Genomic DNA, 144,179 nt, shown 5'->3' with positions numbered 1-144,179 from the left:
CTTCTCGAATGACACCCAGCCACCACCTCCTCCCACTATTTCTCCACACTACTTTCACCCTCTACCTGAACACGAGTCTGCCCGAAGACTCGAATTTGTAAATAACTCTTTCATTCAGCTTCTACACCAACACCAGTCCATAATGAACACATCAAACTGTTGGATATGCGGACTCATGCCACACACAACCGATAAGGGAATCCCATACTTCATTTTGCCATTCAGTTACTATGGTTCTCTGTGGGCTTTCCAGACCATGTTCCTATTCGCCCTAGAGCCATACCCGACCCGCTCCACTGAGAGCGATTCCAGTAACAAGGCACTAATTGCAGGGATAAGAAATATGAGTAGGGATATCGACACATACCTGACAATACCCAAAGATGAACTCAGTCCTTACACCCGTTGGAACGTGACTAAACATGGGGTTTACCTGGTCAAGAGCCAGGCAGCAAAGAAATCCTGCCCAGTTTGGATAGTGCCCCACCGAGGTCACTTATGTTTACAGGGTATTGGTAGGGACCCCACAGCACAGTTAGGAAAGAGCATTCGCACAGAAACATATGTATTCGCTTCCCGAACTTCCCCTATACTCTTAGCAGCCAAAGGCACGTATTTCGTCTGCCACGACCAAGCCTACACCTGGTTGCCCCCTGACTTCGCAGGTACATGTTTCATCTCATTTCTGTTAACTCCCACCTACACGGCCAGAGCAGATTACCATCGGACAAGGACAGCTGGAGGTGTCGTGAGTAAAGACGACACCGCGGGTCAGGAATTCGCTGACTTCGCAAAGGGTTTTCTGCCGTTTTGGGGACCTATGGTGAACAGCAGGAATATTCGTCAGTTAGCAAGGATAGTTGAATCCGCCGTGATTACAACGGCCGGAGCCCTTGGCAATTTGACAACCGAGCTTCAGTCGGATCGACTCATGACCCTTCAGAACCGAATTGCCCTAGATATCATACTCGCCGATCGTGGTGGTGTGTGCAGAGTCATCCAATCTAGTTGTTGCATTTTCATCCCTGATAATGCGCCGACGGTATACCAGGCCATCTCTAAGCTACATGAAATATCTGGTTCCCTTCACGTAGAGAAAGGGGATTGGTCTTTGCTGGGGTGGGTCTGGGAGCTGATCACCGCCTGGGGATGGAAAACGTTGATCTTCATTGGGATGGTCTTAGCACTCCTGTTCATGTTTTGCCTGTGTATACAGTGCGCTCCTGCACTATGTGGCCTCTGTGCTACTTCGTGTGTACGGAAGCCTGTGTCAAAGGACGAACTGAGTAACGGAATGATGCTACAGCAACATCTCCGCGAATTTCTCCATACCGATTTGGACTCAGATTAACATGAGTTATTGCCTTACATAAGGGCAAAAGGAGGGTCTGTGGTTCTGAAAATCTGGACCCTGTTGTTATCCCGATATCGAGGTCCTTTTCCATGTCACAAAACATCCACATACCATGACGAATTTGGTATCGACGAACCGATAATGACTAGGACATCATTACTGTGCATTTGCATCATAATCGAAGTTTGCCAACACCCCTAAAATCGTAGTTTCCGTTCCGACCCCTTAGACTCCATTTTGTAAACGTCATCCATCTTACGTCTTGCCCTCATGATAAGTCAATCAAAGGTCGAGCTTGATCCAAAAGGACACGTCCACCTTCCCCGACTTCCCCCTGACCTGTCCCAATTGACTCCACCAGACCTGTTTGGGCGGCTCCTCGCCCAGTGGCCGAATACGATAACATCAGTGCATAACATTCCACAAACCATTCACTACATACAGACCATGCTTTCTGCAAACACACACCTGTCCACTTTCCTTGTTTATGGCCAGTTTTATGACTACGAGGTGCCCTTCTTTATTGAGGTTTCATCGATATCTGATGGGAGTTCCAGGCCTAACTGGGTAATCTATCAACGAACTGGACATCTAAAATGTGGGCTTGCTTACATGACTTCGCTCTTTGTATTATTGTAGAAATATGTGTACAGCCATATCATAAACTCAAGAATTCTTGCTTGGAGCTATATACTGTGTATATAAGGAGAAGGCTGGCTCTGTAAAAACGAACAGTCTCCCGAGAATATACTCCCCGTGTGGTGTACTTCTGGGACACGTGTTACTTGGTAGCTGCCAATAAAACTTGATCTCTGACTGTGACTAGAAGACTCCGTGTTTCTGTGGTCCGGAACAAGGGAGAACTCAGAGGTCTTCGGGTGTTATCCCCTGGCACCACCGGGTTCCTAAAAACCCGGCACCTCATTATGAGCCTCTGTACAGAGTACTATAGGTACCCAGGGCATAGGTGCATCCAAGGCCTACCAGGGGCTGCAGCATATCTTTTGCCACCCCTGGCGGGCCATCCAAACTGACACAACAGGCTGATCACTCAGCTGGGGCAAGGTCGTGTAATCACCCCTTGCTTAGATAGAGTATAACTATGTTTAAACCTATATCTGGACACATATGCACCTATAAGTCACTCCTATGGCAGGCCTTAACAATCCTGGAGGCAGAGTGCTTGGTTTTATGTGAGATGGTGCTCTAGCATGAGCTGAGCCTGTCTGCAGCTTACGGAACCATGTCCTTATAGCTGTTCTAGGATACTGCCATACCATATACTCTTAAGTGCATTATAATCCTCGTGGTTAGATGCTATCTTTGGTTTGGCTTTATCACAACATGTCGTGTAAGGTGTCATACGCTTTGGAATACTACCTCCTCGCCAGTTCTGGTGACGGGAGTAGCATTCCACCCTTCTAGAGGGAGAAGACATGTTACTAACCTTAATCCCGGTTAAAGTTAACCAGAGGCTCAGCATCACAAAATGCATGCTGTTGCCACAGACACAAGTCTGGCCTCCTGCTGCTTACCGAAACTCCGGCAGGGGAGGCCTGGACAAAAGGTTTCCTGTCACAGGGAGGTGCTAGCACCACCCCAGACAGGAGATAGTGGATTGGGGCAGGGATGGCTGAATGAAACTAGACACTGCCTGGGGCACACAAGGTGTCCCATGCATAGCCCAACTGGGGCACTCCAGGCCCAGCTCTGGCGCGAAACTGGACAAAGGGAAAGGGGTGTAACCACCCCCTTCCTGGGTCCCACCGATAGGAGGGACCTAGCAGGTAATCCAGCCCCTTGATTTGGAATAAAGGTAGGAGCTGTGTCCATAGACTTTAGATAATCCTGACTGAAACTTTGAAACAGAACTCTGAACCCTTAGACATCCTACTCGACGTAGAAGACTGAAGAATCTCCCTTGTGGTCAAGGAGTGACCACCCTGTGCAAGCAGGCACCATCAAGCGCTCAAAGGTTTGCTTTGTTGTTGCTCCTGCCGAAGCTCGAACAATAGAGACCAACAAGAACCAGATTTCCAGACATCCAACAGCCCGATCCACTGCCACAGCAAAGCTGAGACCCGTGGAGGCGACTTGAGACGTGGGACCGGCCATCTTGTAAAGCCAGCGAAGTGCTTCCTGTGCAGGTTCCGAGGCATGCTCAAAGTTGTGCTTTGGGAATTGCGAAGCCCCATCCCCAAGCAGCTTTTGCACCAAAGATCACCTCTCCACACTCACCGAGTGCTGCGTGGGGCCCTTTTGCATTTTCCTGCTTGACGCATCTGTCTGGTCACTTGCCCGTTGGCTAGTGGCCTCTGCGACAATGAACCTTTGAATTTTCAATGCTGGTGTGGTTGCTCCAGACTGGCCCTTGCTCCCCTGAAAAGGAGCAGCCCATCAGACCTTACTGGTCTGATCCAGAAGCCATCTTTGATTCCTGCATGGGTTGCATTTGCCATGGCCTGTTGACTCCGAATCGAGAACCAATAGCGCCGACAGCGAGAGCCTTTGTGGGACAGCCTGAGTCCACCTCCTGGTTGTCGCGAACACCTCCTGGTCCATGTGGCAGCGGAGACAAGCTTCACAACATCACCTTATCGCAACCCAACATTGCCTGGTTCCTTCCTGGTTCCTTCCTGGTCACTGGCTAGTGACCCAGACTCTGTCCCCTCTGCTTTCAGGTACTCTACATCTTCGATCCACCTTTGGATCCAGCCAGACTCTTTTCTCCTGGTCGCCTGCAGCATCTTCTCTCCAAGGCTCCATAGAACTCCACGACGAAACCCGACACACTTTGACACCTATGCACCCGTTTCCTGTGGGTGAGGTAACGCGAGTACTGCGGTGCTCCTGTAGAGATTTACATCCCTATTGTCCTAGTTTTAAGTGGTTAAGTTCTAGTTCAGTCGGAAGACTTCCAAATCTGCAACTTTCTAACTTTACGCACCCATTGACTTCTATTGGTGCACGCGTGTGCATTTAGACACTGCACCCGCATCCTGTAGGCCTCCTACGTCCTAACTGCTGTTAGTCCAGTGTAGCCCCAGCGATTCCCAAGGCCCTAGGCCAGACCATTGTTCGTGACGTGGTTCTTATACCACTATTTTAGTATATGGTTTTAAGGGCCACCAGGGCCTATCCATATTTGTGCAACTTTTGTATGCTATATTAAGTTTCTTGTTATACGCTTGTGCTCCTGTGCTCATAAAGAGTTAAGGGGATTTATTGCGTAATAAATACATATATATTTTGAATATATAACCTGTGTGGTGTCCTTTCATTTGGTATTAAAAGGTTTGCATATGGTAAAACAGCTGGCTTCACATGCCCTCTTGAGTTTAGCCTAAGACTGCTTTTGTCCATGCTACCCCTAGGATAGCTGGTCTATAAGGTTGACTTTACAACCATCACCATAACGGTTGTTTGGACTGGTGCAAGGTGCTCACTAGGATAGTGAACATCATATACCAGGCCAACTTCTCACAATGTCATCTTTACTTGAAAGCATCTACAAATGGAGGTGAGACATCTCCACCTGGCTTGGCCCTAACCCACTAAAAATGAACAGTGATACAACTGACATATTGTGCTGCTCAACAGGCAAACTTTCATATGCATTTCCGTCAAACTGCTGGCCTGTAGAGAATAACGCTGCTTCCTCCACAACAAACTAGCTTTGTAAACTCAGCGCCCCAGGGGCATTTTATGTATTAGGGTGCACTTTCCCTTTTTGCACCTGGCACACCTTAAAACAGGTACACCGGTTGCACACAGAGAAATTGCGCCCTATAACATAGAATGTGATGCCCCCAGGGCAGCGCAAACTTGTGCTGCTCTGGGTGGCAGAGCGTTTAAGTGAAATACTGGGTGGCTTTGAAACATCCACTTTATATTTCACTGTGCGGGCGGCAACCCACCTGCACTTATAAGGGGGACTAGAGATCCTCTTGCAGGCAGGTGCAGTCACTGACTCCACCTGCCTGCAAGGGGATGTCTGGGAGGTCCTTAGGGCAATCGTCTAGTAGACATAAGAACGCAATTTGCCTGGAAAATGTACTATTTAAATTCCAGAGCGACACCCCTTCTTAATTGATAGTTAGGTGTGTGTACTCTAATGCCTCACTGTCCACAACAAAACACTGTTTGTAACTGCAAGCAGGATTTTCGGGGCAGAGTTCAACTCGACATATCCAGTGATGTCTGCCCTACTGAGACAGTCCATCCACCTACACTTGAACGATAAATAATACAAATTGTGTGGTCGAAAGGAAGGCACCTCATGGGCGAACAACCCTCGGGGAACTTGGCAGATGTTACCAATTCTATGCCCCTTTCTCATCATCGGTTGCCATTCCTTTTCCGAAAAGAAATGTGTCCAAAACAAATTGTGCAAACAGATAGGTGCTGAACAAGAAGCTAAATGGATAGCTCCCTGCTGTGACAAACACAGAGAAGTGAGAGTAAAATCAACAGACACACCAATTGTACAACTTTATTACTAACTCTAGTGTGTGCTGGTGAATTAAAAAGGATGGTAGCTTACTGTCGCATACCACTACCTGTAACCGACATGTTTCACTGCACAATAGATTTTATGGCAGATTCATCAGGGTTCACCACTCGGTCACCGCACCAGTGTTGGACATCTTTATATAGGGAACCTCAACCAGCCATGTCCACTCGTACCAGCTGATCAGGAAAATATCACCCCACTGTAGATTGTAGTATCAACCATACAGCTATGGAACCAGGACCTTAAATCATCCCAGGAATGATGATGGAATGATTTAAGGTCCATAATATTTTGACGCCCTCTTTCATATGCAACCCCCTTTTTCAGAAAAAAATATTGGGGTACCATTTTTTCTAGCGAGCAGCACCAGTGATGCATTTTCCCCAAAGGTGTTTTTTCCCCTGGGCGCCCTCCCCCAAACCAAAACACATTGACCTGAAGCCTGCGTGTATTCTGAGTCAAAAATAACTTTATTTGGTGAAAAAATATTGTACGGTCACTTTTTTACACTAAAATGCAGTTTTTTAAAACTTTTTTCAGATTTGTTTTTAAATCGCCCGATTTTCAAAAAAATGCTCTTGTTGGAAGCCTTTGGACATAAGGCCACATAAACAAAAGGAATTTTTCAAATATCTGTTTCTCTTAATTTTTTATTGCTGTTTGAATATTCGGACTTGACTTTTTGCATCATTGGTGATGCAAGGTTCTATCATTGAGCTTGGGAAAAATGGAAAAAATAGACTTTGGGAATTGTTTACTTGGGCAAGTGATACATCAAATTAAGACTCATATTAAAATGAACCTCAAGATGAAAAAAAAACAAAATAGCATTTACACTCACTATTTTATAAGCGACTTTCGCAATTGTTTTGTTAGCTATTTTAAAAAAACAAGGTAAAGCCATACATTTTAGGAAAGAGAATTTTTCAAAGTAAAACATAGGTGTGACTTGCCTTCACATTAGGCTTCATAAACAAAAGAAAAAACATCTCTATGTGTTATTTTCACTGCAGCATTGGTGATGCATGTGTATTTCAATGGGGATTTTTAAAGTCTACCAAAATACGCTTTACCAATACATTTTCATTATTTTCTATTTACTATCTCATTATGCACATGTTAAGAAACTGTTTCATCCATTATTAGATAAATAGCATAAAAACACACTAAATTATTAACAATAATCTTTGGGAATTGGGTGACCAGATGGCCGGAAATCGAAAATCGCCTCGTATGGATTCAACTTCCATTTCATGTAATTTCTATGTGGGCCACATGCATGAGTATTGGTACAATACTGCGTACATATCTTAGCTACAATCTGCAATTGGAATTAAGTCTTTAACTTATATGCTTCAAGAATTGTAGGGCACATTCTGCTATGTATTATATCCTATCTATTGTAATTGGGCGACCAGATGGCCGGAAATTGAAAATCGCCTCATATGGATTCAACTTCCATTTTGTGTGCCTTCTGTGTAGACCACATGCCTTTAAATTATCATATTGTAGTAGGCTATGCTATAGAATGTGTTGCAGATGCAAATTAAGCTCTATCTAGTGTGGATCATGAATTATGACACAATATATGTGACACATTTTCCCAAAACTAGAGGCAGCATTCTAAAAATATGAATGGAATCAGGGAATGATTACTACTACTTCTAAACATGCCACATGCATGAGAGAGAAGTGACACAGCACAGTGGCATGATGGTAGCTTTATGCTGCACTTGGAATTATGGATACAGATTGTATGGTTTTAGAATTATGGGACAAAATGTAAGGCATACTTTTTCGAACATGTGACACAATTGAAAATCATCGTACATTCAACTTCACATTTTGACACATTTCCAATATGCCACATACATGATAATTCAAATGGGTAAGTAGCACAAGACGAGGAACACAGTGTTTTTTAAATTATGTTTCTATCATTTATAGATTGTGAATTATAGCCAAAAGCATAAAGTGTTTTTCAACATACATGAAAGTGAAAAAGAAAAACCTACCTGAAGCTTACACCTGATTTGTACCTTGTCCCTATAAGCCACAAACATCAGAGTTGGCACTATAAAGTGTACATGTCTTAGCTACATACTGCAATTTAAATTAAGTCAGTACCTCATATGCTTCAAGAATTATAGTGCACCATATACCCTGTAGTATATCCTATCCATTTCAATGGGGCAACCAGATGGCCGCAAATTGAAAATCGCCTCATATGGATTCAAATTGCATTTTATGTACCTTGTGTGTGAGCCACATGCATTTAAAATGGCACACTGTAGTAGACTGTGCTATAGAATGTGTTTCAGTTGGAAATCAAGCTCTATCTAGTATGGATCATGACCGATGACACAATATACGTGACACATTTTGCAAAAACTGGAGGGAAATTTTTAAAAACATGCATTTAATCACTGAATGATTCCCACCACTTCTAAGCATGGCACAGTCATGAAAATGAACACAGGACAGTGGCATGATGGTAGCTTTATGCTGCACTTTGAATTAATTACGGATCCAGATTGTATGGTTTTAGAATTATGGGACAAAATGTAAGGCATACTTTTTCGAACATGTGACACAATTGAAAAACATCATACATTCTACTTCACATTTTGACTAGTTTCCAATATGCCACATACATGATACTTCACATGGGTAAGTAGAACACGACTAGGAACAATGTGCTGTTTCAATTATGTCTCTATCATAGATAGATTTAAGCATGGGCGGATCTAGCGGATCTCGCGTACGCGAACTTGCGGATTTACGGATTCGCAATCCGCGAAGATCCGCGAACTCTAGCGGATTTGCGGATTTTCCCGTTTTTTGTGTTGGCGCGCGTTCGCGCCGATTTTGGGACAAGTTCGCAATTGCGAACTTACTTTTCGGCTCGCAACGGCCGCGACTATGTTGTTTCAACGTCTGGTTTATCATCACAGGTTCACAGCACCCTCTGTTTCACCACTGCCACCCTCTGGGACACCCATGCCACCCTCTGGTACATCCTCACTGCCACCCATTAGGTTTATTTATCACTGTAGATTATGGTGGTTGAAAAAAGCAAGCACACCTGCCCTTCTTCAACTGCCATCAATTAATTTGTGTTTCATTAATGTGTCAGTAATTTTGAAAGTTCCAGTCTGGCTGGCACCTGCTTCCTTCCTTATCTGTAATTTGCTTTTTGTTGCAGTGAATTTTTTTTTTCACAGGACCTTTATGGTCTACTTGTAGCTATTCTATGAGCCTGCTGTTTGGGTCATAGCAGGGTCATAGAATAGTTGCAAACTTTGGAGGGGCCCATCAGGAAGCACTACCTTGAATGTTACTAATGTTAAGTTTGAACTTTTGCACCTGCTCATTGCTTTCAGTTTAGCTAAAATCGTTTTTTTCTGCAATTTCGCGCGTTTTTTGGGGCGCGAATCCGTGCGAGATCGATTTCGGAAGCCGCGAATACGTGCGAATACAAAATTGTTTTTTTTGCGACGTGTATGTTCGCGTGATCTTGCGCGTGTTCGCGAGGCGCTTCTAGCTATACGTTTGCCAAGTTACCCTATCGGTCGTACACGGGCGCGGCCATCTTGTTGGCGTGACGTAATTCCGTTTCCGCCCGCTATGTGTAATCTCGCAAAGTGTGCTGCTCGCTAGTACAATTTCGCGCGTACTCGCAAGGAAAATCTCGCGCGAACTTACCCACGCGGTCGTGAACGGGCGCGGCCATCTTGTTTCTCATTCATTGCTATGGTTCTGGGCATGCTTTCTCTATCCTCTCTCAATCTCTGCCATCCTTTGCTTGTTTGAAGTTTTTTTGATCTAATTTTACTTATTATCTATCCCTCTATTTTTCTAGCTCTATATTTTTGTGTTTTCTGCAGCTTTTAGTTACTTTTAAACTACTTTTTTAAACTCTTTTCTTTTCTTCTTCACTATTCTATTTCTTGTTTATCATTTAACTCTATTTCTGCCCAGACCATGGTAAAGGGAGCCGGGAAGCACCCTGAGAAGGGGAAGGGTCCCGCACCCCGTGCCCGGCTCCCGTGCGGGCGTTTAAGGGGGGAGCAAGTGGTCCCGAGGGAGATCTTCAGCGCGGAGGAAGTGGCGGCACTGATCTTCCATGTCCAGCGCCGCCTCCCCAAGACGATCCTGGGAGGCGGCAAGATCGCGACCGGCTATGGCATCCGGGAGCGTCGCAAGCGGTGGGAGAAGGTGTGCCGGGCCATGTACAAGATCTCTGGGGTCCAGCGCACATATAACCAGGCCACCCACCGCTGGACCGATGTCATGGACCGGGAGCGGGACTTGCTGGACGCGCTCGGCGTAGAGGTCCCCGGGCTTGGTGAGTAGTAGTAGTAGTACATTTACTACTCTGTTTTATCCTGCTCTGTTATTTGCAAATCTTTGTTCTTTACCAAGAGCAATAATGCTGCCGATTACATTGAGGTAAATTATATTTCAAAATCTTCTATGCATTTCAGGTGCACTGCTCTCCTTCTCAGTAGCCTTGCTTGCTACTATGCTTCTTTGTTTTGTATGTTGTGTTCAGAAGCATTTCATTGGCCTGAGAAATTATGTATGAGTGTAGTGTAAAGAAAAGAACTGCGTAATGCTAGACAGTAAGGGTCATATTTTCAATTACCGGCGCATCCCTGCAAAGTAGCAGGGATGCGGCAGTAATTGTGTGCCATGCCACCACCACCCATTGGCCCAAAACGTCACAGAAGCCTTACGCATCTGTGCCGTAAAGGCAGCGCATTGCTGGAGTTGCGTGCCAACGATGGCGCAGCTCCAGCAATGCTCTGGGGTACCCTATCTCCCCAATGCTGCATCAAGCCGTACGTCGGCTTCAAGCGCGCAGGGTTTGAGTCATGCATCATTGTCCTAAAAGTGACTGATTGACATCTTGTAGATTTCCCTCAGCCACTTTTAGGATTCGTTCCTGCGCAGGTACGCCCTCCCTTGCGCCGGAACGCCCCCTGATGGCGCAGGGCTTTACAACGTGATGCATCGCCCATATGCCCATATGTGTTTTTTTTTAATATATACGCCGCACCAACACCATGGCGAGTCTTTTGTTCTGCCGCTGCGTCAGAAAAGGCACGCAACAATGGAGGAAAATGAGCCGCAACTTCCGCAAGGGACTTCTATCAGCCCCAACAGACTGAAGTCCAGTCCTTCCTTTAGACACATGGCTATAAGAAGAAATAGTGGCGGTGGTGGCGGGTGGATTGATAGTTTGAGTATTCACTGATCTGCAAGCAGGATGGACTTTGTCTGTCACGTGTTGCGCACTGCTGCCTGCAGTGCCAGGCCTAGGCAAACCTCTTTAGTAGTCTGTTTATTGAGTTACATAGGAACTTTCTAAGTCAACGTTCCGCAAATCAGGCAATACGAATAACGTAGTATACCACATGAGATAGATCCCGTGGAATAGTTGTCTATCTATTTCCTATTTTTCCAAAATATGTTGTTATTGTTCTTTTGAAATGTTTGATTTGGTTGAAAAATCTCATCCATGTTTTCTGGTTTTTCTTTCTTTCATGTTGTACATCAGCTCCCCCCAAGGGCAAGAGGACACAGGAGGAGGGTGCTGAGGATGCAGGCCAGGATCGGGCAGGCGAGGGCTCCTTTGCTGGCCCCAGTAAGTTTACATTTTAATAAACAGTACCTATTTTTTCCTAGCGTTCCTCATTCGATTTTTTCTAAATCGTCTTTGATCTTCTTGTAGACTGGATATAAATTCTTATCCTGCCTCGAATATGACTCCCTGTGGTATTACTAGACTATTCTTATTAGTCTGTCTGTGTAGCTAACTAAGATTGGACATTTGGCAATTCCATTGGACTCCCATTATATTCAGCAATACCTCTATGCACTGTCTCCTTACTGACTAGATAGTGTGGCAGAGTCATTCAGCTCCCGAAGTCACCGATTATAGATCCCCAATGATCTCTAGATTATCGTACGCAGGACAAGAGAGTAGTACGGAGTCACAGCACAGTCAAGAAGTGTCAGAGGCACTCATGCTTGCAAAAATTCCAAAACCTTTAGCTCATCCACTCTAGTCTAGAGGAACAAAAACCACAGAGTCTATTTAAGTTTAAAAGCTTTATTAAAAGTAAACACATTTATTAAAATCTACTTTGTCATAAAACTATTTAACTGAAAACGGAAAAGTGGTTAGTGCTGACGATGAATTGGACACATTTCTTGTGGTCGAGCCGAGCTCTCACCTGGTTGGAACTTGATCCTGGTCGTGTTCTTAGGACTCAGGAGTCAAGCTTCTGTCTGTTAGGAGAAAAAGTGGTGCGTGTTAAAAATCAAAAGCAAGCATTCATCAGTTGTGCATAAAAGTGCAGCAAGACAACAGCCTTCCCTGGAAAATGGGACATTTTTACTATGGAGTAGACAGTCACAAATTATTACATTGTATTCTGTTTTTTTAACATTTCTCCTAGACCAAATATTATATAGTAGTGAGTGGTGTATTCTAACATTCTTAAATGTACTTTGTAGGTGTAACATCTGGTGACGGGGCCAGCGCGGAGGTGGCTGTGTTGGACCAGGACTCGGAGGCCTCTGGGGAGGAGGCGGTACAAGAGCCGGCGGACGTTCCTGTGGGGGATCAAACGGTGGTGGCGGAAACAGGTAAGCTATATATTCCTTACTTATTGAGATTGAAGACTGCATAGTGTGCTTTCTGCACGGGTGTATTACAATTACAAATCAACCAGGTAGTAGCCTCCTCGAAATGTACTTCGACTTAGCTGTGAAGTTTTTGGTGAGAAGAATCCCAATAAGTTCTTAGACGAACGTGATGGATGGGATGAACGAAAAGCGAAAGAAGGGTGTAAGTAAGTGGGACGCGAACTTGTATGATGGCTGGCAAAGAAGAACGATATGTGTTTGCTTGGCCCCCGAGGTGGCTGGGAAGGAAAGAATATGGTATGGTGCATGGCTGGGTCAATGATGAAGCAAGGATGGGTGGAAGGACAGCAGCCTGGGTGGGTGAAACAGAAACTGTATGTGTGCGTATACTTTGACTGAATGGATGCCTGGAGCATGGTATTCTCTGACTCTTAGATAGCACATGTGTATCTAGAGAGAGTAGATGGTCGCCAGGTGAAGTAAGTGTTACCTTGAAGAGCATGTACCACCGCACCCGCACGTCCGTTCCAGTGCAGGGAAGGCAAGGAAAAGAAATTGTAAATGTGTCCAATACTACCATGAATAGTAGCAGTACTTTGTATTGCGTTTGCATTCACAGCATATATCTGGTTATTACGGTGGACACTCCGTACCTCTCTTAATAACTTTAGTTTACTTGTAGTACGTCATTCATGTGTGGTTGTATCACTGTTCACTCAATATTAAGCAAAGCACCTAAAGTCATCTCATCTGTCATTAAATACGTCCCATGTGAAGTGATAGATAATCAAATTAGTTAGCTTCTTCATTTTCCTTTTCTAGTACTCATTTGCACTGTAGGGTGAAAGGTAAATTAATTAAGCAGTAGCCCTTGTAACAGAGTATTCTCAGTGCCACCCGTAATAGAAAAGTAATAGCTTCACCACCTGCATGTACTGGACCGGTACAGTAACGCAAGTCTGTCTCACTCATCATGGTGTGCAACTTTTTTTCTCGGGTGCAAGTTCACTGTGCTGTCCATGTCATTCTGCCGGCTTGCATAAGATAACGTACCCATTTCCCTAAACAAGAGAGTAGAAGAAGAATAAGACTGGTGTACTGTCATAGTCGACTGTAATGGAAGTCCATAGTGGTCGTAGAATTAGTTCATTAAACTACCACTACTGTTAGAGCAAGGATGCAGAAGTGGGAGGTTACATAGATACTGTCCTCAATAGTTATGTACTGTGCTTTCAATTTGCTACTTGTACTCTGTGACCCAACTTTCGGCTCAATCACTTTGTGTTATTAATAAGGAGCATTGGTTACAGACTATGTCTTTCTTTCTTCATATAGTTGCTCCTTCCAAATCAACAACAAGGAGGGAGCAGGCTAGATTGGCCCGGCAACGGAGGCTGGAGGCCACAGTCGCCGAATATCGGCGGCTGGTGGCCCTGGAGGAGGAGGAGGAAACGCAGTCGAGCGGGGCAACAACGACATCCTCGACTGTGACCACTGCATCCTCCTCCGTGACTAAGCCAGCGGGACCGAGCCGGGCTAAGAAAGACGACCGCCACCGCCAAGCAACCGAAATACCAGCTGCCCCCCACAGGAGCTGCAAGGACCGCCAACGCCGCCTACGAGTCCGCATGTCCAACCTGGAGCAGGAGGTCCTGAGGTATAAGAACTTGGTTAAGGGCCTCCGCTCCGAGCTTGCCACCCTCCGCAAGGAGTATGATGCCCATGCCGCAGTATGCACCAGCACCAGCACCCTCCAGTAGTGGAGTGTCCCTTGCCCTTTTTTTATAGACTTTTGGGGGGTGGGATTTGGGAGTTGGGATCGTTTTGGGACGTTTCAGAGACAATCGTTGGGGTTAGGGTGGGTGAGGGAGATGATTTTGTTAGGGCTAAATAAATATATTTTTCAACTTTATCTGACCATACCTGTTTTTTACTGCTTTTCAGTCTGGTGGGTGGGGGGCGGGGGTGTAACAGTAACTTTGTTTTCCTGAACAGTCGTAGGACTTTAGTAGTACAACCGTCAATCTCTTGTCTACTCCGAAATAATACTCCATTATACTACCTCCCACCAAACGCTTATCTTACCTGTAATTTGTGTTAGAAATTAGGGCTAGGCCCAGGGCTGGCTCCAGGTGAAATGGGGATTAACGTTGTCAATCCTGGGCGGGTGACATTTCCTCCTTGCGGTGGTACTAGTGGTGTGACACAGTGGCAGTTGCATGCCTATGGAAAAAAAGAAAACGAAACCTTGTTTGTCCTCCTTACTGTAGCATTACAACGGTTACGGTACGATCGAGAAAATAGCAGGTGACAGTACACTAGAACAGTGCCATAATGTAGCCTAACAAATGGTAAAGTATTTGCTTGCAAGTATAACTAGTACTTGCGTTGAATTTATTTGACATTGGCTACTACTACTAGAAGATATAGTACTGAAGCTGAGTAAGTCTAGAAGATATCCTCGTATTCCTTCACCAGCCTGTTGCTGCTATGACCTTATCCTCCCCAGCAAGTGTGTGGAATTATTGATGTCATTTTAGTCAGACATCAAGCAAAACAACACAGCCCGGGGGAAGAGGGTTAGGGTTTGTAAAATGGATGGGAATGGGGGTTTCTTTTTGGGTAGGTTTTGTTGAGAGAAGAAAAAAAAAGCAGAGCATGGACAAACAATAATTGAAGATACAGACAATCTTTGGTTACAAACTAAAGGTAAGCACATGCAGTCACACTCATAGAATAAAAGACAACAATGGATACTGTATCTGTATTGCGTATGTTGTTGGAGTTGTCCTGTTGAATTTGGTAAGTAATAAGCATGCAGCAAACAATTCCTCTTATTGGCGGCACTCCTCCATTCCAGCTGACGCTTCGTCCATCAATGTGGTGACCACTGACAGAAGACACCCTGTCCACTGCCTGCCTGGCGGATGTTGACTGAAACCCGGCCTGTAATTATTGAACGGAAAACAGGAAGTGCTATTACAATACCACTGATAAATAAATAAAAGGTATGTACGCTGTGTGGTGCAAAAAGTCACACTTTGATTTCCCTAATAGACAGTTCAATATTTTTGAAATTGCGTGCTCTGTCTGAGTCACCTTTTTAAGGATCAATAAGTATGGCCAAAATATTATAGCGGATCTTTCCCCTCAAGGTAGGTGTACTACTGTGTTTTAGAACAAAATTTGACCTTGAAAAAAAGGCTGTTCCTTATGGATTTTGTCCAAAACACTTCTATCCGGTATTAGACCTTCCCAGGAATGCCCCAGGCAAGACCCGCCAACCCACCCGCAAAAAACCACCCGACAACACCCCCAAACAGCGAAAAAGCTAAATCTCATACTTACAATATCTCTCGGCCTTCTGTCCAAATGCGGCGCTGTTCAGCTAGGTCATCATCATCAATCATCATAACTCCTGTTTTCCACCACGGATTTCCTGAAAAGCAAATGCAATCAAGATTAGACTGTCGCAGCAGTGCTTCGACAGAGACCCCGGCCGCAACCCACCCACGAACAGCAGGAAGCCCCCCAAAACGCTACATTGAGCAAGATGTCAGAAGAAATAGCAAAAAAAAGGCTGTTCCTTATGGATTTTGTCCAAAACACTTCTATCCGGTATTAGACCTTCCCAGGAATGCCCCAGGCAAGACCCGCCGGCGCCAACCCACCCGCAAAAAAACACCCGACAACACCCCCAAACAGCGAAAAAGCTAAATCTCATACTTACAATATCTCTCGGCCTTCGGTCCAAATGCGGCGCTGTTCAGCTAGGTCATCATCATCAATCATCATAACTCCTGTTTTCCACCACGGATTTCCTGAAAAGCAAATGCAATCAAGATTAGACTGTCGCAGCAGTGCTTCGACAGAGACCCCGGCCGCAACCCACCCACGAACAGCAGGAAGCCCCCCAAAACGCTACATTGAGCAAGATGTCAGAAGAAATAGCAAAAAAAAGGCTGTTCCTTATGGATTTTGTCCAAAACACTTCTATCCGGTATTAGACCTTCCCAGGAATGCCCCAGGCAAGACCCGCCGGCGCCAACCCACCCGCAAAAAACCACCCGACAACACCCCCAAACAGCGAAAAAGCTAAATCTCATACTTACAATATCTCTCGGCCTTCGGTCCAAATGCGGCGCTGTTCAGCTAGGTCATCATCATCAATCATCATAACTCCTATTTTCCACCACGGATTTCCTGAAAAGCAAATGCAATCAAGATTAGACTGTCGCAGCAGTGCTTCGACAGACACCAAAAATTACCCACAAACCCCCGGAACCCCGCCAAAGAGCACCTCAAAGGCAAGCAAGTCAGCAAAAACGGCAAGAAATTTCCACCTCATATTTGGTCCAAAACACTTTTGTCCATTATTAGAGCTTCACAGCAATGGGCCCAAATCCGTCAACTCACCCGCAAAGAAGTACAACACCCCCACAAGTGCTGAGTCTTTCTTCATTGGGCGTAATCCAGCACTCTGCTTGGAGGGAAATCGCAGTCTGGAGGAGGAGGATAGAGGAGCATGTTCTTCGGAACTTGTGAACCTGAGGAATGTAGACTGCGGCACCTTCAAAGCAATAAGCAAACAAGTGAAGACAGTTCTGATGATGGTCTTCTTTTTGGGATTAGGTGATTAAAGTTTGAATTTAATTAACTGTGCAAAACAAAGAAAGAGAGACACAAAGCACACAGGAATAAAAGTGAATAAGGACGAAAAAGAAAGTTCTTGATTGATTGTCTCATTTTCAGGGCTCGGTGTCAGGGAATAAGAACAAGATTTCGTCATCATACTCTGCGAATTCAGGCTGGATGAGGTCAGTGCCACCGAACAGAGAAAAAATCCCCTCATCTACGTTGCCGTCCTCCTCGTCTTCATGCGGCGTGCTTTCTCGTACTTTGTAATCTGGTGGTATGAGGTGCTGATTCATCTTGATCATTGTCAGCCGCTCCACATTTTTGGGCGAGAGGCGGCTCCGTTTGGGAGTTACAATGCCACCAGCAGCACTGAAAACACGTTCAGAAGACACACTTGCGAGTGGGCAAGACAAATAGTTTATAGCCAGGTTGTAGAGCTGTGGCCACAATTGTTTTTTGCCATGCCAATACTGCAATGGCTCCTCATTAAGAAAGACCACTGTTGAGTCATTCATATAGTCCTGCACCATCGACTCAAGGTCATCAACGGTTCCTCCACTTTGCTTACTTTTTGCTGTGGCTGTGACATTTTTTCGAGAACCATACCCAAGCAAACTTAGCCAATCCTCTACAACAGCCACTGTTTTTGTTGTGTGTGGTGCAGATGATCCAGTTGCCGGTGTCTTTAACGGCTGAGAGGTCACTTGTGCCCCAGCCACAGGTGCAGAAGTGGATTCTTGTGACTGGGGATGGCCTGCTGATGCTGATGTACTGGCTTCTCCTTCAATAACCTGCCGTTCTTTTTCAAACCTCTTGGCTGACAAGGCTAACCAATGTTTGTACTTTTGAACATCTGCATCATCAAAAGGAAAGAATGCTTCGCCTGCCAGCGCCTTTTTGTAGCGTGGATCCAGAATAGTAGCACAAATGTAATGCTGATCTGACTTGATCTTTTGAAGACGTTCATCACCACGTAGGCGCTCTAATAATTTCTCTGACAAAATGAAATGGTTTTTTTTTTCTTCATCTTCTTTTTCAAACTCAGAAGACACCGCCATCAGTTGGTGCTCCAGCATGCACAACAATGGGATAGCTTTTCCCAAATTACAGTCCTCCTGGCTGACTGCACGCGTGAAGAACTCAAAAGGACGAAGCATGTCTGTCAGGCTTTTAACTATGTCCCATTGCGCCGCACTCATCCGCAGGTCCTCCTTCTGAGATGTACCCTCTGTGAAGAAATAGTGATCGAGTACCGTATACTGCTCATACAGACGCTCAAGCATGTAGAAGGTTGAGTTCCAACGTGTTGCCACCTCCTGGATGAGTGCTTTCACTGGCATTCTACGTTGAAGTAGCAGTCTCCGCAGATGCTTCCGGGCCTTAAAAGAATGGCTGAAATGGTTGCACATTTTGCGGCAGGTGGCCATTACCGCGAACGCTGCACTGTCTCTATCACTCAAGAATTTTTGAACTACCAGGTTGATACAGTGCGCCAAACATGGCACTCTGAAATAGCCACCCTCCGACATGGCCTTAACTACATTGGAGCCATTATCCGTGGAAACATAACCAATCTTGCGTTTTAGGGGGGATAGCATTGTTAAGACCTTTTTGTTAAACTCTTGCAAAAGGTTTTCTGCTGTGTGACTTTTCTCCAAGCCAAACATGGCTAGTGTTGCATGTTTCCGAGCAGCTTTGAAAACTTTGTCCGGGTCAACACCTGCGTTTAGCTTTGCTTTAACACCTGAAAAAGAGACCCAGTGTGCAGTGATGCACATGTAATCATGGCCTGGGCCACTGGTCCACATGTCTGTTGTCAGATGTATTGTGTGAACAGCACTCTTCTGCAAAGCTGCCCCAATCGCCTGCAGCACATCTTCATGTAGTGCTGGAACCGCAACTCTGGCAAAATAGAACCGGCTCGGAACTTTCCATTTAGGGCAGAGCGTTGCCACTAATTCAAGAAAACCTACCGCTTCTACAAAAGAAAAAGGTAGAAGGTCCACAGCTAGCATTTTAGCCAGCTTAGTGTTATACAGACGCGTCAGTGGGTGGTTGCGTTCATATGGCACGTCTGAAGTAAGCATTGTTCTAATGTTGGCCTGGACCAAGCATTTACGGGCTGATAATGACTTCGTTGACCCAATTTTGCTCGCTGGTGAACTTTTGTGCGTTGGTGTCTCACTCGCTCCAACACTCTTAGTGTGCCTCACATTGGGTGTGCTGCTGACAGGGGTACTGGGTGTAAGGGACGTGTTTGACACGTCTTCTTCCTGCTCGTCATCATCAGATGAAACATCAACGTTTCCTTGATTTTGGCCTTTCTTGATCGCATCTAGGTGCGCAAACCATTTGACAGCGTGCTTTCTCTCAAGATGACCACTCTGGCCGCCGGTACCATAGTTGGTACCTGACTTACCACGACTAACTGCAAGCTTACAAAGGGTACAAATGGCAAACTTTGGATTTTTGGGACAAACAGTAAAGAAGTCCCAAACTGGGGACTTGAAGTGTCTGTGGGACCTGGAGGAGGCGGCGATACTGGTGGTGGTGGTCATGAAGCTAATGCCAGATGAAGTGGAGGATCTGGATTGCCCAACATTTGTACGTTTTGCACTTTCACCGCCACTAATTAAGGTCGAGGTTGACGGAGGTCTCTTCTTGCCAGAAAGAAATATGGAAGCGGGACGAGTTGGTATACTACTTAACTCCAATGATTGTGGTGTTTCCACTGCCTCCTCATCGACAACATCATCATCATCATCATCACGCACAGCAGCTCTTCGGGCTAGGGTCAAAATGTCTGTTTGCTGCATGCCCGCTGGGGCTGCAGTGACCTTTATGATGACTGGGTCGTCGTTGGCAGAGTCTTCATCAGCAGCAGTATCCGCCACTTCTTGTTGAGCCTCATCACACTCCATAACTCTGAGACTTTGGACGAGCTTCCTTTTACGCTTAACTACCTTTGTTGGATCATGGTGTGCCTCACTCTCAGACGGCTGTGGTGCTGGTTCCCAAGTTTGATCCGTATCATCAGAAGGAGGTGTGCTTGAAGAGGATGTAGACACCACCCTTGATCTCTTCCTTGCTAGGGGTGTGGAAGACAATGAAGGATCATCAGGAGGAGTGGCTTCCTCAAATGATACCTCGCCTTGATTGTCGATTTCCTGATGTGCCCCTACTTCGGGAGGAACAACTATTGTGGGCACTTGTGACCCTCCATGCACCTCTGCTTGCGCATCTCCTTGCGCTGCCTCTCCTTCCACATGTACTTGGGCTTGTACTTGCACATGTGATTGTTGTTGCGGCTGTGGTTGTTCAACACTCGTCGGATGAGCTACAACAACCTGTGTTGATTGAGGGACATTGCTGCTGCTTTCTTGCGATGAGCCAACATCACTGGTCGATGGTGATTGAAGAACTATACTGGCTGCCTCTGCAGCACTCAAGGGCTTGGACTTAAGTTGGCGTGGTGGTGGTGGTGGCACTGAGCCCAATGGAGCGGGGGTGCTGCTGCCAGCTTGGTCCCCAGCAGATCCCGCTGCTGCTGCTGCAGGCATACTTTTTTTTTTACTCCCAAAAAAGGGGCGGGCGGCACACCAGTCTCCTTGGTAACTTGCTTCTTCTGCTCCTTACTGGCACCTTTCTTGCTAGAGGAGCTACGGGTTACTTTTTTTGGGGCCATCCTCTTCAGAGCAGGTCAGCAGGCAGCAGTTGCACGAGTTGCAGAGGGTTCTGTGTCCAGACGTGACGTCGCGTGACGTTATGCTGCACACACCGCTGCAGGACTTCTTCCTGGCACTGGTGGTTCTCTTGAGTCTTCTTGTGCACCTAAAAGCAATGGAAGACAGAGGAACATCAGTTCAGTTATACACCCCAAAAAATCGACAAAACACAGAAAAATGAGCACAATCCCATGCCATCCTTGATGTTTACATTGAAGACACCCCACAGAAAGACTACGGACATGCAAGTATGCAACACTCACTACCCCTGGGCATAATGGATGAAAAGTAGGCAAAATAAGTGCAGGCCTCAGACACTGCCTCTCCTCAAAATGGCCCCCTTACACCCCAAGCACATGTTGCCTGTACCAGCCAGCACTCAAGATGGCCACCACCACCACCCACATGGCCAGTCCACATCAACAGTACACCCCCAAAAAACAGAAAAACAGCCAGAAATCACCACAATCCAATGCCATCCATGATGTTTACATCAAAGAGAGTGAGACCACACCACAGGCACACTCAGTCCATGCACCACCACCACCCCTGGGCAAGCAAAAGGCCACACCAGCAGCCCCCCAAAACGACAAAAAACAATAAAATAAGCACAATCCCAGCCCATCCATGGCCTCAATTATGTTTAAATTCAAGAAGACACCACACAGAAAGACTAGGCCCATGCAACACTCACCACCACCCCTGGGCAAAGGGCCACACCAGCAGGCCCAAAAAAACGACAAAAAACAATAAAATCTGCACAATCCCAGCCCATCCATGGCCTCAATAGAGTTTAAATTCAAGAAGACACCCCTCAGAAACACTAGGCCCATGCAACACTCACTACCCCTGGGCATAAGGGATGAAAAATAGGCAAAATAAGTGCAGGCCTCAGACACTGCCTCTCCTCAAAATGGCCCCCTTACACCCCAAGCACATGTTGCCTGTACCAGCCAGCACTCAAGATGGCCACCACCACCACCCACATGGCCAGTCCACATCAACAGTACACCCCCAAAAAACAGAAAAACAGCCAGAAATCACCACAATCCAATGCCATCCATGATGTTTACATCAAAGAGAGTGAGACCACACCACAGGCACACTCAGTCCATGCACCACCACCACCCCTGGGCAAGCAAAAGGCCACACCAGCAGCCCCCCAAAAACGACAAAAAACAATAAAATAAGCACAATCCCAGCCCATCCATGGCCTCAATTATGTTTAAATTCAAGAAGACACCCCACAGAAAGACTAGGCCCATGCAACACTCACCACCCCTGGACAAAGGGCCACACCAGCAGGCCCAAAAAAACGACAAAAAACAATAAAATCTGCACAATCCCAGCCCATCCATGGCCTCAATAGAGTTTAAATTCAAGAAGACACCCCTCAGAAACACTAGGCCCATGCAACACTCACTACCCCTGGGCATAAGGGATGAAAAGTAGGCAAAATAAGTGCAGGCCTCAGACACTGCCTCTCCTCAAAATGGCCCCCTTACACCCCAAGCACATGTTGCCTGTACCAGCCAGCACTCAAGATGGCCACCACCACCACCCACATGGCCAGTCCACATCAACAGTACACCCCCAAAAAACAGAAAAACAGCCAGAAATCACCACAATCCAATGCCATCCATGATGTTTACATCAAAGAGAGTGAGACCACACCACAGGCACACTCAGTCCATGCACCACCACCACCCCTGGGCAAGCAAAAGGCCACACCAGCAGCCCCCCAAAAACGACAAAAAACAATAAAATAAGCACAATCCCAGCCCATCCATGGCCTCAATTATGTTTAAATTCAAGAAGACACCCCACAGAAAGACTAGGCCCATGCAACACTCACCACCCCTGGGCAAAGGGCCACACCAGCAGGCCCAAAAAAACGACAAAAAACAATAAAATCTGCACAATCCCAGCCCATCCATGGCCTCAATGGTGTTTAAATTCAAGAAGACACCCCTCAGAAACACTAGGCCCATGCAACACTCACTACCCCTGGGCATAAGGGATGAAAAGTAGGCAAAATAAGTGCAGGCCTCAGACACTGCCTCTCCTCAAAATGGCCCCCTTACACCCCAAGCACATGTTGCCTGTACCAGCCAGCACTCAAGATGGCCACCACCACCACCCACATGGCCAGTCCACATCAACAGTACACCCCCAAAAAACAGAAAAACAGCCAGAAATCACCACAATCCAATGCCATCCATGATGTTTACATCAAAGAGAGTGAGACCACACCACAGGCACACTCAGTCCATGCACCACCACCACCCCTCGGCAAGCAAAAGGCCACACCAGCAGCCCCCCAAAAACGACAAAAAACAATAAAATAAGCACAATCCCAGCCCATCCATGGCCTCAATTATGTTTAAATTCAAGAAGACACCCCACAGAAAGACTAGGCCCATGCAACACTCACCACCCCTGGGCAAAGGGCCACACCAGCAGGCCCAAAAAAACGTCAAAAAACAATAAAATCTGCACAATCCCAGCCCATCCATGGCCTCAATGGTGTTTAAATTCAAGAAGACACCCCTCAGAAACACTAGGCCCATGCAACACTCACTACCCCTGGGCATAAGGGATGAAAAGTAGGCAAAATAAGTGCAGGCCTCAGACACTGCCTCTCCTCAAAATGGCCCCCTTACACCCCAAGCACATGTTGCCTGTACCAGCCAGCACTCAAGATGGCCACCACCACCACCCACATGGCCAGTCCACATCAACAGTACACCCCCAAAAAACAGAAAAACAGCCAGAAATCACCACAATCCAATGCCATCCATGATGTTTACATCAAAGAGAGTGAGACCACACCACAGGCACACTCAGTCCATGCACCACCACCACCCCTGGGCAAGCAAAAGGCCACACCAGCAGCCCCCCAAAAACGACAAAAAACAATAAAATAAGCACAATCCCAGCCCATCCATGGCCTCAATTATGTTTAAATTCAAGAAGACACCCCACAGAAAGACTAGGCCCATGCAACACTCACCACCCCTGGGCAAAGGGCCACACCAGCAGGCCCAAAAAAACGACAAAAAACAATAAAATCTGCACAATCCCAGCCCATCCATGGCCTCAATGGTGTTTAAATTCAACAAAACAGTTGTATCATGCACCCATAACCAACCCTGGTCCTACTGGATACTGTGGCTACCCACAATATAATTTATTTAATTTTCTGAAAAAGTTCAACAATTGTACTTGCAGCAACTGTAATGCCCCAAACAAACTTACTTGTGAAAGTTGATTTCTAATCCAAAAGTGATCCAAAGACAGTCAAAAAGGCCTCAAATCCAAATATCCAGCAGCACCCACAAAAAGTAATCCTTCCAGCTCCAGATCCAAATGAAAGTGACCAGGAGATGGACAAAGCACTGGGAGGAGCCTGCTGGACAGGAACAGGAAGTTGGAGACTGTGGGGCACTTCCTTACTCCCCCCCCCCAAAATGGACTCCTTGCAAAAAAAAAGGCCATGCAAATGTCAACCTGAGGAGTGATTCTGATAAAAATCATAATTTTCTGAAGGTTTATCCTGTTTGCTGGTGATTTTCTTGTGCGAAATTGCAAAATCTCTATTTCGCAAGTGCGAGATTGTTCCTTTCCGCCGCAACTACGTGTTCGCAATTGCGAACTCTCGCGAGGTGTGCTGTGCAAGGTGGCAAGCCGCGAGTACGTATTCGCGGGCGACAAACTCCCGCGGGAACACGCAGCAAGATCTAAAATGGCGCGTCACTCGCAAAGAAAAACAACTCGGCAAACGCTAAAATGACGGAAAGTGAACGCCGTGCACCACGCCGCGCGCCGCAACCAAGCAAAAAATCCGCCGCGAGCGGATTCACGGATTTTCGACAAATTCGCGAGCGTTCGCGGATTGCGAATTTGCCGAAAATCCGAAAAATCCGCGAGCGGAGCGGATTTTACGCCCATGCTTAGATAGATTGTGAATTATAGCAGAAAGCATAAAGTGTTCTTCAACATACATGAAAGTGAAAACGAAAAACCTACCTGAAGGTTACACTTGATTTGTACCTTGTCCCTATAAGCCACAAACATCAGAGTTTCCACTATATAGTGTAAACGTCCTAGCTACATACTGCAATTTAAATTAAGTCAGTACCTCATACGCTTCAAGAATTATAGTGCACATCATACTCTGTAGTATATCCTATCCGTTTCAATGGGGCGACCAGATGGCCGCAAATTGAAAATCGTCTCGTTTGGATTCAAGTTGCATTGTATGTACCTTGTGTGTGAGTCACATGCATTTAAAATGGCACACTATAGCAGGCTATGCTATAGAATGTGTTGCAGTTGGAAATCAAGCTCTATCTAGTATGGATCATGACTGATGACATAATATACCCTATACATTTTGCAAAAACTGGAGACAATTTTGTTTAAAACATGCATTTAATCACTGAAAGATTCTCACCTCTTGTAAGCATGGCACAGGCATGCAAATGGACACGGGACAGTGGCATGATGTTAGATTTATGCTGCACTCCGAATTATGGATCCATATTGTATGGTTGTAGAATTATGGGACAAACTATACAGGCATACTTTTTCAAACATGTGATGTAATTGAAAAACATCATACATTCAACTTCACATTTTGACCACTTTCCAATATTCCACATACATGATAATTCACATGGGTAAGTAGCACAAGACTAGGAACACAGTGTTGTTTACATTATGTCTCTATCATTTATATATTGTGAATTATAGCCAAAAGCATAAAGTGTTCTTCAACATACATGAAAGTGAAAAAGAAAAACCTACCTGAAGCTTACACTTGATTTGTACCTTGTCCTTATAAGCTACAAACATCAGAGTTGCCACTATAAAGTGTACATGTCTTAGCTACATACTGCAATTTAAATTAAGTCAGTACCTCATACGCTTCAAGAATTATAGTGCACCACATACTCTGTAGTTTATCCTATCCATTTCAATGGGGCGACCAGATGACCGCAAATTGAAAATCACCTCGTATGGATTCAAATTGCATTGTATGTACCTTGTGTGTGAGTCACATGCATTTAAAATGGCACACTGTAGTAGGCCATGCTATAGAATGTGTTACAGTTGGAAATCATGCTCTATCTAGTATGGATCTTGACTGATGACACAATAAACGTGACACATTTTGCAAAAACTGGAGGCCAATTTTTAAAAACATGTATTTAATCACTGAAAGATTCTCACCACTTCTAAGCATGGCACAGGCATGAAAATGAAAACATGACTGTCGCATGATGTTAGCATTATGCTGCACTTTGAGTTATGGATCCAGATTGTATGGTTTAAGAATTATGGAACAAAATGTAAGGCATTTTTTTTCGAACATGTGACGTAATTTAAAAACATCATACATTCAACTTCACATTTTGACTACTTTCCAATATGACACATACATGATATTTCACATGGGTAAGTTGCACAAGACTAGGAACAATGTGCTGTTTAAATTATGTCTCTATCTGAAATTGCTTGCATTGATCACTTGGTAAATCTCACCAAGTATGATTTGTTCAGGGGCCACAAAATCTTTTGTCACCATTTTGACACTTGCACCTGTGTCTCTCAAAGCCATGGCTCATCGTTAAAGGATTTAAAGTGTACTCATTCCAATTACAGGGCCTCGAAAGAGTCCTGTAGTGTTATTTTTCGTCACTACCTCCCCGAGTCAGGAGTGGGTAATTTGCGCGCCTGCTGCCTTCCTTGAAAGTGGAAGCCGTTTCTCAGGCTCCCTCTCCGGAATCGAACCCTGATTCCCCGTTACCCGTGGTCACCATGGTAGGCACAGCAAGTACCATCGAAAGTTGATAGGGCAGACATCCGAATGTATCGTCGCCGTCACGGGGACGTGTGATTGGCCCAAGGTTATCTAGAGTCACCAAAGCGGCCGGGTGAGCCCGGATTGGTCTTGGTCTGATCAACAGTCATGACTGTTTGCGGGTTCCAGTGGACTCCAGGACCTGATAGTATATCTCAGGTGACATAACAATGGCTAGGGTCCATTACTAGCCCCTAGGCACATCTTTGACTCATATTTGTAACATTTCGAGGTGTTTGGGGTCAAACTTATTTTTCCATTCTAAGTCCTCAGAGTCAGGTCATATTTCTAGGTATTGACCCCAGGCCCCCCTAGTATACCTCAGATTTCATGGCAGGAGTGTCTATGGGCCATTTCTGGCCTCCAGGGGTGACTTTTTGAAGTTTCTGGGTCTAAGGGGGAAAAAGTCACTTCTTCCACCCAGCCCAAGGTGCTCAAAATCGGGTACAATATCATGTCTTTCTCTTGGCTGGAAGCTGAAAAAAAAACTTCAGATAATATCAAAGGTATATAGATCACATGAAAGCATCAGATCTGACCTTCACATAAAGTATATTTATGTCTTGTACACTCAAACAGTGTCTCTGATATCCAGCCTGAGCTATTTGAAAAATTAGCAAAACTCGCTAGAAGTGCTCACTATTAGCGAGTTTTGCTAATTTTCAGTATCAACCCTCATGACTGTTTTCAGGTCCCTGTAGCCACAAGGACCCCATTATATATCTCAGGTAATATAGCAAGAGTGGCTATCCAGCCTCCAGGCACATGTCGGAATCCTATTTGTGACATTTCGAGGTGTTTGGTGTCAAACTAATTTTTTCCCATTATAAGCCATACAGCACAGAGTCACATCACATTTCTAGTTCTGGACCCAAGGACCCCATAGTATACCTCAGATGACAAACCAAGAGTGTCTAAGACCCTTTTCTGGCCTCCAGGGGTGACTTTTTGAAGTTTTTGTGTTTAAGGGGGCAAAGTCACTTCTTCCACACAGCCCAAGGTGCTCAAAATCGGGTACGAACAGAGGTTTTTCCCTTCGCTGGAAGCTGGAAAAAAAACTTCAGATAATATCAAAGATAGACAGATCAAATGAAAGCATCAGATCTGACCTTTCTAACAAGTGTATTTATGTCTTGAACACTCAAACGGTGTCTCTGATATCCAGTCTGAGCTATTTGACAAATTAGCAAATCTTGTCAAAAAAACATTTTTTGACAATTTTTGCTAATTTTCAGTATCAACCCTCATGACTGTTTTCAGGTCCCTGTAGCCATCAGGACCCCATTATATATCTGAGGTGATATAACACGAGTGGCTAGGGCTCATCTGGCCTCCAGGGGTGACTTTTTGAAGTTTTTGTGTTTAAGGGGGCAAAGTCACTTCTTCCACCCAGCCCAAGGTGCTCAAAATCGGGTACGAACAGAGGTTTTTCCCTTCGCTGGAAGCTGGAAAAAAAACTTCAGATAATATCAAAGATAGACAGATCAAATGAAAGCATCAGATCTGACCTTTCTAACAAGTGTATTTATGTCTTGAACACTCAAACGGTGTCTCTGATATCCAGTCTGAGCTATTTGACAAATTAGCAAATCTTGTCAAAAAAACATTTTTTGACAATTTTTGCTAATTTTCAGTATCAACCCTCATGACTGTTTTCAGGTCCCTGTAGCCATCAGGACCCCATTATATATCTGAGTTGATATAACACGAGTGGCTAGGGCTCATTTCTGGCCTCCAGGGGTGACTTTTTGAAGTTTTTGTGTTTAAGGGGGCAAAGTCACTTCTTCCATCCATTCCAAGGTGCTCAATATCGGGTACAATATCAGGTTATCCCCTTGGCTGGAAGCTGAAAAAAAAGTACAGATAATAGCAAAGGTAGATAGATCAAATGAAAGCATCAGAACTGACCTTTCTAACAAGTGTTTTTATATCCTGTGCACTCAAATGGTGTCTGTGATATCCAGCCTGAGCTATTTGACAAATTAGCAAAACTCGCTAAAAGTGCTCACTATTAGCGAGTTTTGCAAATTTTCAGTATCAACCCTCATGACTGTTTTCAGGTCCCTGTATCCACCAGGACCCCATTATATATCTCAGGTGATGTAACAAGAGTGGCTAGGGCTCATTTCCAGCCTCCAGGCATATGTCGGACTCCTATTTGTGACATTTCGAGGTGTTTGGTGTCAAACTCATTTTTCCCATAATAAGCCATAGAGCTCAGAGTCACATCACATTTCTAGTTCTGGACCCAAGGACCCCATAGTATTTTTTTTTTTTTGTATGTTCTTATATAGCGCTCGAATCACCCGGAGGCATCTCGGCGCTTGCCTTGGGAACCCGTCCTGGCTTTTCCCTGTGAGATAGCCCCTACAGGGCATCCCCAAGGTGAAAGCCAGGCATCCCGCCACGGGGGGGCCGTTGTGGAGATTAAGCAAGCTTAATGCCCAGAGTTGCAGAGTGAGAACCCATGATTAGGGCAGGCACCGAAGCGAGAATTATCGAGTCCGTGGACATTTGAGCTCAAGACCCTGCCGCGTCGGGAATTGAACCCTGGTCCCGGGTCTGACCTCTGCTCCAGGGTCTGCCTGCTCTAACCAGTGAGCCACACTTCTCCACGATACCTCAGATGACATACCAAGAGTGTCTAAGACCCTTTTCTGGCCTCCAGGGGTGACTTTTTGAAGTTTTTGTGTTTAAGGGGGCAAAGTTAGTTCTTCCACCCAGCCAAGGTGCTCAAAATCAGGTACGATCTCAGGTTTTTCCCTTGGCTGACAGCTAGGAAAAAAAAACTTCAGATAATACCAAAGGTAGACAGATCAAATGAAAGCATCAGATCTGACCTTTCTAACAAGGGAAAGGGAAAGGGAAAGGGAAGCCACCTGGACCCTCCGGACCCCGTCCCGGGCACCGTCCCGGGCACCCTGCCACACAGCTGGACCCAGGACGGAGCCCCGGGTGGGGAGGCCACCCTCCCCGGGGCCCTCAGGGTCCCCGGATGGGGCTCCTGAAGATAGCCGAGCAAGGAGAGGCTCCCCGGGCACCACGGAAATCCCGTCCCGGGCCTTTGGCAGTGCGGCAGGCTGGGGGGACAGGGCCCTGACCCCGAAAACCCGACCAGGGCCCGGCGTGGCCCCTGGATCCAGCCGGGGCTCCCAGGCCTGGATGCGCAGGGGAAGCCTACCCCGGGCCCTCCAGACCCCGTCCCAGGCACCCTGCCACGCGGCAGGACCCAGGACGGAGCCCTGGGTGGGGAGGCCGCCCTCCCCGGGGCCTCTCAGGGGCCCTGGACGGAGCTTCTGAACCCAGCCGAGCAAGTGGAGGCTCCCCGGGCACCACGGAAACCCGTCCCGGGCCTTTGGCAGTGCGACAGGCCGGGGGACGGGGCCCAGAGCTGGGGCACCCGACCCAGGGCCCGGCAGGGCCCCTGGCCCCAGCCGGGAGCCCGGAGGCACAGGGGACGCCTCCCCGGGCCCTCCGGACCCCATCCAGGGCTTCCAGCCACGAGGCAGGCCCAGGGACGGACCCGGGGCTGGGGCGGCATCCTGGCCCAGCCAGCTGCCGGCTGAGGACTGCTAGGCCGTGAGGGGTCCCAGAGTACCTTGTCCCTAGTAATCCGGAGGAAGGCAACCCCTCTTTCTGGGAACAAGTGCGCACCGCGAGGCTCAAGGGACCCAAGGTGCGAAAGTACCTGACCTCCTGGAGCCCTCGCTGGGATCCGGGAGGCGAATGGCACCTCATCTGGACTTCCAGGGAAGTCCGGCCATCTGGTCGCCCCATAGGAAAGCATTGCGGGCGACCAGATGGCCGATGGGATCCGGGCAACCAGATGGCCGAGGCGATCTGGGCGACCAGATGGCCGGGCACGAAAGGGAAGCTGCCTGGACCCTCCGGACCCCGTCCCGGGCACCGTCCCGGGCACGCTGCCACACAGCTGGACCCAGGACGGAGCCCCGGGTGGGGAGGCCACCCTCCCCGGGGCCCTCAGGGGCCCTGGACGGAGCTTCTGAACCCAGCCGAGCAAGGGGAGGCTCCCCGGGCACCACGGAAACCCGTCCCGGGCCTTTGGCAGTGCGACAGGCCGTGGGACGGGGCCCAGAGCTGGGGCACCCGACCCAGGGCCTGGTAGGGCCCCTGGCCCCAGCAGGGAGCCCGGAGGCACAGGGGACGCCTTCCCGGGCCCTCCGGACCCCATCCAGGGCTTCCAGCCACGAGGCAGGCCCAGGGACGGACCCGGGGCTGGGGCGGCATCCTGGCACAGTCAGCTGCCGGCTGATGACTTCTAGGCCGTGAGGGGTCCCAGAGTACCTTGTCCCTAGTAATCCAGAGGAAGGCAACCCCTCTTTCTGGGAACAAGTGCGCACCGTGAGGCTCATGGGACCCAAGGCACAAAAGTACCTGACCTCCTGGAGCCCTCGCTGGGATCCGGGAGGCGAATGGCACCTCATCTGGACTTCCAGGGAAGTCCGGCCATCTGTTCGCCCCATAGGAAAGCATTGCGGGCGACCAGATGGCCGATGGGATCCGAGCAACCAGATGGCCGAGGGGATCTGGGCGACCAGATGGCCGGGCACAAAAGGGAAGCCACCTGGACCCTCCAGACCCCGTCCCGGGCACCCTGCCGTGTGGCAGGACCCAGGACGGAGCACCGGGTGGGGAGGCCACCCTCCCCGGGGCCCTCAGGGGTTCCGGATGGGGCTCCTTAAGCCAGCCAAGCAATTGGAGGCTCCCCGGGCAGCACGGAACCCCCTTCCCGGGCCTTTGGCAGCACGGCAGGCCGGGGGGACAGGGCCCTGGGACCGAGCATGCAAACCGGGGCCCGGCAGGGCCCCTGGACCCAGCCGGGGATCCCAGGCCCGGAGGCGCAGGGGAAGCCTACCCCAGGCCCTCCGGACCCCGTCCCAGGCACCCTGCCACGTGGCAGGACCTAGGACGGACCCCCAGCTGGGGAGGCCACCCTCCCAGGGGCCCTCAGGGGCCCCGGACGGAGCTCCTGAACCCAGCCAAGCGCGGGGAGGCTCCCCGAGCACCACGGAACCCCGTCCCGGGCCTTTGGCAGTGCGGCAGGCCGGGGGACAGGGCCCTAGGCCGGGGGACAGGGCCCTGGGCCGTAACACCCAACCCGGGGCCCAGCAGGGCCCCTGGACCCCACCAGGGTTCCCAGGCACCGAGGCGCAGGAGAAGCCTCCCCGGGCCCTCCGGACCCCGTCACGGCACCCTGCCATGCAGCAGGACCCAGGACGGAGCCCCAGACGGAACTCCTGAACCCAGCCAGGCTCCCCGGGCACAACGGAACCTCCGCCGTCCCGGGCAGTGCAGCAGGCCGGGGCGGACGGGGACCCCAGGCCAGGGCCCTCCCAGACCCTATCCAGGGCATCCTGCCACGCGGCAGACCCAGGGACGGACCCGGGGTTGGGGCGGCATCCTGGCCCGTCCAGCTGCCGGCTGAGGACCGCTAGGCCGAGAGGGTTCCCAGAGTACCTTGTCCGTAGTAATCCGGAGGAAGGTTACCCCTCTTTATCGGAACAAGTACGCACTGCGAGGCTCAGGGGACCCTAGGCACGAATGTGCCCGACCTCCTGGAGCCCTGGCTGGGATCCCGGAGGCAAATGGCACCTCATCGGGACTTCCAGGGAAGTCCGGCAATCTGGTCGCCCCATAGGAAAGCATTGTGGAGGAGTGGTGTGGCTCACTGGTTAGAGGCGGCAGACCCGGGAGCGGAGGACGGCCCAGGACCAGGGTTCAATTCCCGACGCGGCAGGGTCTTGGACCAGGGTCAACGGACTAAATAATTCTCGCCTCGGTGCCTACTCTAACTAGGGATCACACTTGGCAACTCTGGGCATTAGCTTGCCTCATCTCCACAACGGCCCCCTACATACGCCGGGGATGCCTGATTTCACTTTGGAGATACCCAGTAGGGACCATCTCACAGGGAAAGCCAGGACGGGTTCCCCAGCGGTCTACAGCCCAGAAATACTCCTTCGGAAGTCGATATAAACACTTTAGAAACCCACAATCAATCAATCAATTGCGGGCGACCAGATGGCCGAGGCGATCTGGGTGACCAGATGGCCGGGCATGAAAGGGAAGCTGCCTGGACCCTCCGGACCCGGTCCCGGGCACCCTGCCACACGGCTGGACCCAGGACGGAGACCCGGTTGGGGAGGCCAGCCTCCCCGGGGCCCTCAGGGGACCTGGACGGGGCTCCTGAAGCCAGCCGAGCAAGGAGAGGCTCCCCGGGCACCACGGAACCCCCGTCCCGGGCCTTTGGCAGTGCGGCAGGCCGGGGGGACAGGGCCCTGACCCAGAGCACCCGACCCGGTGCCCGGCAGGGCCCCTGGATCCAGCCGGGGCTCCCAGGCCTGGAGGCGCAGGGGAAGCCTACCCCGGGCCCTCCAGACCCTGTCCCAGGCACCCTGCCACGCAGCAGGACCCAGGACGGAGCCCCGGGTGGGGAGGCCGCCCTCCCCGGGGCCCCTCAGGGGCCCAGAACGGAGCTTCTGAACCCAGCTGATCAAGGGGAGGCTCCCCGGGCACCACGTAACCCCGTCCTGGGCCTTTGGCAGTGCGGCAGGCGGGGGGACGGGAACCCCAGGCCAGGGCCCTCCCGGACCCTATCCAGGGCATCCTACCACGCGGCATATCCAGGGACGGACCCGGGGCTGGGGCGGCATCCTGGCCCATCCAGCTGCCGGCTGAGGACCGCTAGGCCGAGAGGGGTCCCAGAGTACCTTGTCTGTAGTATTCCGGAGGAAGGCTTCCCCTCGTTATGGGATCAAGTGCGCACCGCGAGGCTCAGGGGACCCTAGGCGCGAATGTGCCTGACCTCCTGGAGCCCTGGCTGGGATCCCGGAGGCGAATGGCACCTCATCGGGACTTCCAGGGAAGTCCGGCCATCTGGTCACCCCATAGGAAAGCATTGCGGGCGACCAGATGGCCGAGGCGATCTGGGCGACCAGATGGCCGGGCACGAAAGGGAAGCCACCTGGACCCTCCGGACCCGGTCCCGGGCACCGTCCCGGGCACCCTGCCACACGGCTGGACCCAGGACGGAGCCCCGGGTGGTGAGGCCACCCTCCCCGGGGCCCTCAGGGGACCTGGACGGGGCTCCTGAAGCCATCCGAGCAAGGAGAGGCTCCCTGGGCACCACGGAACCCCCGTCCCGGGCCTTTGGCAGTGCAGCAGGCCGGGGGGACAGGGCCCTGACCCCGATCACCCGACCCGATGCCCGGCAGGGCCCCTGGATCCAGCCGGGGCTCCCAGGCCTGGAGGCGCAGGGGAAGCCTACCCCGGGCCCTCCAGACCCCGTCCCAGGCACTCTGCCACGCGACAGGACCCAGGACGGAGCCCTGGGTGGGGAGGCTGCCCACCCCGGGGCCCCTCAGGGGCCCTGAACGGAGCTTCTGAACCCAGCTGAGCAAGGGGAGGCTCCCCGGGCACCACGTAACCTCGTCCTGGGCCTTTGGCAGTGCGGCAGGCTGGGGGACGGGGCCCAGAGCCCAGAGCTGGAGCACCTGACCCGGGCCCCAGCCGGGAGCGCGGAGGCGCAGGTGTCGCCTCTCCGGGCCCTCCCGGACCCCATCCAGGGCTTCCTGCCACGCGGCAGGCCCAGGGACGGACCCGGGGCTGGGGCGGCATCCTGGCCCAGCCTGCTGCCGGCTGAGGACTGCTAGGCCGTGAGGGGTCCCAGAGTACCTTGTCCCTAGTAATCCGGAGGAAGGCTACCCCTCTTTCTGGGAACAAGTGCTCACCGCGAGGCTCAGGGGACCGAAGGCGCGAAAGTACCCGACCTCCTGGAGCCCTCGCTGGGATTCGGGAGGCGAATGGCACCTCATCGGGACTTCCAGGGAAGTGCGGCCATCTTGTCGCCCCATAGGAAAGCATTGCGGACGACCAGATGGCCGATGGGTTCCGGGCAACCAGATGGCCGAGGGGATCTGGGCGACCAGATGGCCGGGCACGAAAGGGAAGCAGCCTTGACCCTCCTGACCCTGTCCCGGGTACACTTCCGCGCGGCAGGACCCAGGACGGAGACCCGGGTGGGGAGGCCACCCTCCCCGGGGCCCTCAGGGTTCCCGGACGGGGCTCCTGAAGCCAGCCGAGCAAGGTGAGGCTCCCCGGGCACCACGGAACCCCCGTCCCGGGCCTTTGGCAGTGCGGCAGGCCGGGGGGACAGGGCCCTGGGCGCGAGCATGCAACCTGGGGCCCGGCAGGGCCCCTGGACACAGCCAGGGCTCCCAGGCCTGGAGGCGCAGGGGAAGCCTACCCCGGGCCCTCCGGACCCTGTCCCAGGCACCCTTCCACGCGGCAGGACCCAGGACGGACCATGGCTGGGGAGGCCACCCTTCCAGGGGCCCTCAGGGGCCCTGGACGGAGCTCCTGAAGGCAGCCAAGCACGGGGAGGCTCCCCGGGCACCACAAAACCCCGCCCCGGGCCTATGGCAGTGCGGCAGGCTGGGGGACAGGGCCCTAGGCCGGAGGACAGGGCCCTGGGCCGGAGCACCCCACCTGGGGCCCAGCGGGGCCCCTGGACCCCGCCGGGGTTCCCGGGCCCCGAGGTGCAGGAGAAGCCTTCCCGGGCCCTCCGGACCCCGTCACGGGCACCCTGCCACGCGGCAGGACCCAAGACAGTGCCCCATCCGGAGCTCCTGAACCCAGCCAGGCTGTAAACCCTTCTACGGACCAACTCCTTCGGACACTGTTGCTGATCCTGAGACCAGAGACACTGAAAAATCAGACTTTAAAGACACTAAAATGACAGACTTTGTTTTACCCCTTCCAGAACTTTTACCCCAAGAAGAGTACAAATCGCTGCTGCGATCCTATCCCAAACAGACTTGAGTCCGGTCACTGGTGCATATTTTCTTTCTCAAAGACTAAGCAGCCGAAATCATGAAGATAAAGACTCATTGTGCGAACTTGTTTAAGAACAAGATCTCTATTCTCCTTACTATCCTGATTCTCATTTTCTGCATCATGTCTTGTCTAGGTTGGTTCCTTCATCTAGCTTTCCCACCATCTTCCCCCACGCCTTTGAACAACACTGCGATGCACTCATACATAGATCTTCCTCCACACCTCAAGAGCAGACAAAGTGAATTCTTCAATAACACGTTCATCTCCACACTCCATCAACATCAACTGGTAATTAACAAGACCAATTGTTGGGTCTGCGGCCTAATGCCACACTCCGTACATGGAGGAATGCCTTTTATTCCTCTCCCTTTCGGCTATGCTGGTTCTACCTATGCATGCTCTATGATATTCTCCGCTTCTGTTAGAAACATTCCCGAGACCCAGATCAAGAACACTAGTACCTGGAATGAGATAAAGACAAAGACAGCACTAGCCGTAGAAAGAATGATAACGCTTACCACTACATGGGGCCGAGCAGACAATAGTTTAAACACCAGTAATTCCCTCTTTAATGACACTACCTCCTTTAGGGAAACATTCTCAGTCCAGAAGAGACAGGCAGACCAGGGAGGATGGGCTGTGTCCCATAAGGGCCTATTCTGCGTATGAGGAAAGGGCAAGGGTCAGAAAATGGGAGATAGTGAATGTAACAAGAAGTACACCCTACTTGATCCAAATTTCCCAACAATGACCACTGCCCCCAACACATACTTTATCTGTGGACCTCACGCACGCACTTGGCTACCTCAAGGCTGGTCCGGAAAATGCTACATTGCATTTCTCCTTCCCCATATCTACACCGCTCCAGCAGATTATCATCTCAGTGACCCTCCGACCGTGATTAATAGATGGCGAAGGGGGGCCATAGATGCTGAAGATACAGCAGACCAAGAGGCCGGCGACTTCTTTAAAGGAGTCATCCCATTCTGGGGGCCTATGATCAATAGCCGCCACATAAGACAACTGACTCGTGTAGTCCAGGGAGCCATAAACGTAACAGCTGGTGCATTAAGTAACATCACCGCTGAGATGGCTGCCGACAGACTCATGACGTTACAGAACCGTATGGTCTTAGATATCATACTGGCTAACCGTGGTGGTGTTTGTGAACTGATCTGGTCCAGCTGCTGTGTATTTATCCCAGACAATGCACCCTCAGTGTATTCTGCTATTTCCCACCTTCATATACTCTCCAGAAAACTAGATGCAGACACTGGTGCCTGGTCCCTGACAGGTTGGCTCTGGGGCCTCCTGTCCTCATGGGAATGGAAGGCGCTTACAGTCATAGGTCTCGCTCTAGCCATTCTCTTAACCTGCTGCCTCTGTATTCAGTGCGGCCCAGCACTCTGTAGTTCCTGTGCCACTATCTGTATTCCAAAAACCCAGTCCAGAAAGAAAGAGAAGGAAAGAATTATGTTACAGGAACAAGTAAACGGCCTAATGAGTATAGAGGTGGATTAGAAAAGGCAAAGAATTTTAGAAGGGTATATTATAGGACAAGGGGGGAATGTGAAAAATGATTATTTATCGTAAAGTTATGTCCCGCTGATCATGCACCTCACGAAGTTGCACACGCCCTCTCCTTCCCCAAAAAGGTCAACATTACATCCTCATGCTCAGGGCGATTCCGAGAACCAGTTTCCTCACTTAAACCGTACATTTCTGTGGTCAAGCCGATGCCGAGAACAAGACCTCCCCCATCTGTAACCATTTCCCTATAATCAGACCAATTCCGAGAAATAGCCCCCGTTCTGTTAAACCACGACAACCAATTCCGAGAAGAAGAGCCCCCGAATGCTGAAACATGACAAACAGACATCCTGTCACGACTCTCTATCTCTTATCTAAGGAACCAGCCTAGCGTTATTTCTTCACACCTTTGCCTCTATTGTGCTTCCTCATTCTAAATCATGACTCAGCCTTATTTTATCTACCATGTGCCCCCTTTTCATGACGTTGCCTCCTTTTATGGTCATGACTTCTGTTCTATTGCAACATATGATCCGGGCCTACATGACTTCTGTTTATTTCAACATATGATCCGGGCATGCATTGAAGGGAAGCTTTCCTCTTTTTTTCTTTAAATTTCCATGTGTTCTGAGAATAAAGTTAGAGATGCTTCCGATCCTCCTCAGGTGACGGAGCTCTCCCTTAACTCGAGTTACTGAATAAAGACCCTGAATTCGAACCACCACGGACTCTGCTCTTCAAACTTGAATTTATTATTTATGTCTAGAAATTATGATCAAGGTAAATTACTAAAATATTTACCACAGGATAAAGATGGGGATGACATCCACAAGTGGATAACTGCTTTGGAGAGGGCCTGCATGGTACAGCAGGTTCCTCAGGGTCAGTGGGCAGCAATCTTGTGGCTTTCCTTTTCAGAAAAAGGAAGGGACAAGCTCCTCACTGTTAGTCATGAGGATGCTAAAAACTGCACTGTCCTGAAGAGTGCTCTAATTGATGGGTTTGGCTTAACCACTGAACCGTACAGGTAATGTTCAGTGACAACCAGAAGACACAGACTCAGGACTGGACTGACTTTGTTGATTGTGCCACTAATGCTCTGGAAGGTTGGTTACTGGGAAGTAAAGTTACAGATTATACAGGATTGTACAATCTAATAATGAGAGAACAGATCCTTAATAATTGCCAGAACCAGTTGTTGCACCAACACCTGATTGACTCAGATCTGACCTCTCCACACGAATTGGGGAAGAAGGCAGACCAATTGGTCAGAACCAGGGTTAAGCAGAGACCCCAGAACCAAGGTGGTGACCAGAAAAAGGCAGACCAAAAGGGTGGAGATCAAAAACAAAAAGACCAGAAGTCTTCTTCAGCCCCCCAAAATACTTTTAAGGAGGGGGGGGGGTCCCAAAACTCTAAAAAGAAGAAAGAAGGTCCAAAGAAACCTTGGTGTAATTATTATAAATCTGCCTCTCACTGGTTTAGTGAGTGCACCAAGAAAGGTACAGCCCCTACCACTGCAGCCCCTAAGGTACCTGCATCCCCTAGTACAGTCAGCAGTGGTAGTACACAACCCAAGGCTATAGTGGGGTTAACCCTGGGTACTGAGGTAGATTCTGGCCTAGTCAGGATCCCCACTCAGGCTGTTCTGATCTGAGATGTGGACATGGCTATGTCCACTACCGTGAGTCCCAATAACTTGGGCAAGTACAGACAGACACCTTTAATAAATGTCAAAGTGGCTCGAGCTTACAGGGACACATGTGCCAGTGTCACCATGGTGACACCTAACTTTGTGGACCCTGGACAGATTGTGCTGGGTGATAATTACCTAGTGATCAATGCTAGCAATGTCACTACTACACATAGTGTGGCAGTCGTTAATTTATCCTGGGGAGGGGTAACTGGCCTCAAAAGAGTTGTGGTAAGTGCAGACCTCCCAGTTGAATGTCTTTTGGGCAATGGTCTTGAGAACTCAGTATGGTCAGAAGAGGAGTATAGGACTCATGAGGAGATGCTAGGTATTTCGGCACATGTCCTTGCTGTAACCAGGTCCCAGGCCAAGAAGTGCTTACCTGAACCTGTGCTGGATCTTGAAACTATAGACCAGACACAACCCAAGAGAAAGAGCAAGAGGGTTAAGGCAGTGCCTTCTCCCTTGCCCCAGGTTGAGGATCAGCCCTCTAAGGAGGATGATTCTGTGATCTAAGAGGAGACTGTCTTGGAAGCGCTTGAACCTGATCAGGTTGAGTTTCTGGGGACAGGGGGACCCTAAAGGGCAGATCTGGGGCAGGTCTCAGTTAACATGTCCTTTTCTTAAACCCCTCAGACAGCAAGCTGCTGCTGAGGCTGCTGGGAATGCTCAAGGTACCCATAAAGTGTATTGGGGTGATGGGCTCCTTTATTCAGAGGCTAGAGACCCCAATCCTGGTGCTTCCAGGAGGTTGGTTATACCTCTGAAATTTAGGGGCTTCCTTCTAACCTTGGCCCATGATATTCCTTTAGCAGGACATCTAGGCCAGAACAAGACTTGGGACAGGCTTATCCCTCACTTTCACTGGACCCACATGTCAGAAGATGCCAAGGAGTTTTGTCGCTCCTGTGTGACCTGCCAAGCCAGTGCCAAATCAGGTGGCACAACAAAGGCCCCCCTCATACCACTACCTGTGGTGGGGGTACCCTTTGAAAGAGTGGGGATAGACATTGTTGGCCCAATGGACCCCCAAACAGCATCTGGGCACAGATTTATACTGGTGGTAGTGGATCATGCCACCAGGTATCTAGAAGCTATTCCACTGAGGACCACAACAGCTCCTGTTGTGGCATGGGCCCTACTTGGAGTTTTCTCCAGAGTGGGCTTTCCAAAGAAGGTTGTCTCTGACAGAGGTGCAAACTACATGTCAGGATATTTGACTGCTTTGTGGAAGGAGTGTGGTGTTAATTATAAATTCACTACACCCTACCATCCACCGTGCAATGGGCTTGTTGAAAGGTTCAACAAGACCCTAAAAGGGATGATAAAAGGGGTACCTGAAAAGCTTAGGCGAAGATGGGACATCCTTTTACCCTGCCTTCTGTTTGCTTACAGAGAGGTCCCACAAAAGGGGGTTGGCTACAGCCCTTTTGAGCTTTTGGTTGGGCACCCTGTAAGGGGACCCCTATGTCTTGTGAGGGAGGATGGGAGTTACCTCTCAAAAAGGCCGAATTTTCGTGTTGACCGCAGCAGCAGGAGCAGAAGGACACGCCAGACGCCGTGGCTGAGCAGACGCCGAAAAATTTTGCTTGCTCCCTTGGACCCGGCACCCGGCCCTGGATTCGGCTCCCCACGGACCTCCCCCCCTGCTGTGGGTGGCAAAAGGTGAGAGGTTGGGAGGCAGGCAGGCCAGGGAGATGGGCAGCTGGTAAGTCAGGAAGCAAGGCAGCGGGGCGAGGCTGCGGGGTGCGGACTGCAGTCCTGAGAAGGCACCTTAGCATCTCAGCAGCCCAGCAGCGGATTGCTCAGCGGTGGACAGCTGTGGGCTACAGTGGACTCTTGATCATTCGTGGCGAGTGGGTGCTGGTACTGGTTGCCGCTTAGTAGCCCTGCACCCTCAGTATTTGTAACTCCGCTGGAACTGTGAGAGCCGCATCGCACCCTGTGGGCAATGTCCAGACTGTCATGACCTGACTGACAACTGACAGTGGGCGGGTGCAAGCAAGCTGAGTAGAACGGTGGGTGTAAGCAGCGCAGTGCCCTGGCCTCCCCCACCTGATCATCTTGCACTCCATGCCCCAACCTTGATTTTGAGCGCTGAAGTTTGAGCGCTAAAGCCAAAGCCAAGCCAAAGCCAAGCTAAGACTGCCAGAGACCGACTGCCAAACACTTTACCAGCGAATCCAGGCCAGGTTTTGCGGATTGCTCAGAACACAGAGCACAGCCGAGCACGGTACTGCCGCCGCCGCCATCGCTCCCGCTCCTGTTTCACAACTGCTATCGCTATCGCTGAAACGAGCCTCGCTTGCCCAGCCTGCCCTGCCTGGTGCATCCCGCACGGCTTCGGAGTGGGCGGCTGTGCACTCTGTACAGCTTCAGAGCTTCAGAGAAGGCGGCCGGATAGAGGGCGGCACAGCTTCTGTGGCACGGGAAAAAAACTAATTCGGCTTGGTCCTGTTTAGTCCTGCAGGCAGAGTAGAGGAGCACAGGGGGACAGCGGAGCGAGGCGACGCGGAGGTGGAAGCGAAAGGAAAGACAACGAGGAAAACAACAGCAGCACTCACCGTGAGTCTTTTTGCCAGTCCTAATACCCTTCAGCTGATCTGCCCTTCTGTTCCACTGTTCTGCTGTTCCAACAGTACAGAAGAGGAACATAAGAGGAAGAGGCCAGAGGACAGATGGGGTGAGACTGTTAGACTGCGAAGTTGTTCCTCGAGATCCTGACCCGGTGGGGGGGGTGCATTTTACTGTGAGCACCAAGGCCAGCTAGCTAGCTTAGACTAGGAAAACTCAGCTGGCCCCCATCGAGGTCCTAATACAGTCCCAATACAGCCCCACATTTCGCCCAGAACTGTCTGACGGCTGGACCATCACCAGATCAGATTCCTGAGCTGCTGAGTTGTTGAGCCTGGTCGGGTGCCGAGAATACGGATTAAAGATAACCGACCATAACTTTTAGAGCACAGATCCAGGCAGCTTCATTGCTCCCAGGCCTTCAAGCCCTTATGTCACATGATCCAAGGAGGAGGATAAGCCCAAGCACAAGCTACTAACCGGCAACCTGCTGTGAAGTTGGTCGGCTGGTTGTCTCTCTCTTTCCTGGATCACTGATCTTTCTGACTCCTATTACAATCCGACCATCAGTTAGCCATTAACCATCGTTTAACGTTTAACTGTGCCACAATAGCTCGGACTTCCCAAGACTTCCCAAGTCTCCAAGGCCCCAAAGTCTCCGAGGCTCCAAGGCTTTACTCCTCAAGTCGTGTACATTAATAAGGTTCGTAGTCCCCAAACCCTACGGGGGTCTACGATATCGGGTACTGCAAAGGGCCGTTGGTGAAGCCCTACTGATCCACCATCCCTATAACATCTCCTTAGCTTCTAAAGCCACCTCTAAGCATGGGGTCAGGCATGAAAAGGGCCCAGCCCGAGACTAAGTCTAAATCCAAGTCGAAGTCCACGACAACGGCCAAACAAAAGGAGAACAAAAAACAAGTCAGTGGGACCGCGGACTCATCTCTAGACGTAGTCGGGGCATGCAGCGACCAAGCCCTCCAGGCCGTGACTCGTCACCCAAACCTTCACCAACCAAAAATCACATCAAAATTACAATTTTTAAAGGACCCACTTTCCACCATCTTTTCGTCCAGTGGAAAAATTCTGGGCCTGCAGGACTCCTTACTCCCACTATCCCCTCTGGAATCGCAAAAAGATCAACCCTTGGGCCACGCCCCAGAAATCATTAACACTCCTTTCATAACAGACGGCTCATCTGCACAGGGGCCACCTGCTCATGATAAAATAGTGCCAGTGGGAGAAGGGGAGTTCATGAACAGGGCTATTAGCGGCCCACTCACTCCGCACTCAGGCAATAGGGGGGCTGGGCCGGCCCTATGCTAACCCCCCTCTCCCAAGCATACTAACTCCTCACCTACTCCAACTACTTCGCCTTCAACTAGTCAGAGGGCAAGGCATTCCTGGCGCAACCTCACGACCTGCAGTGGTAATGACTCTAACCAATGGCAAGAAGACCTCAGCAGGTTTAATCCAAATAACCCGCCAAAGATTGCCAATATCCTTTCGCACCACCCGGACGGCTCAAAAATCTGCCAACTGCCCATCGAAGTAATTGTAGAAGAACAGAGTTCTGAAGAATTCCGGAAGGAGGCCGTGGAAAACACACAAAACACCGGGTGTGACGGACCTGTCAATCTAACTTATTAGGGATCACAGGAGTGGGCCGATCTGATTGCTTCCTACATTCCAGCTATCCCGGTTAAATTACCTCTGTCCACAGATGAAACAACTAACAAAAACCAGTCGACTAATTAGGCTTACGATCAGGAGGATATACTCTCAAATTCAATATTTTCACAAAATCTCTCTCTTTCCTCAACACCGAACAAATCCTCAAATCAAAAGAGGCCCAAAATTAGGACTCAAGCATCAACTGTGTCAAACACCTGGGACATTCTCTTAAACACCATGCAACGAACCGTAAACACTATCCACTTTCAATCTGTCAAAATGGGCTTACAGTTGACTCTACTTGATACCTTGGCGGTCTATGTGGGGCGAATTGACGAGAAACTCGGCCAATTAAACTCTTTAATCGGCAGAGCCCAGCAGGAAGCTAAGTTGTCGTGCAGCTGCGGTCCGATCATCGACAAACTAGCAGCACTTCCAGAAATAGTATCTACTTTGATAGAAGGCCTGCCAAAAGGGCCTTATGCAACGGACCAGTACATCAATCCCCGCGAAACAGCCAATCTCGAACCCTTAAAAGGAAAGGTCATCGCAGTTAACAACACAGACAAAACAGTACTGGCACCTCCAGCAGGTCATTTGTCAATACGCTCCCCTTCACTCCCCAAGGACAATGTACCAACCCAGAACGCCAAGGGTCGCCGCCAGCAAAGAAGGAAAGGTCGTAACAAACGAAAAATTTCAAGTACGCCAGAAGTCTACCCACTCTTTAGGTCTGGCATCAGACAGGAGCCGCAAGATCTGGGCCCTCACAGCAAATAACCAAGCATAGAACAAACTTCCACTGCGCACACAGGGGGCCGGTAGGGCCCTGCCCAGCTGCGAGACCGTTAATTCAAACATCAAAGTAAATCGTGGTCCCGGAAAAGGGAAGCACGCTAGCCCCCCATACTACTATTGACATCCGCATCAAGCGGTGCCCCTCCAAAGCACCGCCCTGATTCGGCACGAGAAGCTACTACCTTCGCTCGGTGTGAAAGACCTCCGGCTCAAGAACCAAAGAATGCAGGTCCCCATGTACCCAAATCCATCTATACTCCTCTATAGTGGGTGACCGCACAGCTCCCTCTGATTCTGAATCCTGTAAACTCTCCTCTGGTGATACCATCACAGAAACTTTACCACAGTTCAACAATAACAACAGAGGAATCCAAGTGCGTGTCAACCCCCCAACAGCCCAGTCGGATGATCAAAATAGGAATTGTACTATTATCCTCTTTACCCCAGAATAATAATCAAAGGGTCCATTCGATATTCTGAACAGAGGTAATCTACTCCGTCTCCTTAGCACTATACCATCTTTAAATGGCTGATGCTCAGCTGACCTTTTATCAGTAGAATTCATAAAAACTGACAGAACACAGGATAAGGAAGCTGCAAAGGCGACCTGGACTTCGTCCGAAATTGTAAATAAGATCCTAGATGAGCAAAATATTTTCAAAACCTGGAGGATTAAATCTGCCCTACATCATAACATAGGATATCCGCTCCCCATGCTCGAGAGACCTCAGTACAGTCCATCTACAAAATCTCTAAGACTACGTCAGTGCTTAGGTGCGCACTGGGTCGATCACCCACAAGAACACAGGGAACATTCACCCAAAAGAGCTCGATGGTTTTTAATTCGGACAATCTAGATGATCTCCGGCTATTTAGAATAAGGAACACTCCAAGTCACCCACAATGACAGGGGAACTCAAGAGAGGTGGGCTTGCATTTGGCCACACCCCTTCTGAAATGATGCTCGTGGAACCTAAATGGGCTTAACAACAAGGGAGCAGATACCGAATTCTTACAATATCTGAAATCATTTGATATAATCCTCCTTCAGGAAACATGGCTGGAGGATCCTGCACACATAGAAGGCTACACCTGTTACCACTCCCCAGCCAAAAGAAAAAGTAAATTCGGTTGGCTGGCGGGTGGCTTAGCAACCTACATCAAAATCTCATACGTCGGCAGTGCGCAGGAATTTACCACCAACTCTCCTGCCATAAACACAGTTCAGATTAAATTGAATCTTAGGGGGGAAAAAGAAGAGGTGCTACTGATCAACACTTACATCAATCCAAAAAAGAAGAAACAAGAGTCGAAACTTCTAATGGACCACTTACACCACGTTGTAGTGTAGCTCCTATTTTCCCAATAGGCTCTGCGCATTGGAATAGTACCTACAGCAGTAAAGGCCTAGGCCAGACGTTAACTAGGTCTACTACTGTCGATACTAGACTTAATTTTTGGGTTTGCCAGCTAAGCTCAGAGTTCGCTAGAAACTTTCTCGAATGTTCAAGGAAGGATTAACTCCCCTGATTAGACAAGAAGGGATTTAGTTTCTGACAACCATAGAACATGACAACTTTGCTCTCCCCTAATCAAGAGTCAATCTCAAGAGTCGTGTGAGCACAAGGCAATTATTTTACTCAGTCAGTACGTGCATTCTTAGTCTCATCAGAATGTAGAGAAAAGGAAGAGACGGGCGTGTTCAATAAAAGATGTTATTTATTGATCAGTCTCTTTTCTCGTACAAGAGAAATGGATCGATATTATTGCAATACTTATTGTTAAGTAAAGTGCATACATTAAAAGCAATAGTATAAAATAGTATAAAATAATAATGTCTGCATTGACATTCTGATTTGCATTGCTGACAGAAGGTCGTACCTGTTCGATGCTGCTTTCATCTCGTACTTCACTACTCTTCAATCGCAGTGGTGAAGATTCCAGGAATGCCGTCATCAGAATTGGCAGCCTTTGAGGGCAGCACAGTGCGTGAACCTTGGTAGGAACCAACAGTGTATCTGCATCCACCGGCGCATCCGATTGTAGCGTCAGACAGGTGTCTAACACGCATTCTTCTCCGCATAGCAGACACCTTAGTACAGGTAAAACACACCTTTGCCACATTGGTCGAAATGATAGAAACCAAGTCATGTTCAGGTCTCTAAGCCGGGAGAGTCCCAGGATTTTTGATATCCGGTCCCGGTATCCAATGGCTAGGATCGTATCTTCCATTGTCGCGAGAGTTTGATCTGTGACATGGGTTGCCATATCGAAAAATAAGGACTAGGAATAGGATTCCTGCAATTAGTCCTAGGATTAGGGGAAGTCCGCCAAAAATCGAATGGACGAAATCTGGAAAAATACCCAGTATGGCTTTGAATGGTGTTAATGCCATCGAAAATACTGTCTTAAATACCTTTGAGACTCCTGTGGTATCAGAAATATTTAAGATTTCGCTCAGGATTTCCGCGAAATGTACGGGGGAATTGGTTGATAATAATGTATGTATCTCTGCAGTCGTCCTTGCGACTTGTAGATCATACGTTTCTTTTGATGACGTGAGCTTTGTAGGCGTCTGAAGAAGCACTGTTTTCATTCTGCTTAAAGTGTCTATTCGAATAGAAGTAATTTTCAAACTGGGCCATGCCCTCGCCTCCCTGTCTGGAAAGGAGCTGGGGAACAAAGAACGTCCACAGCACTTGACCTTCGCCGTCGTAGTGACGAGATAAGGAGTCCCGGGCATAAGACTACAGCATCTGCGGTCTACAATAAGAATGTAACTCCCATTATAGAGTCTTTGAAAGAATGGTTCTATTTCAGTTGCAGGTGCGCCTTGCTGGTGACATGAAAGGTTGTATGAATTCCCTTCACAGGCTCCGTGCAAACTAATACCGTTACACAGAAGCGTGCCGCTTAGTGACATAGCACAATTGTTGCCACTAAGAAACACTTTCTGTCCTTTGTTACTGACACATGCATGTGAATAGGGCAGGTTCCAAGTTGTTTTAAGGTACCCCTTTCCCAATTTCTCGTACATGCCAGCCTGTATATATTTTTGGCAGTATTGAAACCTGAAGGTTGAGATTGGAATATTTATGATTCCGTGGATTATCCATTCACTGACAGGTCGTTCTGACATTGTCAACGGTAATCTTTCTAGTTTTTCAATGCTCAAGATTGTATAATCAGCACCCTTCTGCGCCATACCGATTTGTCTATCAGTAAGGTTAAAGATTTGGAATAGTGACGTAGTGTTGATTAAACGCCAAGGCACATAGCCTGAACGCAGATTTTGTAACGTCCAGCCAAGCTGTACGATAGAACGTAATTGTGACTGACCATGTTGTAATAACAGTAAGTCTTGCGATAATATATCGATTGCTGAAGACACAATGCTGTCCAATGAAAAAATTCTGGAGGACAGAGTCATTAACCCATTGTCCACTACAGAAAGTGATTTTTCCAAATTAATACGGTCAATTTCCCGTATTCTTTCTGCTGTCTCAATTTGAGTAACCTTCCAGGCCTCATTGTATGCTGCATATACAGAGGCTGCTATGAAACGCTTTTGACGCTGTTTGCGTGGTCCCATTATGAAATCACGCAAGTCAGCACCATCAGTAAGTAAAGTTAGGTGTTGCTTAATTTCAGGCAGTGTGGAAGTTTGTAGCCATTGAAGGCATAATTTGCCCACACTGTAGGTTGTTATTATCCCTGGGTGATGTCTTTGGGGATATCTAGGGTCTGGCCTGGTCATTTTGAAACCCTGTGTTTTATTCAGGAATCTATCTTGACAGTTATTTGTATCTGTGGGCCAGATCAACCATTGTTTCCAATCAGGATGTGTTCTGTTTTGGTTAAGTATATGGTTTATGTCTATTTCTTCATCTGTATCAGAGTTATTGCTAAACATTGTTGGCTTTGGAATAGACGGGTTATTTAAATCTTTGATTTTGGCTAAGCCAAGACAGGTGGTTTGTTGAACAGTGTCATTTAAAAATATCATTTGTTCTGGGATCATGCAGGCTCTAAACAAAGCTTCTAAACCCTGTACTTGCCATTCTTTTGTGCCCCAAACACTTTTCAAATCAACATTTTTGTCCCAATAATCGAATCCAAAAGTATTCATTTTTTCAAAGAATGAATCAGAATAAATCAATTTTGTGTTGGTTATCATGGTTTTGGTCCCTGTCTTGTTTGACAATTTATAATAAAATGTTTCAGCATTACTAGTGTTAAAACCTTGAAAGTATGAATATTTGTCATAAACGGTTCTAGAGCTCCCTTTTGGAGGTGTAGCACAATGTTCCCATTGATTAAAATTTCAAACATTTCTAGGTTGTGCAGATTTATGCAAGAAATGGTTACCATAGTGGTTATAGCAATACATACTATCATAATTTGTAGAACCTTGCAAATAATCATGTTTTGTAAATTTAGCAGACATTACTAAGTCAGACATCATATTGTTTATACTTTCAAAGTCCCAATCATCAGCAAATGAGTTTGGTTTTGCAAAGTCACTCAAAGAGATCTTAATTTGGTGTGGATATTTCAGGATCTCGACCGGACCATAAATTTCATAGTCAGTGTTGTCCCAGGCTACCCCACCAGGTATTGGAATTGCTGTGAAGTTGGCTGAAGAAAGTTCTGAAGAAAGTTCTCGTTTCTCGACGTGTGAAGATGTGTGTGGTTTGAGGACCAAGTTGATGTTCTGACTTGCTGTGTCCATTTTAGCATATTTTCCCTCAATGAAGCGTCCCAAAGTAAATACCATGATGAGCCAAAGTATGAGGATAAATGCACCAAAACCCACCCAAAATTCAATCCATGGAGAAATCAGATATGTTTCTTTTAGTTGTTTCAAAAGTTCCTTCGCTTTGTCTTTAAAGGATTTTGATGATGGCTGTGTCTTTTGTTCGCTGAAGCCTTCAGAGGAATCATCGAAGTTGATGAAGTAACCGGATGCAGTTCTGTCAATTGTTCCAATTGGTTCAGGATTTTTATTTTTTGCATTTTCACTTGGTACTTCAGTATAGATTGGTGTGTCTCTGCTAAATGTCTTTATTTGGGTTTTCAGAGGTCTAAGTTCTATTGCATTGTTGCATAGTCCTTGTTGTTCTTCTGTAGGCGTTTCGAATGTGATGAGCCTCTTTGTTAGGACCTCTGTACTGGTAGCAAACCTTGGTGTTCTGCTACTTATTGGGAGTCCACTTGGCCTACTGTTTGTTATTGGCCACATGTTGTGGTTTTACCAGGTCGATGGATACAACTCGGTTCTCCTTTTTTCCAGCAAGTGGCGGTAGTACAACTGATCTTGTCCCGTTGACAGACAAGACAGGAACTGCTTTTCTGTAAGAAGGCCCAAATTCCTTCTTTACCGCGATCTTCTCCCTGGCTAGATCCCCGACTTTTGGAATCCAGACAGGTCTTGCTGGGACAGGTGGTGATTCTTCAGTGGTTGTTGGCTGTTGTTTCAACTGTATGTTGCTCAGGTCTTTTCTTGTTTTGTTTAAGTCCTGCAAAATAGCCAAACGGTCTTTGACATCAAAGCTTTTTTCTGTTACCACTGAAGTCTGACTATCAAGGTCAGAGATTAACATCCTAGTTCCGAATAATAATTCGTACGGACTGAATCCCTTCAGAGAATTTCTTGGCAAGTTATTTAGACTACGTTGGACACTTATTAGATGTTTGACCCACCCAGCTCCCGAACCTAATATCCTTTCTATTATAGATTGCTTTCTGTCTTGGTTTTTTCTTTACACCATCCCATACCCTCAGGAAGGAAGTGAGAAGATTCCCGCTGGGCTGTGCTCATTTGGTCATTCTTTTCCCCCCAGGCTGGATTGCCTGAGAAAAAGAAAAAAAAATGGTCGAACGTAGCATGCTCTTAGCGTATATGCCATTTAGACTCGCAAATCTTGTATAACAGTCCGGACGTCAGCTGAGTGCTGTGGATCTACATTATAAGTGGGAACTAGCCTGTATATGTTAATCGCAAGCCATTCTTTTTGCTGGTAACATTATCTGCCTTGATACGACGAGGTATTAAACTGCTTCTCTCCCCACTGCGATCTCTGTTGCAGTTTGGGCAGTTTTTTACAAAGATGGTAAGATGGAGGCTCATGCCTGGCCACCAGTACCGTGATTGTAAATCTTCCAGAGAATCTTTTAATTTAAGGTGTCTGTGACCCTCGCCCATGTGTGCGTCTGCGATTAACAAGTTTCTCCTGTCCTTGTTTGGAATCACTCTATCCCCCACTCCAGGGATTCGAGCAAAAGGGACGGAGTTTGCATCGATTATGTATGTATAATTGAGTGGATAGTTGATCGGTAACGCTGAGCAGTCGCCTTTTGATGACGTTTTCACCGCCAGCAATGTTTCACCGTCAATGTATTTTAATGTATGCTTTTTTCGATCTACGGGAGCCGATTTAGTGGCTGCCGCTGCGGCTGTCTCAGCCAATGAATTCCCCACAACGTGAACGCCATCACGTTGATGACTCAGTGAGTGAGTCACGTGAGTCTTTGGTAGTTCTTTCTTCAAAAGAGCTACTTGTTCCCAGAGAAGTCTCTGCTTTATTGGTGCACCTGTGTCATCTTTGTAACCGTTCTGAATCCATGTCTGCAAATCCTTGTTATATGCTTTGACGCAGAAATATGAATCTGACACTATAAGTGTCGGGAATTCGCGATCCGCATTATCTAGCGCCATTTTCAAAGCTATTATTTCAGTTTGCATTTCTGAATTTGTTTCTACTGAGTGTGATTTTGTTAATAGAGGTCTTAGTTTACCTCCGCGCCACACTTCTTTTGTGATCTCACATGTGGGATTGTATGCATGTTCTCCCCAAACGGAGGGTTGAGCATGTCCGTCTGTATAGATTACACAGGCGTAATGTCGTAGAGGCAGAATGTCGATTGGCAGAGGATACGTTTTTTCATATTTTAGATTTTTTAATTCTTCTAGTTCTTGATCAAAGAAGTAGTATACTTTGTCCGTTGTGATTGAATTTACCCATTGTAACCATTCTGGATCCAATGTTGTTGTTGGTAAATTACACGGTGTTGTTAATGCTTCAAAGGCTGATTCAGCTGTTCTGACTGTGATATGTCTACCGTCAGCTATGTCTTTTTCTCTAGCTATTGCGGTTTGAACTGCTTGAACAATTTTTCCTTTGTTGCTGAATCTCTGTTCAGCTTTTGTGTACAAGTGTGATCTGAATGCAATTGGTACATTTTCTCCCTCATTAGAGGTCAGGTATGTGAATCCGCATCTCCCTGGGATGACTCGGATCACAAGGTTGCGTGTATTATCACGGGTTTCTAATTTTGTTTTAATTAGCATGTCTGTTTGTAAGGATCTCAAAATTTCTGTGTGTGTTTGAGTCCAACTGGATCTTTTAAAGTCTGGTTTAATTAGATCGTAAAGGGGTTTGACCCTTTCTGCGTAATTTGCAATGTAAGTTCTTCCGAAATTTAGGAAGCCTAGAATTGACTGTAGGTTTTTTAGTGTTTTAGGAGCTTGGATTACGGCACATTTCTCTAGGAAATTGTCTGCCAGGCTTTTGCCTTCACTTGATAACTCATATCCTAAGAATAGGACTGTCAGATGGGCAATTCTGGATTTTTTGAAGTTGAATTTGTAACCCTCTGCAGCGAAACCAAGTATTATGGTGTTCACTCTTTTCAAGTGAGTTTCCAAGTCATCATCTGTTAAGTAAATGTCATCGACATAAGATAATGCTTCATCATCATATTGTTGTAGTAATTCTGTTACTCTCGCTGAGAATACCCCCGGGCTATTCTTGTACCCCTGGGCTAACCGACAGAATTGTTTTTGAGTGCCATTTACTGAGAAAGCTGTTAAATATCTGCTCTCTGGTGCTATGTTTTGACAAAAGAATCCGTTGGAGATGTCCAAGGTAGTTTTGTATTTTTTGCGCACTATGTTATTCATTAGTGCAGCACTGTGTGAGTTTTGCACTGCAAAAGTTTTGCAACATGTGTTAAGGTGTCGGTAATCCAAAACTAGACGGTATGAATTGTCTGGTTTGGAGACCGGAAACAAAGGATTGTTCATTTGTGAGGTGCAAGTTTCAATCACCCCCTGGTATTCTAGCTGATCTAGTATTTCATTTACTTGTTTTTTAGCTTCTTGCTTAATTGGGTACTGCCTTTGTGCAGTTGGTTGTGATTTTAACTGGATTTTGTGAGGAGGAGAATCCTCATCCCATCCTACATGATTTTTATATAAAGCAGGTGCTAAGGCCACTGCCCACTTTCTAGCAAGTGTGTATTTTTTATGAATCGGGATTTGATTCGAGAAGGCAGGCATAATTACTTCTTCGCCATGAGGGCACTCCCTGACAAACTCTGGTGGCCAGTCTTTTTCAGCTAGAAGTATGTCATAACCCTTTGAGAGGTTATCCCAAAATAGTCCCCTTATTTTCCTAGTCTTATCTCCCTCTATACGTAATGTTATCTCGTATATTTTGTGGGGCTTGCTAACTCTGGTATCTGCAGTTTCCACTTGAAGGTATTCATTCGTGTCCACTGTCTCCAGATGATCCATAAGGACTTTGCGAGCTATGCTCACCTCTGCTGCGCTGTCTAGCATTGTCTGAGCCCACTCTCCGTTTTTCAGTTGTGTCCTCAGTATTCTCGGCATTGTTAACTACCTTGATACTGGCTACCTTCTTTTTTGGAAATTGTGATTTCTTTTTCAGTTGAGCAGGTTCCTTGTCTTTGGACTTGGCGTGCTCTTCTGATCGTCCTCTTCTTTCCGATTTCTGCGAGGAATTCTGAAAAGATTGAGAGGGACGTGTATCAATGTCTTGATATCTATCAGGTTTTTCAATATTATCCCTATTTCTAAGGTTATATCTATTCCCAGAGGGTTCACTCTGAGGTGACCTTTGTCTCGGGTTTGGAGATTTCTCTCTTCGCCTAGGAGACCTTCCTCTGGACTGGAATTTCTTTTCTTTAGGATTGGATTGTTTGTTTCCATCCTAGTTCTTTTTTGGTGAATTATTATTATTGTTAAAAAAAATTTTTTCTGGACTTGTAGTCAGTTGCGGTTTTACTGGTATTCCACCTAGACTATCTCTGCCTAGTTCTTCATAGGATTTTTCTATGATTCTGGCAATTTCAGCTGGTTGGTCTGCTATATCTGTCTCTTTTAACCTCTGGCGGATCGCCACGTTTGCTGCTTCACCCTTTATGTTGGCTAGTAATATAGCCGATACCTGCTTGAAGTCTTTTAGTAATTTCATACCAAGAGTTAAAGCAGGTTCTGGACCGTATTCATCTTGAATTTGTTTTAGCACATCTGGTATTACCGAAATGGATGGAACACCGTGCGTTTTTGTGTAGATGGAAGCAAAGACTGTACCCCAAGTGTCACAGTCCTCAATGTGTGGTGCGATTCCCATTGGGAGACATATAGTCAGAATCCTGTGTTTTTCTAATGGGGTGGTGTCAGGAAACACCGCCTCTATTTGGGTAATTTTCTGTGCCAACCAGAATGGTATTTGTTCCCGTTTAGCTGGAACTTTACCTAGGCAGGATTGGATGTTCTGTGGTGTAATTTTATTTGTGTTCCCCTGGTGAGGGGTCAGCTGTGGAAGTTTAATCGCTGGCTGAATTGTTGAAGTCCGCATTACATACTGAACTAATTGTCTGTGAATTTTTAGTAGTTGTTTTAGCTGTATTAGCAGCTCTGCTGCAGGCATTCTTTCGATGTCTGGATATGGTGTGTATCCGGCTAAGACCGGCCACGTTGCTCCTGGTCTTCCTAAAGGACCGAGCCTTGTAATGTGATTATTATGTTTTAGGGCGCCATCAAATAAGAGCAAATGCTCTTGGAATTTGAGTGGTACTTCCACCTCCTCGAAAGGAGTGTACTCATTAGGAGGTTCCTCTACTTTGTAATAGTGGAAGTACTTTGTTATAGTATTAGCTGCTGGAAAATGTATCCATGTATAGTATACCTCTGTCTGCCGATATTCGTGTGCCTCGATTACGAATATGACTGTGCCACCTCTAGGTGTCAGTCCATTTTCTATAAGTTTTAAGGTTATAGATCTTCTTTTGGCGACCGGAATGAGTATTATATCCGCGTCTGCTGCTTGCATGGTAGCATCAGCATCTGCTATTTCAGTAGCTAATCTAGTAACCTCTCGTTCTTCATCGCTGTCCATTTTGCTGACAGGATGGTATTATGTTTATTTGCAGATCAGGTTTCTTTATGGAAACAGAGATTAGATGCACAATATTTTGGAACACTGTTTATCCTTCAACGTTGACTTAGACCAAGAACCATACATAGGAGTTCCCTCCTGCGAGGTTTTGGAGGATATTATAACCTTTCACCCACTCCAGACGTCTTTGGAGTATTTGGGAAAAGGGGTCTGAGTGAGAAAGCACGACTGAGTTACTCTAAATGTCTTACGTTAGTTTTATCGCCCTTTCCAAACGCGTTGGGCGCCATGTAGTGTAGCTCCTATTTTCCCAATAGGCTCTGCGCATTGGAATAGTACCTACAGCAGTAAAGGCCTAGGCCAGACGTTAACTAGGTCTACTACTGTCGATACTAGACTTAATTTTTGGGTTTGCCAGCTAAGCTCAGAGTTCGCTAGAAACTTTCTCGAATGTTCAAGGAAGGATTAACTCCCCTGATTAGACAAGAAGGGATTTAGTTTCTGACAACCATAGAACATGACAACTTTGCTCTCCCCTAATCAAGAGTCAATCTCAAGAGTCGTGTGAGCACAAGGCAATTATTTTACTCAGTCAGTACGTGCATTCTTAGTCTCATCAGAATGTAGAGAAAAGGAAGAGACGGGCGTGTTCAATAAAAGATGTTATTTATTGATCAGTCTCTTTTCTCGTACAAGAGAAATGGATCGATATTATTGCAATACTTATTGTTAAGTAAAGTGCATACATTAAAAGCAATAGTATAAAATAATACTGTAAAAACATTGATATGGTTTCTGAGCCATATGATGTTTAAAATGATTAAAATATATTTACATATACATATACATTTGACTAAACGTGCTCAACTGGTGTTTCTAAATACGCCTACCCCGTGTACCTGACCTAAGTCTAATACGTGGGCGGGAATAGAAAGTTACAGTTTAAGTTAAGTTTGTTTTTGCCAAGTGAATAACTAAAGAATTCTCTAGGAGGGGTTATTCAGTTCTGTACCTGGAATTTAGGATGAATGAGGAATGGTATCTCTTTCTCTGCTCTCGATATTCCAGGCTGCCTGCGAGGGCTGCCCAGAAGCGCCGGTGCTGGGTCTCTCGGCTTGAGATAGCAGCGCGTCTCTCAGCGCGTCAGGAAGGCGGGGCTGTTGCCTGCGGGGTCTGCTTCTGCTCTCGGCTTCGGCAAGTATGGCTGCTCCGTCTTGTCACCACGCGTGTGTTTGCATAGGGCAAGGTCGGCAATATTTATACCTTAAAGGTGCCGGGATTGACGTAAGGATGGACATAGGTACGTCAATAAAGATGTCATACGACTTGCTCGTTAGCACATTCTTTACTAAAGTTCTCTGTGAAATCAAAACAATGGCCGCACGGATTATCCAGGTTGTCATAGGTTTGATTTGTTATGAGAACGTCGTATGCCTTATCAGGGGCTGGAGGAATGTCGCTTGTCTAATTAGATCTCAAGCGTTATGACCTAATCAGATAACACGTTCCTGTGCCGTAGTGTGACTGCGTCAGATAACGGTATCTGCATCATGGGGGATTTCTTGCCTCATGGGCTGACTGTTAGTTAACTAGCTAGGTAGGTTAACCAGAATATGGTCAGGAATAGGGGGATCGATTCAGAACCTATAGAAATACACGACAACGTAATGACTTCATACACTTGTCCCAATTTAATTCTTTCTGGAGACTTCAACCAATACATCTTGGGCTCATCCTCAAATAATGACATTCATGCCCAGTCCTACTATTGGAATATTCCAACTCAATCCTTTAGAAGACAAGGTAAAACCTCCAAGCCGGCGAAGGAGCTGCTGCAGGATCTGGAGCACATCGGCCTGAGGGTTCTAAATGGAAGATTCGCGGAGGACTCTCCATCTGTGGCTTCGTTCAACTCAGGCAACGCAACCTCTACGTTAGACTACACGCAAGTCTCCCTCCCACTTTTTCATCACATAATGGGTTTTATCCTAGGAGACAAGGGAGACAGCGACCACCGCCAACATGAAGTCTCTTTTCTTGCCTTTCCGGACTCAATTCTCGCCAATCCAATAGGACCTCACGCTTGTCATTCCATAAATCTTAAACAAATCAAAACCTCAGTCGCAAACACGATGGAGGTACTTCAAGTAGCAAAACTACAATTAAACAGTTTAAACTATCCTATGGGTAATCCAGTAACTCTATGGGAAACCTTTACGGCCGAATTTGCAAACTATATATTCAACAACAGTACAGCACTTTCCATCTTCTGGCCCCATGGTCACAGGGAAGATTTCAAGCACCCAGAAACTAGCTTTAAAAAACCACAAAAAAGCGATTAACAAATCCCTAAGGTCATTAAGAACAAGCCCGGGCGAAAAGGATCTTCTCGAACAGCTTCGCAAGCACCGGGCGGAGCTCAAAAAAACTTAAATGGGAGGTCAAAAGATCTAATGAAGACGACTTCTGGGCTAAACTTCACTATGACTCTAAGGGAAGTAACAGCGCCCGATTCTGGTTCACACTAAATACATTTTTAAATCCAAAACATGGTGGAATAACATTATATATAACCAAAAGCTCCTGGGAATCCTTCTTAGACACCCATTTCAACCAACAGGCCGCTGTAACAAACACGCCCCAGGTTGCCCAGAAGGGCCATCTTTTACAAACAACAAAATTATACGAAAAAGCCGAAATCGAAATCAATGCTGTCACACTCAGGAAATTAATTTCCAAAGGAAGGAGTGATGGTGCACCGGGGCCAAACCGAATTTCTCCAGCCCTCTTCAAACTTGACCCGGACTACTGGGGAAAATCCCTGACACCCCTCTAGACGTCTGTCAGCCACTCTGGGCGACTCCCTGCCTCTTGGAAGGGTTAAGTTATCTCATCGATTTATAAGGCGGGAGACAGAATGTTACCAAAGAATTATCGCCTGATAGCCCTTCTGGACATACAAAATACTTTGCAGGGCTTTTACTGACTCAGCTGGGCGAATGGCCAACTAAGTGCAACATAATTCCATCTAGTCAAACTGGATTTTTTAGAGATATGGGAACTACAACAAACCTTCTGGCACTATCGCTACTTATTGACAAAGCAAAACTGACTAAACAAACTCTTCACTTTTGCTTTGTGGACTTCAAGGCAGCTTTCGAAAAAGTCAACAGAGCCAATCTTTGGAGAAAACTAGCCGCCTGGGGGATCCCTTCTCCTCTCTTAAACCTTTTGATCGAACTGCACTCTAATACGTGGGTTGAGGTAAAGCTTGGGAATGGCACCCACCGCTCCAGGCGTATTCCAACGACAAAAGGCCTCAAGCAGGGATGCGTCTTAACACCTACCCTATTTAATCAATTTACTGCCGATCTGCCACCTGCTCTGGAAGCCTGCAATGCGCATGCACCCCGACTGGGGGGTAAAGACCTGCCCAGCTTTTCCTACGCAGGTGACGTGGTCCTGGTTAGTCATACCAAAGTAGGACTCCAGAATCTCATTAACACGCTGCATGGATATGCCGAAGAGAACTTACTTGAAGCAAATATTGACAAAACCAAAGTACTGTCAATATATGGGAATAAAAAGCTGCACACTTGGGTACTTGTAACATAGGTAGTTACAAACTGCTCTGAATATAAATACCTGGGAATCATAGTGGATAAAGGAGGACGCTTTACAAACCACCTTGAGGCCATAAAGAGAAAAGGTATGCTGATCGCGACAACACTCAAACAGCTAAAAACTAAGCTGACTGGCCCTACTCTTCTACCACTGCTTCGCGTCGCCCAAGTAAAAATACAGTCATCCATTACTTACGGCAGCAAGGCATTGAAAGGCACAGACGTGAAACTGTTGGATACAATCATTTCAAAAGCATACAGACTTCTCTTAAATTTGCCATCTTATACCTCACAAGCCCAGATCCAGCTAGAATTTGGACTAACGAGCCAAACGCTTGCAAGGAGAGGATCCTACATTAAGTGCTGGCATAAAATAAAGAATTCACCAGAGAATACACTGAACCATCAGCTCTGGCAAGATCTGTGCAGCTGCTCCAAAATGCCGGAGAAAAAATACTTGGAGGAGTCCTTGATTGTTACAGGACTGAAAGAACTATGGGAAATCCCACTATCGCATTCGCAATTCAAACGTGTAGCAAATAATAATATAAAGAGACTCTCGCTTGTAGAGGACAAAGCCACCTTTTCCCATAGGCGTCACACTTGGATGACTCTGTGTACATATAAATCACCCAGGTTACAACCTTATTTCGGACTGGGGTACTGCAGGAAAACAAAAGAAGCCTTTTTAAAACATAGGCTAGGAATCCTACCAGTTATACCACACTTACAACCATGGTTGAGAAGGAACGATGGGATAAAATGTAGGTTATGTGGTGCAGGGAATGAAGATATTGAATATTTGCAATGTACCTGCTTGAGGCTGAAAGAAGAAAGAGCTGCTCTGCTAAAAATTTCTTTTAATGAACACAGAATACGCACACGCAGACAAGCAGCTCTTGCATGTTTCGATCCAGGATTTCCGTCACTAAATGGGAAGTTGGTGAAACTCCTGAAGCTAGCGGAGTTGAAATTAACAAGGCATGATGTTGGCCCAGACAAGATATAACGAACTATGGTCACTTTTAAACCCCACTGTTTTTATTAATACAAATATTAATAATGACGATCTTTCTTTTTAAGACTTTTAGTAACGACATGTGCACTCAAATGTATTTTTGTAATGGTTTTAATTAATCAGAAACAATAAATATTTTACTTACTTACCTCTCAAAAAGCCTAAACTTGACATAGTGGACTATGTACTTGGTCTCCGCTCCAGGATGGCTGAATACATGGAGAAGGCTTCCAAAAACCTTGAGGCTAGCTAAGAACTCCAGAAAGCTTGGCATGACCAAAGGCTGTGCTGACTGAGTACCAGCCAGGACAGAGGGTGCGGGTGTTAGAGCCAGTGGCCCCAGCAGCCCTCCAAGACAAATGGTCTGGACCCCACACCATAATTGAGAAAAAGGGAGAGGTCACCTACTTGGTGGACCTCGGCACCCCTAGAAGCCCCCACAGGGTGCTCCATGTCAACAGATTGAAGGCATAGGTGGACAGGGCAGACATGGGCTTGCTCATGGCTACAAATGGAGAACAGGAGGAAGAGAGTGACCCTCTCCCAGACCTGTTATCCGAAAACCCTGATGATGGTTCAGTTGATGGAGTGGCCTTGGCAGGCTGCCTCACTGACCAACAGCAATGGGACTGCAGACAAGTTCTACAGGCCCATAGACATATGTTTTCATTAACACCTAGTCAGACTAACTGGTGCACCCATGAGGTGGACACTGGTGACAGTCTGCCTGTGAAGAGTAAGATCTTCAGGCAAACTGGCCATGTCGGGACTGTATAAAGACTGAGGTGCAGAAAATGTTTGAACTTGAAGTAATTGAGCCATCAGAGAGCCCCTGGGCCAGTCCAGTAGTCCTTGTACCAAAACCTCACACCCAAGGTGGTAAGAGAGAGATGAGGTTCTGTGTGGACTATAGAGGTCTCAATGCTGTCACTAGGACAGATGCTCACCCAATTCCAAGGGCAGATGAGCTCATTGATAGATTGGCTTCTGCCAAATTTCTGAGCACATTTGATTTGACAGCAGGCTATTGGCAAATCAGGTTAGCTGAGGAGTCCAAGGCCAAAACAGCTTTCTCAACCCCTGGAGGTCATTATCAATTTGTGGTAATGCCCTTTGGTTTGAAGAATGCACCTGCCACTTTCCAAAGGTTGGTGAACCAAGTCCTTTCTGGGTTGGATGACTTTTGCGCAGCTTATCTTGATGATGTTGCTGTCTTCAGCTCCACCTGGGAGGATCACCTGATCCACCTGAAGAAGGTTTCAGAGGCCCTGCAAAAGGCAGGCCTAACTATCAAGGCCACAAAGTGCCATATAGGGCAGAGTAAGGTTGTGTACCTGGGCCACCTTGTAGGTGGGGGTCAGGTTCAACCACTGGAGAGTAAGATCCAGACCATACAGGACTGGGCTCCTCCAACCACCCAGACACAGGTCAGAGCTTTCTTGGGCCTGTCTGGGTACTGCCGAAAATTTGTCAAGAATTATGGGTCCATTGTGACACCACTCAATGATCTAACATCCAAGAAGATGCCAACAAAGGTTCAGTGGACAGTTAGCTGTCAAAAAGCATTTGAAGACCTGAAGAAGGCCATGTGCTCTGCACCTATCTTAAAGAGTCCTGACTACTCCAAAGAGTTCATTGTCCAAACAGATGCTTCTGAGTTGGGGGTGGGAGCTGTGCTTTCACAACTTAATGTAGATGGTCAAGACCAGCCCATTGCTTTCATTAGCAGAAGGCTGACCCCTAGAGAGAAACGTTGGTCAGCTTTTGAGAGGGAGGCCTTTGCTGTGGTTTGGGCCCTGAAGAAGTTGAGAACATACTTGTTTGGCACTCACTTCAAGATTCAGCCCCTCTTGTGGCTAAATCAGATGAAGGGTGAAAATCCCAAACTGCTCAGGTTGTCCATTTCCCTACAGGGGATGGACTTTACAGTGGAGAACAGACCAGGGACTGACCATGGCAATGCAGATGGTCTCTCCAGGTATTTCCACTTAGAACATGAAGACTTATCTGGTCAAGGTTAAGGTTAATGTCCCTGTGTTTGGGGGGGCTGGGGGGGGGGTTATGTAGGAGAGATGGGTCTGCTATCCTATTGTCACCCCATTTTTTTGCTTTTTGATTCACTGGTTTTCGACTTAATGTGGCTGTGGGCCTGCTAATCAGACCCACAGCCCTGCTGCTCTCTCTCTAAATTCACAACCAAGTACTTTAGGTACATCACCAATTGGGATTGGGTCACCTTATGAGCCTCTGTACAGAGTACTATAGGTACCCAGGGCATAGGTGCATCCAAGGCCTACCAGGGGCTGCAGCATATCTTTTGCCACCCCTGGCTGGCCATCCAAACTGACACAACTGGCTGATCACTCAGCTGGGGCAAGGTCTTGTAATCACCCCTTGCTTAGATATAGTATACCTATGTCTAAACCTATATCTGGACACATATGCACCTATAAGTCCCTCCTATGGCAGGCCTTAACAATACTGTAGGCAGAGTGCTTGGTTTTATGTGAGATTGTGCTCTAGCATGAGCTGAGCCTGTCTGGAGCTTTCGGAACCATGTCCTTATAGCTGTTCTAGGATACTGCCATACCATATACTCTTAAGTGCATTATAATCCTCGTGGTTAGATGCTATCTTTGGTTTGGCTTTATCAAAACATGTCGTGTAAGGTGTCATACGCTTTGGAATACTACCCCCTCGCCAGTTCTGGCGACGGGAGTAGCGTTCCACCCTTCTAGAGGGAGAAGACATGTTACTAACCTTAATCCCGGTTAAAGTTAACCAGAGCCTCAGCATCACAAAATGGATGCTGTTGCCACAGACACAAGTCTGGCCTCCTGCTGCTTACGAAACTCCCGCAGGGGAGGCCTGGACAAAAGGTTTCCTGTCACAGGGAGGTGCTAGCACCACCCCAGACAGGAGATAGTGGATTGGGGCAGGGAGGGCTGAATGAAACTAGACACTGCCTGGGGCACACAAGGTGTCCCATGCATAGCCCAGCTGGGGCACTCCAGCCCCAGCTCTGGCGCGAAACTGGACAAAGGGAAAGGGGTGTAACCACCCCCTTCCTGGGTCCCACCGATAGGAGGGACCTAGCAGGTAATCCAGCCCCTTGATTTGGAATAAAGGTAGGAGCTGTGTCCATAGACTTTAGATAATCCTAACTGAAACTTTGAAACAGAACTCTGAACCCTTACACATCCTACTCAACGTAGAAGACTGAAGAATCTCCCTTGTGGTCAAGGAGTGACCACCCTGTGCAAGCAGGCACCATCAAGCGCTCAAAGGTTTGCTTTGTTGTTGCTCCTGCCAAAGCTCGAACAACAGAGAGCAACAAGAACCAGATTTCCAGACATCCAACAGCCCGATCTACAGCCAAATCAAAGCTGAGACCCGTGGAGGCGACTTGAGACGTGGGACCGGCCATCTTGTAAAGCCAGCAAAGTGCTTCCTGTGCAGCTTCCGAGACACGCTCAAAGCTGTGCTTTCGGGATTAAGAAGCCCCATGCCCAAGCAGCATTTGCACCAAAGATCACCTCTCCACACTCACCGAGTGCTGCGTGGGGCCCTTTTGCATTTTCCTGCTTGACGCATCTGTCCGGTCACTTGCCCGTTGGCTAGTGGCCTCTGTGACAATGAACCTTTGAATTTTCAATGCTGGTGTGATTGCTCCAGATTGGCCCTTGCTCCCCTGAAAAGGAGCAGCCCATCAGACCTTACTGGTCTGATCCAGAAGCCATCTTTGATTCCTGCATGGGTTGCATTTGCCAAGGCCTGTTGACTCTGAATCGAGAACCAATACCGCCGACAGCGAGAGCCTTTGTGGCACAGCCTGTGTCCACCACCTGGTTGTCGTCAACACCTCCTGGTCCATGTGGCAGCGGAAACAAGCTTCACAACATCACCTTATCGCAACCCGACATCGCCTGGTTCCTTCCTGGTTCCTTCCTGGTCACTGGCTAGTGACCCAGACTCTGTCCCCTCTGCTTTCAGATACTCTACATCTTCGATCCACCCTTGGATCCAGCCGGACTCTTTTCTCCTGGTCGCCTGCAGCATCTTTTCTCCAAGGCTCCATAGAACTCCACGACGAAACCCGACACACTTTGACACCTATGCACCCACTTCCTGTGGGTGAGGTAACGCGAGTACTGCGGTGCTCCTGTAGAGATTTACATCCCTAGTGTCCTAGTTTTAAGTGGTTAAGTTCTAGTTCAGTCGGAAGACTTCCAAATCTGCAACTTTCTAACTTTACGCACCCATTGACTTCTATTGGTGCACACATGTGCATTTAGACACTGCACCCGCATCCTGTAGGCCTCCTACGTCCTAACTGCTGTTAGTCCAGTGTAGCCCCAGTGATTCCCAAGGCCCTAGGCCTTACCATTGTTCGTGACGTGGTTCTTATACCACTATTTTAGTATATGGTTTTAAGGGCCACCAGGGCCTATCCATATTTGTGCAACTTTTGTATGCTATATTAAGTTTCTTGTTATACGCTTGTGCTCCTGTGCTCATAAAGAGTTAAGGGGATTTATTGCATAATAAATACATATATATTTTGAATATATAACCTGTGTGGTGTCCTTTCATTTGGTATTAAAAGGTTTGCATATGGTAAAACAGCTGGCTTCACATGCCCTCTTGAGTTTAGCCTAAGGCTGCTTTTGTCCATGCTACCCCTAGGATAGCTGGTCTATAAGGTTGACTTTACAACCATCACCATAAGGGTGGTTTGGACTGGTGCAAGGTGCTCACTAGGATAGTGAACATCATATACCAGGCCAACTTCTCACAATGTCATCTTCACTTGAAAGCATCTACAAATGGAGGTGAGACATCTCCACCTGGCTTGGCCCTAACCCACTAAAAATGAACAGTGATACAACTGACATATTGTGCTGCTCAACAGGCAAACATTCATATGCATTTCCGGCAAACTGCTGGCCTGCAGAGAATAACGCTGCTTCATCCACAACAAACTTGCTTTGTAAACTCAGCGCCCCAGGGGCATTTTATGTTTTAGGGTGCACTTTCCCTTTTTGCACCTGGCACACCTTAACCCCTTCCACACTCATGACGAGCTGGGCTCGTCATACAGTAGCCTCCCAGCACGCTCATGACGAGCCCAGCTCGTCATGAATAATGGGTTTTTGCATATTCCAGCACAGGGCTGGAACTCATCGAGCATCGATGTGGTTAAAATAGGTACGCCGGTTGCACACAGAGAAATTGCGCCCAATTACATAGAATGTGATGCCCCCAGGGCAGCCGCAAACTTGTGCTGCTCTGGGTGGCAGAGCGTTTAAGTGAAATACTGGGTGGCTTTGAAACAGCCACTTTATATTTCACTGTGCGGGCAGCAACCCACCTGCACTTAGAAAGGGGACTAGAGATCCTCTTGCAGGCAGGTGTAGTCACTGACTCCACCTGCCTGCAAGGGGATGTCCTTAGGGCAATCGTCTAGTAGACATGAGAACGCAATTTGCCTGGAAAATGTACTATTTAAATTCCAGAGCGACACCCCTTCTTAATTGATAGTTAGGTGTGTGTTACTGAAGGACTGAGCTATTTAAGGCCCAGCGGTGCCAGGGAACAACACCTATAACCTTCGTGGGATACCTGTTTCGGCGCACAAGTGACAGAGACACGGGAGACTTCCTTCGGCGTCAAAGATCAGAGTTTATTACTGCAGGGAGGCAAAAGTCACTAGAAGTACAACAGCGTGTAGGTTCTACGAGTCTGCTTCAAATTGTATATGTGAGTCGCTCTCTTTTATACAAGATTTTGCCATTGCACAACATGTGAACAAAAGGTTACAACTCAGTTCCCACGAGAAGACTTCAAAAGGGTCGCTTACATGTATTCAGAACCCCGGAACATAATTACTTTAACATCACCATTTCCAACTGTAAAAGCACATCTTCCCACCATTAGGTACATTCCACTTGAGCTGTGAAAAAGCAAAAGAAAGAGACAAGAACAGCTGCAGGGAAGTCAGACAGCAGGGAAGAGATAACGCGAGGTTAATATTGGATGCGCAATCGTAGCATGTGCGAGGCTGAAACAATAGACCGGCACGGCGGAATCACCTTCGAGCGGAGGCAATTGCCTTAGCAGATTCTCTTCCCCTAGTCATAAAAGACGCATGAAAGGAATATGCTTCTTCCGTAAAGCTTGGAAACTAAAAGGTCATGATGCGGACAGTTGCCTGTTCGCTGACTACGTGAGGGCAAGAAACAAAATGGATGCCGTATCTAAAATGGAACCCAAGGGTTCAGATGTAGAACCACGTAAATAAGGCGAAGCATGCCGGGTAGTGTAGTGAAAATGCGTACACTTACTGAACTCGTCATTTACGGTTCATAGATACCTTACTTGCCCATATTTGTTCATGCCCGGAACATCGTAACGATTCTCACGGAACCTCAGACGCTCCTTTTGCCCTCATGTAGGCAAGAACTAGTCGAAGTCGGAGTCGATCTCGATATTCATCAGATCATTCAGATGTTGTTGGAGCATAATTCTATCCATCAATGCCTCTTTGGTAACAGATGGCCTTCTTATACACGTTGTAGCGCAAAGGCCACATAAGGCAGGACCACACTGTACACACAGACAACACGTGAACAGAAATGTCACAACAACCCCTATAATCATCAGAATCTTCCAACCCCAAGTCGACATTAGACCCCAAAACCATCCTAGAAGCGTCCAATCTCCTTCGTCCTCGTGTATGGACTCCGAGATTTTGTGCAACTTGGAGATGGCTTGGTAAACCGTTGGAGCGTTATCAGGTATAAATATGCAGCAGCTTGAATGGATGACCTTACACACACCGCCTCTATCTGCTAGAACAACGTCCAGTACCATACGGTTCTGTAACGTCATAAGCCTATCTGCTTGAAGCTCTGCTGTCAGATTACCAAGGGCGCTTGCAGTTATGTTAGCAGTTGACTCTACTACACGAGTTAACTGTCTCAGATTCCTGCTATTGACCATAGGGCCCCAAAACGGTAGAAAACCCTTGAAGAAGTCTCCTGCTTCCTGGCCGGAAGTATCCTCTTTACTAATGACACCTCTCACAACTCTGGTTTTGTGATAGTCGGCAGCAACAGTGAAAGTCGGGGGCAAGAGATTTGCAATATAGCAGGTACCTGAGAAGTCATGTGGTAACCACGTGTATGCTCGGTCATAACATACAAAATAGGTACCCTTGGCAGTCAGAAAGACAGGGGAAGAGAGCATCGGTAGAACGTAAGTATCCACACAAGCACTCTTCCCAAGCTGGGCTCTTGGATTTCGGCCACGACCTTGCAGACAAAAGTGGCCTAGGTGAGGTACAATCCAGATTGGAGACGAGCTTTTAAGCTGCCTATCACCCACTGATGTACTATACTCAGCCTCACTAAGGTACTTATAGGTTTGCACCTCCTCTTCTGGGATAAGTGACGTATCGAAGATATCTCTATCTAGATCGGCAATAGCTATCATAAGAGACTTGTGATACGGGCCAGGACCAAAGTTTGCTGAGCGTGGCTCTCGATGGGGGTAGGAATCTAGTGCACTACGGAACATGGTTTGGAATGCTCGAGCTGACCCCTGGGGGCTGTATGGAAGAACCAAATATGGGATACCCCTGTCCATGGTATGTGGCATTAGCCCACACACCCAACAGTTTGTAGTGTTTACCACCAACTGATGCTGATGCAGAAGTTGCACAAAGGAATTGTTTCTAAATTCCGCGCGTCTGACTTGTTCATGTTGGGGTAGTAGGTGAAAAGAATGTGAAGAAGCAGTAGTGATGAAATTTAGATCGTGAGACGGAAGAGTAGGTAAGGTAGAAGGTAATAATAATTGAATCCCAGAATATACTCCACCCACCAGTAGCATTGAAACGGTTAGAAACAATATAAAGATCTGAAATATAAAACACTTTGTACAAAACACTTTTGATCTTTGCGCCAACATTTTCTCTCTTTCCGACAGCTTCGAGAAGTCCATCCTCTAAAAACCGTCCGTGACGTTCTTGACGCACTTCGTTCTGAGTAGCGATTGCCAATTCCCAGGAGTTCCCAGAAATCGACAAAAGCAACCGACCTAGTGTCGATAGCTGCTTAACAGAAGGAAGTACCCGCACGGCCCTACGGCCAACCCAGATGATAGGTTTAGAATCAATTCAATAATAGTCTCTTAGCTGCATGAAAAGAAAAGGTAAACACAATATATAATGTCCACAATGTTCATGACAACAGTGAGGGGTACTGTAAATTCAAAAAGGGAAAAAGAAAAACAGAATTCTTTTATTTGTCCTTAACGCGCGGTCGAAGAAAGTATCGACTTTTCCCGGGTTGAGTCTGATCTTCAAATAGTGGATTGGATGGCGAAAAAGTGTTCGATTGTCCAGGCAATTGTCCAGTACTCCCCAATGTTGAAGGAAGGGAAATTGTTTGAGGGGAATCAACAGGGGTGTCAGATAACACTGAAGTGTTCCCTACAATCTGTGCTTCGCTGAATGGGACATAGCGCTGGGGAACGTCAGTTTCAGACGAAGAAAAACCTTTACGTATCCAGGTGTCTGCCGGCAGAGGAAGCGGAACCTTCTTGGTGTGGGTGGCATGCACCCAGTTTTTCCGTCCCTCTAGCCGAACCGCCGTCCTCGTCGCCAGTAGCACCTGGAAAGGTCCCACAAATCTCGGCTCAAGATTCCGTTTTCGTCCGAAGTTTCTGGTGAGGACCCAGTCCCCCGGTTGTAGCCGATGACCAGGACCCTCAGTTTGTGACGGTAGAGCCTCAAAGACCTGTTGATGAATCAAACTCAATTTAGCAGTCAGATCATATAGGTAATCTATTAACATTGGATATTCAAGTCTGTTCAATTCTTTAGGCCTCGGAACCCCCCAAATGTTCGCAGGACGGCCGAACACAATCTCATATGGGCTAAGCCCTACTCGAGAGTGTACAGTAGCCCTAGTTGATAAGAGAGCTAGAGGCAAAGCGTCAGGCCATGATAAACCAGTTGTTGCCTGAATTTTAGCAAGTTTTAGTTTCAGGGTGCCATTGTATCCTTCCACCAAACCCGCTGACTGAGGATGATTAGCACTATGGAATTTCTGGGATATTCCCAAACCACGACACACACTCTTCATCACACTTCCCACAAACTCACTTCCGTTGTCCGACCATACAATCCGAGGCATGCCGTACCTGGGGAAATACTCTTTGAGCAGAATTTTAGCTGTGGATAGGGCAGTATTATCCTTAAGAGGGTAAGCTTCAATCCATCTGGAGAACGCACATACCACGACTAAAACATACTTCAAATTGTTGCATCTCTCCATGTGGATGAAGTCTAACTGAATAACTTCGAAAGGACATGTAGGAGGGGCAAAATGACCAGGTGGAGTGGGGGTGCCCTTACCGGGATTATACATCAAACATACCATGCAATTCTTAACCACTCTCTCTGCACATTTAGTAATCCCATCATTCTTCCATACAGGGGACAACAACTTGCATATGCCCTTCGAGCTAATATGTGCTGTGCCATGGGCCATCGTAACAACAGCAAGCACATATGCATCCGGTAACATCCATCTCTGTTTCTCTGACAAATCAACCCAACATCCATCCTCGTCTAATTTCCCCGTGCTTTCTTTCCACTTAGTCTTCTCCATCTCAGTGGCCTCATTCTGTATTTCCTTCACACTCTCCACTGTGTCCTCACACATACTAGTTTCCGCAGGCCATCTCACTGAACTTGTAACATACATTCGATTTGTCAGATCTTTTGCTGTTTCTTTGGCTGTCTCATCTGCAAACGCATTCCCACGACCAACATCGTCTGTCACTTTTCGATGCGCACTACATAATTATGGCCAATTGCTTAGGCAACGTAAGTGCATCCAAAAGGTCATTCACAAGCTGTCCATGCTGAATCTTCGTGCCATGCGACGTTAAGAATCCTCTTTCTTTCCACAGTCGCCCAAAACTATGTGCCACACCAAACGCATACTGACTATCGGTAAACACATTCACTCGCTTTCCTCTGGACAACACACACGCTCTCGTCAAGGCGATCAACTCAGCTGCCTGAGCCGAGTTCTGATTTAATCTCGTAGATTCCACAACCGTTCTCAACGTCACCACAGCATACGCAGTCGTCACATCACCATTCGGTAACTTAAAACAGGAACCATCAACATACAAAGTACCATCGGGATCTACCAACGGCGTATCTTTTAGGTCAATTCGTCCTTTCGTTTCCTCTTCGGTTCTCAGATAACAGTCATGTGATGCTACATCACTTGACTCCGTGTTGATCGGCAATAATGTTGCTGGATTCAACACATTACACCTTTTTATCCGTATGTGACTTGCCAATAACGTCAACTCATATCCGGACAACCTTGCGCTCGTCAAATGTTGAGTTTTCGTTCGGTTCAAGAGAGTGTCAACTGCATGCGGAACCATCACCGTGAGCATATTATCCATGACCAGGCCTGCGGACTGTCGAATGGACGCCGCAGCTGCCGCTGTTGCTCTTAAACAACTCGGCAAAGCTCTAGCTACTGGGTCTAAGGTCGAAGAAAAATAAGCGCATGGGCGCTGTTTGTCACCAAATTGTTGCGCCAGAACACTCAACGCACAACCATCCCTCTCGTGAACGTACAGTGTAAACGGCTTACTGTAATCAGGAGTACCTAACACAGGAGCCGAACACAACGCATCACGTAATTCTGAAAAACCTTTTTGACACTCTTCAGTCCAGGGCAAAGGAGTCGGAACATCCTTGCACGTGAGAGCTAACAATGGTTTCGCCAATAGTGAAAAATTTGGGATCCATTGTCTGCAGTATGACGTAATACCTAGAAAGGCACGTACATCTCTCTGAGTTTTTGGCACAGTCATTCGGGTAATCGCTGCAATTCTCTCTGGGGTCAACCTTCTCCCTTCTTTTGATAATAAGTGACCTAAGTAGGTTACTTCTTGGCAACAATATTGCAGCTTGGAAGGTGACACCTTGTGATGTAAGTCACATAAATGCCGCAACAACGATACTGTAGCCGTTTTGCAAATAGCCTCCGTATCAGCTGCCACTAATAGGTCGTCAACGTATTGAATCAAAGCCGCACCCATCGGTAACACAAATGCATCCAGTTGGCTTTTAAGTGCCTGGCTATAGATCGACGGACTTTCACAATAGCCTTGTGGTGCGCGTTTTAGTCTAAAACTGCGACCACCTAATGAAAATCCGAATAGGTCTCTGCTTTCCTCAGCGATCGGGATACTAAAGAAAGCATTCTTTAGGTCGATCACCGTGAACCAGGAGGCAGAAGCTGGAATCAGGGTCAGCAAAGCCGTGATATCAGGGACCACGGGAAATTGTGGAATCACGATTTTATTCACCTCTCTCAAATCGATTATGAACCGGTACACAGGAGGTTTAGATGGCTCAGTATGTTTTAAAATTGGTAGTACAGGACTATTACACACATTTCCTCGAGTTTCTTCAACGACATCCTTTTTGATCAGATCGTGTACAATCGCTAATAGCGCTCGTTCTCCCTCAATGGAGATACGATACTGTGGTATACGTGGCAATCGCACATTTGGCTTCAGCTTGATTACATAAGGTGGGATGTCCAAGAGACCCACGTCATTGGGACCTGTGGCCCATAGAGACGCAGGAAGGGAGCTCAATTCCGGTGGGAGTTTATCGATCGACAAGTACATAGGAGAGATTACTCTCCGACCTAATGTAAGCTCCACTCCTTCAGGGGAGCAATACAAAGTCGCATATAACCGTTTTAACAAATCCAAGCCCAAAAGATTCTCACCACAACCAGTAGATAGAATCAATGGAGCCTCCAGCTCACGAGGGCCAATCGTAAGTGGCAAAGGGCTGGAAACAGGATTGCTAACAGGGGCGCCAGAGAATCCAACGGAAACATTTGTTAAGCCAGACAAAGGTGCGCCAGGGAGTTTCGAATGCATGATGGAACTTTTCGTCGCACCAGTGTCTAACAGAAAAGGCTCAACTACGCCAGATGTAGCAACTGCGACGTAAGGCCCACTCTGATCAACCGGAACTGATACTACTCCCTCTCTCTGTCGGTGGCTGTCCTAGTAACGGTTGTTTACAACAGTCTCATGTTCAACGTAATAGTCGTCCGCGTAATACTGCGCTGATTTATCGGACCTTACATTTCGCTGGTCAAAACAATTATTCGTGTCCGAGGACGTATTAGGGCGCTCGTTCTGACTTTGAGCGATACCACGGCCTCTACCTAGAGATGACTGTTGGGGGCCACCATGACCCCCTCTAGTCGACACACCATTAAGGCGGTCACGTAGGGCAGGACAATCATACTTGATATGACCCTCTCGCCTACAATATGCGCACTGATTATACCCAAGTGAAGATCTATAGTCACAGTTGTCAGAGCGCGGCTGCATCCTATTGGGCTGTGCCCGTGGTCGATACTGCTGTTGTGAATCATTTTGATTTGATCGTGGAGGATACGCTTGCTGCAACAGAACCTTCGTTTTGAGGTCCTTCGTTTTCTTATCTGCACGATCACTTTCTTCCTTTTCCCTATTCTCATAGTATTGAGCCGTCGCTAATATCTGTGCGGTGGTTGAAACAGCCCATGCACTTTCTGAATTCTTCAATTTGTTGCATAGTTCAGGCAACAAATTCGACACAAACTTATCAACAAATAACCGCTGACCTCCCTCGGAGCCCATGTCCTGCCCACTGTGGTCGACAAACGCTTCCTCAAACCTTGTAAAGAAATCCGAGACACTCTCGTCTTTCTTTTGCTTACAGGCTGATAATTTATCCCAGTTCACCTTCATCGCCGGCATGAGAGTTTTCATAAGTGTAATGATTTTCTGAGGTAAATCTAAAATTAACTGATCAGGCTTAGCCCCACCAACTTGTAATCCATCAGCCGCTAATAGTGCAGCCCAATCACCACCTAACTCATTTGCATGATTTGCTTGGCGAATTTTCGCCCAAACCGGTTGCGGTACGACATTACCAAACAGCATGTCGATGTCGGCAAGGTTCATAACAGAAGCGTCCACCAATTGGGATAACTCCTTATAGTAACCAGCCGGATTCTTACGCGGATCAGGCAAAGATTGCTTCACTTGCAAAACTTCTGAACGTTTCCATGGGAGGTGTATCCAAACTCTTCGGAAATGCGGTAAAACCGGAGGGTGAGCTTGTGGATCACCTGGCACCCACAGTGGCGGAACCTCTCGCATAGGATACTGACCAGCGTTCGTTTTCGTTTTGTCGGTGTCATCATTAAATAATACACGAGAAGGCACTGAGGATCTATATGCTAACAGTCGCTCTAGTGCACGCCGTACATCTCCACCCACAACCATACCGTTCGAGAATTGACTCTGAAGCTCAGTCACATCGGGCGGTACATTATCTAAATCATCATTATACCATTCTTCCCTCAAAAGGTTACACATTTCTTCAAACACGAATCTCTGCGTAGGCTCATTAAACTGAGAAAACGTCTCGAAAACCATGCGTGGAGGGTAGTTGGTAGGGTGTCTTATCCACCTACGTGTCATTGTCACTAACGTTTCTTTTTCCCTTCCACTAGGGATCTGACTCCGTCTCTGGGGAGTTTCGGAAGCACTGGTTGGTAGTATCGATCCGGATAGTGGGGAATAGAGCGTAGCAACAGTATTAGGAATACGGGTACGAACAGAAGGAGAAGAAGGAAAAAGAACAGGAGCGACAATATTAGAAGTGAACGTAGGAACAGCAGAAACAGGCAAGATAGTCAGAGTAACAGAGACTGGAGTTTGCGAAGGCACAGGCAAAGGAGCAGTAGGAATAAAGACAGGTGGTGTGACAAACGTAGGACCAACAACGGGCTGACCCGCAGCCGCTGGAGTAACAGGAGGGACAACAGGGGGAATTACAGGCGGTACCGCAAGAGGAACTACAGGGGCTGTAGCACCCTGTGCATAAGGAGGTGGCGAGTTCATAAAATACGTTAACAGGGGATCCTCCTTCGGATCCTCCTCTTTCTTATCAGGACTAGTTGGTAAAACCGGATAACATTTGTCTATCCTCATGTGATGTAATCTAGTAGAAACTTCTATTTCTTTTTCTTCTTTATCTCGCCGACATTGTTGTACAACTTGCATGATCGGAACGAAACCTTCTCTTCGATCCTTTTTAAGCTGTTTGATTTCTTTCTGCTTGGCCTCTTTACGCCACAACCGAAAAGAATCAAACATAGCTGGCCTAGCTTTCTTTTTAAATAATTTAGCCTCAAGATTATCTAAAATCGCAAGTTCAAAACTTCCATGCGGTGGCCAACTAAGGACACCATCTTTTCTCGTGTAACGGACCCAATATTTATTATAAATAATAGGACCCACACCATGTCGACTATAGAGTTCATATATCGGAGTTCCAACTGGAGGTATCGGACACGAGTCCTCCAACCGGGAATCCTTGTTGCAACATTTAAGAAAACCAAGAAATCCACTATGGCTAGGCATCGTGCACACTAACCTAGTATCAAACTTCAAGGGTTACCGAAACACTAATTCTTCGTGAAAAACAAAACCCTCGGTTTTTGGCAATTGCAATTGTCAAATAACAACTAAGGACCAACAACTAACAACCACAAATGCAATGGAACCATGCATACAACAAAGCTTCAGAAAGCTCAACAACAACTAAGGACTGGGAGCGACCCACAAATACTTAACTGAGAACTTCAATGGCGTCACCAGGAAGGCCCGTCTATCGTCTCGCTTGTACGGAAGGTCTACGCCGGGCGTCGAAAACAGGTCGACAGTCAGGGCATCGGTCCGTCGCAGCCGTCAGGAGGCGGGAATCTTCGCGAGAAAAATCTTCGGACCACTTATTTCGACAACAGGATCGATGAAGCGGGGTGCACCTTTTCCTCGGAGATTTCACACGAAGTTCCTCACAATCGTCAGGCTTTGGGCCGGTACCGCCGATGTCGCCCCGAGTTGGGCGCCAACTGAAGGACTGAGCTATTTAAGGCCCAGCGGTGCCAGGGAACAACACCTATAACCTTCGTGGGATACCTGTTTCGGCGCACAAGTGACAGAGACACGGGAGACTTCCTTCGGCGTCAAAGATCAGAGTTTATTACTGCAGGGAGGCAAAAGTCACTAGAAGTACAACAGCGTGTAGGTTCTACGAGTCTGCTTCAAATTGTATATGTGAGTCGCTCTCTTTTATACAAGATTTTGCCATTGCACAACATGTGAACAAAAGGTTACAACTCAGTTCCCACGAGAAGACTTCAAAAGGGTCGCTTACATGTATTCAGAACCCCGGAACATAATTACTTTAACATCACCAGTTCCAACTGTAAAAGCACATCTTCCCACCATTAGGTACATTCCACTTGAGCTGTGAATAAGCAAAAGAAAGAGACAAGAACAGCTGCAGGGAAGTCAGACAGCAGGGAAGAGATAACGCGAGGTTAATATTGGATGCGCAATCGTAGCTTAAAAGGGCTTGATCCCAGCATGTGCGAGGCTGAAACAATAGACCGGCACGGCGGAATCACCTTCGAGCGGAGGCAATTGCCTTAGCAGATTCTCTTCCCCTAGTCATAAAAGACGCATGAAAGGAATATGCTTCTTCCGTAAAGCTTGGAAACTAAAAGGTCATGATGCGGACAGTTGCCTGTTCGCTGACTACGTGAGGGCAAGAAACAAAATGGATGCCGTATCTAAAATGGAACCCAAGGGTTCAGATGTAGAACCACGTAAATAAGGCGAAGCATGCCGGGTAGTGTAGTGAAAATGCGTACACTTACTGAACTCGTCATTTACGGTTCATAGATACCTTACTTGCCCATATTTGTTCATGCCCGGAACATCGTAACGATTCTCACGGAACCTCACTCTAATGCCTCACTGTCCACAACAAAACACTGTTTGTAACTGCAAGCAGGAGTTTCTGGGCAGAGTTCAACTCGACATATCCAGTGATGTCTGCCCTACTGAGACAGTCCATCCACCTACACTTGAACGATAAATAATAAAAATTGTGTGGTGGAAAGGAAGGCACCTCATGGGCGAACAACCCTCGGGGAACTTGGCAGATGTTACCAATTCTATGCCCCTTTCTCATCATCGGTTGCCATTCCTTTTCCAAAAAGAAATGTGTCCAAAACAAATTGTGCAAACGGATAGGTGCTGAACAAGAAGCTAAATGGATAGCTCCCTGCTGTGACAAACACAGAGAAGTGAGAGTAAAATCAACAGACACACCAATTGTACAACTTTATTACTGACTCTAGTGTGTGCCGGTGAATTAAAAAGGATGGTAGCTTACTGTCGCATACCACTACCTGTAACCGACATGTTTCACTGCACAATAGATTTTATGGCAGATTCATCAGGGTTCACCACTCGGTCACCGCACCAGTGTTGGACATCTTTATATAGGGAACCTCAACCAGCCATGTCCACTCGTACCAGCTGATCAGGAAAATATCACGCCACTGTAGATTGTAGTATCAACCACACAGCTATGGAACCAGGACCTTAAATCATCCCAGGAATGATGATGGGATGATTTAAGGTCCATAATATTTTGACGCCCTCTTTCATATGCACCCCCCTTTTTCAGAAAAAATATTGGGGTACCATTTTTTCTAGCGAGCAGCACCAGTGATGCATATTCCCCAAAGGTGTTTTTTCCCCTGGGCGCCCTCCCCCAAACCAAAACACATTGACCTGAAGCCTAAGTGTATTCTGAGTCAAAAATAACTTTATTTGGTGAAAAAATATTGTACGGTCACTTTTTTTACACTAAAATGCAGTTTTTTAAACTTTTTTTAGAGAAAAAAAATGTTCGCAGATTTTTTTTAAATCGCCCGATTTAAAAAAAAAATGCTCTTGTTGGAAGCCTTTGGACATAAGGCCACATAAACAAAAGGAATTTTTCAAATATCTGTTTCTCTTAATTTTTTATTGCTGTTTGAATATTCGGACTTGACTTTTTGCATCATTGGTGATGCATGTTTTTATCATTGAGCTTGGGAAAAATGGAAAAAATAGACTTTGGGAATTGTTTACTAGGGCAAGTGATACATCAAATTAAGACTCATATTAAAATGAACCTCAAGCTGAAAAAAAAACAAAATAGCATTTACACTCACTATTTTATAAGCTACTTTCGCAATTGTTTTGTTAGCTATTTTAAAAAAACAAGGTAAAGCCATACATTTTAGGAAAGAGAATTTTTCTAAGTAAAACATAGGTGTGACTTGCCTTCACATTAGGCTTCATAAACAAAAGAAAACACATCTCTATGTGTTATTTTCACTGCAGCATTGGTGATGCATGTGTATTTCAATGGGAATTTTTAAAGTCTACCAAAATACGCTTTACCAATACATTTTCATTATTTTCTATTTACTATCTCATTATGCACATGTTAAGAAACTCTTTCATCCATTATTAGATAAATAGCATAAAAACATACTAAATTATTAACAATAATCTTTGGGAATTGGGTGACCAGATGGCCGGAAATCGAAAATCGCCTCGTATGGATGCAACTTCCATTTCATGTACTTTCTATGTGGGCCACATGCATATGTATTGGTACGATACTGCGTACATATCTTAGCTACAATCTGCAATTGGAATTAAGTCTTTAACTTATATGCTTCAGGATTTATAGGGCACATTCTGCTATGTATTATATCCTATCTATTTTAATGGGGCGACCAGATGGCCTGTAATTGAAAATCGCCTCATATGGATTCAACTTCCATTTTGTGTGCCTTCTGTGTAGACCACATGCCTTTAAATTATCATATTGTAGTAGGCTATGCTATAGAATGTGTTGCAGATGCAAATTAAGCTCTATCTAGTGTTGATCGTGGATTATGACACAATATATGTGACACATTTTTCCAAAACTGGAGGTAGCATTCTAAAAACATGAATGGAATCAGGGAATGATTACTACTACTTCTAAACATGCCACATGCATGAGAAGTGACACAGGACAGTGGCATGATGGTAGCTTTATGCTGCACTTGGAATTATGGATACAGATTGTATGGTTTTAGAATTATGGGACAAAATGTAAGGCAAACTTTTTCGAACATGTGACACAATTGGAAAACATCATACATTCAACTTCACATTGTGACAACTTTCCAATATGCCACATACATGATAATTCACATGGGTAAGTAGCACAAGACGAGGAACACAGTGTTGTTTACATTATGTCTCTATCATTTATAGATTGTGAATTATAGCCAAAAGCATAAAGTGTTCTTCAACATACATGAAAGTGAAAAAGAAACACCTTACACTTGATTTGTACCATGTCCCTATAATTCACAAACATCCGAGTTGGCACTATAAAGTGTACATGTCTTAGCTACATACTGCAATTTAAATTAAGTCAGTACCTCATACGCTTCAAGAATTATAGTGCACCATATACCCTGTAGTATATCCTATCCATTTCAATGGGGCAACCAGATGGCCGCAAATAGAAAATCGCCTCATATCGATTTAAATTGCATTTTATGTACCTTGTGTGTGAGCCACATGCATTTAAAATGGCACACTGTAGTATACTGTGCTATAGAATGTGTTTCAGTTGGAAATCAAGCTCTATCTAGTATGGATCATGACCAATGACACAATATACGTGACACATTTTGCAAAAACTGGAGGGAAATTTTTTAAAACATGCATTTAATCACTGAATGATTCTCACCACTTCCAAGCATGGCACAGTCATGTAAATGAACACAGGACAGTGGCATGATGTTAGATTTATGCTGCACTTTGAATTATGGATCCATATTGTATGGTTTTAGAATTATGGGACAAAATGTACAGGCATACTTTTTCAAACATGTGATGTAATTGAAAAACATCATACATTCAACTTCACATTTTGACCACTTTCCAATATTCCACATACATGATAAATCACATGGGTAAGTAGCAAAAGACTAGGAACACAGTGTTGTTTACATTATGTCTCTATCATTTATAGATTGTGAATTATAGCCAAAAGCATAAAGTGTTCTTCAACATACATGAAAGTGAAAAAGAAAAACCTACCTGAAGCTTACACTTGATTTGTACCTTGTCCTTATAAGCCACAAACATCAGAGTTGCCACTATAAAGTGTACATGTCTTAGCTACATACTGCAATTTAAATTAAGTCAGTACCTCATACGCTTCAAGAATTATAGTGCACCACATACTCTGTAGTATATCCTATCCATTTCAATGGGGCGACCAGATGACCTCAAATTGAAAATCGCCTCGTATGGATTCAAATTGCATTGTATGTACCTTGTGTGTGAGTCACATGCATTTAAAATGGCACACTGTAGTAGGCCATGCTATAGAATGTGTTACAGTTGGAAATCAAGCTCTATCTAGTATGGATCTTGACTGATGACACAATATACGTGACACATTTTGCAAAAACTGGAGGCCAATTTTTAAAAACATGTATTTAATCACTGAAAGATTCACACCACTTCTAAGTATGGCACAGGCATGAAAATGAAAACATGACTGTCGCATGATGTTAGCTTTATGCTACACTTTGAATTATGGATCCAGATTGTATGGTTTAAGAATTATGGAACAAAATGTAAGGCATTTTTTTTCTCGAACATGTGAGGTAATTTAAAAACATCATACATTCAACTTCACATTTTCACTACTTTCCAATATGACACATACATGATATTTCACATGGGTAAGTAGCACAAGACTAGGAACAATGTGCTGTTTAAATTATGTCTCTATCTGAAATTGCTTGCATTGATCACTTGGTAAATCTCACCAAGTATGATTTGTTCAGGGGCCACAAAATCTTTTGTCACCATTTTGACACTTGCACCTGTGTCTCTCAAAGCCATGGCTCCTCGTTAAAGGATTTAAAGTGTACTCATTCCAATTACAGGGCCTCGAAAGAGTCCTGTAGTGTTATTTTTCGTCACTACCTCCCCGAGTCAGGAGTGGGTAATTTGCGCGCCTGCTGCCTTCCTTGAAAGTGGAAGCCGTTTCTCAGGCTCCCTCTCCGGAATCGAACCCTGATTCCCCGTTACCCGTGGTCACCATGGTAGGCACAGCAAGTACCATCGAAAGTTGATAGGGCAGACATCCGAATGTATCGTCGCCGTCACGGGGACGTGTGATTGGCCCAAGGTTATCTAGAGTCACCAAAGCGGCCGGGTGAGCCCGGATTGGTCTTGGTCTGATCAACAGTCATGACTGTTTGCGGGTTCCAGTGGACTCCAGGACCTGATAGTATATCTCAGGTGACATAGCAAGAGTGGCTAGGGTCCATTACTAGCCCCTAGGCACATCTTTGACTCATATTTGTAACATTTCGAGGTGTTTGGGGTCAAACTTATTTTTCCATTCTAAGTCCTCAGAGTCAGGTCATATTTCTAGGTATTGACCCCAGGCCCCCCTAGTATACCTCAGATTTCATGGCAGGAGTGTCTATGGGCCATTTCTGGCCTCCAGGGGTGACTTTTTGAAGTTTCTAGGTCTAAGGGGGCAAAGTCACTTCTTCCACCCAGCCCAAGGTGCTCAAAATCGGGTACAATATCATGTGTTTCTCTTGGCTGGAAGCTGAAAAAAAACCTTCAGAAAATATCAAAGGTATATAGATCACATGAAAGCATCAGATCTGACCTTTACATAAAGTGTATTTATGTCTTGTACACTCAAACAGTGTCTCTGATATCCAGCCTGAGCTATTTGAAAAATTAGCAAAACTCGCTAGAAGTGCTCACTATTAGCGAGTTTTGCTAATTTTCAGTATCAACCCTCATGACTGTTTTCAGGTCCCTGTAGCCACAAGGACCCCATTATATATCTCAGGTAATATAGCAAGAGTGGCTATCCAGCCTCCAGGCACATGTCGGAATCCTATTTGTGACATTTCGAGGTGTTTGGTATCAAACTAATTTTTTCCCATTATAAGCCATACAGCACAGAGTCACATCACATTTCTAGTTCTGGACCCAAGGACCCCATAGTATACCTCAGATGACATACCAAGAGTGTCTAAGACCCTTTTCTGGCCTCCAGGGGTGACTTTTTGAAGTTTTTGTGTTTAAGGGGGCAAAGTCACTTCTTCCACCCAGCCCAAGGTGCTCAAAATCGGGTATGATCAGAGGATTTTCCCTTGGCTGGAAGCTGGAAAAAAAACTTCAGATAATATCAAAGGTAGACGGATCAAATGAAAGCATCAGATCTGACCTTTCTAACAAGTGTATTTATGTGTTGAACACTCAAACGGTGTCTCTGATATCCAGTCTGAGCTATTTGACAAATTAGCAAATCTTGTCAAAAAAACATTTTTTGACAATTTTTGCTAATTTTCAGTATCAACCCTCATGACTGTTTTCAGGTCCCTGTAGCCATCAGGACCCCATTATATATCTGAGGTGATATAACACGAGTGGCTAGGGCTCATCTGGCCTCCAGGGGTGACTTTTTGAAGTTTTTGTGTTTAAGGGGGCAAAGTCATTTCTTCAACCCATTCCAAGGTGCTCAATATCGGGTACAATATCAGGTTATCCCCTTGGCTGGAAGCTGAATAAAAAGTACAGATAATAGCAAAGGTAGATAGATCAAATGAAAGCATCAGAACTGACCTTTCTAACAAGTGTTTTTATATCCTGTGCACTCAAATGGTGGATATCCAGCCTGAGCTATTTGACAAATTATTAGCGAGTTTTGCTAATTTTCAGTATCAACCCTCATGACTGTTTTCAGGTCCCTGTATCCACCAGGACCCCATTATATATCTCAGGTTATGTAACAAGAGTGGCTAGGGCCCGTTTCCAGCCTCCAGGCATATGTCGGACTCCTATTTGTGACATTTCGAGGTGTTTGGTGTCAAACTCATTTTTCCCATTATAAGCCATAGAGCTCAGAGTCACATCACATTTCTAGTTCTGGACCCAAGGACCCCATAGTATACCTCAGATGACACACCAAGAGTGTCTAAGACCCTTTTCTGGCCTCCAGGGGTGACTTTTTGAAGTTTTTGTGTTTAAGGGGGCAAAGTCAGTTCTTCCACCCAGCCCAAGGTGCTCAAAATCAGGTACGATCTCAGGTTTTTCCCTTGGCTGACAGCTGGGAAAAAAAAACCTTCAGATAATACCAAAGGTAGACAGATCAAATGAAAGCATCAGATCTGACCTTTCTAACAAGGGAAAGGGAAAGGGAAGCCGCCTGGACCCTCCGGACCCCGTCCCGGGCACCCTGCCACACAGCTGGACCCAGGACGGAGCCCCGGGTGGGGAGGCCACCCTCCCCGGGGCCCAGGGCCCCGGATGGGGCTCCTGAAGCCAGCCGAGCAAGGAGAGGCTCTCTGGGCACCACGGAACTCCCGTCCCGGGACTTTGGCAGTGCGGCAGGCTGGGGGGACAGGGCCCTGACCCCGAGAACCCAACCAGGGGCCCGGTGGGCCCCCTAGATCCAGCCGGGGCTCCCAGGCCTGGATGCGCAGGGGAAGCCTACCCCGGGCCCTCCAGACCCCGTCCCAGGCACCCAGCCATGCGGCAGGACCCAGGACGGATCACCGGGTGGGGAGGCCGCACTCCCCGGGGCCCCTCAGGGGCCCTGGACGGAGCTTCTAAACCCAGCCGAGCAAGGGGAGGCTCCCCGGGCACCACGGAACCCCGTCCCGGGCCTTTGGCAGTGCGACAGGCCGGGGGACGGGGCCCAGAGCTGGGGCACCCGACCCAGGGCCCGGCAGGGCCCCTGGCCCCAGCCGGGAGCCCGGAGGCACAGGGGACGCCTCCCCGGGCCCTCCAGACCCCATCCAGGGCTTCCAGCCACGAGGCAGGCCCAGGGACGGACCCGGGGCTGGGGCGGCATCCTGGTCCAGCCAGCTGCCGGCTGAGGACTGCTAGGCCGTGAGGGGTCCCAGAGTACCTTGTCCCTAGTAATCCGGAGGAAGGCAACCCCTCTTTCTGGGAACAAGTGCGCACCGCGAGGCTCAAGGGACCCAAGGCGCGAAAGTACCTGACCTCCTGGAGCCCTCGCTGGGATCCGGGAGAAGAATGGCACCTCATCTGGACTTCCAGGGAAAGCATTGCGGTCGACCAGATGGCCGATGGGATCCGGGCAACCAGATGGCCGAGGGGATCTGGGCGACCACATGGCCGGGCACAAAAGGGAAGCCACCTGGACCCTCCGGACCCCGTCCCGGGCACCCTGCCGCGTGGCAGGACCCAGGACGGAACCCCGGGTGGGGAGGCCACCCTCCCCGGGGCCCTCAGGGGCCCCGGACGGGGCTCCTGAAGCCAGCCAAGCAAGGGGAGGCTCCCCGGGCAGCACGGCACCCCCTTCCTGGGCCTTTGGCAGTACGGCAGGCCGGGGGGACAGGGCCCTGGGACCGAGCATGCAACCCGGGGCCCGGCAGGGCCCCTGGACCCAGCCGGGCTCCCAGGCCCGGAGGCGCAGGGGAAGCCTACCCCAGGCCCTCCGGACCCCGTCCCAGGCACCCTGCTACGTGGCAGGACCTAGGACGGACCCCGGCTTGGGATGCCACCATCCCAGGGGCCCTCAGGGGCCCCGGACGGAGCTCCTGAACCCAGCCAAGCGCGGGGAGGCTCCCCGGGCACCACGGAACCCCGTCCCGGGCCTTTGGCAGTTCGGCAGGCCGGGGGACAGGGCCCTAGGCCGGGGGACAGGGCCCTGGGCCGGAGCACTCCACCCGGGGCCCAGCAGGGCCCCTGGACCCCACAAGGGTTCCCAGGCACCAAGGCGCAGGAGAAGCCTCCCCGGGCCCTCCGGACCCCATCACGGCACCCTGCCACGCAGCAGGACCCAGGACGGAGCCCCAGACGGAACTCCTGAACCCAGCCAGGCTCCCCCGGGCACAACGGAACCTCCACCGTCCCAGGCATTGCAGCAGGCCGGGGGGGGGACGGGGACCCCAGGCCAGGGCCCTCCCGGACCCTATCCAGGGCATCCTGCCACGCGACAGACCCAGGGACGGACCCGGGGCTGGGGCAGCATCCTGGCCCATCCAGCTGCCAGCTGAGGACCTCTACGCCGAGAGGGGTCCCAGAGTACCTTGTCCATAGTAATCCGGAGTAAGGCTACCCCTCTTTATGGGAACAAGTGCGCACTGCGAGGCTCAGGGGACCCTAGGCACGAATGTGCCCGACCTCCTGGAGCCCTGGCTGGGATCCCGGAGGCAAATGGCACCTCATCGGGACTTCCAGGGAAGTCCGGCAATCTGGTCGCCCCATAGGAAAGCATTGTGGAGGAGTGGTGTTGCTCACTGGTTAGAGGCATCTATTGGGGGTGGGTTTGCACTCCGCTCGATTTCATAAGTTCTCAATAATTCGTTAAATTCACTTTTTTACCATTAACTATGCGTGCTCAAAGAAAAACGTGCCTAGCCCAACATTCACGTGTTCAAACTAAACAACATACATGGAACAACTTTATGTCCCAAAACTTTGGCACAGCAAAATGCCGAATTGGCAGTCCATTTTTAACTTTTAATCCATTTTCTTCATTTCTCAATTCTTTCATCACTCTTTATCATCTTGTTAGTCCAACTCCATATGTACTCTGTCGCAATCCACAGGTGAGAGATTATGGCAATTTCCCAAGTTTCTTATGTTAACGATGGGCCATCCGAACCTCTTTCAAAAACACGTGCTAAAGCCAGGTTCTTTAAAAAGCAGTTTATTTGCACCCAATGCATTTCCAGCCAATTTGGCTCTTCGTCGGGGGTCACTGAAAATTACAATATATACATACATTAGTGTACCGTCTTATTATTATCTGAATCTCTACTACATTTTTTTGACATTCTCTCATCAGTTAAAAACTTAAAAACTTCATTAACATATATCTATCGGTGAACATTTATATTTCTTTTCCCCACTTATGTTGCACCGTTTCAAAAAGCAACCCTGTTCTAGATAATTAGAAAATTCTCATGCTGTTATTTACACTATGTTTCCGTTAGCCTCTTTAAATCAATGTGTGCACTTTGTTTGTACGTGAACCTTCCTTCTATTATAGACATTGTGCTTGCATTGCCCTCTTTAAATCAATGTCTCTAACGTACCTGCTGGCGCTCCTTCATTGTACTAAAAAACGTCTTTCTCCTCACTGACTTGCCGATGCATACTACTGAGCTCTGCAATCTGACCGTATTTAAACCTTAATCACGCCCTTAGTACTCAATCTGGTTCCATGCTGATTACGTGAATGTCACCTGACCTCCCTCTCTTTCTCGTTTTCGTATGAACACTCATACTCCCATCGTGCATTATTTCCTTTCTAAACATAACACGGTGCCCTTGATTTATGCTAAATATCTACGTTGCGAATATGCTAATTTGCTGAAAGCCTGTGTTAAACGGTATAAATGTAACAAGTTCAACATTATTTCTGATTTCAGTGATGTGTTGTTTCTCTAAAATAAACATACTTTACAAACTCGGTTGTTCCGTCTCACTTGTGGAATGTGATATAACCAACTAAGTTTATGCTACTTTTACCGTTTAGTTTGGGGGCCTCGGCCATCTGGTCGCCTGCAATGCTTTCCTATGAGGCGACCAGATGGCCGGACTTCCCTGGAAGTCCCGATGAGGTGCCATTCGCCTCCCGGATCCCAGCGAGGTCTCCAGGAGGTCAGGCACATTCGCGCCAGGAGTCCCCTGAGCCTCGCGGTGCGCACTTGTTCCCAGAAAGAGGGGTAGCCTTCCTCCGGATTACTAGGGACAAGGTACTCTAGGACCCCTCTCGGTCTAGCGGTTGCATGGCAGGAAGCCCTGGATGGGGTCTGGGAGGGCCTGGGGAGGCGTCCCCTGTGCCTCTGGGCTGGGGCCAGGGGCCCGGCAGGGCCCCGGGTCGGGTGTCCCGGCACCGGGCCCCGTCCCCCGGCCTGCCGTACTTCCGAAGCTCGGGACGGGGTTCCGTTGTGCCCGGGGAGCCTCCCCTTGCTTGGCTGGGTTTAGTAGCTCCGTCCAGGGGCCCCTGAGGGGCCCCAGGGAGGGTGGCCTCCCCACCCGGGCTCTGTCCTGGGTCGTGCCGCTGAAGCAGTGTGTCCGGGACAGGTTCCGGAGGGCCCGGGGTAGGCATCCCCTGCGCCTCTGGGCCTGGGTGCCCCGGCTGGGTCCAGGGGCCCGCCGGGCCCCGGACCGGGTGCTCGGGCCTAGGGCCCTGTCCCCCCGGCCTGCCGCACTGCCAAAGGTCCGGGACGGGGGTTCCGTGGTGCCCGGGGAGCCTCTCCTTTTCCGATGCTTCCCCATATAATTTTCATGCACATGGGATTGTGGTCGCTATCCTGCGATTTCTTTGACCTCTATGTCCCCTAGGTTTCCCCATAGGCGGGTATCGAGCAATATGTAATCAATACGTGAGGGGCCACTAAGTCTGTTAAAGGTCATAGCCCCGTTTGGGTCAGAGATTGTCCTACCATTCAATGCTCGTAGGTTATATTCTAATGTTAGGTGACCATTTCCTGATTGGCGCTAGGGGTGGGCAGAAAACTACGTTCTGACAGCGTAGTGGATGTAGCCAGCCACACCTGCTCCCTATGCCCGGTCCCAGCTACCGAACCCTAGCTAGGCCGGGGAGAGCCTCCCAGGGCCCCGGTGGAGCGCCGTCCCCAGCGCCCGGACCTCTGATGGCTTGCAGGACGAGGGCTCACGCACCACAGGCCCGGGCAGACGGAACTCAAGCCCCGGGCCCGGTCCCACCTTCCAAACCCTAGCCAGGCCAGGGAGAGCCTCCCTGGGCCCCGGTGGAGCCCCGTCCCCAGCGCCCGGGCCCTCTGATGGCTTGCAGGACGAGGGGCTAATGCACCCCGGTGCCGTCCGGATGGAGCTCAAGCCCCGGGCCCGGTCCCAGCTACCGAACCCTAGCCAGGCCGGGGAGAGCCTCCCCGGGCCCCGGTGGAGCCCCGTCCCCAGCGTCCGGACCCTCTGATGCCTTGCAGGACGGGGGCTCACGCACCACAGGCCCGAGCGGATGGAACTCAAGCCCCGGGCCCGGTCCCACATTCCGAACCCTAGCCAGGCCGGGGAGAGCCTCCCCGGGCCCCGGTGGAGCCCCGTCCCCAGCGCCCGGACCCTCTGATGGCTTGCAGGATGGGGGGCTCACGCACCCCGGGGATGGATGGACAGAGCTCAAGCCCTGGGCCTGGTCCCATCTTCTAAATCCTAGCCAGGTCGGGGAGAGCCTCCCTGGAAGTCCTGTCCCCAGCGCACGGACCCTTGGCTGGACCCAAGGAGGGTTAAGCCCAGGCCACGTCCACTCCCCGACTGCCTGCTCGGGGAGCCCATTTTTCTCGACTATTAAGAACTCTGGGGAGGGACAAAAGTTGTAGTTAGCCCGGTCGCCAGCCCGCAGGGTCATCTGGTCACCCAGCCCGCAGGGCCATCTGGTCACACAGCCCGCAGGGCCATCTGGTCACCCTGCCCGATGGGCCATATGGTCCTGCAGCCAGGCGACCAGATGGCCCGGGACGACCCAGCGCCCAGATGGCCTGGGAGGCTGCCGTACCCAGTCGCCCTTGCAGTCTGGCGAGGGTGGCCAGGCGCACCAAGGCAGACACTCTGGAGCTACCTTCCCCGGGTGGCTGCTGCTCACCTCCCTGCCTGGGAGCAGCGGGCCATCTGGTCACCCTGCTGACCTGCAAAGGATGGTGGCCCCCATCCCCGCACCCCGGTGGGGCAGGGACAGGAGGGGGAGGACCCCGTGCCGAATGGCACGTGGTGGAGGCAGCCTCCCACGGACCCGTGTTACCCCCTCCGCGTCCCTCCCGCCGGCCCGGCGGCAGAGGGACCCACCCCTGGGTGTGGTGGAGGGAGGCGTCCGTGGGCACACACGCACGGAGAGACAAAAGCTTGGCTCAGAGGATGACTTTCAATAGATCGCAGCGAGGTAGCCATGTCATGTCAAGAAGATTAGGGGATCCTACTGTTAATCTTAAAGCAATGACCGTTGAGATGTGGCAGTGGAACCTCATTAAATGCTTGACAGAGATGCTACTACCTTTTGAGGTCTTCACACGTGCAGTTAGCAGGGAGGACTGTACTATGGGCCAAGCCATCCCATTGTTGTACATGCTTGAGCAACAGCTGAAGGAGGTCTGTGAAACATACGAAGGTGACGAAGAAAAAGTTGATGCATATACCTTGGCCAAGGCCTTAGCCAACCGCTTATCTCTAAATGCAAGGCTTCAAATGATTGTGTCAGGTCAACATTACATAACTGCAACAATGTTGGATCCACGGTACAAATTATTTGTCAGCAGTAGCACAGTCATTCCTTTTTAAGATGGGGATGTTGCCAAGTACAAAACTTCCATAGCTGCGGAAGCTAATGATTTAGAAACTGAACGGCTGTTACTTAAAGGCCTGCCAGTGCCAGCCCAGGCCAGTCAAAGTACTCCAGGCCATCCTCCTGAGGCAAGTTCTTCAGAGCATGAGAGCAGTGCGTCTGCTTCCCAGCAGGCACCAACAGTACCAAAAGCAGCACCTACACGATCTGATTCAGCAGACACAACCAAAAGCATAACTGCTTTTTTTCTACAGAAAGGGATGGGTAAGTCCGTTGCTGTTGCAAAGGGGAAAGAGGACCAGCAAAGCCGAGCACCAATGAACACTGAGCGGATGGTTCAGGCCTATCTGGATGACACAACAGAGGTGTTCATGGAGCAACGCCCATTGGTCTATTGGTATGAAAGAAGGAGACAGTGGCCAGTGCTGAGCAGGCTGGCGATAAAGTATCTGGCTTGTCCTGTAGCCAGTGTCTCTTCTGAGCGGGTTTTCAGTGCTGCTGGTGCCATTGTGACAGCGAAAAGGACCAGTCTCTCCCCCAAAAGCGTGGAGAGGCTGACAATGATAAAAATGAATCAACACTTCATACCACCAGACTATAAAGTACGTGAATCAGAGCAGGATGAAGAAAGCGAGTCCGAAGACATCATCACTACTGGGTTACATGACCTACTTCTGTCCGCACCCCCAGAGTTTGAGGACGAGCTCCTCTTCCCTGACAACTAGGCTTTTCAATTGTTACTTTCTCCCTTCCTTTATTTGTGTTATTTTCTTATTAACAATGGCTTTCTGGTGCAAAACTGCAAAATAAAAACCACAACCAAATCCATCCCCACCACTGATTCTTTTTATGTACCTACTGGAGTTGCACGCCTGTGCATTTATTTTGATGTATCTTTTTATTTACCTACTGGAGTTGCACGCCTGTGCATTTGTTGACTGCACTCCTCAGAGTCTTGCTCCATCTTCTTGACTCCCACTCAAGTCAATACAATTCCATCTTGCCAACCATACATTGGATGTTGTAGATGGAGTATAGTACAATAATGTAGCCTCTAACAGTCCCTCCATAACAAGTGAACCGTACATGACTACAGCCATCCTCTATTTCATTTGAAATCTGCAACTCATCACTGTCTTACTCTTAAGGCTACCACCTCTGTCTGCAGGCATTCATAGACGACTCTTCAGTGTCAAAACTTGAGCAGGCATCCACAACTGAAGTCAACTTGTTGTGACTCGTCATTACTTTTAAAAGGCTCGGCAGCATCTGTGATCAATCATCTGACAGTGAAAGAGAAGAGCAAGACAGGTATATTAAATGAATGATGCTATGCATTGCATTGGATGTTTTGCTGACTCTGAGCAAATGTGCATGGAGTTGAAGTATTCTAGTAACTTCAGACTCACGTGATAGCCAATTTTTCCATGTTATTTAATAATATAAATTATTTACGCACTTGTGTTCCTACTACTACAGGTGCAGTCAGGACTTAATTTATAGTAGTCACTCACTACAGACTGAGTTGCTGTTGGACTAGACGTGCCACACCTGATAATGATGGTGACCACCATATCTTTGCACGCTGTCAGGCAGTTGGATCTGAGCTGATTGATGTACGATGTTTCTTGGAGTGGAATACAAGGTAAATACAAATAAGAGGCACAGCACAGTAGACCCAGGCTACGACATGTGTGTGCACTGTGCAGTGGTAGAGTACAATAGTGGTATGATTGATGACTGAGAATGACGCATTGATTTTGTTGATTAATTTTGAAAATGCTAGGTTGCTTTTTTATGCCCCTTTCTCTGGCTCAGTCAAATTTTTAGGGAAATGCAGTTTGTGTTACAGGCGACCCTGTGTCGTGGGTCTATTCTGTGCTGGCTCCTGTCTTTTCTTGTACTTCTAGATTAATAAAGATGTGCAACTAGTAGACTTATACATATTGTATCGAAGCCGCCTCAGTCTGAAAGTCCTCTCTTACGACTACTCCTCTTGTATTATTTTTTTGATCTTCACTGTATTACAATTTGTTTAGGTCATTCACATTCTTTTGTATTTGCCTTTTCTTTTTCAATACACACAGGCCGGACGTTTTTCACCCACTGCTATTATACTATGAGCATCAACTCACCCTTACCACTAATCCTCATCATCAAGCAATTGGATGGCGGGAAACCAAGAATGATATTCAGCGTGTCCTTTTCCTACGTTTATTCCTTACATTCATTGGCTAGTGGATCAACATCATAACTCATCGTCTTCATTGTTTTGCTTTTGTTGTCTCCATGCGTACTGTTTTTCTTTCTCAAACCTTTCCCAAAAACCCCGTACCCATCCATTCAACAAACCCTTACCCTCTTCCCCCGGGCTGCGTGGTTTCATTGAGGTGTGATGTTTGTTACATTAAATATACACCAACAATTTGATCACGCGCTTGCTGGGGCAGATGTGGTGAAAGCAACAATAGTGAAATTTCAAAAAGGCATGGCTAGGATCTTCTTCTGCTTCCCAACTCAAGCTCTGTGTATAATGCCAAATAATTTTACCATTACCATCAAACAACGAATACATCTAATGAATTGGCGTCATTGTTTGGGTTTAAGTTTACAGCATTATGATTTAGAAAAGTTTGACGTTGACGCGAGTACTACAACTACAGTTGAACTTCTTATCTTCTCTTGCACTTAGTTTCCAGTCCCCAAAACCATTGTTTTGTTTCAGTTTAGCAGTTGCAATATTGTTTTGGGTCAGTCGTGTAATGTACTGTACTTAATACTTATACTACCCCCACATTGTCTATCACGCAAATGACTGCCTCTTTCTTTTTGTCTCAAAATGCTACTGGCAGGGTCTGTCTACTACTACTATCACAGAAGTTCAGAACCACAGATTCTTCTCCATTGTCTTGGGAAACAAATGCAGCCCTTGCAGTGCCACACTTCATCATCAATCATCATCAGCAATCACAGGTAAGATAAGTTTGCTGTGAGGTATAACGCAAGACAGACTGGTAGTTCTTCTAATACTACAAATATAACTCGGTGAGGGTTTACCGCATCTATCTGTCTGCATGTTAAAGATGTGGCCAATATAATTTTTTATTCGAAAGCACTGCCCGCTGACCTGCATGGTCAATTAAACCTTGTGATGTTGCACAACGTACATTATTTGGTGAAACAGTCCCCCCTCCACCCCCCAACAAACACAAATGAACTTCAAATGTTTTCTTTTGAAAATAACTTTGTGTCTCATTTATTTGACCATAATATAAAGAAAGATGATACAAAAATAAAATATATATGAAATCTTACCCCACAACTGTCCCTACCCTCCCCTAACCCCAACCAAATTTTCAAGTTCAATGTAAACCCCAACACCCAATTCCCACCCACCAACAAAAGGATTGAAAAAGGGGCAAACAAACAGGGTCCATCTCAAAGCCGGCGGGCTTTCAAGTGTTTGTCCACAATGAGCTTCACCCACTCCTCTATTTCATCCTCAAGCCTCGCTACCCGGAGGAGAATCTTTTTTTGAAATTGACGGCACCTACATTGGCATGCATGTTGTGGGGGGGGGGGCGGCCGATGATGAAAAAATCCGGCGGCGGGCGGCTGCCTGACCACGGCGACGTACTCCTGCAGGCTTGGGGGCCGGGGCATTGGAAGAGGCAGCAGCTGCTGCCGCCGCCTCCTCCTCCTCCTCGGCCTGAGCCACCAGCCAGCGGTAGGCCTCAACGATGGCCTGCAGTTTCCGCTGCCGGGCCTGGACTGCCAACTCCTTTCTTGTTGGTTTTGAAGGAGTAACTATAAAGAAGGAGACAGAATTGTTGTAATCCAAAATCCCAGCAAATCAAGAACACAAAATTTATTCAACACATAGTGGCACAGTAGCACTAGCAAGCAAGCTGAGTACAAAAAATTGTGTTGCATCTATCTTGAACATTCTACGGCCTATATAATTAATTTGTTGGACTTTTTGGCACGGCATTATGCCTGCCCTAGTAGCATGGGTGCACTTCAACGGTCACACACATACGAACACCAGTCTTTTTCATATCTCGTTTTATATCATATACTACTCTGCTTCCGGGAACAGTCTCAAACTAACATTAATTAACAGGGGCCAGCTAGTAGTAAATGTCTAGTAGAGACTATCATTCTTTATATCGCGCAACAAACCTTAGGTGGTTTGTGTTTCACCAGCAACGACCCATGCCTCCAGTCGTCCCCTCCTTCCCTTGCCTTTTGGTTTGACCAAAACACCGCTGCTGAGACTATCCACTACCCACCGATATTGGGTGTGTCTCCCAACCACGCAGGCAGCTGTGTTTTCCCCTTTCCATGCTTCCACAACAACCCATGCATCCGACTGCTATCAGCCACCTGCATTGCTGATTCCAAAGTATCCTTCTATATTAGATGATTGGTGCTTTTTCCTTGCTCCTTTCATCATACTTAAAATCGATCTCCTTAGTATTAATCCATCGCGGTGATGTGTGGATAAGACTTTTAGTCTGCCACCAACCTTTCACAGCTGAGTTGTAGTCAGATAGAAGAGGCCTGTTATTTTATCAATTCTCGCCGGTTGTAATGCTAAGCATGGTAATGACAAATAAAGGGGGCGTCATATATTGTCCAGTAGAACTTCAAGTTCATTATAAATCTCAGAGTACAGTGAGGAAGTTTTCCCCTCCCACCACGTAATGCGTATCACTATTGAATGTAACTTACCATCGCCCACCGCTGTTGGCTCCTTCCCCACTGCTGCTGGTGCTGGTGTAGGTGCCTCTGGTCCTGTCCCCTCCGGGATCGCCTCTGCTGACGCTGCGCCGCTGTCCCCGTCGGCACTGGTGGATGGTACCGGTTCTGCACCTATAAAAATAAGTACACCTTTTTAGATGGATGCACAGCCCCCATTGTACTTGTTCACCAAGAATGGAGTTCTGCAAAACAGTTAAGTACAACGTAATCAGTAGTAGTCCACATTGCATAGTACAGCAGAGTCACTACACATATTAGCATTCATTTGTTATGGTAAGGTACCCAAGCTCATCTCATCTCTACTGCTACTCTAGTCCTTGGAAATTTGAACTGAACCATGTAACCTTTGTACATCAATGTATACAGTTTTGCGCATGCTACCTCGCAGCTTGTTGCGCAGTACGAGAAGACGCCTTTGAGGCCACATGATTGTTCAATGCATACACCTGAAGAGGTTGGAAAATAAAAAGGCCCATATTTACTTTTTGTATGTGGATTGTGGAATCGAGTTTGCTTACAGGTTACACCTTTTTTTAGCATGACTGCAAAAAACTTGCATAAATGTATTTCATACTGTCTAACGTGCACCACTTTTGTCATTATTTTTCGGCAGATGAGAAGATTTCCTTCTACGAAGCAGAGATTTCCAGAGCTTACCAAAAAGAGGCATATGTAACCAGTATACGTTCAATGGTGAGGGGTCTCCGACATTTCCCACATTTCCCTATCGTGCACTAGTAGCTGTACAAATGTAGATTACTTTATTCAGCCTTTTTTAACTCTGGATTTTTTCTGGTGGGCCCCTTGACGTATTTCACGGAACAACTTAAAAACATTGATGTTACTTACTTACTTCTAACAAAATAAAGCTTTTGAAGTACCACATTGACTCTGAAGTATATTTTCAGTGTCTGTTGTCTTGTAGACTTACACGAGTGAGTGAGCAAAAGGGGGTTACTTAGGTTATGTATTGTGTAATAAAAGCATTGGGCATCTTGGTATTGGGGTTCAGGAGTGGGATAATTGAATAATTGACCAATGACTGAGCCCATATAGGTTGTCGTTCAGTGAATTGTGGGTTCCTCAGAGTTCTGTGACTGAGGTGTAAGTAAGGTCCAACCTACCTATCACCAACATCCAATTTCTGGTGCATACATAGTTATGTATGTGACTGCATAGAAGAATACCCACAAGAGTAGTAGTGGTATACTAACGTTTACAAAATACTAGACCAACATCTGGATGCATACTTGGTTGGTGTCAATTGGCAAAGCAGAGACATTACAGAGGAAAAAGCATAAGACAGGAGTGGACCTTGTGCCTACAGCTATTCTATCACAGATTTTTTGAAAAGATTAATACCTTAACTAAAGAGTGGGCAACAGGGCAAGCTTACCTACAGACAGTCTAATACTAGTAGTAGCACAGAGAGTCATAGCAGAGGCTCTTTGAAGGAACAGAAAGGCAGGGACAGATACCCACAATTTTGAAAACATAATGAAAATCAAAAAAGCATTTGTCAAAATGTATTTAGGAAGGAAATGTCATTAATTGGTTGGAAAAAAAGCTCCGTTAGAAAGTTAGGGAAATATCATTGTTCCAAAAGAAAGCACTGTTGGACTTACTGGGGACAGCAGCAGGATCCTCAGTAGAGGAGCTCTGTGCCTGTGGTTCACCCGCCGACTCGGTCCCAGCCTTCTGCTTGAACCTGGGTTCTGTGGTTCATGTAAGAAATAATAAAGAAAGAGAAAAACATTGAGTGCTGTGAAACATAGACATCATTTCAAAAACCACTGCTAGAACATTAAAAGAAACAAACATTGATCTACCAAATGACTACTGCCTTGCAGGATTCACTGACTGTATACTTGGAGAAAACAAATCAAATGTTCCATAAACATTCTGATTGCAGATTACGAAGTAACACAGCGGCAGTAACACCTGAACAACACCACCGATTCAAGAATGGGGTAATCAATTATCTGTAAGTAGGCATTTCTTTTTTATTTTTGCCAGCAAAATGCATAGATCACAAGGAGGAGACATGCTTAACTTTGTGCATACACGAAATTGTACGTTCGTTGCATCATATTTTGTTCTGCTACTGACTGAATGCTACTGCTGCTAAGCCTACCCACTCACTAAACAAACTACATCAGTTCTATGGAGGGCTGAGGCAGGGGCGGCTCTAGGCTCATGGTGGTCCTGGGCAGGGAGCGTAGGTAGGGGGCCCCGGAAGGGGAGGTCGGGCGGAGCACGGAGGCCAGTGAAGAGGGGGGAGTCAGGGTGTTTGGAAGTGGAACAGAGCCGGAGGCACCAAATCCCTGCCAGGGGCCACCACGCAAATATGTATCCATCCTCAGAGGATTATTAAATTAAGGATATATATTGGTGTGGTGGCCCCTGGCGTTTAGTGGCCCTGTGCAGTTGCACAGCTTGCACATGCCTAAAGCCGGCCCTGGCTGAGGTAAGAAGAACAAAGTAACTTTAGCATTCATTGCCAGAGGAGGATTCTTGCAGAAGAGAAGGCCGTGAAAAAAATGATACAATATGCAAACTACGTACAATTATCCATCCACTGCTATTTCACTGACGGACAAAGGAAGGACAAGACTCTATTAATAGCATTAACTAACTTCAGTTCTCTACAATAAAGAAAATCTCACATCAATAAACAGCAAAAGCTAGCGCCAAGTTGAAACAACACGCAAGAGTCAGTGCAGAAGAGCAGCACAGACCAGTGTCATACAATTACAGTAGATATAACGGAATACATTGGAAATGTAACTAGGAGCACCAGTCATCACGTTACTTATTCAGCCAAGATTTAGAAAGATACAATAACAATACTTATACTACTATAGATGTATATATATATATATATATATATATATATATATATATACACACACTTTTTTTTTTGGGTAGCCACTCACCAAGACCCACAACCTCGACACCAAGCAGGTCCAACAGGTCCTGCTCCTGGTCCAAAATGTCTGCCCAGCGGTGCGACAGCTGATGGTGGGTACGCCGGATACCGGAGCAGCGGAAGACTGCCCGGCGCACCTTCGCCCACCGCCGGAGACGCTCTTCAATCTGGTAGCCGGAGCCGGGCCTGCCGCCTGCTGCCAAGGTCAAGGGGAGGTGGCGCTGGAGAAAAAAGATCAGGGCAGCCACCTCCTCCTCCCCAAAAAGTTGGCGGGCCGTCACCCCTGAGGGGCGCATTCTGCCGCAAGGCAGCCAGGTTTTTTTGGGCACAGGTGCCTTGCCCTTTGAGCCCCGGATGCTGCTGGCGCCCTTCACCATGGTTCTGGGTGGAGGGGAGAAGAAAAGTTCAAGACAAAAAGGTAGGGGAAAGGAGAAGCAAGGTAAAAGAAGGAAGTAAAATAAAACAATAGAAAAGTTGAAAAAAAGTTGTAAAAGTAGAAATAAAATGAAAAATATAAACCTAGGCACAGAGAGAGATAGGTAATAACTAGGGCTCCCGGTTTTATGGTATTTATTTTTTTGCCATTTCCGTCTGTATTTATCCATATTTATTTTTCGGGCATTTTTTCCGTATTTATCCACATTTATTTTTGCCGCAAGCAAAAGACGACGCTACAGCTAGTATTTTGCCGCATTTATTTAAATTGGCAATGCACACATGCGCTCAGTAGTTATTGGTCAACACTATACATTCATCTGAAAACAACCTTTGCCATTTGCAAAATGTCCCAAATATACTTATAAGTGCTATCACAAGCCATTTGTCTCAGAGCCTTGCAGTTTCTGTCATCGGCAGAGTGCCACATCCTCTCCCCCACTGAACACCATACAGCCTCACTGAGAGACACTCACACTGCATTCAGCTGCCTGAACAAAGTGATAAGATGCCTCTCTTAAGTATTTGTGAAGTGATAACAGGTATGAGCCTTTGTTTCCCATCTGTGCCATTTGCTTCTAGGGGTGAGGCTCCTGGCTGCTCACACCCAGTAAGGAGACTCGAACAGATGAAGGCCTGATGACCCCTCAGAATAGGCCATTGTTATGGGCCCAGCAGGAGTCAGAATAAGAAAGCCCCGTCTGCGCCTGCACGTGTTTGCTTGTTGCGATAAAGCAGATAACACACTGCTCAATTTCAATTTTTATAGCAAGCTCCCCATACTGGAGCGTTGGTTTTGCCATCTTAGTTGTGCACTTTTTTCCTGTGCTTAGGGCAACATTGTGGCTCCGTAAATAAAGCCCTCTGTGGCTGAGCCCTGTATTTGCCCACAGGTTCAAAATTAGTTTAATGTCAAACTTTGTAAAATCACTCGTTTTTACAAGGATGTGGTGTCCCCTTGCCTGCCACTCGTGTTAGGGCAGAAGAGAGCCGAGGGGCCATCGAGGAGCGCTCTGGAGGAATGTGGGGGCGTGGATCTGATTTTAACAAACAATTCCGAGTGTGGAAAGAGGGAAAGCAGGTCCGTTTCTAATGAGGGTATGGGTCTCTGTGTCTTAATGCGGGGGTGCACTCGAGTAAGGGTGCTGGCCCCCACTGATGTTAAAAGGTGGATTTGCGGGGAGAAAGAAAGAGGGCTCCCTGCCCTGTGATTTAAAAGGGAGAATGCTTGCTCTTTAGCGTCTGCCACCAGCCGCCGTTTTTTTTTTTACTGTTGACGTGCACTTTTAATAGGTCATGAAGTTGTTGGAAGCGTCTTCTTCACATCAAAACTTCAAAAATAAGGTCGCTAAATAAATGGGTTTATGGCCAATTCTGTATTAACAGGGTATAAACAGCATTGTGAATATGTCTGCACTGCTCTAAATAATCAATGCAGCTTAAATTTGTTTTTAGACATGACTTCTAATCCTCAGTCAACTTTCTTTACAAACTTTTATGAACCCAAGTCTGTGCGAGACTTTAAAAAATACAATAAATTGCCTAAGGAATACATTTTTACAAATATAAAACATTGAAACAAAGTTGTGCGCTTCTTTACAGCACACAGCAATTCTTTTATAAAGACATACAATACAATATCAAAACGGTTTTATAAATAACTTCTCTTTTAAAATGTGGGAGGAAACCTGTTAATTAAATCACAAAGTGATGGAAATCGAGCAAAATCAGCTACTACCCGGTCCTGAAAAATCTTTTTCTTTTCATGGTGTAAGTCTGAAGGCAAACAAATCAATTTGTTCCTCTTTGAAAGTCTGAGTTGGGGGCAGAGGTGAGTATCTCTGCCCTGCAGCTTTTGAACTTTCGAGCTGCCGTTTTGAGCACAACCGCAGACTCACCTTGCAGTTGATTCCCGGCTCTGACTCGGCCCTCTTGGGACAGAAGGAGGTACTGCGGGCTGGGTTCACAGGTGGCACGTCTCAAGGTTTAGGGGCAAGGGGCGACGTCACGAATCCAGTACTCGGTGCGTCTCAGCCCGGGCTGAAGCCTCTTAACCCTCTAAGGAGGGGGAGACACCAGATGGCAGCACAGCAACATTTACTCGTATTTTCCCGTTTATATATATAAATACAGACAAATGAAAACTTGTTTTCCGTCTGTATTTATATGTATAAATCCGTAAAAACGGAAAACCGGGAGCCCTAATTATTATACTGCTTGAGTGCATAGAGTAACTATACTCATCTTTCGTGTATTTCGCATTTCCGATTTTCAAAATGCATATCATTGTATTTTGGGGTGGTTGGGTATACACATTCACTGTTAGTTATATTTACTATGCCTAGATTAGTAATTATGGACATAGATTCCGTGGAGTGGGTGTGATGTATTTACTATGGGTGCTGTATCGATACTCCTATTTCTGACCCTTGTCTGGTTAATAATTAACTAGTAGCCATACAACGGCACAGAAGCCCATTATCTGATTAGGTCATAGCGCATGCCATCGCATTAGGCAAGCACTATTTCTCCAGCCCCCCTAGCAGGCATACGGAGTTCTCAAAACAAATCAAACCTCCAGCAACCTGGGAAATCCCCCGCAGCTATTGTTTTGATTTAGCCGAGAACTTCAGCAAAGAATGTGCGAACGACCAGTTCTTATGACATCCTTATTGACGTATTTATGTCCATCCTTACGTCAATCTCGGCACCTTTCAGGTATAAATAATACCGACATTGCCCTAAGCAAACACACGGTGGTGATGAGATTGGAGCAGCGAGACTTGCCGTGGAGCCCAGCTGATGCCGAAAACAGCCCACGGACGCTGCCCCTCCTTTTTGACGCGCTGAGAGAGATGCTGCCTTTTCTCCTTCAGAGAAATCCAGCCCCGGCGTTTCCAGCCGCCCTCGCAGGCAGCTGGGATATCAAGTCCTGAGATAGAGATACCAGCCCTCCAGCCTTCTAATTCCCAGGTACTGAACTGAATAACCCTTGCAGAGAATTCTTGAGTCAGACCCTTGGCAAACCAAACTTAACTTAAACTGCTACTTATCTACTCCCACCCACGTATTAGGCTTAGGTCAGGTACACTGGGTTAGGCGTAGTTAGAAGCACCAGTTGAGTACGATTAGTCAATGTATATATGTATATATCTATTTTATCCATTTTAAGTATCATATGGCTAAGAAACCATATCAATGCTTTTACAGTATTATTTTATAATTCTGTTTTTACAGTATGCACTTTACTTAATGATATGATATGATTAAGGAAGAGTTTCTTATGAAACTACCCCGAAAGATGAGACACTTGCATATATAGGATGGAATGTAACAGGATATGGAGCTACTCTGAGTGAGAAGCAGCAAGCTAAGAGATCTTCCCCGATTTGGATCGTACCCCATCAGGGTCACCTATGTCTGCAAGGTAATGGCAAGAATCCAAGAGCTCAGCTAGGGAAGAGTATCTGTACTGAAACATATGTTTTTGGGTCTCAGACTTCCCCTGCGTTCTTAGCAGCTAAGGGTACATATTTCATCTGCCACAATAGAGCCTATACATGGTTGTCCCCTGACTTTTCGGGCATATGTTTTGTTTTGTTCCTGTTGCCTCCCACCTACACAGCAGCGGCAGATTACCACAAGACAAGGATAGTTAGAGGTGTCTTGAGTAAAGAAGACACTGCAGGACAAGAATTTGGGTACTTCGTAAAGGGTTTTCTGCCGTTCTGGGGACCAATGGTTAACAGCAGGAACATAAGGCAATTGACAAGGGTGGTTGAGTCCACCGTAATTGAAACTGCTGGTGCCCTTAGTAACTTGACTGCTGAGCTCCAGTCGGATCGTCTTATGACCCTTCAGAACAGGGTCGCGCTAGACGTCATACTTGCAGACCGAGGTGGGGTATGTAAATTGATCCAATCGAGTTGCTGTGTTTTCATTCCAGATAACGCTCCAACAGTGTACCTGGCCATCTCCAAACTGCATAAGATTTCCGAATCTATTCATGTGGATAAAGGAGATTGGTCGTTGATGGGATGGTTATGGGAACTGATATCTGCTTGGGGATGGAAAATTCTGATGGTCATTGGGATGGTCTTAGCCATTCTTTTCCTGTTCTGTCTGTGCGTGCAGTGTGCTCCTGCAATATGTGGCCTCTGTGCTACATCATGTGTAAGGAAACCTGTATCAAGAGACGAGCTAAGTAATAGGATGATGTTACAGCAACATCTCAATGACTTTAGGAATATAGACCTGGACTCAGATTAGCATGAGGATAGGTTTATTGCCTATGTAAGGGCAAAAGGAGGGTCTGTAGTACTTAAAATTTTGGACTCGTGTTATAAACTTCGTCGTAACACGACGATTTTGGTGTCAAAAGACCGAATATGACAAGTACACTATGCACAAGCATTTTCATCATATTCGAGTGACGATTTTGCCCCGAAATCGTCATTATCGTTCTGAACCCTTGGGTTCCATTTTGAATACGGCAGCCATTTTGTGAGTTGCCCTCACATAGGCAGATGAATTAAGCCAAATTCGATTCCAAAGGACACGTACACCTTAATTGACTTCTCTGCGACCTGGGCAAGCTGGAACCATTGCCCCAGGCCGAACCTGCCTGGCCAGTTCCTCTCCCAGTGGCCGAACGAGATAGCATCAAGGCACAGCCTGCCATAAACCTTGTCATCACACACACACCCTGCCTAATCTTGCTCACACCTGTCCCTGCTCTTTTCTCTCTTACTTGCTTTATGAGGAGGAGGTGCCCGTTTTTATTGGGGGTCCGTCGATATCTGATGAAAATACTGGGCCTTGCCGGATAATTTATTATGGGCTGGACAAACTGAAATGTGGGCTTGTCATCATGACTCTGCTTTTCCTTTGTAGTGAAAACATGTGAATGGTATACTAAAATGTAAAGAATGTTTACCTAAAGCATAATATTTCGTATAAAAGGAGAAGCCTGGCTTTGTAAGATTGAGCAGTCTCCTGAAAATATACACACCGTGTTGTTGTACTTCTAGGACGCCTGTTACTTGGTTGCAGCCAATAAATTCGATCCTTGACTTCACCTAGAAGACTCTGAGTTTCTGTGTCTGAATCAGGAAAGTACTCGAGGTCTTTGGGTGTTGTCCCTGGCACCGCTGGGTTACCGGTTCGGTACCGGTTCTGAAAAACCCAGTACCTCAACAAGGCTGTACCTTCCCGTTCTGTGACAAAGAGGACAAAAGGTTTGGCATAATCGGGTGTAGCTAGGACAGGTGCAGAGCATAATGCTTGTTTGAGGGTGTCAAAAGCAAAGGTATGATCAGGTGTCCATGGCAATGGGGAAGAGATTGTGGTTGTTAGCTGTATCAGGGGTTTGGCCAAGTATGCAAACTGGGGAATCCATTGTCTACAGTATGACGTGAGACCAAAAAAGGCACGGACTTCCTTCTGTGTCTTGGGTACAGGAATGTTAAAAATGAGTTGAATTCTTTCAGGTGTGAGTGCCCTACCCTCCTTTGACAGCAGGTGCCCTAGCTAGGCCACCTGCTGTAAACACAATTGTAATTTTGAGGGTGACACCTTGTGGCCATGCTGTGCAAGGAACATTAGGACAATTCGTGATGCTTGTTCACATTCCGGTTCGGAGCGTGCAGTGAGCAGTAGGTCATTGACATATTGTAATAATGTCGTATTGGTGGGCAGAACAATGTCGTCTAACTGTCTTTTAAGTGCCTGACTGTAGATACTGGGGCTTTCTGTATATCCTTGGGGAGCTCTTGTGAAGCAGAAGCTACGACCTTGTAAGGAGAATCCGAATAGGTACTGACTGTCTTGGTGGATCGGTACACTGAAGAAAGCATTCTTCAGGTCGATTACAGTGAAATGTGTAGCCTCAGGATCTATGGCTGTTAACAGAGTACTGATGTCTGAGACCACGGGGTATTGTGGTACTACTAAGCATGGGCGTAAAATCCGTTCCGCTCGCGGATTTTGCGGATTTTCGGTAAATTCGCAATCCGCGAACTCTTGCGAACTTACTGAAAATTCGTAAAATCCGTGCGAAGCGGATTTTTTGCTTGGTCGCACTTGCCAACTAGAATACTATACAATTTCGCGGGAGTAAACACTTGCGAACACGTAGATGCGGCGGGCAGCGACAATCTCGCAATTGCGAGATTGCAAAATTTGCAATTTCGCACAAGAAATCCACCAGCAGGCAGCATAAACCTTGAAAATTATGATTTTTATCAGAATAACTCCTCAGGTTGACATTTGCCTGCACTTTTTCTCTGCAAGGAGTCCATTTTGGGGGGGGGGGTTTAGGAAGGAAGTGCCCCACAGTCTCCAACTTCCTGTTCCTGTCCAGCAGGCTCCTCCCAGTGCTTTCTTCATGTGCTGGTCACTTTGATTTGGATCTTGACCTGGAAGGATTACTTTTTGTGGATGCTGCTGGATATTTGGATTTTTCCAAAACTGAAAGCACTCAGCAGGTGCAAAAGTTCAATCTTATCATTAGTAACCATTCCCTGTAGTGCTTCCTGAGGGGCCCCTTCAGAGTTCATTTGCCTACTTGCAACTATTCTATGACCCTGCTCTGACCCTCACAGCAGGCTCAGAGAATAGCTACAAGTATACAACAAAGGTCCTGTTAAAAAAATTACACTGCAACAGAAAGCAATTACAGACATAACTGAAAGCACTCAGCAGGTGCAAAAGTTCAATCTTATCATTAGTAACCATTCCCTGTAGTGCTTCCTGAGGGGCCCCTTCAGAGTTCAGTTGCCTACTTGCAACTATAGGCCACAAAGGTCCTGTGAAAAAAAAATTGCACTGCAACAGAAAGCAAATTACAGATAAGGAAGCAGGTGCCAGCCAGACTGGAAGTTTAAATTCAGTGACACATTAATCAACCCCAAATTAATTCATGTCAGTTGAAGCAGGGCAGGTGTGCTTGTTTTTTTTCACACCCATAATCTACAGTGATAAACCAACCAGAGGGTGCCAGTGATGTACCAGAGGGTGGCATGGGTGAAACAGAGGATGGCAGTGTTGAAACAGAGGGTGCTGTGAACCTGTGATGATGACCCAGACGTAGAAACAACATAGTCGCGACCGTTGCGTGCCGACAAGTAAGTTCGCAATTGCGAACTGGTACAAAATCCTCGCGAAATGGCAGAAACCCTTGCGAACACTATAAAAAAAATCCGCAAATTCGCGAGAATTCGCGGATTTTTGCGGATTGCGAGTTTGCAAATATGCAAATATGCGAACGCCAGATTCGCAAAATTCGCCCATGCTTAGGTACTACACATTTGTTGAGTTCACGTAAGTCAACCACGAGTCTGTAGACTGGTGGCGCACCGTCATCAGTTTTCTTTCGGACTGGCAGAACTGGCGAGTTACATATGTTGGAAGGTACTTCTCTGACTACTCCTTTTTGTTTCAGGTCATCAATAATCTGGATAAGGGCTTATTCTGCATCTGTTGGGTCAGTAGCCCATAATGTGACGGGAATGTCTCTTAGTCTGACATCTAGTTCTCGTGTGGTGAAATGGCCTTTAAAATCTCGGAGGAATAGTCGGACTCCTTCCGGGGAACAACATATTATAGCACCTAGTTCTCTAAGTGTCTGAATGCCAAGGAGATTCTCAAGACAGGATTTTGTAAGCACTAAGTCGGTAGAAGTTTTAAGAGGACCAACTTGAAGTGATATTGGTTCAGAAACTTTGTTGATGACAGGTGTACCTGAAAAACCCAAGTAAATACTATTTGAGCCAGAGAGGGGTTCCTTGGGAACTTAGTTGTGTTGCACTGTCGTCCTACTAGCCCCGGTGTCGATCAGAAATTTTGCTTCTTTACCTAGGAGTTTAGCATGTACATAGGGACCCTCTTGGTCAACCGGGACCGGGATCAGTGGACGACTATCGTGTTCCCCCAGCTGTCTCATGAAATTGTGGGAAATTCAGGATAGGATGACACTGGGTACTGATAGAGTTGGGTAGTAGGTTTAGTATCAGTTGGAGGAGCAGAAAGTCGAGGGGGATAGTTACGAGGTTGCGTCTTCCCAGTGGCAATATTATGTTGTAATACTGGACAGTCACGCACAAAATGACCTGGCTTTTTGCAATAGTTACAAGTAACTTTTTCCTGTGATACTTGGGGTTGTTTAGGAGTCTGTTGGATTGTATTAGTCTGTGCTACCAATACCTTCATTTTAGTATCCTTTGTCCTTTTCTTTTCTTGTTCTTGTTCGTCCCTAATTCTATTTTGGTGATATTGGAGCATCTGAAGTGTTTGTGAAGGAGAGCTTGCTTGTCAAGTACTCTCTACCTTCAGTACTCTATTTCTAATCGTGGACAAGGCATTTTCTACAAATTTGGAGACAAATAATCGACTATAGGTGTCTCCACCTGAGGAGAGACCTCTGTTGATGAGAAAACATTTCTCCAACCTTGTATAATAGTCCCCTATGTCCGCATCTGGTTTCTGTTTGCATGCAGAGATAGCATCCCAATCTTCTTTCTTAGTGGTCAGCAACTGGGATAGTATTTTAGGGAGACAGCGAGGGAGTTCCTGAACTAGGGGTCCTAAGCCTTGTCCAGGATTGCGAGTAATGTCTTCTTTCTCTAATTCCGCCCATGCTACCCTTTTCCCTTCAAACTCCCAGTCCTTTCCCTTTAGCTTGTCATAGTTTCCCTGTGGTAATAGGACCTTGAGTAGAATATTGAGGTCCTTGTAAGTAAAGAAACCCATTTGGAGGATATCCTTGAGTTCCCTATGGAAACCCGAGGGATCCTTTTCATGAGAAGGGACCATTTTCTTCATTTCTAGTATTTCTAGTTTTGTCGGAGGGGTGTAAACAAACGTTTGTTGTAACTTTCCTGCGGAGTCTGCTACGGGGTGTACTTCTCGGAGAGGGAACTGTCCTTGGTCATAGTGATGGGGATTTACATCATAACTATCTGTAAAGCATTGAACATATCGCTGTCGTAGGTCAAGGAAAATATTTAGAAACTCTTGTCGCCTGGCCACCCACCTCCCTTCTAAACAGTCCCGTAAGAGAGAGTGTAACTTTTTAGGTGGGCAACCAGTGTCTTCGTACATTGTAATGAGGTGTTGAACCATATAGATGCTGGCTATCCTTTGTGATGGTAGAGGAATTGATAAAAACATTTGGGCAACTATATCAGGGCCATATATAGAGTATTGAGATACCCAATGTGTGCTTGATCTAGCGAGTTCTTTTTCTTGTGTGGTGAGTGGAGGCTCGTCGTCCATCCAATCATCTAGAGCTTTTTGTGTTCGTTGGAACAACTTATCTGTGGGGGCTGACAATTTCTTAGTTTTAAGTTTGAATTGTCCATTATTTTGAGAACAAGGGATACGGGAACGTACTGCACCGTGAAAAGAAGTTCCTTCTTCCCTGTCTTCGTTTGTACTTTCATTTTCTGTTTCCTGGGTATGGGCATTTTTTTGATGGTAATCAGAAACCTTGCTCGTGAAGAGTAGTATAAAGAGATCTATTTCTTTTATCTTATTATAATTTCCTGCGACTACTGCTTGATCTAGTTGTAATAAATAATCAGGAACTCTTTTTCCTGCGCTAGCTATCATTCTGATAAAACAAGTGATCATGAATCGTGAGAGGCATTTTTTATGTGCTATGGGTCTATTTTTAATAGCTTCCTGTAAGGTTTCTAAATTTTCTCCTGTTCGGAGAGCCTCGTAAATTTTATTTAGGCAATTTGTGACATTCGGCACTTCTTGTAAACCTTCTAGAGTCTCTCGTAGGCGAAGAGAGATATTTGCTTGTGACCCTTCCCCTGGGGTTGGGTCATAATCGCACTCTAACATGGGTGGAATGTCGCTTGAGGTGTCATGGGTGGGTTCAGTCTGGGTGACTATTTGTCTGGCTATTATCTGATTGGTATAAGCAGGAGGAGATTCCATTAAGTAGGTAGTAATAAAATCATCGGGTACAGAAGGGACCTTAGGACGTGGAGGTGCTGTAGGGATACTAGAATCTGAGCTAACTTCTGACTCTAATTTTGGTGAGAGGACAGGATATATACCCGTCGCAGAGGCCGAGGCCTCTCTTTTCTTTTGTTCAAAACAAATATCATCATTCTGATCCTGTAACCTTTTCATCTTACTTTCTTCTGACATTCTCTTTGCTTTCTCAACCTTCCCTTGCTCTTTCTGTTCCCTTCGATGTGCTTCCTTTCGCCATGTATCAACGCTTTCTAACATCGAGGGTCTTGCTTTCTTTTCCCAACACCTTTTCTCAACCGTCATAATACAATTCAAATCCCATGTGCCACTCTTTAGCCATCTGATCGCAACGTCTAAATCTTTAGAATAACCTTCCCAAAGATCCAAATACAAGATGGCACCAATCCCATGTTTGGTGTACATAAAGTTACCAGGAGTATCCTTCGGGGGGACTGGTACAGATTGTTCCAGTAACCCCTTCCGGGTACCCAGTTTACACAGTTTAGAGAACAAAGGCATTGTATCAGATACAAATAAAGATTTACACTTGGAAAAAAACTCGATATACTCTGAGTATCAGAGTACAAACATACCGTTTTCTAGAAACCTAGAACCCGTCTTTACCGCGCTCTGAAAAGATCAGAACCCGTCTTTACCGTGCTCTGAAAATTCAGAACCCGTCTTGATACACTCCCAGCAGTACTCACCGAGCTGCAGAGAACTTGAAGATCTTGAAGATCTGGACACTTGACTATGCAGCGCTCATGGACAGGGACTGGTCGGGTTTCAGACGACCTCGGACTCAGCAATCTTCACAGGTTTCGGGCTCTGGGTCGAGACTTTCGCTGTCGTCCTCACCGCCTCATATGGATGGCTAGGCCGTGGCTCGGTCCCCCTTTGACACGAAGGAGTTCATGCAGGAACACCCTGCAGTGTGCACTTGGAAGTCCGTCGATGTCTTGAAGAGACCGGTCTAGGTCCGCATCACCGGCGTGTGGGGAGAAAGGGAAGTCTCTGTTCGGGTGCCAATTTGCTGTGGTAAATATTTTAGTAATTTACCTTGATCATAATTTCTAGACATAAATAATAAATTCAAGTATGAAGAGCAGAGTCCGTGGTGGTTCGAATTCAGGGTCTTTATTCAGTAACTCGAGTTAAGGGAGAGCTCCGTCACCTGAGGAGGATCGGAAGAATCTCTAACTTTATTCTCAGAACACATGGTATTTAAAGAAATAAAGAGGAAGGAGCTTCCCTTCAATGCATGCCCGGATCATATGTTGATATAAACAGAAGTCATGTAGGCCCGGATCATATGTTGCAATAGAACAGAAGTCATGACCATAAAAGGAGGCAACGTCGTGAAAAGGGGGCACATGGTAGATAAAATAAGGCTGAGTCATGATTTAGAATGAGGAAGCACAAGAGAGGCAAAGGTGTGAAGAAATAACGCTAGGCTGGTTCCTTAGATAAGAGAGAGGGAGTCGTGACAGGATGTCTGTTTGTCGTGTTTCAGCATTCGGGGGCTCTTCTTCTCGGAATTGGTTGTCGTGGTTTAACAGAACGGGGGCTATTTCTCGGAATTGGTCTGATTATAGGGAAATGGTTACAGATGGGGGGTCTTGTTCTCGGCATCGGCTTGACCACAGATATGTACGGTTTAAGTGAGGAAACTGGTTCTCGGAATCGCCCTGAGCATAAGGATGTAATGTTGACCTTTTTGGGGAAGGAGAATGCGTGTGCAACTTCGTGAGGTGCATGATCAGCGCGTGATCGGTTCGTGCTCGTGTGCTCGTGTTCTCGTGTGCTCGTGTTTTATCAAGATGGGCTCGGGGACGTGACTGAAGAGGGTGTATGATGGGACATAACTTTACGATAAATAATCATTTTCCACAATCCTTAGGGATATTGCTGCCACCAGTGGAATCTAATCCACTTAACTTTTGCTCCCTTGCTAAAGCAAGTTTAGCTTGGGCCAGGGCTGTTTCCTCTTTCTCTATCTGAAATTGGACAGCTCTCATCCTAGCCTCATGTTCTCTTCTCTGAGGGGAAGTCATTCCCCTTTGAGAACCCCTTGAGGCATTAGAGAGGAGAGATTCCCTGGAAGGAGATCTTTCCCTTCTATTGCCTGGATTAAGTCTACTATTAGGCCTGGAAAGGTGAAACACCTCTCCATTCCCATGTAAACTTAGGTTAGCCTGGCTAAGCCTCCTGACTTGGGCCTGGCTATCTTCTCCATCTTCTGAATCTCCCCCCTCCTCTTCCTCTTCTTCTTCCTCCTCTTCTACTTCTGGAGTCAGGGAATCATCTTCTGTAGATGGCACTCCTTCACCTGTATTATCTAGGGGGCCTGGTTTAGAGGCCTTCACAAGATCAGCTGCCTCTAGGACTTCTATCAGGTGCCTTTTGTGAATACCGAAAGTCGTAAAGTTAGGATTTTGTCTCAGTTTAGTAGTAGTAAAGTTAGGATTCCTAACTTTACTACTACTAAATGCCTTTTGTGAATACCAAAAGTCATAAAGTTAGGATTTTGTCTCAGTTTAGTAGTAGTAAAGTTAGGATTCCTAAATTTACTACTACTAAATGCCTTCTGTAAATACCAAAAGTAGTAAGTTTAAAATGTTGTCGCAGATAACTTTTGTGAATCGGGCTCCTCCTGATCTATCGCCATATCAGTTCTGGGACCTAGAAATTTGGATGCTTATCTCTGGTGGCAGCATGCTAGCACGCAGGCTTTTAAATGAGCTGTTGCTAGCTGTTTATCAGTTGTTTTTTATTCTCCTGAACATTCAGCTACACACTCTCGTCATAGGTGTGTGTATATGCCACAGAGAGTGCTCTATGCTGCAAAACCCATTCCGAACTATATCCAATGGGAGCCAGCTTGTGGGTGTTTTCCATTTCTTAGACATCTTATTCCTTTTCCTTTAGATTCTGTTATACATCTATCTAACACAACATCCACTCTATTTGATGGTTGGAGGACCGCTCTAGATGATTTATCTCCCCAACGGATATTATTGTTTAACATCAGCTCCCCTACTACCACTGAGGTCAGCTACTTAAGGAATTTCCCTAAGGTAGGTGAGTTGAGTCCTACCCTCCTAGATAGACTTACACTTGTCTTTTTTAGCCTGTTTTGGCTGCAGTATTTGTAAGACCATTTTCATTTTCCCTTATTATGCTTGTTCCTGTAGCCTTTTCTGTTCTGGTCCTCTCGTACTCATTATGGTTATTCCTGAAGGTTTCCACATCACTTGACCTTAAACCTTGGACAGGTAAGTACCTGGTTCCTTGGACTCCATATATGCATAGTACTAATGGAGACCTGCATTTCTACTGGATCTGTGGTTATCTACTGGCAGACTTTGGGTTAATAGTCTTTATTCACCCACACCTTTCAGAATTCAATAACCGCTATCCCCGTTGGCACATACTGAGGGGAATCTATGGTACATGTTTTATACCTTACTTGTCACTACTTGGTTCGTTGGTGAGACAGGGCTCTATGTTATGCCCCATATTGGACACCCTTGGCACTTTCTGCACACATTAAACTTGTAGTCCGATTATGAGCGTCTTCCTACTCTTTCCCTATCTCCTGTCTATCGCTCAGTTTATTGTTTTTTATTACCTGAGCCAAGTCACTCCGCTCACTACTTTATTCATCATTTTAATTTTTTCTGAATTTGTCTACTGTTTGACATCAAGACTCTCTGATTCTCCCATGTTCTTAGAGCCCTGAAGAAGGTGCGACCTCTTTAATAGGTCAATACCGAAACGCGCATCGGCGCACTTTGTGGAAAAAAACCTCAAACAGAAACGTCATGCGATACACTTTTCATAGCGATAATACATATAAACTACTCAGAATTGTATTTTTTAGGATACTGACTAATCCTTATTTTTGACAAAACAGCTCTGTGAATAACTTCTATTTGTTATAGATTTCAGTTTAATACACTGAGACCAATCCAGTCTTGCACAAGCAGATTCTTTATCCCAGGTTGGGCCCTGAATATTGTACAAAGATGGTTTTCCTAAAGTTATCTATTTTTGTGTTGTTTTTAGAATGTGTTCATTCTCTGTGGTGTGGTATGTATGGAAGTGTGGGAATAGATATATTAACACTTTTTTTGTCTTAGTGTTGTTTTCATTAATTGATCTGTTTTGTATGTCCCATTAACCATTATGCTATGATCAAACAATATTTAGTATTGATTATATTAGATATGAATAAAAAAATAATGCCAATTTTTTTTATTGTTTGTGATCTAATTGAATGTATGTTTTTTTATTAAACTCCTGTATTTTGATTTATTATATGCATAGTCTGCCAACGGATTAAGTTTAAAACCTGTTGCATAATCCACAAGGCACTGCAGAAACTGGGCCCTTCCTATCTTTTGGGGAAATGTATACCCTATGCACCCTCACGATCTCTCAGTTCCAGTGGTAAACATCTTCTGGAAGTACTTTGTATAAGAAAGGCTAGATTAGGGAGGAAAGCTCTTTCCTACCTGGGCCCTCGCCTTTGGAATGAGCTCCCTCTTTCTCTCAGACAGTGTTCAGAACATCTGATATTCAGGAAACTGCTTAAAACTTTCCTGTTCTGTATCTGCTAAACTTGCTAGGAATCACTGCCTCTCCTCACAGTCCGCTTAAGCACAGAGATAGCTCTTCGGGGGTCGATTCTAGCGCTATACAAACAAATAAAATAAAAATAAATAAATAAAATAGTCCCCCACATGTGCTCACTCCACGTGGGGGAGTCGGCACAATCTCTAATCCTGATTGGAGTGTGGCTACCATCTGCAAGATGGCGGGCACTGATGAGTGGGCTTCACCTCGCCTCTCCCTCCTGAGGGTTGGGGTTGGCAGAGGTAGGCACACCTTCTGGCCTATGCTAATTTTCCCACCTGTCTTCTCTCTGAAAAAGAGGGGAGTCAGGATGGGGGCCAGCTCCTGATGGCTGGGGGTCGCGTTACAAGGGCGGCAAGACCATTGATCCTCCCCTGCAACAAATGTCTCTTCATTGCCAGGGGGAGGTCTGACCACCTCTGCCCAGGAAAAGCTTTGTTTCTGGGCTCAGGAGCTAAGGCTCCCACCCCAAGGGTCCAGAAATATATCTCATGCTGGCAGGCAGTTGTGTACCAGTCAGGGAACCCACAAGAGGCTGGTCGTTTTTCAGGGGGCATCTCTAAGATGCCCTCTGAGTGCATTGTATAATAAATCCCACACTGGCATCAGTGTGGGCTTATTATGCTGAGAAGTTTGTTACCAAACTTCCCAGAAATCTGTAAAGCCATTATGGTGCTGTGGAGTTCGTAATGACAAACTCCCAGACCATATAATCTTTATGGCTTTACTGCACTTACAATGTCCAAGAATGGACTTAGGCACTGTAGGGGTACAGTGTTCATGCAACTGTACCCTCACCCGTGGTATAGTGTTCCCAGCTAGAGGGGTGTCTTACATATACCATAGGCAGTGGGTTGCAGGCATGGCACACAGGAATGTGTGCCATGTCGACTCTCCACTTTTCTCTGCACTAAAACAAGCAGCCTGCAATGGCAGAGTATGGCTGTTAAAGTGCAGGACCTCTAAGGGTGGCACAATATGTCCTGCAGCCCTTAAAGGCCTTCCTTGTTCACAGTGTCCTTGGTACGCATTGTACCTTTTACAAGGGACTTACATGTGGCCAGAGAGGTGCCAATTGGCGGTACAAAGGTACAGCTTTGGGAAAGAACACAGGCCCTGGGAACCTGATTGGCAGGGACCCAGGGCACATCAAGTCAAAGTGAATCAGAAATCAGGCACAAAGTGCGGGGGTCACTGCTACTGAAACCCAGCTTCCTACAATGAATACCTAATCAAAAATTCTTAACACAAATAAGGTATAGAGTTGTATTACAGTCTGTTCCGGAGAATTATGTGAGGGTAGCATTGTATAAAGAAGCTGCATTCAAGTCGCCAACTGGATGAGATTTCTGTGACTCAATGTGCTTATTAAGGTTTTCAATGGAACAAAAAGACTGTTTTTTTACAAAGGATTAGACAATCTGTGCTTTGAGTACTACTTATTCTTTGTGCAAGACATTCATTTCCTTACATTACTGTGTGGCATGCACAATGCATTCTTTAGGAGTGATGAAAAGTAATGCAAAGTAAACAGGGGTTTACATTTATAGCAAAGAATGTAATGTTGACCACTGTGAAATTATATCAATAAGAAAGAGGGCAACAGCTACATTAACAATGGAAATAAGCATTCTATAAATAATATCAACAAAGATTTAGCATGTTCAAGCTTAAGGGGAATTCCTTTATGACTATGTGTTTTTCCAATGCTGTACCACAGGTGCATTAACCATACTTTGGTGACTGCACTACACAAAGTTTCACACAATATTAATGTAAAAACATACTAATTAAAGTTGTATATTTAAGAGAATTACGGCCAGATTCATCATACTGAAATCGGCTCGCAAAGGGCCAGATTCTCAGAATCTGGTCCTTTGCGAGCGCTATTTTTGAATTTGGGATTCATCATCCCAAATGCAAAAATCGCTATACTAGAAATCGCTATATTGCGAAGAATCGCATTTAAGGAATCTCAATTAGAGATTCTTTAAATGCTATTCATGAACCTTTTTAAAATTGCGAATTCAAAATATGGGGCCGCTATTTACCGTGAAGTGTAACTTTGTGGTAAATAGCGAAAACTTTGAAAAATGCACTTAGGTGCATTTTTCTAATTTGTATGTTACACACACACATGTCCTTTGGACAAGTGTGTGCGCAACACCAGTGTACATTTGCATTTCAGGGGTGCTACAGGGTGTCCTTTGGACACCCTGGCACCCTTGAAATCGCTTCCTTATTTGCGATTCGCTAATTGCTAATCGCAAATAAGGAATGACTCCCCATTCATTCCTATGGACCTTGAGGCCCATAGGAATGAATGGGAAAGCCATTCCTTATTTGTGATTAGCAATTAGCGAATCGCAAATAAGGAAGCAGTAGAAATCGCAAAATATTTCTACATGCATCCCGTTTTGCTAGTCTTTAATAGCGATTCCTTAATAATCGCTATTAAGGACTCGCAAAAGAGGACAATGATGAATCTGGGGGATAGGTACTATATAATGCACGGAGAAGGAAAAAGGTAAGGTAAAACATATGCGGACAATAGAAGCATCTAAGACTTCGAATTTTTTAAGAAAGGTGTTTATAATGTGATTATTGAAAGAGTAGGGTGTTTAGTTATAATATTGTATGTTTTAACTATGTGTTTACCTAGTTTCCAGATCTGTAATCAGAGCATAGCTCTAGTTAATGTTGTTGCCACATGTTAATGTTACCACAACTTGTAAAGTGCAACAGCTGCCCCAGGAAAGGGGTGACCTGGCGCTGACAGCAGAGCAACTGTCAGGTTCAGATGGAGCAGATGCAAGGGCTACACTGCAGGACCAGGTGTGTTTTAATGGCCTTCCTGAATAGTGCAGTTGCATTAGCCATGGGATTAGAACTTTCCAACCGAATGACCTAAAAGAGTGATAAAAACCCAGCTACATAACAGGGATAGGCCGAAGACTGTGCACATCAGGGGTTGTCCTTCTGTGGAGGATGGGTTGCTCCGCAGCACATCCCCGAACCGCAGAGCCAAAGTTCATGCACAGTAGGAGTTGTCCACCTTTGGATGGTGAGGGACAGAGCCTGGCAGGAGTGTATGCTTGGAATATCTTGTTGGAATATGATTGTTATCCTGCATACAATCATCCCTCATACCATCACCCCGCATTTTTCACAACGCAAATGTAATTACTACATAATACCATTACCCCGCAAACTTTCACTCTGCATATTAAGTTACCACGCATGCCTTAACAACGCAAAGGCATGCGTGGTGAAGGCATAAACTGTATAAAAGTGATTTTCCTTAATATATATATATAAAAAAGAATATATATATATATATATATATATATATATATATATATATATATATATATGGCGCTCCCTGTCCCACTAGAAGAGTCAGGGCACTCGCGGGCGGGTGCAGTATGCGGTAATGGGTACCCGCATTCACATCAAGCTCAGCCTCAAAAGTAATCCAACTCCAAAGAACTGCACTCGTGGAACCAAACAGCTTAGCAGTGCTCACGCCAAATTTTAATCACAGATTGTTGTTGACAGACGCGTTTCAGCTTACGCCTTCCTCAGTGTCAACTACTCATTGAGGACGCGCCGTGGATATAGCAAACATTAACATAGAAGATGGACTCACTCAAGGTAACGGGCGCGCCATCTTGGAACATGTTAGATACAGTTCAACATAAGGTGCTGTTTGCCCTTTCGTGGAAACAACTTTTATCTCGCCGTGGATCGGCGTGGTTCCCCGTCTATACACATCCGGGGTGGGTGTTTGGTGCTCAAAATAAGTCCCAAAATAAAGTTTCCAGAGTCCATCCTACCATGCATTGGTAAATCTCATGTTCAATTAAATCTCCGGTGCCCAATATGTACAGTGTCCCCAACAGATTGCCAAACCCAAACCCCAGAACCCACGCTGCTGCGTATACAAAGTTTCCAGAATGTCTATATGTTACATTTTATTTACTTTCCCAAATGAACCGCCAGTTCTTCCCCATGGTTCAATCCCTTGGGGGCCTTTGTCATAAGGTCGATTATGTACCTTGACTCCAACCGTCTCAGTGTCCTTAATCTGTCCCCTCCTCTTGGGTTCTCAGGTACCGAGTCCAGGCCAAAGTATTGTAGTTTGGTCCTGTCCCTTTGGTGAACCTGGTCAAAATGTCTCGCCACCGGATACGTGGGATCCACTTTCTCTATGGCCCTTTGGTGCTCAAGGATCCTGATCTTAAGTGGGTGAATCGTGCTCCCACTATATTTTAGTCCACAAGGGCAAATTAGGCAATACACTTCATAGTTGGTACTGCAGGTTAGAAATCTTTTGATGGGCTTGGTGATGTCTGCTCCTGGGATCTCGTATGTACGTACTCTCTTGCATCCCACGCAGGCCTTGCATTTGCCGCAAGGAAAAAACCCCCCCATCTCTGCAATTTTGCCTGTTCTCGGTGTCACACTTTTATGATGGCTTCTCACCAATGAATCTCGCAGTGATCTTGCTTTCCGGTACGTGATCAGGGGTTTTGTTGGAATATCATCTTTAAGTATTGGATCTGTCCCCAGAATATGCCAGTTCTTTTGCATGATTTTCCTCAGTTCCATGGAGTCACTGGTGTATGGAGTGATTAGGCGGAATTTGCCCTCCTTTTTGGTTTGGTCATTTGGTGCTTTTGTTTTTAAGAGATCTTCCCTTTTCATTTTCCTAACTCTTTTCAGAGTTTTCTCCAGAGTCGCTGGATCGTATCCTCTCCTGGTGAACCTTTCTACGCAGCCTGCTGCTGCTGTCTCAAAGTCGATTTCTCTGCTGCTGTTTCTCTTCATCCTAAGCAGTTCCCCGTACGGGATACTCTGTATTAGTCTCTTTGGATGATTGCTGTCGGCTCGCAGGATAGAGTTGCCTGCTGTTGCTTTGCGGTGCAGTGACGTGTGCAACTCGTTGTTAATTACTTCCACCCTCAGGTCCAGATACTCAGCTGCAGTCGTGCTTATGGTGCCTGAGAGGTGTAGGTTGCAATTGTTGTCGTTCAGGGTTGTTATATATTGTTGTGCCCCCTCCATCGTCCCTTGCCACACGATGAAGAGGTCATCGATGTACCTGAACCACCGTATTACTCTCTCCTTTTCTTGCCCCTCAATCTGAAGGACCCTGGGCACCTGCTCCTCCCACCAGCCCACGAACAAGTTCGCGTAGCTAGGAGCAAAGCAGGTGCCCATCGCGGTCCCCGAGACTTGGGTATACAGCTGATCTTTAAACAGAAAATTGTTGCTCGTTAAGCACAGTTCTATAAATTCCAGCAGCATGCGATTGTGCAGAGCAAATCTAGCCGGTCTCTTATTCAGAAAATGTTCCATTGCCACCAACCCTAGATCGTGCTTGATGTTAGTATATAAACTGGTTATGTCTAACACAATCATTAGGTATGTTGGATCCCATGATACTTCAGTTATTTTCGTTAGAAAGTCTTTGGTATCCTTCACATAGGATTTGAGCTGTATTACCAGGGGGAATAAGTAGCTGTCTATAAACTTGGACATGTTCTCCGTTAGTCCGTTTATTGATGACACTATAGGTCTTCCTGGGGGCTCCCTCGCGTTTTTATGTAGCTTGGGTAGGTGATAGAAGGTTGGGATCATAGGATGGTCACTCCTCAGGTACATGTTCTCTTCACTTCCCAACATGGATTTTTTGTACCACTTATTCACTAGATCGTCATACCTCCTTATGCCCTCCTTGTATGTTTTGTCATCGGTCTTTTGATAATACTGTGTGTCTGATAGTTGCCTCAGTGCCTCTCTTTCATAGTATTCACGTGACAGAAGCACAACGTTCCCACCCTTGTCTGAGGGTTTGATGATTGTATTTTCATCCTTTTCCAACTTACGTAGAGCCTCCCTTTCCTGTGGAGTGATGTTATCTCTTCTGTTGGACGTCTCTCATTTGCCCCTTAGAGACACCAGATCTTTGAGAACAGTTTCAGAGAATGCATCTATCGCATCCCACGGCATCATCGGACAGAATGTAGACTTTGGCTTAAAGTTACTTTCCTCTCTTTCTTGTTCGATTGCATATTCCTGGGCTCTATTGATCATGGTATCTGCTTGTGTGATCTGCGACTCTCTGTCCAGTCTTAAGTTCTCCAAAGTCTCTATCCCTCTTAGATCATCACAGGATAGAATATCGGTAGCAGTTAGTCTCTTCTGAGCTAGTCTTGGTCCTTTAGTATTTGCTCTGATTTGATGGTACTTATGTAGCTTCAGTTTCCTCACGAATGCGTGTAGATCGATCCTCATCTGTGTATATTCACTTTTATTGTTAGGGCAGAAACTCAGTCCTCGACTTAAAAGATTCCGTTCTGCATCCGTTAACTTTCTGTCTGATAAGTTAACTACAGTGAGGTCGTCCACAGTGGTTTTATTCATTTTTTGCTGGGTTTCCTTCTGTTTTTCCACTTCTGTGCTTTTCCTCTTCCCGCCTCCCCCTGCTCTCCTTGTTCTCCTGCTCCCCCGGTTTCTGGTGGCTTGTTCTTGCCGCCTCGCAACCATGACTGGCGGATTACAGTACACTCGTTGTGAAAAGGAGGAGGGAGGGATGCCTGGCTTCCTCTTTGTCTCCCGGTCGTTGTTTTCTTCCTTTGATCATCCACTGCTTCACTGTCGGTGACTTCTGATTCCGACGTATTCAGTGGTGATAACGTTCCCTGTGCCCTTCTTCTGTCGACTTCTTTTCTTGGGGCGTCGTATTTCTTAGCGAAGGTCAGGATTCTACCCGAGAGGTAATCGTTTTCGTCTCTTGTATATTTCTCCTGTTTACGGGTTTTGATCTTTTCCTCGTATTTGTTCAGACGAGCTTTAAGTTGGTCCTTGAATAATGCTAACCTCTCAGGTTTTTCCTCCTGTAACAATTCTTGCTCTAGTGATTCTATATCAATTAGAGTTTTTGCGCGGTCACTCCACGCGTATTTGACTAATATTGTCAGAGTTCCTTCGCAATACTGTGCAGTATGCTCAGCCCAGTCTGTCAGGAGTTGGGGGTCCGGGTTTTCATAAGACGGGATGGTGTACACTCGTAGTCCCCTCGGTACCCGTTTGTCGTCTATGTAGCTCTGGAGACTGGTAGCCTCCCACCACTTCCTGATTTCTCTTTCGTGAAGTCGCTCAAGCTTTACCAGCAGTTCATTGAGTTTGGTCTTCGGCTGTTGGGGCGCTGCACTGGCAGCGGAGCTTGTCGCTATGCTCTCTTGTCTTTTGAACATTCCTTTTGCTGCATCCCTGCGCGAATCCTCACAATACATATCCTATCATGGATTGTATTGATAACAGTAACTCTGTGAGATGGCGTGAGCACTCGTTTGGTGTACCACTGTCGCCCTGCTGCCTCTGCCCCTATGTCCGTTAATGATCCGGACTCGCGCTCTCACCGTAAGGTTTGCGTCATCCGCGTCGTCCTCCGACTCCTCTGCGGCTCGCTCACTTCCTCCGGTTGATAGATTCTTTGTAGCGCGTTTAGGTTCTGCAGCGGTGCCCGTCCATAAATGGCGCTCCCTGTCCCACTAGAAGAGTCAGGGCACTCGCGGGCGGGTGCAGTATGCGGTAATGGGTACCCGCATTCACATCAGGCTCAGCCTCAAAAGTAATCCAACTCCAAAGAACTGCACTCGTGGAACCAAACAGCTTAGCAGTGCTCACGCCAAATTTTAATCACAGATTGTTGTTGACAGACGCGTTTCAGCTTACGCCTTCCTCAGTGTCAACTACTCATTGAGGACGCGCCGTGGATATAGCAAACATTAACATAGAAGATGGACTCACTCAAGGTAACGGGCGCGCCATCTTGGAACATGTTAGATACAGTTCAACATAAGGTGCTGTTTGCCCTTTCGTGGAAACAACTTTTATCTCGCCGTGGATCGGCGTGGTTCCCCGTCTATACACATCCGGGGTGGGTGTTTGGTGCTCAAAATAAGTCCCAAAATAAAGTTTCCAGAGTCCATCCTACCATGCATTGGTAAATCTCATGTTCAATTAAATCTCCGGTGCCCAATATGTACAGTGTCCCCAACAGATTGCCAAACCCAAACCCCAGAACCCACGCTGCTGCGTATACAAAGTTTCCAGAATGTCTATATGTTACATTTTATATATATATTGGGAGCACGATTCACCCACTTAAGATCAGGATCCTTGAGCACCAAAGGGCCATAGAGAAAGTGGATCCCACGTATCCGGTGGCGAGACATTTTGACCAGGTTCACCAAAGGGACAGGACCAAACTACAATACTTTGGCCTGGACTCGGTACCTGAGAACCCAAGAGGAGGGGACAGATTAAGGACACTGAGACGGTTGGAGTCAAGGTACATAATCGACCTTATGACAAAGGCCCCCAAGGGATTGAACCATGGGGAAGAACTGGCGGTTCATTTGGGAAAGTAAATAAAATGTAACATATAGACATTCTGGAAACTTTGTATACGCAGCAGCGTGGGTTCTGGGGTTTGGGTTTGGCAATCTGTTGGGGACACTGTACATATTGGGCACCGGAGATTTAATTGAACATGAGATTTACCAATGCATGGTAGGATGGACTCTGGAAACTTTATTTTGGGACTTATTTTGAGCACCAAACACCCACCCCGGATGTGTTTAGACGGGGAACCACGCCGATCCACGGCGAGATAAAAGTTGTTTCCACGAAAGGGCAAACAGCACCTTATGTTGAACTGTATCTAACATGTTCCAAGATGGCGCGCCCGTTACCTTGAGTGAGTCCATCTTCTATGTTAATGTTTGCTATATCCACGGCGCATCCTCAATGAGTAGTTGACACTGAGGAAGGCGTAAGCTGAAACGCGTCTGTCAACAACAATCTGTGATTAAAATTTGGCGTGAGCACTGCTAAGCTGTTTGGTTCCACGAGTGCAGTTCTTTGGAGTTGGATTACTTTTGAGGCTGAGCTTGATATATATATATATATATATATATATATATATATATATATATATATATTTATATTTATATATATATATATATATTTTCTTTTTATGTGGGTGGGGCAGATTTACAAGCCCCGTACACCACATTTGCGGCACCGTTGCACTTTTGTGATGCAGCAGTGTCGCAAAGCCAACGCCATGCTGCGGGGTATTTACAATGGGAAGCATCTAGGGAGATGCGTCACGTTGTAAAGCCCTGTGCCACATGTGGGCGTTCCGGCACGGGGGGCGGGGGGCGTTCAGACGCAGGAACACCTCCTAAAAGTGGCTGATTGAAATCTACAAGATTTTACTCAGTCACTTTTACAGCCATGCTGCCTCAAAATCCTGCGCCTGCTTGAAGCAGGCGTAAGGATTGACGCAGCATGTTAGGCATAGGGGCACCCCGAGCCTTGCTGGAGCTGCGCCGTGCTTGTGACGCAACTCCAGCAATGTGCCTCCTTTATGGCATCAGATGCGTCACGTATTTGTCTAGTCTCGCCCCATGGTGCACCACATTGTAAATGAGGCGCATCCATGGTGGCGCAACAAGTGTCTGCTGTGACGCAAAATAACTGGAGCATACCAGCTGATATGCAGGCATGCGCCAGTTATTGTAAATCAGCCCCACAATATATATTTACGAATGTTTTTTATATATTTATTTTATATCTATACTTCAGCTCTCATTCCCAAAATTTAAGAGAAATAAGCACTAATAGGTGACGTTCACTATGGATCTTTATTCAGACCAAACAAACGCCTTCTGTCCAATGCGTTTCGGACTTGCCTTGATTCTTCAGATACTATCCATGAGGAAGGGCGCACGCCCGAAACTCGTTGGACAGGAGGACGAGTGACTATTATGCCCGTGGTAGCTGCTTTTTCCTTTCAGCATGTCCTGCCTGCGTGTGCTGTCCCACCGAGGGGAAACTCTTTTTCTGACATTTATTGTGGCTGACCCAGTCCCGGGGCAGCACCGCCCTTAAAATCTGAGCGGGTCGGCTGCTACTTGTTTGAGGCCCTGGGCAATGGCGGCTCTATAGAGACATTGTTTCCTCTAAGGGATAAAATCTTTATTGATGTTATCAATGGCAACGACCCACATGGGTAAAGATTTTGTGAACTACCAGTCCCAGAATGCAAAAGAATGCAAATTACTCACCTGAGTTTTATCTGTGCAATGGAAATAAATGAGGGTATACACTGGTAACAACTGCTTGCCTTGATTCTTCAATTACTGTCCATGAGGAAATGCGCACGCCCGAAACGCGTTGGACAGGAGGACGAGTGAGGATTATGCGCGTGGTAGCTGCTTTTGTGTTTCAGCATGTCCTGCCTGCGTGTGCTGTCCCACCGAGGGGGTAACTCTTTTTCTGACATATATATATATATATATATAACCCTAAACCCACTGTTAGATTTGGGGGTCTCTAGTTGGCACAGGTAGGTACTTGTGACAAATAGGGACCCTTGCCTCCAGTCAGGGTAAGGGGGTACACTCCTAAAATAACCCCTGCTCACCCCCTTGGTAGCTTGGCACGAGCAGACAGGCTTATCGGAGAGGCAGTGTGTAAAGCATTTGTGACCACATACAGTATCCCAGTGACAACCCTACAGATGGACACCACACAGTTGTATATTAAAAATAAGTATTCTTTATATAGATTTACCACAAGACCATAAACGACAAAAACACACAATACTATACTTAAGATGATAGCTTTAGCTTAATTCACTTCAGTTCTTAAGATGCGACACTTTGCGTCAATGTACCTTACGATGCATTGCGCTTCCACAACAAGCAATGTTGCAACGATGGAAATATGTCAAAGTTCTGGTGCAAAGAAATAAAGACATGAAGATTTTCCAGATGCGGCAGGCTTATCCGATGATGCGAGAAGTCTCGATTTGATGCGTCAGCTGCAGCGGCTACACCCTTGTTCAGCGATGCGACGGCAACAGCTTCAGCTGAGACACTCTTCTCCGACGTTTGCGAGAAGCTTCCGTACGATGCAACAACTACAGCTGCGGCATCTTTGTTCAGAAATGCGCCGGCAGCGCGCTTCTCCGGGACATGCGAGGCACTTACCTCGATGCAGTGCAATATGACAGCTCCAGTGGCGACACCCTTGTTCAGAAGTGCAACAGCAGCAGCAGTGACGGCTACACGCTTCTTCCTCGTTGGAAGACACTTCTCTCGATGCGGTGCAATACGACAGCCACAGCGGCGACATCCTTGTTCAGAAATGCGACGGCAGCGGCGGTGACACGCTTCCTCTTTGTTGCGGGATGCTTCTCTCGATGCAGTGCAATACGACAGCTACAGCGGCGACACCCTTGTTCAGAGATTCGACGGCAGCAGCAGCGACACGCTTGTTCCTCGTTGAGTCGCGCTTCCAGCTCCTTGCAACACGCAGTCCATCAGAAGGCCCAAAACAGCAGCAGGCACTTCCAAAGAACTCTGGGGAGCTGGGGTTTGAAGTCTGAAGTCTGTTGTCCCTGAGAATTCAGCAGGAGGCAAGCTCTTTTCCAAGCCCTTGGAGATACTTCACAAGTTGAAAGTAAAGCACACAAAGTTCTTTCTCCTCTCTTTGGCAGTCAGGCAACCACTGCAGGCCAATCCCCTAAGCAGCACTTCAGCTTAGGAATAGTCTCTCCTCAAGTTCTTCAGGTTCCTCTTCTCAGCAGAGGTTTCTTCTTGTAGTCCAAAGTGATCTAATTTCTTGGGATCAGGGTCCCAATATTTATACCCCAAAATCCTTTGTCCTCTGAGGGCAGAGGGGCCTTTGCCCAGTCCAAACCAGTTCTGTACCACTCTATTTACATGACTCCTTCTTTCTTTTCACAGTGCAGGGCAGAAACATCAGACACCCCACAGGAAGGTGGAGCCAGCATTATGAAGGGAATGCACAGCCCTGGAGCACTTTGTTGACATGATTCCTTCTCTTCTTTCACGGTGCAGGGCAGAGACATCAGACGCGCCACAGGGGGTGGAGACAGCACTGTGGGAGGCAGGCACTGTCCTATTCAGGTCCCAGGTGCAACTACTCCCTCCCATCTAGACGCATATCTCTCTATTCACCACTGGGCAGACTCACCCTGTCTCCTGGAATTCCCCAGCCCTGTCACTCAAACTCCAGACAAGGAATACACAACCTAGCAGAGGCAGTCCTGGATAGTTAGACAAGAAAACACCTACTTCCTAAAAGTGGTATTTTTAAACACAGAATGTTAAAAAAACAAATTCACTATAAAATATGTATTTTATCATTCTGAGTTCAGGCATACTAAACTAAAATTTTTACCATGTTCCCTGAGTCAGTTAGGATTATAAAATGTAATAATCTACTGCCCATTCTGGCCTATGGAGAAAAGTAGCCTTGCAATAGTGAAAAACGAAAATGGCTGTAACTCACTGTTAGGACATGCCACCCACATCAGGGCTTGTCCTACCTTATACTTACAATGCACCCTGTCCTTGGGCCTACCATAGGGTGTCTGATATGAAGAAAAGGGAAGGTTTAGGGACTGGCAAGTGGGTGCACTTGCCCAGTCAGCATGACAGTATCAGACTGCACACAGGCTCTGTAATGGCAGGCCTTAGACACATTTTACAAGGCTGCTTCTGTGGGAGGCAACCAGTGCTGCAAGCTCACAAGCAGCATTTAGTTTACAAGCCCTGGGCACACTCAGTGCACTGTAGTAGGGTCTGACCAGTAAACCACTTCAGTCAATCATGGAATCACTAATTCATACATCAATTTACAATAGGGAGAGCATATGCACTTTAGCACTAATCAGCAGTGGAAAAGTGCCCAGAGTCATAAAATATCCAACAACAGGTAAGAAAAAATATAAGAGGAAGGCAAAAAGTTCAGGGATGACCCTGCAAAAAGGGCCAAGTCCAACACCCACCCTAAACCCAAAAGTACCCCTGCACCCCAAAACCTAATCCCACTGTGAACCCTAAAAATACCCCCTGCACCCCAAAACCCTATTCCACCCTGACACCTAAAATTACCCCTGCACCCCAAAACCTAAACGCACAATGAACCCTAAAATTACCCCCTTCACCCCTAAAATTACCCCTGCACCGCAAAACCTAAACGCACCCTGAACCCCAAAAATATCCCAGCACCACTAAACCCACCCTGAACCCTAAAATTACCACTAAACCCCAAAACCCTAACACACCCTGACTCCTAAAAATACCCCAGCACCCCAAAACCTAAACGCACACTTAACCCTAAAAAATACCCCCTACACCCCAAAACCCTATTCCACCCTGACACCTAAAATTACCCCTGCACCCCAAAACCAAAACGCACAATGAACCCTAAAATTACCCCCTTCACCCTTAAAATTACCCCTGCACCGCAAAACCTAAACGCACCCTGAACCCCAAAAATATCCCAGCACCCCAAAACCTAAACGCACACTGAACCCTAAAATTACCCCCTACACCCCGAAACCCTAACCCACGCTGAACCCTAAAAATACCTCAGTACCCAAAGACCTAAACACGTGTATTATGAATTTAGCTGACATCGACATGTTGATGGGTAATGTAGTTCCGCAACCTTTGTGGGCGAAGATTCATCATGAGAATCATGCGCAAGAGTTAGGAGATACTTGTGCGAATATTGTTGCTGCAGATGGTAGACAAGAGGGAGGTGCTAAACCTGAACCTTTAGTTACGGAATTGCCAGGTAGATTTATTAATTTAATGAAGACGATGATGCCTGCTTTACGAGTGAATTGGGATAAGTTAGCAGCATGCAAGCAGAAGAAGGACGAGAGTGTGTCTGATTTCTTCACTAGGTTTGAAGAGACGTTTATCGATCATAGTGGTCAGGACATGATTACGGAAGGTGGGCAAAGATTATTTGTGGACAAATTTGTCTTTAATTTGCTTCCCGAACTATCGAATAAGTTGAAGGACTCTGAGAGTTTGTGGGCTGTTTCTTCGTCGGCCCAGATATTGGCTACTGCCCATTATTATGAGAATAGAGATAAAGATGAGAAGGATAAAGCAGAGAAGAAAACGAAAGATTTAAAGACGAAAGTTCTTTTTCAGCAAGCTTATCCGCCTCGTCAGAATCAGCCTCAGTTCCAGCAACCTCCGCAGTTTCAAAGATTGTTACAGAAGCCTGAGCCTTATGTTCAGCGATTCTTTCCTGGCCCTAATCAGTGTGCTCATTGTAGAGAGGAAGGTCATTTTAAGAATAGTTGCCCGGCTTTGTTACAGCGTGCGAATGGTGTGTCTGGTCAGAGAGGTCGTGGTGGTTGTCAGCAAGCTCCTAGAGGTAGAGGACGTGGGGTGATTCCACAGAATGAGCGTTCTCCTTCCCTACAGAATTCTGTGAATTATTTTGACAAGCAGAATGTTCCGAGTGGTCAGTATGCTCAGTATTATGTTGAGGCTGTGTTGAAGGTGAGAGTGTTGGTTATAATGATAACTATAATAATACATTTCTTTATTCGGTATTTCAAAATAGAAATCCATAAAAGCGATACTGTACATATTATTATGACAATAAGGAGAAAATCAATAGTACAATATGACTAAAAAGGCATGGTTAAAAAGTATGTGACTTCACGTTTCATTAAAAGCATTAGTCTTTGTTTTACAAGTGTCAATTTACAGGTTTTTTCTATGTCTAAAAATGCATTTAAAAAAATTCACAACGTGATAGCAAGTAATTTCCGAGTCTAAAAACTGAAGGCGCAGCATGGCGGGGCGGCACTGTCCAACACCCCACGATTTTAACAGTGATAATAACCAAAGTTTGCGATGATCATTATAACATTTGCAGAACAGGACAGTATGTATGGTGGACTGGACAGATTTGTCATCACAGGGACAGAGGCCTAAAGTTGGATCCCATGCGTTCATCGTGGGGAAAGCTACTAACCGGTGGAAAAGGTTTAATCTGAATCTGGTCAGTAGGAGTCGATCAAAAATACCCATTTCAAGCATTAAGTAAGGCTGGATGGTAAGGGTAGTCTGGACCATGATTGCGTGATGAACAGAAGCTTCCCCAATTTCGCTGGCAAGCCTTAGGCTTTTTGAAAGACTCAAGGCCATTTCTTTCAGATCTTTCTTAGATATCTCGCTGATCTTTGCCGGTGTTGAGTAAAAAGTCTCTAGGCCTAGATCAGTGAGAACATTTCTGATGTACGCAAGCCATCTTATTTTTAATGAATGGTCTAGTGCCATTGAGTCAGCCACGATCCCCTTGGTTAACTTGTTTTTGTCAGAGGTCCAGATACGTCGCCATAATAGCAGCGGTTGGATTTTTGCCAGGTCCTCTATGTGTGGTATGCCTAGTTCTGTATGGCACGCGTATGTTGAAGATCGTCTCGGTACTGCAAGGAGAAACCTTAGAAATGTGTTTTCTGCAACCTGTAAAGCAGTAACATCCGCGTTCCCCCAGACGCGGGCCCCATACAGTGCAGTTGTCTGACATTTGGCACTGTATATTTTTAGTAGTTCCAGGGGTGACCGTTTGCCCAGTTTTTGTGAAAAGGACATCAGGGCTGCTATAACTCTCTTAAAACAATGTTTCCTGGCCTCAACTGCTGCTTTCCAAGTCAGTTTTTTATCTATCATGATGTCTAGATACGGGTAGGGGGCCGTCACTTCTAGGTTTTGATTTTTAAGCAGTATATCCTTTGGCCGTTTTCTCCCTGTACCTGCCATCATTACAAAGGTCTTCTTAATGTTAATGTGGAGGTCAAGGCTACCCATGAAGGCCGAGTACCTGGAAAGTGCCTTCTGTAGTTCACGCGGGGTCCCTGCCAGTACAACGGCATCATCTGCATAGAGCAGAGCGGGAATCGGGCGCTGTTTAGCTGTGGGAGATCCTGGGCACCCCTCAGAAGCTCGACCTCCAAGCTGTTTGTATAGAGGGAGAATAAGAAGGGGGCCAGGACACAGCCTTGCCTGACTCCACGTTCTACTCCAAAAGGTGCCGACAGCTCGCCCTTCGTACCGAAACGGACTCTCGCGGAAGCCTTGGAATATAATTCCCTCAGAAAATCTAAGAGTGGGGGATCCACTCCCATTTGTAAGAGTACAGACCACAGCTTCGTATGAGAGACGCAATCGAAGGCTGCGGACGAGTCCACATACACCATATGGAGTCTGTCTTGCTTTGCGTCAAGATATTTCCCCATAATCAAAGACAAATTCAAGGCCTGTTCTACTGTCCCGAAGCCTTCCCGGAAACCAAATTGCAGATCGGATAGGACACCCCTTTCCTCCGCCCAATGCTGGAGTTGCTCGAGGACGACCCTGCCAGCTACCTTGGCCAACGAGTCCAGTAGTGAGATGGGGTGGTAGCAGGCAGGGTCCTGGGGGTCTCCCTTTTTGAAAATCGGGACCATTACAGACTTAGTCCAGGACTCCAAAAGCCCCTTTTTTGCCGCTGCCATGCATACCCTGGTGAGTATAGGGGCCCAAAGGTCTGCAATGTGTTTAAAAAAGTCCACTGGGACACCATCAGGCCCTGGAGCTTTTCCATTTTTAGTTAATTTTAGGGCCAATAGGACCTCGGAAATGTCAAACTCTATAGAGATAGGGTATACCACAGCTGCGCGAATTTCATCATCGCTTTCTGTGTATATTTTTCGAAAAAATTTTGAAAAGTGAGATACCCAGACATCCTCTTCTATAACGACTTCGATTTTTGGAGTATTATCATCTCCCAGGAATGGGGATCTTACTACTCTCCAAAAGGCCTCGCTGTTTTTGTCAAGGGCACTTTTGTGTAGTTCGTCCCACAAGGCCTGTTTTAATTCAGCCTTTCTCTGATTCCGCGCAGAGAATTATTCTTTTCTTAGTGTGGCAATTAACTGAGGATCTCTATCATCGTTATTCAGTGCCACTTTTAGTTTGGTGTGAGAAAGTGTACAATCATGGTTAAACCAACCTTTCTTGTTCGGGGTTCGGGCTTTTGGTTTCGCTGTAAGAAGGGTCTTAATTTTGTCTAGAATTATAGAGAAGTTGCTTAAGACTTCCTCGTCGTTCACCGTTAGATCTAGGCATTTTATAATATGGGGGTATACGGATTTATTCAACTTTTCAGTAATTTGGCCAGAGTTTATCTTCCCCCATTTTAAGGTGTACCCATTTAGCTGACCCAGGTGAAGTTTATTCTGACTCAGGGCTTTTGCTATCATTAGAGGAAGGGTTTGTTGATGAGTTAAGTTCAGTTCCAGCTTAAGGGCCGAGTGGTCACTTAGTGTGTTAGGTAGGACCTCAAAATGCTTGGCTCTATTCAACAGTCCAACCGATAATAGAATATAGTCGACCGTTGAATAATATATATAATGATAACTAGGACAGCCATGGACAAAGTAAGGGAGTAGTGTCAGTTCCAGTAGATCAGAGTGGACCGTATGTTGAAGTGACTACATCAGGTGTGGTAGAACCTTTTGTTTTGGATACTGGTGCAACAAAGAGTTCTATTATGCATTCTAAACTCCCTGGCGCACCTTTGTCTGGCTTGACCAATGTTTCAGTAGGATTTTCGGGCGCCCCAGTTCGTAATCCGGTTTCTAGTCCCTTGTCCCTTTCCATTGGCCCTTGTGAATTGGAAGCTCTGCTTATTCTAATGACTGGTTGTGGTGAGAATCTGTTGGGTTTGGACTTTCTGAAAAGATTGTATGCGACATTGCATTGTTCTCCTTCGGGAGTACAGCTTACCCTTGGTAAGAAAGTGATTTCTCCAATGTATTTGTCTAAAGATTGTTTGCCACTGGAATTACGTTCGCTTCCTGATACGCTTTGGGCTACGGGTCCAAATGATGTTGGCCTTTTGCAGATTCCACCATATGTTGTTACACTCAAGTCGAATGCTAGATTGCCTCGTATCCCACAGTATAAGATCTCGAGTGATGGTGAGAGAGCTCTTTTAGCGATTGTTTATGATCTGGTTGAGATGGGTGTGGTTGAAGAAACGAGAGGAAATGTGTGCAATAGCCCGGTTTTGCCTGTCCTTAAGCGTACTGATGCTTCCCAGCCACCTGTGTATAGGTTTGTGATCGACCTTCGAGAGGTCAACAAGATTGCTGTGCCACAGTTTCCTGTTGTCCCTGATATCACTGCTTTGTTGACGTTGATTCCTGCTTCGGCAGCCTGGTTTTCTGTCATTGACCTGAAGAATGCTTTCTTCAGTATTCCTATTGCCGAGGAGAGTAGAGATATTTTTGGATTCTCTTTAGGAGGAGGAAGCTTCCGGTTTAAGAGAGCTCCCCAAGGTTATTGTGAAATTCCCTCCATCTATAGTCAGGCGTTGAAAACTCAGCTTGATGGTTTTGTGTTACCTGTTGGTGCGACTCTTACTCAGTATGTTGACCATCTGTTGATTACTGCTGATGACGAGAAGACTTGTAAAGAGGCTACTCTTTCGCTGCTACAGTATTTGTCTGACCTTCATCATAAAGTGTCACCTTCGAAGTTGCAATATTGCTGCCAAGAAGTAACCTACTTAGGTCATCTCTTGTCGATGGAGTGAAGGCAATTGACCCCAGAACGAATTCAAGTGATTGTGCAAATGAGTGTGCCCTCCACACAGAGAGAAGTTCATGCTTTTTTGGGTATTACGTCGTATTGTAGACAATGGAACCCCAATTTTTCATTGTTGCGAAACCTTTGTTAGCATTGACTGTGAAAGATACTCCGTATCCTCTTCCTTGGTCTGACAAATGTCAGAAAAGTTTTTCTGAATTACGTGATGCATTGTGTTCGGCTCCTGTGTTGGGTACTCCAGACTATAGTAAGCCTTTCACGTTGTACGTGCACGAGAGAGAAGGTTGCGCGTTGTCAGTGTTGACACAGTGTTTCGGAGACAAGCAGCGTCCATGTGTGTATTTTTCAGCTACGTTAGATCCAGTTGCTAAAGCGTTGCCGAGTTGCCTGAGAGCTACAGCGGCAGCTGCAGTTTCTATCCGACAGTCTGCTGGTTTGGTATTGGATAATACGTTGATTGTGATGGTTCCGCATGCAGTGGATACCTTATTAAACAGGACTAAGACACAGCCCCTTACTAGTGCACGTCTTTCAGGTTACGAGTTGACACTGTTGGCTAGCCATGTTCATATTAAAAGATGTAATGTGTTGAATTCAGCTACGTTGTTGCCGATCTCTACAGAGACGGATGCTCAAAAACAGCATGATTGTTTCCTTCGTACAGAAGAAGAAACAAAGGCTAGAATTGATTTGAAAGATACTCCTCTTACGAATGTTGATGGTACGCTGTGGGTTGATGGTTCATGTTTTAAGCTTCCGAATGGTGAAACGACTGCAGCGTATGCTATCACAACTTTACATACAGTTGTTGAGACAGCACGCATACCACAGAATTCTGCGCAAGCAGCAGAATTGATTGCATTGACTAGAGCGTGTGTGTTGTCAGAAGGAAAGCGAGCGAATGTTTATACTGATAGTCAGTATGCGTTTGGTGTTGCTCACAGTTTTGGGCGTTTGTGGAGAGAACGAGGGTTCCTTACTTCCCATGGTACTAAAATTCAGCATGGGCAGTTAGTGAATGAACTTTTGGAATCTCTCACTCTCCCAAAGCAGATTACAATTGTGAAGTGTAGTGCGCATAAGAAAGTTGTGGACGATGTTGGTCGGGGAATGCGTTTGCGGATGTAGTTGCGAAGGAAACGGCGAAAGACATGATGAGACGTATGTATGTTGCAGGTCCTGCTAATTGGGTTATGGCTGGTGGAATGTGTGAAGACACAATAGAAAGTGTGAAGATGATTTAGGCTTAAGCTACAGAGAAAGAAGTGAGTGTTTGGAGAGAGACTACGTGTATGTTGGATTCTACAGGTTGTTGGATTGAGTTGTCGGAGCACCAGCGATGGTTGTTACCAGATGCGTATGTGCTCCCAGTGGTTACGATGGCCCATGGAATGGCTCATATTAGTTCGAAGGGAATATGTAAGTTGTTGGCTCCAGTTTGGCAGAATGCTGGAATTCTGAAATGTGCTGAAAATATGGTGAAACATTGCATGATCTGTTTGAAGTATAATCCGGGTAAGGGAACTCCAACTCCAGCTGGTCATTTTGCTCCTCCGACGTATCCGTTTGAGGTGATACAGCTAGACTATATTCATATGGAGAGATGCAACAATCTGAAATACGTTCTTGTGGTTGTTTGCGCCTTTTCTAGATGGGTAGAGGCTTACCCCCTAAAGGATAATACTGCCTTGTCTACAGCCAAGGTTTTGCTGAGAGAGTACTTCCCTAGGTATGGATTGCCGAGAATTGTATGGTCGGACAATGGGAGTGAATTTGTGGGTCAAATCATGAAGAAAGTGTGTTCTGGATTGGGAATAAATCAGAAGTTCCATGCAGCGAATCACCCCCAGTCTGCTGGACTTGTTGAATGTTACAATGGTACCTTGAAGCTGAAATTATCTAAGGTACAAGCGAGCACTGGTCTTACATGGCCAGATGCCTTGCCGTTGGCTCTTTTGTCAACAAGGACGACTGTGCATTCTCGAGTGGGACTTAGTCCGTATGAAATAGTTTTTGGTCGTCCAGCGAATGTTTGGGGTGTTCCTCTTCCGAAAGAATACAGCAGTATTGAGTACCCTATGTTGGTGGATTACTTACATGACTTGACTGCTAAATTACGTGTTCTCCACCAACAGGTCTATGACAGTTTGCCGACAGCTACTACAGATCCCGAACACTCCATCGAACCTGGTCACTATATCCTCATCAAGAACTTTCAGCGCACCAAGAACTTGGAACCGAGATGGACTGGTCCTTATTTGGTGTTGTTGGTTACTAGAACTGCTATTAGAGTAGCAGGCAAAAAGAACTGGGTGCATGCCACCCACTGTAAAAAAGTTCCTTTGCCTTTACCGTATGATCAGTGGGTGAGGGATGGTATAGCTGATTCCGAATGCGAGCGAGTCCCTAGATTTGTTCCTTTTAGTGATGCTCATTTGACATGGACTCGGTCAGAACGCGAGGATGATGATGTTCTGCAAGCTGCTGTGCCTCCTCATCTGAAGATTGACACCACCAATCCGGAACTTTTGTTTCAAGACCAGACTGTGCCTGATAAAGAACGCTACCATCTAAGACCGCGAAAGCTTGTACATATGGACAAATAAACGTGAAACTGGAATATTTTCTTAGAAAGTGAATTTACACTTTGTCAGATCAAGAAACTTTTTTTTTTTGTTTTTTCCTTTTTCGAGTCACCATCCGGACTCCGCTGCAGGGTCACGGTAGGAAGTTCTTAAGGGGTCAACCGCGCAGTGACACAAGGTCCGTGGTCCAGGGTCGTTAGTACAATCTTGGCGCACACTTAAGTGAAGAAGGTAACGACCGTGAGCAGCACGTTAGAGGAAGGAGTTTTTTGATTCTGACCAGAGTGTTAGGAAAGTGGAATCTAAAGTCCGAATATGTATATTGGTTCGTAGCAAATGTTTTTTAATAATGTGTTTTCTAATGCTTTTGAATATTGCGTTAGCTTGTGTGGGTTTGATTTTCTATGCCACACAACAGTCGCTTACATCTACCTCTCAACCTATTCTTTCTTTTTCTACGGTTTCTCCACATGAGTTTCATACGTTGCCTGAACATTAACAGACACGAAGATCAGAATTTGTGAACAATTTGTTTATACAAATGTTGCATCAGCATCAGCTAGTCATAAATACTACGAATTGTTGGGTGTGTGGTCTGATGCCACATACGACAGATAAGGGAATGCCATATTTAGTTTTGCCTTTTTCACCTAATAGGTCAGTTTGGGCACTCCAATCGATGTTTATCTATGCGAATGAAGCCTCTCCAGTGCGTTCTGTTAAGGATAACGTGAGTAAGAATGCTTTGATACGGGGAATAGTCGATATGATTAGAGATATTGACGCGTATAATGCTATTCCCAAAGATGAGGTGCAAGCATATGTCGGTTGGAATAAGACGACATATAGTGTTAGTCTGACGGAGAAAGAGAGACAGAAAAGGTCTACTCCTATTTGGATTGTACCCCACCGTGGTCATCTTTGCTTACAAGGTAATGGTCAGAACCCGAGAGCTCAGCTTGGTAAGAGTGTGTGTGTTCACACATACGTTTATACATCCCAGAAATCCCCTCCGTTCATGCCAGCCAAAGGCACGTATTTTGTTTGTTATGACAGAGCATATACATGGTTGCCGTCTGATTTTTCGGGCACATGTTATGTAGCATTTTTGCTTCCTCCTACATACACAGCTGCTTTTGACTACCATAAGACAAGATTTGGTAGAGGTATTATCGATGCGAAAGATACTGTCGCACAAGAAGTTGGAGACTTCTTTAACCTTTTCAGTGCGACCGCGTTTCCCCCTCCGGTGCTGGGCCCTAATAGAAACGGCCGTGGTCATGACGGAACGGTTCCGTCATGAGCACAGCTCAACCGTAGCTCATGACGGAACCGTTCCGTCATGAGCATGGAAGGGGTTAAGGGTTTCCTGCCCTTTTGGGGTCCTACGGCTAATAGTAGGAATATTCGTCAGCTTACAAGAGTGGTTGAGGCCACTATAAATGAGACTGCAGGTGACCTTAGTAATATTACTGCTGAGCTTCAAGCGGATCGCCTTATGACATTACAGAACCACTTTGTTTTAGATATTATACTTGCAGATAGAGGTGGAGTATGCAAATTGACCGGATCTAGTTGCTGCGTTTTCATACCAGATAATGCCCCGACGGTGTACCAAGCTATCCAGAAGTTGCATAAGTCTGCTGAGTCAATACATGTGGAAGAAGGTAACTGGTCGTTGATAGGATGGTTTTGGGAATTGCTGTCCAAATGGGGATGGAAGGTTCTGATGTTTTTTGGTATGGCTTTAGCGATCCTTTTCTTGTGTTGCTTATGCATCCAGTGTGGTCCCGCCATTTGTGGCCTTTGTGCTACGATCTGTGTGAGAAGACCCATTTCGAGAAAAGCGAGAGAATAAGATGATGTTGCAGCAACACCTTGATGATCTGATCAGAATAGATATAGACCTGGATTCAGATTGATATGAGTTTGGGTTATTGCCTACGTAATGGCAAAAGGAGGGACTGAGGTTCCGTGGTTTTTGGAACTGGACTCCATTTTGTTTTGCGTTGTTCGAGACGCCATTTTGTGTTGCCCTCACGTAGGCCGTGGAAGTAAACGAACGAACGAAGTTGCATGGGCCTCGTTGTTCATGTACATATTAACGTGGGCCTTTTCGACTTGCGAGTGAACTACAAGATGCTGACCCCTTCATCTGAAACTGACCCTTCTACGAAACTAGTTTTGTTAGCTGTAAGCTGATAGTAATCTGGGAATCCAATCATTGTTCAGGATATCGTTAGTCTTTACTTTCTTGCACATATCTTATCCTACTCTACATCTGAATTGCTCTTTTCTTTATGTCTTTTCATTATATGGGTAGTGCTTTCAATTATGGGTTTGTCCGGCTTTTGGTAATCGAATTTGGGACAGTCCTAATAATTAACTTGTGGGGTTGGTGCAATGTAAAGTGAGCTTTTTGGAATGCGATAATGTATAGAAATGTGTTTCTATTGGTCAGAATTTGCCGCAATGGGTGTGCATTTGTAATGGGTTGAAACTGTGCATAAAAGAAGATGTCTTGCTCTATGAAAATTGAGCAGGTTCCTGAGTTGTACACCGTGTTGTATTGCTTGGTTCACTGTTACTAGCTACAGCTAATAAATTTGATCTCTGACGCCACCTAGAAGTATTCCGTGTCTCTGTTTGCCAGGACAGGGGAATCCTAAGACTTCGGGCGTGTCCCTGACGCCGCTGGGTTCTAAGAAAACCCGGTTCTTCAGCAGAAGGGAGACATCTTCTAATCAGCTTTTATGCAGTCTGTCTCAAGCTTTCTAGGACAACAATGGTACTTCTCTTCAGGTTCTAATCCCTGGTATGGAATGCTCATACACTCTAGAGCGATAAAAAGTAGTAGAATCAGCCTCCGTCCCGGTCACTTTACAGCCAGCTAGTCACATCACATCGTGCTCCAGCCATTAGCAGCTCCTCAGGTGCTGATTTGTTTTCGGGTGTATCAACAGCTCTATTACCATCTCAGTCTGCTGGCATTAGGAACATGTAAAACAGATCCTCTTCATTTGTGTTCTCACTCACTTTTTCTTTCAGTGGTCTTAGGGAATAGAAACTGAAAAGGTGGCGCACAAGCCATAACTCTGTCCATACTGTGAATAATTTTGTATTCAAATTTCTCCTGGGTATCTCTCATACTTTGGACTTATCACTATAATTACTTATATTTATAAAGCTCAAACTATAACCTCGAACATTACCCTGGCGCTGGCTATTGCATAAAGAGGAAAAGTGGCCTACCGTAGATCTAGCAAGCATATACACAGTTTTAAGAGTCTTGCTAAAAGTCAAAAGAAAAGTAATGGAATGGAGAGAAGAAAGTACACTGCTCCCAAGCTGGATGGCTGGAACAGAGAAAGCCTGCCCTCCTCCAGCTCGGGTCTTTTTAGACTTGGATAGACCAGCAAATTATGTTGACCGAGAGTGGAAGTTTTTAAGAATAATAACACTTACATTTGTACTGTAAGAACTGCTGGCAAGTGTGGGGAAATGTACTCTAGGCAAAACAAAGAGATTTAAAATTTTCTTTGGCAGTGGAATCCAGTGAAGAGTGTCCAGTGCGGAAGATGCAGAGGCTTGCCGAGGCAGGGAAAGGGATAGCTTGGCCTCAGCAGTTTTCACGCAATACAGGCTTTTCAGTAGGTAATCTGGAGTTCCTAAAACAATTAAAATAGTCTAATCTGATTAGGATAGCAAACTCGCACAACAAGAGGACAAAATTGGTTAGGAAGAGGAGGTAGACTCTTATGTATAATCTGCATTAAAGAGCGCGGGAATACGAGAGCTTGTTGACATGATCATTGAGGGAGAGGCTCCTATCCACGAGGGGCCATTTGCAGAGAGTGCCCGGAGGTTGTACTGACTGTTTGCACCTCCTTTGCACGCCCCGGGGCACTTTGGTATTACAGAAGGGGATGCTGATGCCTGTTTTGGCTCTTTCTTTCATATCGATAGTGCTGACACACATAAAGCGCCAGCGCTATCTGTGGAGGCGTTCCTTCATTTGCATGGAGGCGTGCCCCATGCAAATGAGGGAATCCCTTTGCCTGTAATACCGCCGGGGCACAGAGGCAAATATGCTGTTAGTGCGCCTCCTGAGAGAAGCCCTCCTCAGGGGGTAAAGGGTGCCCTAAGGACCTGTAATACCAAGAAGGAGCACAGAGGGAAAAGCGGGTACCTAAGGGATAGCCCTCCGCTCAATTAAATTCAATACAAAAAATCCCTATACCCTGGACGTTAGTTAGCATCCATCTAGTAGACATGAGAACGCAATTTGCCTGGAAAATGTACTATTTAAATTCCAGAGCGACACCCCTTCTTAATTTATAGTTAGGTGTGTGTTCTCTAATGCCTCACTGTCTACACTGTTTGTAACTGCAAGCAGGAGTTTCTGGGCAGAGTTCAACTCGACATATCCAGCGATGTCTGCCCTACTGAGACAGTCCATCTACCCACACTTGAACGATAAATAATAAAAATTGTTTGGTGGAAAGGAAGGCACCTCACGGGCGAACAACCCTCGGGGAACTTGGCCCTTTCTCATGATCGGTTGCCATTCCTTTTCCGAAAAGAAATAAGTGTCCAAAACAAATTGTGCAAATAGATAGGTGCTGAACAAGAAGCTAAATGGATAGCTCCCTGCTGTGACAAACACAGAGAAGTGAGAGTAAAATCAACAGACACACCAATTGTACAACTTTATTACTAACTCTAGTGTGTGCTGGTGAATTAAAAAGGCTGGTAGTTTACTGTCGCATACCACTACCTGTAACCGACATGTTTCACTGCACAATAGATTTTATGGCAGATTCATCAGGGTTCACCACTCGGTCACTGCACCAGTGTTGGACATCTTTATATAGGGAACCTGAACCAGCCATGTCCACTCGTACCAGCTGATCAGGAAAATATCACCCCACTGTAGTTTGTAGTATCAACCATACAGCTATGGAACCAGGACCTTAAATCATCCCATCATCAGGGAGGACAGAAACCTCCCGCGGAGCAGAAGGGCAAAAGCTCGCTTGATCTCGATTTTCAGTATGAATACATTCCGTGAAAGCGGGGCCTCACGATACTTCTGACTTTTTGGTTTTCAAGCAGGTGTCAGAAAAGTTACCACAGGGATAACTGGCTTGTGGCGGCCAAGAGTTCATAGCAACGTCGCTTTTTGATCCTTCGATGTTGGCTCTTACTATCATTGTGAAGCAGAATTCACCAAGCGTTGGATTGTTCACCCACTAATAGGGAACGTGAGCTGGGTTTAGACCGTCGTGAGACAGGTTAGTTTTACCCTACTGATAATGTGTTGTTGCAATAGTAATCCTGCTCAGTACGAGAGGAACCGCAGGTTCAGACATTTGGTGTATGTGCTTGGCTGAGGAGCCAATGGGGCGATGCTACCATCAGTGTGATTATGACTAAACGCCTCTAAGTCAGAATCCCCCCGAAACCATATTGATACCGCAGTGCCGTGGAGCCTCGGTTGGCCTGCGATAGCCGGCCTCTCTTGGGGAGCCGGTGCGTAGAGCCGCTCGCTTGGGGACCGGAGTGTGGATGGAAGGGGGCCGCCTCCATCGCCCTTAGTGCACCGCATGTTCGTGGGACACCCGGTGCTAAATCATTCGTAGACGACCTGATTCTGGGTCAGGGTTTCGTAAGTAGCAGAGCAGCTACCTCACTGCGATCTATTGAAAGTCATCCTCTGAGCCAAGCTTTTGTCTCTCCGTGCGTGTGTGCCCGCGGACGCCTTCCTCCACCACACCCAGGGGTCGGCGGGAGGGACGCGGAGGGGGGTAACACGGGTCCGTGGGAGGCTGCCTCCACCACGTGCCATTCGGCACGGGGTCCTCCCCCTCCTGTCCCTGCCCCACCGGGGTGCGGGGATGGGGGCCACCATCCTTTGCAGGTCAGCAGGGTGACCAGATGGCCCGCTGCTCCCAGGCAGGGAGGTGAGCAGCAGCCACCCGGGGAAGGAAGCTCCAGAGTGTCTGCCTTGGTGCGCCTGGCCACCCTCGCCAGACTGCAAGGGCGACTGGGTACGGCAGCCTCCCAGGCCAACTGGGCGCTGGGTCGTCAAGGGGCCATCTGGTCGCCTGGCATGGGACCAGATGGCCCTTCGGACAGGGTGACCAGATGGCCCTGCGGGCTGTGTGACCAGATGGCCCTGCGGGCTGGGTGACCAGATGACCCTGCGGGCTGGCGACCGGGCTAACTACAACTTTTGTCCCTCCCCAGAGTTCTTAATAGTCGACAAAAATGGGCTCCCCGAGCAGGCAGTCGGGGAGTGGACGTGGCCTGGGCTTAAACCTCCTTGGGTCCAGCCAAGGGTCCGTGCGCTGGGGACAGGGCTTCCAGGGAGGCTCTCCCCGACCTGGCTAGGGTTTGGAAGATGGGACCGGGCCCAGGGCTTGAGCTCTGTCCATCCATCCCCGGGGTGCATGAGCCCCCCATCCTGCAAGCCATCAGAGGGTCCGGGCGCTGGGGACGGGGCTCCACCGGGGCCCGGGGAGGCTCTTCCCGGCCTGGCTAGGGTTCGGAAGGTGGGACCGGGCCCGGGGCTTGAGTTCCATCCGCTCGGGCTTGTGGTGCGTGAGCCCCCGTCCTGCAAGGCATCAGAGGGTCCGGGCGCTGGGGACGGGGATCCACCGGGGCCCGGGGAGGCTCTCCCCGGCCTGGCTAGGGTTTGGTAGCTGGGACCGGGCCCGGGGCTTGAGCTCCATCCGGACGGCACCGGGGTGCATGAGCCCCTCGTCCTGCAAGCCATCAGATGTTCCGGGCGCTGGGGACGGGGCTCCACCGGGGCCCTGGGAGGCTCTCCCTGGCCTGGCTAGGGTTCAAAAGCTGGGACCGGGCCCGGGACTTGAGCTCCGTCCGGCCGGCCCGGGGTGCGTGAGCCCCCCGTCCTGCAAGCCATCAGAGGGCCCGGGCGCTGGGGACGGGGCTCCACCGGGGCCCAGGGAGGCTCTCCCTGGCCTGGCTAGGGTTCGGAAGGTGGGACCGGGCCCGGGACTTGAGTTCCGTCTGCCCGGGCCTGTGGTGCGTGAGCCCTCGTCCTGCAAGCCATCAGAGGTCCGGGCGCTGGGGACGGCGCTCCACCGGAGCCCGGGGAGGCTCTCCCCGGCCTAGCTAGGGTTCGGTAGCTGGGACCGGGCATGGGAAGCAGGTGTGGCTGGCTACATCCACTACGCTGTCAGAACGTAGTTTTCTGCCCACCCCTAGCGCCAATCAGGAAATGGTCACCTAGGGCGATCCAAATTAATGCTCTAACATTAGAATATAACCTACGAGCATTGAATGGTAGGACAATCTCTGGCCCAAATGGGGCTATGACCTTTAAGAGACTTAGTGGCCCCTCGCGTATTGATTACATATTGCTCGATACCCGCCTATGGGGAAACCTAGGGGACATAGAGGTCAAACAATCGCAGGATAGCGACCACAATGCCATGTGCATGAAAATTATATGGGGAAGCATCGAAAAAGGAGAGGCTCCCCGGGCACCACGGAACCCCCGTCCCGGACCTTTGGCAGTGCGACAGGCCGGGGGGACAGGGCCCTAGGCCCGAGCACCCGGTCCGGGGCCCGGCAGGCCCCTGGACCCAGCCGGGGCACCCAGGCCCAGAGGCGCAGGGGAAGCCTACCCCGGGCCCTCCGGAACCTGTCCCAGATACCCTGCTTCTGCGGCAGGACCCAGGACGGAGCCCGGGTGGGGAGGCCACCCTCCCTGGGGCCCCTCAGGGGCCCCTGGACGGAGCTACTAAACCCAGCCAAGCAAGGGGAGGCTCCCCGGGCACAACGGAACCCCGTCCCGAGCTTCGGCAGTACGGCAGGCCGGGGGACGGGTCCTGGAGCCGGGACACCCGACCCGGGGCCCAGCCTAGGCTGAGAGGGGTCCTAGAGTACCTTGTCCCTAGTAATCTGGCGGAAGGCTACCTCTCTTTCTGGGAACAAGTGCGCACCGCGAGGCTCAGGGGACTCCAGGCGCGAATGTGCCTGACCTCCTGGAGCCCTCACTGGGATCCGGGAGGCGAATGGCACCTCATCGGGACTTCCAGGGAAGTCCGGCCATCTGGTCGCCTCATAGGAAAGCATTGCAGGCGACCAGATGGCCGAGGCGATCTGGGCGACCAGATGGCCGGGCACGAAAGGGAAGCCGCCTGGACTCTCCGGACCCCGTCCCGGGCACCATCCTGGGCACCCTGCCACACGGCTGGACCCAGGACGGAGCCCCGGGTGGGGAGGCCACCCTCCCCAGGGCCCTCAGGGGCGACCAGATGGCCGGACTTCCCTGGAAGTCCCGATGAGGTGTCATTCGCCTCCCGGATCCCAGCCAGGGCTCCAGGAGGTGGGGCACATTCGTGCTTAGGGTCCCTTGAGGCTCGCGGTGCGCACTTGTTCCCAGAAAGAGGGGTAGCCTTCCTCCGGATTACTAGGCACAAGGTACTCTGGAACCCCTCTCGTCCTAGCGGTCCTCAGCCAGCAGCTGGACGGGCCAGGATGCCCCCCAGCCCTGGGTCCGTCCCTGGGTCTGCCGCGTGGCAGGATAGGGTCCGGGAGGGCCCGGGCCTGGGGTCCCCGTCCCAATCGGCCTGCCGCACTGCCTGGGATGGCAGGGGTTCCGTTGTGCCCGGGGACCCTGGCTGGGTTCAGGAGCTCCGGACGGGGCACTGTCCTGGGTCCTGCCGCGTGGCAGGGTGCGGAGGGCCCGGGGAGGCTTCTACTAGACCTCGGGGCCTGGGAACCCCGGCGGGGTCCAGGGGCCCCGCTGGGCCCCAGGTGGGGTGCTCTGGCCCAGGGCCCTGTCCCCCGGCCTATGGCCCTGTCCCCCGGCCTGCTGCACTGCCATAGGCCCGGGGCAGGGTTTTGTGGTGCCCGTGGAGCCACCCCGTGCTTGGCTGCGTTCAGGAGCTCCGTCCGGGGCCCATGAGGGCCCCTGGGAGGGTGGCCTCCCCAGCCGGGGTCCGTCCTGGGTCCTGCCGCATGGCAGGGTGCCTGGGACAGGGTCCGGAGGGCCCGGGGTAGGCTTCCCCTGCGCCTCCAGGCCTGGGAGTCCTGGCTGTGTCAAGGGGCCCTGCCGGGCCCCAGGTTGCATGCTCGCGCCCAGGGCCCTGTCCCCCCGGCCTGCCGCACTGCCAAAGGCCCGGGACGGGGGTTCCGTGGTGCCCGGGGAGCCTCCCCCTGCTCGGCTGGCTTCAGGAGCCACGTCCGGAGACCCTGAGGGCCCCGGGGAGGGTGGCCTCCCCACCCGGGGCTCCGTCCTGGGTCCTGCCGCGCGGCAATGTGCCCGGGACGTGGTCAGGAGGGTCAAGGCTGCTTCCCTTTCGTGCCCGGCCATCTGGTCGCCCAGATCCCCTCGGCCATCTGGTTGCCCGGATCCCATCGGCCATCTGGTCTTCCGCAATGCTTTCCTATGGGGCGACCAGATGGCCGGACTTCCCTGGAAGTCCCAATGAGGTGCCATTCGCCTCCCGGATCCCAGCGAGGGCTCCAGGAGGTCGGGTACTTTCGCGCCTTGGGTCCCCTGAGCCTCGCGGTGCGCACTTGTTCCCAGAAAGAGGGGTAGCCTTCCTCCGGATTACTAGGGACAAGGTACTCTGGGACCCCTCACGGCCTAGCAGTCCTCAGCCGGCAGCTGGCTGGGCCAGGATGCCGCCCCAGCCCCGGGTCCGTCCATGGGCCTGCCGCGTGGCAGAAAGCCCTGGATGGGGTCCGGGAGGGCCCGGGGAGGCGTCCCCTGCGCCTTCACGCTCCCGGCTGGGGCCAGGGGCCTGTCCAGGCCCCGGGTCAGGTGCTCCAGCTCTGGGCCCCGTCCCCCGGCATGCCGCACTGCCAAAGGCCCAGGACGAGGTTACGTGGTGCCCGGGGAGCCTCCCCTTGCTCAGCTGGGTTCAGAAGCTCCTTTCTGGGCCCCTGAGGGGCCCCGGGGAGGGCGGCCTCCCCACCCGGGGCTCCGTCCTGGGTCCTTCCGCGTTGCAGGGTGCCTGGGACAGGGTCTGAAGGGCCCGGGGTAGGCTTCCCCTGCGCTTCCAGGCCTGGGAGCTCCGGCTGGATCCAGGGGCCCTGCCGGGCCCCGGGTCGGGTGTCGGGGTCAGGGCCCTGTCCCCCCGGCCTGCCGCACTGCCAAAGGCCCAGGACGGGGGTTCCGTGGTGCCTGGGGAGCCTCTCCTTGGTCGGCTGGCTTCAGGAGCCCCGTCCAGGTCCCCTGAGGGCCCCGGGGAGGGTGGCCTCCCCAACCGGGGCTCCGTCCTGGGTCCAGCCGTGTGGCAGGGTGCCCGGGACGGTGCCCGGGACCGGGTCCGGAGGGTCCAGGCAGCTTCCCTTTCGTGGCCGGCCATCTGGTCGCCCAGATCGCCTCGGCCATCTGGTCGCCCGCAATTGATTGATTGATTGTGGGTTTCTAAAGTGCTAGAATCGACTCCCGAAGGAGTATTTCTGCGCTGTAGTCCGCTGGGGAACCCGTCCTGGCTTTCCCTGTGAGAATTGTCCCTACTGGGTATCTCCAAGGTGAAATCAGGCATCCCCGGCGTTTGTGGGGGGCCGTTGTGGAGATGAGGCAAGCTAATGCCCAGAGTTGCCGAGTGTGATCCCTAGTTAGAGTAGGCACCGAGGCGAGAATTATCGAGTCCGTTGACACTGGTCCAAGACCCTCCCGCCCTTCGGGAATTGAACCCTGGTCCTGGGCCGTCCTCCGCTCCCGGGTCTGCCGCCTCTAACCAGTGAGCCACACCACTCCTCCACAATGCTTTCCTATGGGGAGACCAGATTGCCGGACTTCCCTGGAAGTCCCGATGAGGTGCCATTTGCCTCCGGGATCCCAGCCAGGGCTCCAGGAGGTCGGGCACATTCGTGCCTAGGGTCCCCTGAGCCTCGCAGTGCGCACTTGTTCCCATAAAGAGGGGTAGCCTTCCTCCGGATTACTATGGACAAGGTACTCTGGGACCCCTCTCGGCGTAGAGGTCCTCAGCCGGCAGCTGGATGGGCCAGGATGCCGCCCCAGCCCCGGGTCCGTCCCTGGGTCTGTCGCGTGGCAGGATGCCCTGGATAGGGTTCGGAAGGGCCCTGGCCTGGGGTCCCCGTCCCCCCCCGGCCTGCTGCACTGCCTGGGATGGCGGAGATTCCGTTGTGCCCGGGGAGCCTGGCTGGGTTCAGGAGTTCCGTCTGGGGCTCCGTCCTGGGTCCTGCTGCGTGGCAGGGTGCCGTGACGGGGTCGGGAGGGCCCGGGGAGGCTTCTCCTGCGCCTTGGTGCCTGGGAACCCTGGTGGGGTCCAGGGGCCCTGCTGGGCCCCGGGTGGAGTGCTCCGGCCCAGGGCCCTGTCCCCCGGCCTAGGGCCCTGTCCCCCGGCCTGCCGTACTGCCAAAGGCCCGGGACGGGGTTCCGTGGTGCCCGGGGAGCCTCCCCGCGCTTGGCTGGGTTCAGGAGCTCCGTCCGTGGCCCCTGAGGGCCCCTGGGAGGGTGGCCTCCCCAGCCGGGGTCCGTCCTAGGTCCTGCCACGTAGCAGGGTGCCTGGGACGGGGTCCGGAGGGCCTGGGGTAGGCTTCCCCTGTGCCTCCGGGCCCCGGGTTGCATGCTTGGTCCCAGGGCCCTGTCCCCCCGGCCTGCCGTACTGCCAAAGGCCCGGGAAGGGGGTTCCGTGCTGCCCGGGGAGCCTCCCTTTGCTTGGCTGGCTTCAGGAGCCCCGGGGAGGGTGGCCTCCCCACCCGGGGCTCCGTCCTGGGTCCTGCCGCGTTGCAGGGTGCCCGGGACGGGGTCCGGAGGGTCCAGGTGGCTTCCCTTTTGTGCCCTGCCATCTGGTCGCCCAGATCCCCTCGGCCATCTGGTTGCCCGGATCCCATTGGCCATCTGGTCGACCGCAATGCTTTCCTATGGGGCGACCAGATGGCCGGACTTCCCTGGAAGTCCAGATGAGGTGCCATTCGCCTCCCGGATCCCAGCGAGGGCTCCAGGAGGTCAGGTACTTTCGCGCCTTGGGTCCCTTGAGCCTCGCGGTGCGCACTTGTTCCCAGAAAGAGGGGTTGCCTTCCTCCGGATTACTAGGGACAAGGTACTCTGGGACCCCTCACGGCCTAGCAGTCCTCAGCCGGCAGCTGGCTGGACCAGGATGCCGCCCCAGCCCCGGGTCCGTCCCTGGGCCTGCCTCATGGCTCGAAGCCCTGGATGGGGTCCGGAGGAGGCGTCCGCTGTGCCTCCGGGCTCCCGGTTGGGGCCAGGGGCCCTGCCGGGCCCTGGGTCGGGTGCCCCAGCTCTGGGCCCCGTCCCCCGGCCTGTCGCACTGCCAAAGGCCCGGGACGGGGTTCCGTGGTGCCCGGGGAGCCTCCCCTTGCTCGGCTGGGTTTAGAAGCTCCGTCCAGGGCCCCTGAGGGGCCCCGGGGAGTGCGGCCTCCCCACCCGGGGCTCCGTCCTGGGTCCTGCCGCATGGCAGGGTGCCTGGGACGGGGTCTGGAGGGCCCGGGTAAGGCTTCCCCTGCGCATCCAGGCCTGGGAGCCCTGGCTGGATCTAGGGGGCCCGCCGGGCCCCTGGTCGGGTTCTCGGGGTCAGGGCCCTGTCCCCCCAACCTGCCGCACTGCCAAAGTCCCGGGACGGGAGTTCCGTGGTGCCCGGAGAACCTCTCCTTACTCGGCTGGCTTAAGGAGCCCCATCCGGGGCCCCTGAGGGCCCCGGGGAGGGTGGCCTCCCCACCCGGGGCTCCGTCCTGGGTCCAGCTGTGTGGCAGGGTGCCCGGGACGGGGTCCGGAGGGTCCAGGCGGCTTCCCTTTCCCTTTCCCTTTCCCTTGTTAGAAAGGTCAGATCTGATGCTTTCATTTGATCTGTCTACCTTTGGTATTATCTGAAGTTCTTTTTTTCCCAGCTGTCAGCCAAGGGAAAAACCTGAGATCGTACCTGATTTTGAGCACCTTGGGCTGGGTGGAAGAACTGACTTTGCCCCCTTAAACACAAAAACTTCAAAAAGTCACCCCTGAAGGCCAGAAAAGGGTCTTAGACACTTTTGGTATGTCATCTGAGGTATACTATGGGGTCCTTGGGTCCAGAACTAGAAATGTGATGTGACTCTGTGCTGTATGGCTTATAATGGGAAAAAATGTGTTTGATACCAAACACCTCGAAATGTCACAAATAGGATTCCGCACTGTAAAGGGGGACCGGATGCACACCTCATATGCCTAATTCCTCAAATTCATCTCCATTATGTCAAAAGAATGCGTGCTGATTGTTG

The sequence above is a fragment of the Lissotriton helveticus genome, chromosome 4_1 (assembly GCF_964261635.1).
Source record: "Lissotriton helveticus chromosome 4_1, aLisHel1.1, whole genome shotgun sequence".
In the NCBI taxonomy this organism is placed as follows: Eukaryota; Metazoa; Chordata; class Amphibia; order Caudata; family Salamandridae; genus Lissotriton; species Lissotriton helveticus.
The sequence above is the reverse complement of the archived record's forward strand: the minus strand, read 5'-3'. Positions refer to the sequence as shown.